Source organism: Eschrichtius robustus, chromosome 6 (assembly GCF_028021215.1).
Source record: "Eschrichtius robustus isolate mEscRob2 chromosome 6, mEscRob2.pri, whole genome shotgun sequence".
Classification (NCBI taxonomy): domain Eukaryota; kingdom Metazoa; phylum Chordata; class Mammalia; order Artiodactyla; family Eschrichtiidae; genus Eschrichtius; species Eschrichtius robustus.
This window is the reverse complement of record NC_090829.1, coordinates 66146093-66290271: the sequence shown is the minus strand read 5'-3', so window position 1 is coordinate 66290271 and position 144179 is coordinate 66146093. Positions and strand designations below refer to the sequence as shown.

The following is a 144179-nucleotide window of genomic DNA, read 5'->3' as shown; positions in this document are numbered from 1 at the left end:
GTAGGATAACAAATGGCACCAGGAATAATGGCACTTTTCACTGAGCACATACTATGTCCAAATGTTTATTTTATCTTACCCTTAGATGAACACTTGGAGGTAGGTATTGTTTATCTTTGCTTTACAGATGAGGAAACTGAGGGTCAGAGAAGTGAAATAACTTGCCTGGAACCATGGAACTAGTAAGGGGCTAACCCAGCCTTCAAACCATCATTCTCACTTTGAAGCCACAGTGTTACATGCGTGGTCATATTCAAATCTCTGTCAATAAGACCCCGATAAAAACTCTAGATCCCGGGGATTAAGGTAAGCTTCCTGGTTGGTGAACACATTGATGTTTCAGGAAGGTGATTGTCCCGATTCCTCTTATATATACTTTGTCTGTAATAACCCCACATTCCCACCAGTATATGAGACATGTTTATGTCCACTCTCAAATGCGGTGTGGGCAGATCAGACACTTATGGAGTGCCTGCTGAACGTGTAGGGATGTAGAAACTCCCATATCATTTGGATTTTCTGAAAGGGCCTATTTCTCCCTCCAGGTAAGGAGAGCTGGAGGTCTGTTTTCAATTCAGGGCAATATCTTTCATATAGCAACACAGAGCACACTAGTAGATTCCCTGAAGCCTTGGTGGATTAGCTGGAGAAGGCAGCCCCAGGTGGGTTGGCTGCAAGAGCCCTCTGACATTGTCACACTGGCTCAGGGGCTGCTCCTGCATTGTCTGCAATCAAACCCCACCTTGGCCTCATCTCCTGACCTCTGTCTCCGGGCCTTCTTAGAAAATCAACCTGGTCCCCTTCTCTCTGCTTAGGCCCTTGCTATACTCTTTCCATTTTCCTCTGTCCTGCCCTCTCCTGAAAGACAGGGATTTCATCTTTCATGCTCAGCCTTTTCCCAGGTGCTCTGCCCACTTGCTATGACCCATCGCACAGACAGGTGCCTATCACCCTGGCAGCCGTGGCGAAATGTGAAGAACCCCAGACTTGGAGTCAGAAGCTCTATTTGGGCCTTAGATCTACAGTGTGGCATTGGGTGAGCCACTTTGCTCATTTGAGCTCATTTGAGCTCAGAAATCAGAATATAATTCACCATATTCTCCAGATACAGTTCTTTGCCCACTTTCATGAACTTGCTCACATAACCTGAAGTGCGGTTGAGTGCACTCCTCCGTCCTGAATTGGTCATTAGCAACGTCTTTTATCCAGGACCCTGTTAGAGGAGGGAGTGCTTTTGCTCTTCCCGTAAACTCATTCAAGCTACATCAGGTCAGTACCTCCTCCTGCACTGATGGGGAGTGGGGGTAGTAGGAAGCATGCCCTCTCCAGCTACTACTCCTTCAAAGGCAGAAGAATTTACTAATTGTCCAGAGCCAGGACAGTCAGTAAGCCCAGTTTACTTGTGGCCTGGCTTACTGTACCTTATACAAGCATACAAGCAGCATGCTGTGCTATGTTCTCTCTTGCTTTTTTGCCTGAAACCCAGGTAAAGCCTGGCCCCAGGCCAGATTAGTCATCCTTTTGGCCTTTGACTTCCATTCATGACTGATTGAGTAAGCGCATCCAAGGTCCCTCTGGGGCCAATTGTCTTTCTTTCCCTTTGCATGGATATGCCTGAATGTATGAATCCCAAGACAGAGATTTGGTGCTTAGAAAGACAGTTAATAGGCTTAACTCATGTTTTCTAAACCAGCTTTTAACAGACAGCCCTTTATCAGGGATTATCAGACTGGGCCTCAGTGGCAAGGTGGCAGTTTTCTCTGCTGCTGCAGTTTACTGTGTATTCAGTAACACCCAAGAACTCTTTCCTAAAGCAAGAGTCAGGCATTCCCAGGTCTTGGGCCAAAATACCATTGTTATGCATCCATAGCTTCCTTCTTTACTTTTAACCATGCCTACATGCTCTCACCCACCAAGCACCCAAATCCCATTCCGACTACAGACACTAGAAATTGCTCCTTTTTTTTACCTCTTCCATCTCCACCTACCCAGCCAATGCTGGTACACAGCAGGTGTTCAGTGCTACTTGATGAGTTAAATAATGCCCAAACCCACTAACAACTTTGGCAAATACCACACACACACACACACACACACTCACACACACCATCAAAAGACAAAACAAAAAATTTGATGTTAAGGGAATTTGTTTTTCATGCTGTCATTTCCTAAATGGCTGATCTGGGATGATTAAAATCATGAGGAGTCCAAAAGTGGAAGAATTCGTCATGTTTGACGTTGGTACATTTTAACCAATTTAAAAAATTGCTTCCGCATCAGCAACATGGCCAATTTACATGTGCTTAGGTAATGAGGAAGAAAATATGCAGACACTGAATGTGAGAAGGAGAATAACCATGAGGGAGGGGAGGGGAGGAGCCATCCCAAAAGGAGGAGGAGAAAGAAACGAGAAAAAGAGAAAAGGAAAATAATTTAAGACATGAAAACAAGAGTGAGTAACAAAAGAGAAGACAACAGCATAGATAAACATCCTCCTTATTCAAATTTAGAATGTTAGAGCAGCGAGGGAATTTTAGAGTCCTGATGTGTGGGAGAAGAAACCAAAGCTGAAGGGCAAACAGATGACTCAAGGCCACTTCTGATGTCAGGGCTGGACCGCAGGTCTCCTGGTGAACAGTGTGCCACTCCTTCCCAGAAATCAGGCTGATTCCATGGCTAGGTCATAATTTTCTTTTCAGTGTGATCAATCCCCCATATATAATAGGCACATAATAATTGTTTGTGGAAGGGAGAATACAATGCAACATGCTGACAGAGCCTGAAACCATTTGTATTGATGTTGGGTTATTGGTTTTCATTTTTCACAGTGAAGAATTTTGAAGTGTGTATGATTTAATGCCCCTCCATTGAGCCTCCCTACAGTTTGCCTTACCAGGCACCCTCACCCTGATCCATATCACAGCCTTTCTACCTTCCCAAAGCGCTTATTTTTTTCTTCTTTTATATCTTGTGGTGGTCACTTTTTACCCTGTAGTACTTTCCCCCCTTTTTTGGTCTGTCTTGTCTTCCTTACTAGATTATAAGCACTTTGAGATCGGAGGTCTCATCTTGTCTGTGATATGGAGTCAATTGCATTGAATTAGGAGACTGGGTTGAGAGCCAGCTCTAACCCTGTTAAACCTGAGGGTCAGTCTCCTCGTCTGTAAAATGCTGATAAGTAGTTTCCAGACTCTCCACCTCAGAGGATGCCTATGAGACTCACTTGCACTGTTGTGAACTGTTACAAGAGTTCAGTTGGGCGTTATATAAATGGCAGGGGTGTGGCTGCTGTTGATGTCTGTCTCCCTCACAGCACGTGGCATCTAACCTTGTACAGGGTACCACCCTGCAGACACATGTCTGTTGAATGAACAACATAGCAATCACATTAACATTTTCTATTTTAAACTAGCCCTTTCTCCTTCCAAAATTAACAAAATCTTCAGTTTTCCAGATCTTTGGTGATGGAAAAACTTCATTTTACGTTTCTTTTTAAGTCTTCAAAACTTCTTATAAATATTTTTGAGTCCCTCAATTCTCTTCGCATAATTCTTGGACAAGAATCCTGGGTCAAGACTCTCCAGAGACCATGGGTCTATCTGCAAAGCTAAGACATATATATATATATACATCCAGGCATTTGACACTCAGCACCTAAAAAATGGAGGCTCACCAACCATAATTCTGTGACAGTAGCATCTTTATTCCTTCCATTTACAGATGAGAAAATTGAGGTGTAGAATTTAATTTACTCAGGGACGGCCAGAACCGCGGGGGTTTCTGGGAAGCACCTGAGGCAAATGCCGTCTGGCTGCTGGGCTCGGTCTGCATCCCGGAAGCCGAGCCCTCGGGGCTCTCTGGGGTCCGGTGGGCCTGCAACTGCTGTCCCCTGTGAGTCAACAATTCCGCAAACATTTGTTCCACCAGTGATTTCTCCCCAAACTGCCCAGCCCATGTAGCCACCCAAGTGGCTGGAAAGGGCTTTCTCAACCAGGGCTTTCTCTACCTGCCTGCCTGAACTTTCACTCGAACTGTGAAGAGAGAAGCAGAGCAAACAGATGGATGCCAGATCTGCCATTTGTCTGGATTCGTGTTCTGAAGCCCTTTAGATAAGACCTTCCTATCACCCGTCTCAGAAGCATAAAAGTGTGATGGGATTTTCAGTGGACCGACCAAAGAACCCAGAAGGGTAGAGGAAAAAGTCTTCTTCCCCTCCAATATGAAGAAATATCAGGGAAAGATCCCCATCTGCACCCCAAGGAGAGAGGCCTGAAACAAATCCTTCCCTCACAGCTTCAGAAGGAACCAACCCTCCCAGCACCTTGACCTTGAACTTCTAGCCCCCAGAACTATTTCTATTTACAATTCTTTCATATGAGAGTTCAGACAGTTCCACAACTTCCAAAATTTAAGTCCTCAGCTTGCCAACTACAGCTCTTGGGGCTTCTCGGCCTCCATAATCATATTATAGGAGGGACCTTCAAGATGGCAGAGGATTAAGACATGGAGATCACCTTCCTCCCCACAAATACATCAAAAATACATCTACATGTGGAACAACTCCTATAGAACACCTACTGAACGCTGGCAGAAGACCTCGGACTTCCCAAAAGGCAAGAAACTCCCCACGTACCTGGGTAGGGCAAAAGATAAAAGAAAAAAGAGACAAAAGAATAGGGATGGGACCTGCACCTCTGGGAGGGAGCTGTGAAGGAGGAAAAGTTTCCACACACTAGGAAGCCCCTTCACTGGTGGAGATGTTGTGTGGGCAGGGGGGAAGCTTCGGAGCCACGGAGGAGAGCACAGCAACGGGTACAGAGGGCAAAGTGGAGAGATTGCCATACAGAGGATTGCTGCCGACCAGCACTCACCAGCCTGAGAATCTTGTCTGCTCACCAACCAGGGTGGGTGGGGGTTGGGAGCTGAGGCTTAGGCTTCGGAGGTCGGATCCCAGGGAGAGGACTGGGGTTGGCGGCGTGAACACAGCCTGCAGGGGGCTAATGTGCCACAGCTAGCCGGGAGGGAGTCCGGGAAAAAGCCTGAAACTGCCTAAGAGGCAAGAGACCATTGTTTCAGGGTGTGCGAGGAGAGGGGATTCAGAGAACCACCTAAATGAGCTCTAGAGATGGATGCGAGCCACGGCTATCAGCGCGGACACCAGAGACGGGCATGAAACGCTAATGCTGCTACTGCAGCCACCAAGAAGACTGTGTGCAAGCACAGGTCACTATCCACACCTCCCCTCCCGGGAGCCTGTGCAGCCCGCCACTGCCAGGGTCCCATGATCCAGGGACAACTTCCCGAGGAGAATACATGGGGTACCTCAGGCTGTTGCAGACTCACACCGGCCTCTGCCACCAGAGGCTCACCCCACATTCCGTACCCCTCCCTCCCCCTGGCCTGAGTGAACCACAGCCCCCTAATCAGCCGATCCTTTAACCCCCTCCTGTCTGGGTGAAGAACAGATGCCCTCAGGTGACCTACATGCAGAGGCGGGTCCAAATCCACAGCTGAACCCCAGGAGCTGTGCGAACAAAGAAGAGAAAGGGAAATTTCTCCCAGAAGCCTCAGGAGCAGTGGATTAAATCTCCACAACCAACTTGATGTACCCTGCATCTGTGGAATACCTGAATAGACAATGAATCATCCCAAAATTGAGGCGGTGGACTTTGGGAGCAACTGTAGACTTGGGGTTGCTTTCTGCATCTAATTTGTTTCTGGTTTTATGTTTATTTTAGTTTAGTATTTAGAGCTTATTATCATTGGTAGATTTGTTTATTGATTTCATTGCTCTCTTCCTTTTTATATATATATATATATGTATTTTTTTTTCCTTTTTCTCTTTTTGTGATTGTATATGTGTATGCCTCTTTGTATGATTTTGTCTGTATAGCTTTGCTTTTGTCCTAGGGTTCTGTCTTTCTGTTTTTTTTTTTTTTTTGGTGTTGTTGTTTTGCATAGTTTTTTAAAATTTTATTTTATTTTATTTTATTTTGGCTGCACTGGGTCTTTGTTGCTGTGCATGGGCTTTCTCTAGTTGCAGTGAGCGGGGGCTACTCTTCATTGCCGTGTGCGGGCTTCTCACTGCAGTGGCTTCTCTTGTTGTGGAGCACGGGCTCTAGGCGCCTGGGCTTCAGTAGTTGTGGCACGTGGGCTCAGTAGTTGTGGCTCACGGGCTCTAGAGTGCAGGCTCAGTAGTTGTGGCACACAGGCTTAGTTGCTCCACGGCATGTGGGATCTTCCCGGACCAGGGCTCGAAGCCGTGTTCCCTGCATTGGCAGACGGATTCTTAACCACTGTGCCACCAGGGAAGCCCTTTTGTATAGTTTTTAATGCTTATTATCATTGGTGGATTTGTTTTTGGTTTGGTTGCTCTCTTCTTTCTTCCTTTTTTTATTACTTTTTTATTCTTAATATTTTTCTTTTTTACTTTTTATTTTAATAACTATATTTTATTCTATTTTCTTTTTTTCTTTCCTTTTTTTTCTCCCTTTTCTTCTGAGCTGAGTAGTGACAGGGTCTTGGTGCTCTGGCCGGGTGTCAGGCCTGAGGCTCTGAGGAGGGAGAGCAGAGTTCAGGACATTGGTGCACCAGAGACCGCCCAGCCCCACATAATATCAAATGGCAAAAGCTCTCCCAGAGATCTCCATCTCAACGCTGAGACCCAGCTCCACTCAACAACCAGCAAGCTATAGTGATGGACACCCTATGCCAAACAACTAGCAAGACAGGAACACAGCCCCACCCATTAGGAGAGAGGCTGCCTACAATCATAATAAGGCCACAGACACCCCAAAACACACCACCAGACGTGGGCCTGCCCACCAGAAAGACAAGATCCAGTCCCAAACACCAGAAAACATACACCAGTCCCCTCCACCAGGAAGCCTACACAAGCCACTGAACAAACCTTAGCCACTGGGGGCAGACACCAAAAACAACAGGAATTATGAACCTGCAGCCTGTGAAAAGGAGACCCCAAACACAGTAAGTTAAGCAAAATGAGAAGACAGAGAAATATGCTGCAGATGAAGGAGCAAGGTAAAAACACAACAGACCAAACCAATGAAGAGGAAATAGGCAGTCTACCTGAAAAAGAATTCAGAGTAATGATAGTAAAGATGATCCAAAATCTTGGAAATAGAATGGAGAAAATACAAGAAACGTTTAACAAGGATCTAGAAGAACTAAAGAGCAAACAAACAATGAGGAAGAACACAATAAATGAAATTTAAAATTCTCTAGAAGGAATCAATAGCAGAATAACTGAGGCAAAAGAACGGATAAGTGACCTGGAAGATGAAATAGTGGAAATAACTACCTCAGAGCAGAATAAAGAAAAAAGAATGAAAAGAATTGAGGACAATCTCAGAGACCTCGGGGACAACATTAAATGCACCGATATTTGAATTATAGTGGTCCCAGAAGAAGAAGAGAAAAAGAAAGGGACTGAGAAAATATTTGAAGAGATTATAGTTAAAAACTTCCCTAATATGGGAAAGGAAATAGTCAGTCAAGTCCAGGAAGCACAGAGAGTCCCATACAGGATAAATCCAAGGAGAAACATACCAAGACACATATTTGTCAAACTATCGAAAATTGAATACAAAGAAAGAATATTAAAAGCAGCAAGGGAAAAGCAACAAATAATATACAAGTGAATCCCCATAAGGTTAACAGCTGAGCTTTCAGCAGAAACTCTGCAAGCCAGAAGGGAGTGGCAGGACATATCTAAAGAGATGAAAGGGAAAAACCTACAACCAAGATTACTCTACCCAGCAAGGATCTCATTCAGATTTGATGGAGAAATTAAAACCTTTACAGACAGGCAAAAGCTAAGGGAATTCAGCACCACCAAACCAGCTTTACAACAAATGCTAAAGGAACTTCTCTAGGCAGGAAACACAAGGGAAGGAAAAGACCTACAATAACAAACCCAAAACAATTAAGAAAATGGTAATAGGAACATACATATTGATAACTACGTTAAATGTAAATGGATTAAATGCTCCAACCAAAAGACATAGACTGGCTGAATGGATACAAAAGCAAGACCTGAATATATGCTGTCTACAAGAGACCCACTAGACCTAGGGACACATACAGACTGAAAGTGAGAGGATGGAAAAGATACTCCATGCAAATGGAAATGAAAAGAAAACTGGAGTAGCAATTCTTATATCAGACAAAATAGACTTTAAAATAAAGACTATTACAAGAGACAAAGAAGGACACTATGTAATGATCAAGGGATCAATCCAAGAAGATATAACAATTATAAATATTTATGCACCCAGCGTAGGAGCACCGCAATACATAAGGCAAATGCTAACAGCCATAAAAGGGGAAATCGACAGTGACACAGTAATGGTAGAGGACTTTAACACCCCGCTTTCACCAATGGACAGATTGTCCAAAATGAAAATAAATAAGGAAACACAAGCTTTAAATGACACATTAAACAAGATGGACTTAATTGATTTTTAAAGGACATTCCATCCAAAAACAACAGAATACACTTTCTTCACAAGTGCTCATGGAACATTCTCCAGGATAGATCATATCTTGGGTCACAAATGAAGCCTTGGTAAATTAAAGAAAATTCAAATCGTACAAAGTATCTTTTCTGACCACAAGTCTATGAGACTAGATATCAATTACAGGAAAAAATCTGTAAAAAATGCAAGCACATGGTGGCTAAACAATACACTACTAAGTAACCAAGAGATCACTGAAGAAATCAAAGAGGAAATCAAAAAATATCTAGAAAAAAATGACAATGAAAACATGATGACCCAAAACCTATGGGATGCAGCAAAAGCAGTTCTACAGGGAAGTTTATAGCAATACAATCCTACCTCAAGAAAAAAGAGACATCTCAAATAAACAACCTAACCTTACACCTAAAACAATTAGAGAAAGGAGAACCAAAAAACCCCCACAAAATTAGCAGAAAGAAAGAAATCATAAAGATCAAATCAGAAATAAACGAAAAAGAAATGAAGGAAACAGTAGCAAAGATCAGTAAAACTAAAAGCTGGTTCTTTGAGAAGATAAACAAAATTGATAAACCATTGGCCAGACTCATCAAGAGAAAAAGGGAGAAGACTCAAATCAACAGATTTAGAAATGAAAAGGGAGAAGTAACAACTGACACTGCAGAAATACAAAGGGTCATGAGAGATTACTACAAACAACTATATGCCAATCAAATGGACACCCTGGAAGAAATGGACACATTCTTAGAAAAGTACAACCTTCCAATACTGAACTAGAAAGAAATAGAAAATATAAACAGAAAAATCACAGGCACTGAAATTGAAACTGTGATTTAAAATCTTCCAACAAACAAAAGCCCAGGACCACATGGCTTCACAGGTGAATTCTATCAAACATTTAGAGAAGAGCTAACACCTATCCTTATCAAACTATTCCAAAATATAGCAGAGGGAGGAATATTCCCAAACTCATTTTACAAGGCCACCATCACCCTGATACCAAAACCAGACAGAGATGTCACAATAAAAGAAAACTACAGGCCAACATCACTGATGAACATAGATGCAAAAATCCTCAACAAAATACTAGCAAACAGAATCCAACAGCACATTAAAAGGATCATACACCATGATCAAGTGGGGTTTATCCCAGCAATGCAAGGATTCTTCAATCTATGCAAAGCAATCAATGTGATACACTGTATTAACAAACTGAAGGATAAAAACCATATGCTAATCTCAATAGATGCAGAAAAAGCTTTTGAAAAAATTCAACACACATTTATGATAAAAACTCTCCAGAAAGTAGGCATAGAGGGAACTTACCTCAACATAATAGAGACCATAAATGACAAACCCACAGCCAACATTGTTCTCAATGGTGAAAAACTGAAATCATTTTCTCTTAAGATCAGGAACATGACAGGGTTGCCCACTCTCACCACTGTTATTCAACGTAGTTTTGGAAGTTTTTGCCACAGCAATCAGAGAGGAATAAAAGGAATCCAAATTGGAAAAGAAGAAGTAAAACTGTCACTGTGTGCAGATGACATGGTACTATCTATACATAGAGAATCTAAAGATGCTACCAGGAAACTACTAGAGCTAATCAATGAACTTGGTAAAGTAGCAGAATACAAAATTAATGCACAGAAATCTCTTGCATTCTTATACACTAATAATGAAAATTCTGAAAGAGAAATTAAGGAAACACTCCCATTTACCACTGCAAATTAAAGAATAAAATACCGAGGAATAAACCTACCCAAGGAGACAAAAGACCTGTATGCAGAAAACTATAAGACACTGAAGAAAGAAATTAAAGATGATACAAAGAGATGGAGAGATATACCATGTTCTTAGATTGAAAGAATCAACATTGTAAAAATGACTCTACTACCCAAAGCAATCTACAAATTCAATGCAATCCCTATCACACTACCAATGGCATTTTCCACAGAACTAGAACAAAACACTTCACAGTTTGTATGGAAACGCAAAAGACCCTGAATAGACAAAGCAATCTTGAGAAAGAAAAACAGAGCTGGAGGAATTAGGCTCCCTGACTTCAGACTATACTGCAAAGCTACAGTAATCAAGACAGTATGGAACTAGCACAAAAACAGAAATATAGATCAATGGGACAGGATAGAAAGCCCAGAGATAAACCCACACACATATGGTCACCTTATCTTTGATAAAGGAGGCAAGAATATACAACGGAGAAAAGACAGCCTCTTCAATAAGTGGTGCTGGGAAAACTGGACAGCTACATGGAAAAGAATGAAATTAGAACACTCCCTAACGCCATACACAAAAATAAAATGGATTAAAGCCTGAAATGTAAGGCCAGACACTATAAAACTTTCAGAGGGAAACATAGGAAGAACACTGTATGATATAAATCACAGCAAGATCCTTTTTGACCCACCTCCTAGAGAAGTGGAAATAAAAACAGAAATAAACAAATGGGGCCTAATGAAACTTAAAGTCTTTTGCACAGCAAAGGAAACCATAAACAAGACGAAAAGACAACCCTCAGAATAGTAGAAAATATTTGTAAATGAAGCAACTGACAAAGGATTAATCTCCAAATGATACAAGGAGGTCATGCAAGTCACTATCAGAAAAACAAACAACCCAATCCAAAAATGGGCAGAAGACCTAAATAGACATTTCTCCAAAGAAGATATACAGATTGCCAACAAACACATGAAAGGATGCTCAACATCACTAATCATTAGAGAAATGCAAATCAAAACTACAAATAGATATCACCTCACACCAGTCAGAATGACCATCATCAAAAAATCTACAAACAATAAATGTTGGAGAGGGTGTGGAGAAAAGGGAACCCTCTTGAACTGTTGGTGGGAATGTAAATTGATATAGCCACTATGGAGAACATTATGGAGGTTCCTTAAAAAACTAAAAATAGAACTACCATACGACCCAGCAATCCCACTACTGGGCATATACCCTGAGAAAACCATAATTTAAAAACAGTCATGTACCACAATGTTCATTGCAGCACTATTTACAATAGCCAGGACATGGAAGTAACCTAAGTGTCCATTGACAGATGAATGGATAAAGAAGACGTGGCACATACATACGATGGAAGATTACTCAGCCATAAAAAGAAACAAGTTCTTTGTAGTGAGGTGGATGGACCTAGAGTCTGTCATACAGAGTGAAGTAAGTCAGAAAGAGAAAAACAAATACCGTGTGCTAACACATATATATGGAATCTAAAAATAAATATTTTTGAAGAACCTAGGGGCAGGACAGGGATAAAGACTCAGATGTAGAGAATGGACTTGAGGACACAGGGAGGGGGAAGCGTAAGCTGGGACGAAGTGAGAGTGACATAGACATATATACACTACCAAATGTAAAATAGATAGCTAGTGGGAAGCAGCCTCATAGCACAGGGAGATCAGCTCGGTGCTTTGTGTCCACCTAGAGGGGTGGGATAGGGAGGGTGGGAGGGAGACACAAGAGGGAGGAGAAGTGGGGATATATGTATACATATAGCTGATTCAGTTTATTATATGGGAGAAACTAACACACCATTGTAAAGCAATTACACTCTAATAAAGATGTTTTTAAAAAAGTTATTATAAAAAAAAGAATTTAATTTACCCAACATGCTTTTTCTGTCCACGTGGCAATTTATAAAACACATAGAGTACAAACCCACTTTCTATCCCCACTACCCTTGACAGCTATGGTATATCCTCTAGAGTCATTGATTTGGCTTGTAAAAAAGGCTCAGAATCATGGAATCATGTCTTTTTTTCCCTGTCTCAAGACTGATTTTCAATCACAGGAGTTGTGGAATCTTGTCATTTGACATCTTCCCAGCCTGACTTGGTGGAAGTGACAACATCCTAATTACCAGCCTTTATGGAAAATCCAGTCAAGTTTTCCTGTAGAGACTTCTGAATTACTGCACTCTTAGCCAAAGAGGACTAGAAAAACTCTGCTTACCAGCTATATTCGTTTCCTGTTACTCCTGTAAAAAATTACCACACTTGGTGGCTTGAAAATAACACACATGTATCCTCTTAAATTTCTGGAGGTCATTGTCTAAAATCAAGGTGTTGGCAGGACCATGTTTTCTCGAGAGACTCTAGAGAACAATTCATTTTCTTGCCTTTTCTAGCTTGTAGTTCTGCATTTCTTGAATTCCTTGGTTCATGGCCCCTTCCTTTTTTTTTTCAAAGAACGTCAATCCAGCGTGTGCTTCCATTCTCACATTGACTTCTTTCCTCTGTAATCAAATCTCCCTCTGTCTCCCTCTTATAAGGACACTTGTAATTACATTTAGGGTCCAGTTGGATAATCCAGGATAATCTCCCAATCTCAAAATCCTTAACTTAAACCCATCTGCAAAGTCCTTCTTGCCATATAAGTTAACATTCACAAATTCCAGGGATTAGGACCTGAATATCTTTGGCAATCATTATTCAGCCTACAACACCAACCCAGGGAGATTATAAAGAGACTTGTCTCTGTTGGGATTCTGTGTTGAAAAAAAGCCTCCATATGTACATACTATGCAGTGATTTAGAGTAAAAGTATTTCACCTATGTGTTGTAGTAATCCCTAAGCCTCAGGATTTACATTAAAATGTTTCTGAAAGGAAACTCAACATGAAAAGATGTTCAACATCATTATTCATTAGGGCAATGCAAATCAAAACCGCAATGAGATCATCTCACCCCTGTCAGAATGGCTATTATCAAATGGGCGAGAAATAACAAGTGTTGGTGAGGATGTGGAGAAAATGGAACTCTTGTACACTGTTGGTGGGAACATGAATTGGTGCAACCACTATGGAAACCAGTATGGAGCTTCCTCAAAAAAATTAAAAATAGGACTACCATATGATCGGGACTTCCCTGGTGGTGCAGTGGTTAAGAATCCACCTGCGAATGCATGGGACATGGGTTCGAGCCCTGGTCCAGGAAGATCCCACATGCTGTGGAGCAACTAAGCCCATGAGCCACAACTACTGAGCCTGTGCTCTAGAGCCCACAAACCACAACTACTGAGCCTGAGCACCACAACTACTGAAGCCCGTGTGCCTAGAGCCCGTGCTCCACAGCAAGAGAAGCCACCACAATGAGAAGTCCACACACTGTAACGAAGAGTAGACCCCACTCACAACAACTGGGGAAAGCCTGCATGCAGCAATGAAGACCCAACACAGCCAAAAATAAAATAAATTTTTTAAAAAAGAAGCAAATGGTACTTCTAGAAATGGAAAAACCAAAATAATTGAAATTGAAAACTTGATGGACAGCTTAGACAGCAGATTAGACATTTGCAGACAGAACTAGTGCCTGGAAGACAGATTTCAGGACATTAACTAGAACGCAGACAGCTCTCTTTTAATAGGAGTTCATAGGGAAAGAAGGGAGAATGGGAGAGTCAATATTCAATGAGATGACTGAGAATTTTCCACAGTTGAAGAAGGAAATGAACCTTTGGATTGGAGATTTGTAATGCATCCAGAGCAGCAAAAAGAAAAAAATGAATCCACACTTAACATACTTTGAAGTAAAAATGCAGAATACCAAAACAAGGAGAAGATCTTTAAAGTTACTAAAGAGAAAAGAGAAATTATCCTTAGGACTAAATCAGATTAAAACAACTTGCTAGCAGCAAATCTAGAAACCTGAAGACAATGGAATATCATCTTCCACGTGTTAAAGTAGGGATATACAACAAACAATGATGAGAAAACATGTATAAGTAACGTGCCTAAATCGAAATAAGCACAAACTATCGAAAAAAATTAGTGACTGAAGATGTTTAAAGCAGGCAGAACAAAATTGTTGATAACCAATTACATGGGATTTAGGGTAAGGATTATTTGTGGTTCTGCTTAGAAGGAGGGCAGAAATTCTGATCAATGGAGATCATTTTGAATATCAAGTAGGCATATTAAAAATTTAAAGGTAACACCTAAAAGACAAGAGATAGAAGGTATGTTTCCAAACCAGTAGAGGGGAAAAATAAAATTCAATAGATCAAATAGACAATGAGTACTTCATATGTAATAAAAATATTAACAACAACATAGGAATAATACAAACCTCAAGATGGTAGTTATTTATGAGGATGGTCATTTGAGGATTTGGAATTGAGCTGGATTTTAATGTTATATTGATAGAAAGAAAGGAAAATAGAATAATATGGCCAAAGTTTAACATTTATACTAATTAGGTGGAAGTTTTATGGGAGTCTGATAATTTGATATATTATGTACTCTATTTTAAAACTGATACAACTAAAGGAAAAGAAGCAAATGGGAACAGTTTAGGAATTAGAAAGTCTGCATTCGGGTGCAGGCTCTGACTCTAACCTGCTATCTGAACTTGGACATCACTAACCTGCTTTGGGTCTCTTTGTCCTCTATTGAAGAATTAATATATCAGGGTAGATGATCTCTTAGTCACAACTTTACATTTCTATGACTCTCCAGTTACCTCTCCATTTTGATTTGATTTGATTTGCTCTCTGAGCCATAGAACTGAAAGGAAATGGGGATCATCTCATCTAAACCCCTATTTTACATCTGGGAAACTGAGGCCCAGAGAGGAGGCATGGCTTTCCCAGAGACATGGCAAACTAAGCCCCAATTCAGGCTGTTTCCATAAACTTTGAGGCTTTATCTGCCTCTCCACGGTGGTCTGAGGACAAAGGAGAGAATGTCCACAGTGGGGAAGTCACCAAAATAGATGAGAACAACCTATTAGCATTAAACATTGACTAAATGAGACCCAATATTACTCTTTATTAAGTCGAGCCAGGAAGTTGGATGCAGGGGGCATTTTATATGTCAGCACTGTAGCAATTATGAATGACTGAATAATAAGTAAACAAATACTAGGAAATCGGGCCTGCTTTAATGCTTCAAATTCACAGTAACACCTTGTTAACACAAACTTCAAGTGTAAACACTAATAACCACACTAATCACAAAGATGAAAACTCTAAATTAATTCAAATGATGCTCACTGCGTCCTCCCTGCCTGTTCCTTTCCTAACTGTTCAGATCTCCATGCAGTAATTAAATCCATCAAAATGTAAAACCAGCTTTTGTTCTCAAGGGGAAAAATGAAAAGGAAGTTGAATAACATCCTTGGTGATGAAACTTACTTCTCAGAACTTCCATTACATCCAAATTCTTGGCCCTTCTTTTCTGAAACAGCAGCTCTCCTGCACTGGGATCCAGCTGCCAGGCTGGGTCTACAGCATTTCTCGTGGAGAAAGAAGACATGACTTAAAGACGGGGATGAGCATAAGCCTTAGAGACGGGAGACTTATGCTGAGGTCACGGCTCTGCCTCCTATAGCTCGACGATCTTGGTTTTATAAAACATGTTTCTTCCTCTGGCCTTCATTTTGCTCATTTACAAAAAGGGAATGATATCTGCTCTCACAGGCTGATTGTTGGAATCAAATGAGATGAAAATGAAAGCAACATTAAAGAACTTTACAAAATGAGCTATTATTCTCCATGATGTTCAGAAACTCACAGGAGCTTCAATTTATTCTTTGAGGGAGGTGTGGGAACATAGTGTAGTGTGGGACAATAAGGTATGAATATGGTTTACACTAAGACCTATTAAAGGATACATTTTTTTTTTTTTTTTTCTCTCTTGAGAAAGGATACATTTTAAAAGAGGATATAATCGCGATTCTCATACACATATAAAATGAATACATGCCAAAGATTTTTTTAACTCATTAATTAATGAGGCAACCAGATGTTAGAGTCAATTCAAGAGCAAACTCAGTGTCACATATTTTTAGTCAAATATGGAATGCTGAAATGAATTTTGCACCCTTACAAAAGGGTCCAAAAGTGGTCACTGTCTAAAGGGTAATAATCAATTGCATTCCATTAGACACAATTTGCATTTCTCTGGACAGGAATTATTTGCATTACTATCAATTTTCTACAACTTAATTTCTGTCTGTCCTGAGTTGTATAATAGCCCAGTCAAAGACAAGGAGAGGCAGAGATAACCCAGGTGGAGGAGCTAATCAGGACAACCGCTAAAATATCAAGGTCTTTCACAATTTTTCCCGTATGGTCTCTGGATACAGAGTGAAGTAAGTCAGAAAGAGAAAAACAAATACTGTATGCTAACACATATATATATGGAATCTAAAAAAAAAAAATTGGTTCTGAAGAACCTAGGAGAAGGACAGGAATAAAGACGCAGATGTAGAGAATGGACTTGAGGACATGGGGAGGGGGAAGGGTAAGCTGGGATGAAGTGAGAGAGTGGCATTGGCATATATGCACTACCAAATGTAAAATAGATAGCTAGTGGGAAGCAACCACATAGCACAGGGAGATCAGCTCGGTGCTTTGTGACCACCTAGAGGGGTGGGATAGGGAGGGTGGGAGGGAGACGCAAGAGGGAGAGGATATGGGGATATATGTATACGTATAGCTGATTCACTTTGTTATACAGCAGAAACTAACACAACATTATAAAGCAATTATACTCCAATAAAGACGTAAAAAAAAAAAAAAAATCCCAAACCTACTCAAAGAGGCTGCTTGAATTTTAGTTTCATTACTTGCCAGTTAATACAAACTTTAAGTAAGAAGTGGGGAAACCTTGGGCTGGGCTCTGGGCTCAGCTGTCCTAGTTTCCCAACAACTTTATCATGTGGGATTACCTTGGCCAAGCCTCTTCTCCCATCCAGGTCTTAGTTTCCTTATCTGAAAAATGAGTGCTTTGGACTAACTGACTTGTCCTCTGTGAGAAACCAGTGAGAGTGTGGACTGAAAAATGCTTTATACAGTTGAGACTATTTTACCCCACTCCCTGCAAGAGGGTATATTACTATTATTCAACCACTCTGGAAAGAGAAAGAAACACCATGTGGCTCTCCAACTGCTTTACCTCCTAAAATACACTAGTTTAGAATGTCAGGCAAAATTGGAATTGTCAGAGAAAGATAATAGAGTATTTATACATGCTATCTGTGATGGTTAATTTTATGTCAATTTGGAAGGGTTTTTTTTTGATGAGATTAACATTTAATCAGCGAACTTTGAATAAGCAGAGTACCCTCCATAATGTGGGTGGGTCTCACCCAATCAGCTGAAGGCCTGAATAGAACAAAAAAACTAGTCTCCTGGAGCAAGAGGGAATTCTCTAGCAGACTGCCTTCAGACTTCATCTGCACCATCAGCCTGTCTGGGTCTCCAGGCTGCCAGCCTTTGGACTGGAATTGCACCATCAGGTCTCCTAGGTCTTAAACCTGTTAGTCCACACTATTTTTCAGACTCACCAGCCTTCATGATTGTGTGAGCCAATTCCTTATAATAAATCTGTTTTTCTATATATACATATCCTATTAGTTCTGTTTCTCTGGAGAACTCTAATATACTACATATTACCCAAATGGGAGTCTCCAGAGAAGTAGTAGTAGGTGGTTTCAGCTCCATTCATGGGCACTCCATGCAGCCTTAGGAAGGTACTTTCTAGTGAGAACCTGGGAACCCTGGTCTGTGGCCCCATGGAGGGACCATGGAGGGCACCTGGCATTACCCTTGAGGTGCCTCAGCTCTGGTCCAGAACCAGCACCCCCTCTCCAGGGCAGAAGTCATATCAACAGACATTCCTGGCTTTCCTGACAAGTGAGCTATGAGGAAATGTCAGGGAACTTGGGAACTGGAGGGCAAGGATAGAGGGAAGGTTTTGCCCAAGTCATAAATCTCCTGGGAGAAGAAATAGACTCCTGGGATGAGGTTTAGTACCTACCTTTATTGAGACTCAAAGACACAGTAGTACCACTGTACTATCACTTATGGAATCCAGCTGATATGCCAGGCACTCTAAGTGCACTTTGCATAAATTATCACGTGTGATCATATCAACTATGCTGGAAGTAGAGGTATCATCCCAAATCAGTATATGAGGACACTGAGCTCGGTGAGGGTAAGTAACTCACCCTAAGTCACTGGAAAAGATGAGATAGATCCCTAGGGAAAGAGTGTGTCTAAAACCAAGGGCCAATGAGGGAGAGACTAAGAACAGCCAGTGAGCACCCACCACAGGAGCTTGGGAGAAGGGGGAAGACAGCAGGAGATTAGGAAGGGGGGTGGGGCAGGCCCTGAGAATGGCTTGGATGGGGACCAGAATCTCCATCTGTGCCTCCCAAAGACTAGCTGCTGCTCATGTGTACATCTTGCTGGCAATCAGTGGTCACCAGCAACACATGACCTCTCCCTAATTAAACCAAATCAGAGTCAGCCAAGGAAGGAGTTACGGCTGGCAGGATGCAGCCCTTGTGGACCCACTTAGCTCCAGCACCACCCAAGAGCAGAGGCCATTTACCAGTTATTGATAACTTTCATTTGCTAACAATTACACCCCATTTCAGAGAGACTGGGGAGCCACTGATGCAAGGTCACATTTCCTCTTGCCCAGATTTCTGGAGGGAGCTCCTTGGAGACACTAAGTGAGGCATGTGATAGAGAATGGATAATGAGGCAAAAGAGTTTCCTCCATGTTGGCTGGCTTAAAGAGTGATGCAGGTCTATGTGTGGTCAGGAGAGTGGGCTGGAGACTACCAGCTCTGCCATCTCGAAGCTGTGATGTCTTGGACAAGTGGCTTCACGTTTCTGAGCTTCTGAAAATGGAGATGTTACAATAGGCTTATAACAAGAACCAGATGAATGTGCAAATGTGAAGGGGGTTTTATACTTTAAAGCAAGGGTCAGTAAACTTTCTCTATAAAGGGCCAGATAGTAAATAATTCAAACTTTATGGATCATACAGTGTCTGTTGCAGCTAATCAATTCTGCCATTGTAGTGTGCAGGCAATTGTAAACAATGCATAATAATGGGTGTGGTTGTGTCCTGATAAAACTTTATTTATGGATGCTGAAGTTTAAACTTCATATAATTTTCATATGTCATGAAATATTATTCATCTTCTGATTTTTTTCAACCATTTAAAATACAAAATCCATTCTTATCTCTAGGCCAGACAAAATGAGAAAGCAAACCAGATTTGGCCACTGGGCCACTTATTGTCAATCTTTGCCCTAAAGAGCTGTATAAATGTAGAAAAGAGTAGGGGAAAAGGTTTTGCAAAAAGGTAGAGATTGTATTTTTTCTATATTAAAGTGAGGCTTTTAAAAAGCAATTACTTACTAAGCTTTGTGGTGCTAAGACAAAGGGACGAGAAGTCTGGGCAAAGAGGCCAGTGTAGACTGGTGCAACCAGAGGAGGAATTCTGGAAGGTGGGGCATGTGGTTTGAGCTGGAAGAAGGGGTGGGATTTTAATAGGTGAGGCCAAGGAGTGGGTGTTTTTTTAAGGTATTTAAGGAGGGAAGGAAGAGTGAGGGCACAGAGGAGATAAAAGGACACCTAACGGTAGACAACCAGAGAGAGGGATGGGCAGGGCCAGGGCTCCAGCCTGAGGCTTCTGGCTCCCACACAAGTGCTCGTGCCACATTCTAGCTGCCTGGTAAATTGTATGGAAAATAGGAAAATCTAGAAGTGCCCTGCTCTAGGAGAACTTATCAGATTGGGAGACATTCTGGAGAAAGTTATTAAAAAATAAACTAACAGTTGATATGACAGAAACAATAATGAAATAATAGCAACCTTTAATTGAGCACCGACTCAATTGAGCATTACGTTCTCTGCAGACATTATCTAATTTGGGACTCATAACAACCCTTTGAAGAAGGTCTGGTTATCCCCATTATCCCCACTTTACAGACACTGAGAAAAGGTGAGAGAATGTCCCACTGGGCTCAGTGACCACACTTAACAACAATAAACACTTGCATATTGTTTTCCAAAGACTCTCAGTGGAGATTGAGAGACACATGGTGAGTAATAACCCAAGGGCTGTGGTCACCTGGCCTTGAAGATAGATAGATGGAAACGTGCATGGGGCAGCCCGAGTGTTTCAAGGGAGTAGCACAGAGGTGGTACATGTACATGACTCAATACCAGCCTGACTGTTTGGAGTGGCTGCAGACTTCTTACATCTATTAGCAAGCCTGGAGCAGTTCATAAGTATGTTTACAGATGCCTTGCTGGGGACGGCATGCTCTAGAAGGAGTCATTGTAGCAGCATTGTGGGGGTTAGGAATAATTAAATAACATTTTCAGCTCCCCCAAGAGCCATTAGACTAAAACAGAGAAGCAGGTGAGAAGAGGAAGTTGAGAGTTATTTGCGCTTTGTTAATGGGCCTTTAATCAACAGACCTCCACTCCGCCACCAGCAGCAGCCGGTCCCTGCAATCTGGGGAGACTGTATACTCACAAAGCTCCCATTCAAGTGCCATGGAGTCTGGCACAATGCAGCAATCAGACAAGCCCGAGCTTCTCCAAGGCGCTACACCTGCACCTGTTATCACAACGGGAACTTCTTTATCAGCCCTTAGAAACTTACAAAATGGAGGAGGTTGCCTATAATAAGTTCACTTCCAGCCTTTGAGTATAGAGATATATAAGCCAACATCAAGGGCTAATTGGCCTCTTTCTCTGGAAAACCATGAACCCCGGGTGGGTCAGGGCAGCCACAGGTCTACCATAGTAGTGTCAACATGACAGAGTCCTTTGGACTGTGAACCAACTCCAGCTGTGAGGGTGGGAGTTGGGTGGGATTGATGGCTATAGCTGGAACCAGGGGGATGGGAGCTGCATTAGCTTCCATCCCACCACTGTTGGAGAGAATGCATGAGCTGGCTTGTCAGGTGCGGAAGGAGGCTGAATGCTTTTTTGATTGCTATAATTGCGGCAAATTGGATGCTTGAGAGCGCCTCTTTAATGAGAAGAATCTCATGGATGAAACTTAGGGAAGAGGCCCCTCTTCAGATCCCTCTCCTTTGTCCCATGTGTATGAGATAATTCCCCAGCCATTATGGATTGTGAATGGGCTGCTAATTTTAGTTGTGCAAGCCAAATAAAGACTATGGTTGGTAGATCCGGAAGGTGATTCATCTGATACGAGGTTTGTATGGTGAAAGCTAAAGGTCTTGATAAGCACCCCTGATTATTTCAAACTTTTCAACCAAAGAGCTGGAGAATTTTTTAAGTGGTAGTCTCAGCACCGGAAACCAAACATGGCCTCGACTACCTTCTTTTCTGTTCAAGGTCCTTCTGTCTTGGCAGTCCTGGGTGCTTTGAGTATGGGTGTCCTCCTCTAGGTCTTCTTATTTGGGAAGAATCAGGAAGGCAACAGCAAAGCCAAAGTCAGTGAAAAAGCCAAAGTAAAATCCACAGAGACCTAACACAAAACCAAGTCCAACGGGCTTTAATACACTGGGGGAAAACAGACAAGAGTTAAAAAGATTTCAGAATCCAAGTGGGAATAGAAAGTTCAGGAAGTTCTGAGGAAAGTTGAGGGTAACTGGAAAGTCTTGATTCCTCTTATTGGCTTGCTAATTGCTTATGAGAGGTTCTTGGGCTTGTTGAGCTTAGAGTTACAGGGTCATAATAGCCAAGAGAAGATTGTACTATACTTGATTCCAAAGCTGGTTTTGCTACTTACCTGTTGTTTCCCTTGGGTAAGTCACTCTCTTGTTGGGCCTTAAGGTGACCAACTCATCCCAGTTTGCTGGAGACTTTCCAGTTTTAGCACTGCATCCTGGAAGCCCCTCAGTTCCAACAAACCATATGTCCTGCTTCACCAGGGCAGAGTATTGAGGGATAAGAGAGTGGAGAAGTAGGAGCTAGACTTTGAACTTTGGATATTAAGCAGAAATCTCTGATGTTATCTTGATATTCCATTTTTCATCAAGCTCCATCCCAAAACACTACCATTGTTTCTCTCTTGAAGCATGTGTCTCTTCAGGCTTCTATTGTCTTTACTGATACAGTTGTCTTCTCTGTGAGCGGTTTGAGGGTAAGGACTCCTCCCTGCCTAGGGACAGAGTACCAGGCACCTAGCAGGCCCTCAGTAAATATATTATTGAATTGGATCCATTACCCCCTTGAGCCTTCTGTCTATAGGTCCAAAGAACATTCAGATGGACACGCTCTTAAGATCTTTGCAGTAACCAGAAGGCTTGAAGGACAGAAGTAGAAAAGAATAGGCCCAGGCCCTTGTCAATCTTCTCCTACAGATTTGCTGTGTGACCTTAAGTTACTTTCCTTCTCTGTCTTCAGTTTTCTGATGAGTAGTAAGAGAAATTGATAATGTGATTTGTGTTGTATCAGTTTCTCTAAGTTGAAACTACAAATCATAGAATTCACATCTCTATATGGTTCCAAGTTAGGGCTAGAATTCCGAGTTACAGTTGGAATTCCCTTCTCTATATGATTCCAAGTTGGATTTGACCACAAGTTAGTGTTCCAAGTTAGGGTCATGTGAGTTTTGGAAGGGGGACATAAAGGAGAGCTTTTTTTTTTTTTTTCCACTCTGAAGGTCAATAAGGCAGGCACTGTTGGAACTCATGCACATTGTCACTGGTCTGCCTGCTTACTTGATTGGTATGGGATACAGTCAGGCCTTCATCCCCTCCAGCTTCTGCCAGATCCCTGCCTTCAGCTTCCCTGAGTCCTGGGCCAAACACAGGTGTTACTCTGTGATGCCAGGTGCCAGCTCATCTTGTAGGTCAACAGCATCATAGGGATTGAAGGAGATGAGAGACAGATGATGTTCCAGCTAATTCTTACAGGTTCTAGTCTGTTCTTGGTATCTCTACTTTATGTCTATCTTTCCTTCTACATTTCTAGCCCTGCTGACTTCAGACCTAGCGCCAAATGCAGAAACTACAGCTTTGAATAGCCAACATAATCAGCTCCCACAATTGCATGTGGCCTAATCTTCATAATATATTCCTCATTCTATACCACTTGAAGTGATTCTGTTTCTCTGAATTGTGAATGATACAAATAATATCTATTGAATGTTTACTACGTGCCAGGCACTTTCTCAATATTTTGCCTATGTTAATTTTTTAAACCTCCAGAATCTCTTGTGAGGTATGTAATTATCCCCATTTTATATTATCTCCATTTTATAGATGAGAAAATTGAAGATCAGAGAATTAAAGTAACTTGCTCCAAATCATACTGCGTGTAAAAGGCCAAGCCAGGAATTTAACCTGGCAGTTTGGCAGAGTCTGTGCTTTTATCTGTGACATGATGCTGTCTCATTTGTAGAGCAAGAGGTTGTTCTAGCTATCCTTGAAGCCTCTTACAGTTTTAACACCCCATGAAATAGTTTCTGTGTTCAGAATAGTGTATTTCAAAGTGTGGTCTAAGAACCATCTACATCAGAATCACCTGGGAAACTGGTTAAAACTCAGACCCCCTGATGTCCATAGGTTTGCAGAGTGCAATGGAGGTAGGGGCCCTGCTGTTTATAGTGTTTTCAGGTGATTTTGATGTACACTAAGCTTTGAGAACCAATCTCTACCCTAGAAGAGTAATAATAGTTGGAATAATGAATAAATACATGTGGCGTTTTGGTTTTTGGTTTTCTTTTGAGAAAGGAAAAGAGGAAATGAATGCATTCAGAGGTGGCTTCTCCTCCGAGCCTACATTTAAGTGGAGGTTTGTAATGTAGCCTCAGGTCTACAGTCGAGAAAACACATGTGACGGAGTTGGTATCAGAAAGCTCTGGAAGGATTTGCCTCTGCTCCTCCTGCAAGCACCCCTGGAAACAGCTTCCGCGAGGCCGCCCCATGACGGGGCCAGGAAGTGGTGAGAGCAGCAGCAGCCGCAAGGCCGCCCCGTCTGCATCCTGCTTTTCTGCTCAGCCCTGGGTCGTCCGCCCCAAGTTGTTAATGAGAAGTGTCTCCTCGCTTGCGAAGGCATTATCGTCATTTACGTTCTCTGGGGCAGTCAGCCACGCTGGCTGGAGGTGGGCAGAGTTTCACCAGGTGACTTTGGCTATTAAGGGCCTCTGGAGCCTGGGCTCCCCGAAGCAGAGCAGCGTAGCCTGCACAAATTGGAGTCAGAAGAAGGCCGGACGGTGGAAATCCTCTTCGTGGCTGCTTGCGGTCCTCCTTAGCAGGCATCCCAGCCAGATAACGAGGGCCTCCTCCACCCAGTGACGCTGGCCTTCGGGACACCAGCATTCCTGTGCAAAGGCAGGCACCAGGCCCCTCAGGCCTAAGCTGGCCCCTCAGGTGTGGAGGGTACTTAATAGTTGGCAAGGGGCTTTCTTCCTATGTGCCACCTCCTTTGAGCTTCCCACCAATCCTGGGATGAGTAATTTCAGGAACTTCAAACCTGACTGAGGACAACGTTAATAATAATTTCCTATGTTTTTTGCCAAACTTCTCTCACAAAATGTGAGGAGGGAAAAAAAAACCAGACTTTAAAAAAAAGTATTTTACTTTTCCTAGACGTGATGGTATGAGGCAAGCATTAGGTTCCAGTCAGGTGCCAGGTACTATGTTTGGCAAATTGCTTATGAGGTATCATTTCAATCTTACAGTGCCCTTCAAAAATATCATAGTTTTACAAATGGGGAAACTGAGGCTCAGAAAGTTTACATAGCAACATGTTAAATTATCTCACAAATAATATCACGAGATTTTGAGAAGGGACTGGTACAATTACATGATGAGGCTGGAGGCATAAACTGAAGAAATAAGCTGATGACTGCAAGTGCACCTTGTACTACCATCCTCCTGGTGGTGAACTTCTGAAGGTCATTTCTCCTTGTCTGAGTCAGTTACATCACCACGCCTAGCACAAAAAGATACCAGTCTCAACTCTGCTCAATATTATGTAACAACCTAAATGGGAAAAGAATTTCAAGAAGAATAGATACATGTATATGTATAACTGAATCACTTTGCTGTACACCTGAAACTAACAAACACAACATTGCTAATCAACTATACTCCAATATAAAATTAAAATTAAAAAAAAAAAAAGAAACCAGTCTCATGCTTGCTTGACTTTGCAATCAGGTTAAACCTAAAGGGTGACTTTTTGTTTGTTTGTTTGTTTTTTTGGTGAAAGAACTATCATGGTGCTTTGTATTCCTCAGTATTCCTGAGAGGACTTGGCCTATGGTTGCTCTATCCCACATTGTTTTTGCTCCAGAAGAAGGAAGAAAAATATCTCCCTACTTTCTTTTTTGATTCCTTTCAATACCAATCCCAGTAAAAAGTCTCAGGTTCAGATGCACATACCTATAAACATGAATTCTAGATTCTTATGTTTTAGTAGAAATTTGTCGAACTCCTACTAGGTGCAGAAATTGCCTCTAGGTTCAGGGAGATCACTATGTAGTCAAGTATCTTCATCCTTTGCTGGATGTCTTGAATTCTGTAATATCCCATCACCTTAAAACACTGAAATACTGGATAACAACATTAGGATGATTAGTTAAGAAAAGACACTGTAAATTATTTGAGGACAGGAATTATGTCTGTTTTGTTCACCCCTGGTTTTCAGAGCTTTAACCCACTCACCGCCTAGCACATGGGTGGGTTTTCTCTACATATTTGTTGAGTGAATAAACAAGTAACTGAGGAAAGGGATGAACGAATTTTTCAGATTTCCTGGACACCCTGCCCACCACTTGAGAGAACTAGTGAAATGTCTCCCACTCGGTCTCCCTCCCTCCTGGGTCTCTCTGAGCCATGCTGAGCCATGAGGCCAAGGTTAACGCTCCCTCATACCGCTTTTCTTCAAGTGACAATTCTGCTAAAAATATTCACTGGCTCCCTCTTGTTGGACTTAGGATGAAGGAAAGATTAAGAATTAAATGTCTGGGCTACAGGATCCAGCATCTTTGAATTCTGTTGCTAAACATTTCTAGGGACTCCCAAGGAAAGTATATGCTAGGCACCATGTGGAGAACTCATTTTTTCCCAGTTCTAGTGGCAAGTAAGCAGGTCAAAGGAGCTAGTCTCTTTTTATATTCTCAATCCCAAATCTAAATCTCCAGTTTACCATTGCAGTGGTGAGGAAAGGCCAGGCCAGAACTTGTCTAACATCAACAGGAAGAAAGAATTTTCCCTGAACAGACTTATCTACATCTCTGGAAACATGGCCCATCAGTGCTCTTGGCCTTGGCCAATCCATAGTAAAAAGCCTTCTTAATTTGTTATTCAAGCCTCTCCGTGGTCCAACTCCATCAAAAACTATAGTCAAACTAACACGGAATTCCAAACCAACCTCCACACACCCCCAAAATGAGTCCTCCCTCATCTGGCCGGAGTGGTCCTCTCAGTACTTGCTGAGCACCCAGCACATTCCTCTCTCCTTATCTTGGTTCTTAAGTCCCTCCCTGTCAGTGTCCCTTCCTGTGTCTCCTTTGCCACTGTTTTTCCAGGACCAGCTCAGTGCTCCCCTCCTCCTTGAATTGAGCCCTGGCTTCTCCTCCTCACATGCAGAAGGTGAGAACAAAGGAGGAAGCTCGTGTAATGTTTCTACCCCATATCCCCCAGTGCCCAGGACAGGCATGCACTGAGTCGAATGAGAAGAAGAACCTGGGTTCTATCCTTCTTAATTGTAAGAATTTGACACACTCACTGAACCTCCCCAAATTCCAATTTCCTCATCTAGAAAATGGGGATAATTTTTACTTTGCAGAGTTATATCAATTAAGCGATCCCTTTACTTCACCCAACAGGCATTTACCAAGGGTTTTCTAGGTGCCAGATGTGCAGTGACTGATATATAGTAAGTGATTAATAAATATTACTAAATATTATTAAACAGTTATTAAATGAATTTGTAGGACTTGTTTAGTTAGTGAAAAGAGTTATTAGATTAAATATAGGATCTTTTCCACAGTCTTCTTTCATTCCTGTCTTTTCTGAGTAGGTGCTGGACACAGAAGAAGAGAAATAGAAACAGAATTAGTGATTTAACACTTTATGTTCAGTATCTCATCCACTATCCATATCCTGTGTCTAACATTTTGGATTTCTGCTAAATGCATGACAAATATCTACAATAGAAACAATAGGTGTGAGTTTTTCTCATAAATATATTTTCTTATATTTTTTGAATCAATAAAGTGACGTTTGTCAGATAACAATTTATTAAGCCAGCCTCAGTATTTAGCTAAGAGAATAGACTTGTGAAGGACATGGTAATTATCTTGAAATACATGAAAACCTCTCATAAAAATGAATTGTCTGAAACCACTTCTGCCCTCTGGGCCGCATGCCAGGTGTTGCTGTATCTAAGCTGAACCCGGTCACCTTTTTTGAGTAAAGAGCTCTGAGATGTGAAGAAAAGGAGACAACAGTCATACACACAGCCGTGTGGCTGACAGGGTCTTGGTGCTCCAGTCTGGTGTCAGGCCTGAGCTTCTGAGGTGGGAGAGCCGAGTTCAGGACATTGGACCACCACAGACCTCCCAGCCCCACGTAATATCAATCGGCTAGAGCTCTCCCAGAGATCTCCGTCTCAACGCTAAGACCCAGCTCCACCCAGTGGCCAACAAGATCCAGTGCTGGACACCACATGCGAAACAACTAGCAAGACAGGAACACAACACCACCCATTAGCAGAGAGGCTGCCTAAAATCATTCTAAGTTCACAGGCACCCGAAAACACACCACCGGACACAGCCCTGCCACCAGAAAGACAAGATCCAGGCCCACCCACCAGAACACAGTCACCAGTCCCCTCCGCCAGGAAACCTACACAACCCACTGAACCAACCTCACCCACTGGGGGCAGACACCAAAAACAATGGGAACTATGAAACCACAGCCTGTGTAAAGGAGACCCCAAACACAGTAAGTTAAACAAAATGAAAAGACAGAGAAATATGCTGTAGATGAAGGAGTAAGGTAAAAATCTACCAGACCAAACAAATGAAAAGGAAATAGGCAGTCTACCTGAAAAAGAATTCAGAGTAATGATAGTAAAGATGATCCAAAATCTTGGAAATAGAATGGAGAAAATACAAGAAATGTTTAACAAGGATCTAGAAGAACTAAAGAGCAACAAACAATGAGGAAGAACACAATAAATGAAATTAAAAATTCTGTAGAAGGAATCAATAACAGAATAACTGAGGCAGAAGAACGGATAAGTGACCTGGAAGATGAAATAGTGGAAATAACTACCTCAGAGCAGAATAAAGAAAAAAGAATGAAAAGAATTGAGGACAGTCTCAGAGACCTCGGGGACAACATTAAATGCACCAACATTCGAATTATTTGGATTCCAGAGGAAGAAGAGAAAAAGGAAGGGACTGAGAAAATATTTGAAGAGATTATACTTGACAACTTCCTTAATATGGGAAAGGAAATAGTCAATCAAGTCTAGGAAGCACAGAGAGTCCCATACAGGGTAAATCCAAGGAGAAACACATACTAATCAAACTATCAAAAAATAAATACAAAGAAAAAATAGTAAAAGCAGCAAGAATAAAGAAACAAATAACATACAAGGGAATCCCCATAAGGTTAACAGCTGATCTTTCAGCAGAAACTCTGCAAGCCAGAAGGGAGTAGCAGGACATATTTAAAGTGATGAAAGGGAAAAACCTACAACCAAGATTACTCTACCCAGCAAGGATCTCATTCAGGTTCAACGGCGAAATTAAAACTTTACAGACAAGCAAGAGCTAAGAGAATTCAGCACCACCAAACCAGCTTTACAACAGATGCTACAGGAACTTCTCTAGGAGTGAAACACAAGGGAAGGAAAAGACCTAAAATAACAAACCCAAAACAATTAAGAAAATGGTAATAGAAACATACATATTGATAACTACCTTAAATGTAAGTGGATTAAATGCTCCAACCAAAAGACATAGACTGGCTGAATGGATACAGAAGCAAGACCCAAATATATGCTGTCTACAAGAGACCAACTTCAAACCTAGGGATGCATACAGACTGAAAGTGAGGGGATGGAAAAATATATTCCATGCAAATGGAAATGAAAAGAAAACTGGAGTAGCAATTCTTATATCAGACAAAATAGACTTTAAAATAAAGACTATTACAAGAGACAAAGAAGGACACTACCGAATGATCAAGGGATCAATCCAAGAAGAAGATATAACAATTGTAAATATTTATGCACCCAACATAGGAGCACCTCAATACATAAGGCAAATGCTAACAGCCATAAAAGGGGAAATCGACAGTAACACAATAATAGTAGGGGACTTTAACACCCCACTTTCACCAATGGACAGATCATCCAAAATGAAAATAAATAAGGAAACACAAGCTTTAAGTGATACATTAAACAAGATGGACTTAATTGATTTTTAAAGGACATTCCATCCAAAAACAACAGAATACACTTTCTTCTCAAGTGCTCATGGAACATTCTCCAGTATAGATCATATCTTGGGTCACAAATCAAGCCTTGGTAAATTTAAGAAAATTGAAATTGTATCAAGTATCTTTTCTGACCATAACGATATGACACTAGATATCAGTTACAGGAAAAATACTGTAAAAATACAAGCACATGGAGGCTAAACAACACTAAGTAACCAGGAGATCATTGAAGAAATCAATGAGGAAATCAAAAAATACCTAGAAACAAATGACAGTGAAAACCCAATGACCCAAAACTTATGGGATGCAGCAAAAGCAGTTCTAAGAGGGAAGTTTATAGCAATACAATCCTACCTCAAGAAACAAGAGACATCTCAAATAAACAACCTAACCTTACACCTAAAGCAATTAGAGAAAGAAGAAGAAGAACAACAACAACAAAAAAACCCCCCAAAGTTAGCAGAAGGAAAGAAATCATAAAGATCAGATCAGAAATAAAAGAAAAAGAAATGAAGGAAACAATAGCAAAGATTAATAAAACTAAAAACTGATTCATTGAGAAGATAAACAAAATTGATAAACCACTAGCCAGACTCATCAAGAAAAAAAGGAAGAAGAATCAAATCAATGGAATTAGAAATGAAAACGGAAAAGTAACAACTGACACTGCAGAAATAGAAAGGATCATGAGAGATTGCTACAAGCAACTATATGCCAATAAAATGGACAACCTGGAAGAAATGGACAAATTCTTAGAGAAGTACAACCTTCCAAGACTGAACCAGGAAGAAATAGAAAATATAAACAGACCAATCACAAGCACTGAAATTGAAACTGCGATTAAAAATCTTCCAACAAACAAAAGCCCAGGACTAGATGGCTTCACAGGTAAATGCTATCAAACATTTAGAGAAGAACTAACACCTATCCTTCTCAAACTCTTCCAAAATACAGCAGAGGGAGGAACACTCCCAAACTCATTCTACGAGACCACCATCACCCTGATACCAAAACCAGACAAAGATGTCACAAAGAAAGAAAACTACAGGCCAATATCACTGATGAACATAGATGCAAAAATCCTCAACAAAATACTAGCAAACAGAATCCAACAGCACATTAAAAGGATCATACACCATGATCAAGTGGGGTTGATCCCAAGACTGCAAGGACTCTTCAATATATGCAAATCAGTCAATGTGATACATCATATTAACAAATTGAAGGATAAACACCATATGATAATCTCAATAGATGCAGAAAAAGCTTTTGATAAAATTCTAGACCCATTTATGATAAAAACTCTCCAGAAAGTAGGCATAGAGAGAACCTACCTCAACATAATAAAGCCCATATATGACAAACACACAACCAACGTTGTTCCCAATGGTGAAAAACTGAAATCATTTTCTCTACGATCAGGAACAAGGCAAGGTTGCCCACTCTCACAACTATTATTCAACATAGTTTTGGAAGTTTTAGTCATGGAAATCAGAGAAGAAAAAGAAATAAAAGGAATCCAAATTGGAAAAGAAGAAGTAAAACTGTCACTGTGTGCAGATGACATGATACTATACATAGAGAATCCTAAAGAGGCTACCAGAAAACTACTAGCGCTCATCAATGAATTTAGTAAAGTAGCAGGATGCAAAATTAACGCACAGAAATCTCTTGCATTCCTATGCACTAATGATGAAAAATCTGTTAGAGAAATTAAGGAAACACTCCCATTTACCACTGCAACATAAAGAATAAAATACCTAGGAATAAACCTACCTAAGGAGACAAAAGACCTGTATGCAGAAAACTATAAGACACTGATGAAAGAAATTAAGGACGATACAAAGAGATGGAGAGATGTACCATGTTCTTGGATTGAAAGAATCAACATTGTGAAAATGACTATACTACCCAAAGCAATCTACAGATTCAATGCAATCCCTATCACACTACCAATGGCATTTTCCACAGAACTAGAACAAAACACTTCACAGTTTGTATGGAAACGCAAAAGACCCTGAATAGCCAAAGCAATCTTGAGAAAGAAAAACGGAGCTGGAGGAATTAGGCTGCCTGACTTCAGACTATACTACAAAGCTACAGTAATCAAGATAGTATGGTACTGGCACAAAAACAGAAATATAGATCAATGGAACAGGATAGAAAGCCCAGAGATAAACCCACACTCTCTTCACAAGTCACCTTACCTTTGATAAAGGAGGCAAGAATATACAATGGAGAAAAGACAGCCTCTTTAATAAGTGGTGCTGGGAAAACTGGACAGCTACATGTAAAAGAATGAAATTAGAACACTTTCTAACACCATACATAAAAAGAAACTCATAATGGATTAAAGACCTAAAAGTAAGGCCAGACACTATAAAACTCTCAGAGGAAATATAGGAAGAACACTCTTCGACATAAATCATAGCAAGATCCTTTTTGACCCACCTCCTAGAGAAATGGAAATAAAAACAAAAATAAACAAATGGGACCTAATGAAACTTAAAAGCTTTTGAACAGCAAAGGAAACCATAAACAAGACGAAAAGACAACCCTCAGAATGGGAGAAAATATTTGCAAATGAAGCAACTGACAAAGGATTAATGTCCAAAATATACAAGCAACTCATGCAGCTCAATATAAAAAAAACAAACAACCCAATCCAAAAGTGGGCAGAAGACCTAAATAGACATTTCTCCAGAGAAGATATACAGACTGCCAACAAACACATGAAAGGATGCTCAACATCACTAATCATTAGAGAAATGCAAATCAAAACTACAAACAGATATCACCTCACACCAGTCAGAATGGCCATTTTAAAAAATCTACAAGCAATAAATGCTGGAGAGGGTGTGGAGAAAAGGGAACCCTTTTGCACTGTTGGTGGGAATGTAAATTGATACAGCCACTGTGGAGAACAGTATGGAGGTTCCTTAAAAAACTAAAAATAGAACTACCGTACGACCTAGCAATCCCACTACTGGGTATATGCCCTGAGAAAACCATAACTTAAAAAGAAGCATGTGTCACAATGTTCATTGCAACACTATTTACAATAGCCAGGACATGGAAGCAACCTAAGTGTCCATTGACAGTGAATGGATAAAGAAGATGTGGCACATATGTACAGTGGAAGATTACTCAGCCATAAAAAGAAACGAGTTATTTGTAGTGAGGTGGATGGACCTAGAGTCTGTCATACAGCGTAAAGTAAGTCAGAAAGAGAAGAGCAAATACCGTATGCTAACACATATATATGGAATCTAAGAAAAAATTAAAAGGTTCTGATGAACCTAGGGGCAGGACAAGAATAAAGATGCAGACGTAGAGAATGGACTTGAGGACGTGGGGAGGGGGAAGGGTAATCTGTGACGAAGTGAGAGAGTAAAATTGACATATATACACTACCAAATGTAAAATAGATAGTGGGAAGCAGCCGCATAGCACAGGGAGATCAGCTGGGTGCTTTGTGACCACCTAGAGGGGTGGGATAGGGAGGGTGGGAGGGAGACGCAAGAGGGAGGGGATATGGGCATATATGTATACATATAGCTGATTCACTTTGTTATACAGCAGAAACTAACACAACATTGTAAAGCAATTATACTCCAATAAAGGTGTTAAAAAAATAATGAATTGTCTGTGTGTCCTCAGGAGAAAAGGAGGTGGATTTCTTCCAATATATAGTAAGAGGGGTCACACATCCCTTCAGAGGTGTGTTTGTGTGCATGTGTGGATGGAGGTAGGGACCACTGAATTTAGAGTCTGGGGCACAGCTATTATGATTCTGGCAGGGACCAAGACTGAGCAGGAGAGAAACAAAATACTTCTCATTTAGTAATGGAGGTTCCACTGACTCCATTTTTTTGTTGTTGTTTTGGTTTGGTTTTTGTTGTTGTTGGTTTACCAGTGGTAGATTATTTTTTCAGTATACTTAATGGTATTTTTTTTTAATTGAAGTATAGTTTATTTACAGTGTTTTGCTAGTTTCTGGTGTACAGCAAAGTGATTCAGTTTTATATACATATATATGTATATATATTCTTTTTCGTATTCTTTTACATTATGGTTTATCACAGAATATTGAATTAGTTTCCTGTGTTATAGAGAACTCCATTTTTAACTGAGAAAAGACCACTCTACTCAAACCATCCCCAGTCTCCCCACAAACACACTCATGTATGTGTGTGCACACGCACACACACACACACACACACACAACTGATGTTTGTTCTTGGGATCTGATCTTATTTCAATAGACCCCTGTCAACAGGAACTGCCAGCCCCAGCCTTCACAAGGGGAGGTAAAAAAGGAAACTCCAAAAGGCTACTCCACACTCAACTTCCCCAGGGAACCAGCATCCATCATGTGACTGCCTGTCTATGAAATTTGGCTGGTGACCAACTGTAGTGAGGGTTTGGGGTGCTAAGACCATACGATTAAAACTTAAGTCATTTTATATGAGGAAACGGCAAAGAATCTAGGGGGGGAAATCTCGTCCTTCAAAAAGAAGTAAGGTTTCCTAAAAGGAAGTGGAGTGAAGGTGGAAATTTTTGGATATCAACCTTGGAACCATGAGACACTTGATATGAGGGAAGAGGAAACTCTTGAACCTGAAATAAAGGATCCAGAATGAAAGTCTGTAAAGTGACCACAGAAGATCTCTTCACAAGTCTTTAAGATCCTTCATTTTTGAGATTTAAGGCAATATTCAAATTTGCTGCAATTATACTTTGTTCCTTTCTCTATACTAATTATCTTCCCAAATCATTGAAACCCTTTATAAAATAAATTTTTGTGTAACCATATACCCAGAGATACTGGTCTTGAGAAAATGAAGGAACAGAGTGTCAAGAGAGAAAGGGAAAGCCCTCGTGCTCCATCTCTCCTTTCTACCTTCTGTACATGTACCTTCTGTGTGTTCCAGCAGAAAGAGGGTTGGTAGACTGAAGAACATGCCACAGCTTATCGGGAGGCGGAGCCTGTTTGCCCATCCTGCATCTGGGCTGCCTTTGTGATTTGCTCTGACCAATAGAAATGTGGCAGAAATAATGTGCTATTTTCAAGATTAGGCCTTTCACCCCCTGGAAGACTGTCTGAGACCACCACTTGAGAACCCAGTTTATCCTAGTGAAGGAAGAGTGGCCATGTAGAGAACTGAGGAGTCCCAGGCCACTGACAGCACCAACGGTCAGACACAAGAGTAATGCCAACTTGCCCCTTCCAGCCCAGCCATGGGAGCCCAGGAGGTGCCAGCAGAGCATCTCCCCAGCCAACACTCAGAATCATAACAAATAATGATCCTATCTTGTTTTAAGCCACTAAGCTTTGGGGAGACGTATTAAGCGTCAGCCTGTTTACTGGAGCATGAACTCCAGATGACACCCAGGGGAACTGAAGGGCAACCATAGAGAAGCCAGAGCAGTAAGAGAGCTCCCCAGTGCAGGGAGCCCTCCAGAGAGGGCAGAGCCGTGAGCAAAGAGAAGGAGAAACCTCTGCTTTCCTGTACAGAGAATGCTGCTCTCTGAAAGGAGAAAGTGACTAGCAGATGCCTAATGTAGGGAGGAACTTTCTATCAGAACTCTCTAAGAAAGTAATGGACTGCTTTAAGAGGTGATGAGTTCTCCAACATCAGGAGTATTCAAGAATGGGCAAGAGATTGAAGGGCAGAATTCGAGGACTATGTAGTTTTCTCTCTGAGGTCACTTCCAACACCAGGCATCTTATTATGTTCTCTAAATCCTATTTGAGAAGACAGCAGTATATGCATAATTATGTCAATAAATCTCATTATCTTAAAAAGAGGCTCTGGTTTATCAAAAGCAGCAGTAAAGTGTATGTGAGCTAGGCAGTTCCTCTGTGTGCATAGTTTATCAACATGAATCTAGCCAGGCTGGTCAGAGCACACAGACACATATCCACAACAAGCACCAGAGGACTATGAGAATGGATTACTGGAAAAATATCTGGCTAAAAAATGAGGCTTCTGGGCAGAGATGACATCTTTTTAGAATCTCTTTTTGGGGCCAGACCCTGTTGTTACCATTAAGTGAATTTGCAACATGATCATAATAATGACAACAGCAATACTGATAACAGCAGTAAGCACCATTCCAGCTCCCCGTTGGTCTCACTGCCTGCAGCAGATCTGTTGCTGAGATGAACTGTCTCTCCCCTCCCTTCAGAAAGGATTCTTGAAATGCCAAGGGGTATGTTTGGCCACATAGCAAAGTGCTGCTTCCTTCCAGAAGCTGGTAGGCCCTCTTGAAATTTCCTTATAAGAAAGGCCACAGGCTTCATGTATGCTCATTACACTGACTTTCTCTGACATTCTAAGGGGAAATTAAACCTTGGGACATGCTTGTCAAAGGTTGTGCTGATTTTCTTTTTTAAAGAAATGCAGTGAAGCTCCCACGACTGAGTTTACTCCTTCTAAGTTTCCTGTCACCACCCTCATTGGAGTGAGGAGGGCTCTGAAGTAGAAAACACTTGCAAAAGATCAATTAGAGATTGAATCAGCAAATTCTTTAGGGTTTAGCTGCATATGTGAGAACCACATTCCAAGCAAATATAAAGGAACACAGCAAATATATTTCCAAGGGAAAACAATGGGTGGCTGATGAGAAGCATGCAGTGAGACCTCCTCAAAGGAATGAAACCTCAGGAGTACATAAATGTAGGGTCTTCTCTTGGGAGATAGAGCCTGTTCAACCAGAGGGCAGCTAGTTCTCTCCTCTTTCAATCCAAACTTCATCTAAGAGGAAATCTCTCAACCAGAATCATTGCGTCCTCATCTTGGAACTTACCTGAGAAAGGAGAGACACTATGGGAGCAACTGAAAGAGTCTTTGTCCTAGTCCTGCTGCCAGCTCACTGGGTGACCATCTACAAGCCACCTTCTCTCTCAGAATCTTGGATTATGTGTCTGTAAAGTGAAAAGTTTCCTTCCAGATTTATGAGTTGGTAAAATCTGTGCATCACACGCTCTCAACTTCATTCTGTCCTGAAAAGCATTCTAGGGGACACATACTGAGTGAATCCAATTTTGTGATTGGCGATGGGGCATTTAGAGGATGAGACCAGGCAAGGGAAGATGTTCCTTTCCCACAGAAAACATGTGAGGAGTTTAACTATGATCTGCTGTTACTAACTTTACTGTCACTCTTATAGGAACTTTTCTGTTTCATGCTGGAAGCTGGGACATGGAGGAACCAATGAGAGGATGGCCAAGCTTTAGTGTGGGAGGACGGTTGGGTTACAGTGGCCCCAGCTTGGTGTATGACATAGAATTTGGGGTATGTCAGAATCAGATGAACTACTCAAGGAGGCAGCTGAGCTATGATTAAGAAACCATGGTTTCACATTTGTGTTTCTTACCTGGGAAGGGCTAAAGGGATCATTCAGGCTCCTCAGAGTCCTGAGCTGTAACATACAATTGGGAAGGCAGGAAACTAGGAGTTGGAATTTGGCAAGGAATGGGGATTATTGTTGTGTCATGGCTGTTTTAATTAGAAGGCAAACCCAGAAAGTCAGCCCACAGGGAGAGGCATATCAGAGATCAACCCAAGTGAGGTATCAGTCAGTGTGATGGCAATGATGATAAAATGGGTACCTTGAAGACCAGGATTTAGTTCTAGCTCTGTCGGGCAAATTCACATCTCTGAGCCTACTTTCTACATCTGTAAAATTAGAAGAATAATCCTAATCCTGTTTGTCTCATGGGGTAATGTTGTAAAGCTTACACGAAAACATGAGTGGGAAAGTACTTTGTCAACTAAAAAATGTTATGAAATAATAGTTATAAGACATGACTGTTGTTCCAATTTTCTCTGGTTTGAATTATTTCTGATGAGAAACAAGTGGTAATTCTTATAGTTGTTCCTTTGTCTGTTGGTAATATGTTCCCCATCTCAACTCCATCCAGCTGCTTTTAAGATGTTTCTCTTTATCATTTATTTAACACATAATCAGTTTATAATGATTTGATTACAGTACACTCTGACTGTGGTGTGGGGTGTGTGTGTGTTTATCCTGCTTGAAGTACACTGAGCTTCTTATATCTGTGGGCTTATATTTTTCATGTCACTTAAATTTACAATAGATCCCTTGATATTGTATCACAAGACAATTGTCCCTGAGACTTTTCTTTCCCCCAGCATTTTATCTCTATGTGCTTCCATTTACATAATCTCTATCGTCTGTCTTCAAGTTTATTAGCGTTTTTTGTTTTTGTTTTTTTTTTGGCTGCATTACACAGCTTGTGGGATCTTAGTTTCCTGACCAGAGACAAAACCAACACCCTCAGCAGTGAAAGCACAGAGTCCTAACCACTGGACCGCCAGGGTATTCCCTATTAGCCTTTCTTATGCATTGCCTGATTGATGTTACTCTCATAATTTTTAAATTTCAAATCATGTAACTTTTAATTCTAGAACTTCCATTTTGTTCTAGAATTAAACTTATCTTAACCTTCTCTTTCTGAAGATTTCCTATTCTTCACTCATTATGTTAATATTTCCTTTAAATTCTTGAATATAATTATAATAGCTATTCTTCACTCATTATGTTACTATTTCCTTTAAATTCTTGAATATAATTATAATAGCTGTTTTAAAGTTGTTTGCAAATTTCATCATCTTTCCCATTTCTTGGTTGTATTCTATTTTTCTGATTTTTATTTTGATTATGCACCAGGTATTTATGCTCATTTATATACTTAGTAAATTATATTGTATGGTTGACATTATGTGTACTATATTTTTGAAGGATTTTATCTTTATTCATAACAGAGTTTAGTGCTTTGTTGCAGCAGGCATTTAATTTGCTCATGGACCAACATAGTCCTTGCCAGTTTTCTTTAGAGACTTTTAAATAGTTGGTCTAGAATGACTATTACCCTAGGGTTAGGCTAGTTCTATTCCTAACGTGTTGCCTTTATATGGGTTTTATTGAATTTCTGGGATTTTCAGCAAAGTCTCTACTGTGGCTAGTCAGAATGCAAACATCTTTCAGCCTTATGCAAAATCTAGTATTTGTTTAACTCACAGTTCCAAGTAGTTGGTTTCCTCTGATAGATATTTTCACTCTAGCTTCATGCAGTTTTTCTCTGCACATACACAGGTTAGTATTCAGCCAAAGACTCAAGGGGATCCTTAAGCACATTTTTAGAGCTCCTTCTGTACATAGCTTCCTTCCCCCTCTTACCCTGTCCCAGAAATTCTAGATGCTTCAGTAACCCCAAATTCTAATCTCTATCATTTTAGCTCTGCTAAGCAACTGTGCTCTGTTTTGCCTCCCCTTCTCTGTACTACGGTCTGGAAAGTGCCTTAAAACAGAAAGCCATTACAATATTGGGGATTATCTTGTTTGTTTCCTACCTCTCAGAGATCACAGTCCTGCACTGCCTTTGGTTCAACATCAGAAAACAGTTATTTTATATAATTAGTCTAGGTTTATACTAATTTACCAAAAGAGGGCTAATGTAGTATCTGTTCCACCATCAGGGCAGGAAGTTGAAGTTCCAACATACAGAATATGTGACTACTTGGTACAAAGTGCTGTGTTAGTCTTTGAGACTTCACAGATAAACAGCACACCCTAGGCCCCATTACCTTCTGGAAAAGATAGTCAGACAAATAAGTTCAATGACATCAGGGGAGTTTTAGTAGAGAAAAGTACTGAGTGTCATAATAATTCAGAGGAGGGGACATTTAACTGAAGAAATCAGGAAAGACTTCCTAGAGAAGATGGCGTTTAAGCAGGAAATTTCTATTTTGCTGGTTGGAGAGTAGAAAGACACATTAAGCAAATGAACAAAGAAAAAAAGTGTGTGTATAGTTAGGAATACTAGATGACTGTTGTATAAGTTGTATGGGTGCGAAAGAAAACTGTTACCATGTGAAACTAGAAAAATAAGGTCCAGCTCTGGAAAGTCCGTGAATGTTACGTTAAATAGATCAGCCTATCCTGTACAGGAACCCATAGCATCCTAATGATGAAAAGCAAGATCTTTGTGAGAACTTGTCTGTAATTTACTAAGTGAGATTTGGGGTAAGTTTATTATAAACTTCAGGGTTTTTTTCTTTTAATTAAAAAAATTGGATAATGTCAGAACTGCCTTATTATATCAATGATGGTTAATTTAGTTAATGTCTGTAAAGCACTCAGCTCAGTGTCTGGCATTTAAGTGTTCAGAATTGTAGCTGCTTATGTTATTGTTGTTATTTCTGTAGGCAAATCGAGCCAGAGTTAGTTTGTGAAGTGGGTTACTTTGTGAATAGGTATGTATTTTTATATTTAAAAAATGCTGTTGGCTGAATGAGGAATAAACTACACATAGGAGAATGATTAAATGAAGACCAGAATGAACAGAACATGGAGTGGGCTGGAAGGTATGCACAGTAGAGACCAAGGAGTTTCATCCTCCATGGATGGAAACATGGCGTAGTCAGGGTCTCAAGCTGTGGCCAACTGCTTTGACCCCATTAGAGTGTGTTTTACATGTATCTGTTCTGGAGCAGAGGTGCCCAATTATAGTAAGAAATCCCTAGACCCTGAGGCATCATTGCCAGGAGTGATAGGCTTATGCGTTCATTTAAAAGCATTACTGAAATTGTGAGCATTTTGCTCCTTGTGGAGGCTCATATTTTTCCAAATGGCTACAACAATATCCCTGATCCATACATTCTTCCTAGAATGCAGTGTTGACACCGTACCCATTAAGTTTGGGTGGGCTTGTTACTGGAGCAGAAATGAGCTATGTGACTTTTGAGCCAAGGTCCTAAAAGGCAATACAGGTGACACCTGGTCCTCTTGGGACACTTTCTTTTGTAATTCAATCACCATGCCATGAGAAAGCAAAGAGACCACAGGTAGAGGCCACGTATAGGTTTTGTGGATGACGGCCCCAGCTGAGGTCCTATAATCACTATCGACCTCTGGTCGTGTGAGTTCCTGTGGCCTCCAGTGGTTCTGACCCCCAGTCTGTAAGCTGCCTCAGCTCCCCGTGCGGAGCAGAGGTGAGCTGTCCCTTCCAATCCCTGCCCAAATGCCAATTTATGAGCCAAACAGACCAATGTTATTTTAAGCCACTAGATTTGAGGTGGTTTGTTAAGTAGCAATAGATAACTGGAACACTGTTGTATATTTTCTCCCTTTAACAGTTACTAGAAGTACAACTTCCAGCTTTTAAGGTTCTCAATTTTAAAAAATGTATTAAACAGGGTCCTCATATTCACAAAAAAGGTGAAGATACACTGAACTAGAAACTTTAACTGATAAAGAGAAAGTAGAGCAGAAGCCATTGTACCAATGATGTTGGTTGGTTTGTTCTAATAAGACTATTCTCTGCCTGTAAGAAACTGAAAAAAGTTTCCTGAAACCGGATTCTATCTCCCACAGCAATTATTTTGACAATATATTTTCCTTTTACCCATGATAACACATTTACTTTCTACTGAGGCATAATTTGTTTTTTAAAAACTAGAAAATTATACCTCTCTTGATGTCGACAAAACCAGGTAAACTTAAGTAACTGGGAAAACAGGCATCTTTTAAAATAATTCCTGCCAATTTGTCTTCTCTCCGCCTCCCCATACTTCTCCACACAGTTCCTTGCACACACTCTCAAATGTGGTCACAGCAGTTGTCAATAACAACCAAAGATTAAGCTCCACAAGGAGACAAACATTCAGAAAATTGGAGCCAGAAACACTTCTAGTGGTTGGTTCCATTCTCCCTGCAGTTGACTCATCTCAGAGAGAGCGCACAGCTCATGGTTTGAGATGACAGCAAATCTCCCAACAGCCTGGATAACCTTTGCTAAGGCCTTACAAATGGGAAAGGACCGTGCAAGTTATTGAGGAATCACAGATAGATACAATAAACACCTTTCCCGGGACACATTAATCCAATGAATAGGCTGATGGTGAGCAAAACATTTGAATCCAAGACCTGTGATCTGCCTGTTGCTCTGACAAAGGAGAGTGGAGGGGAAATATTCAACAATAGCCCAATCCATTTAGGGACTATCCCACCCCATTCTAACATACAGCATATATCCATCAAACTAGCCAGAAGTTTTTAAAAAAATTATTTCTATTCAAATACAAATACAGTTCCCAGTGGAACCCAGGATTTTTTTAATCCATTGGTTTTTTTGTTATATCAACTGAATTCTCATATTTGTACATCGCTTATGCATTTTGAATTCATATCTCAGAAATTTTAATGAGAGACCACTGCACAAAGACTTGGAGTGTTCCCCTAAAAGGGAGATAGGATGATTAATAGGTGTTTGTTGTTTGATCATTAAAACTAGTAAGTAATGATTTCCTTCTATGTTTTAAAACAACTGATAAGACCAGATGGCTTAAGACAACATGGCTTAAGGCTTAATCTTTTAGCGAGTCTAAAAATCCAATTAAATCTGAGAGATTCACCCCAGGAAAAGGCACAGGAGCACAGAGTGTACAATTTTTATTACAACTTCAGAGAGTACATGAACTTCAGGTTAAGAATCACTGCCTACTGATGATGTATTCTATATGAGCATGAGCTAACTGCTTTGGATTTGAAATCAATCACCATTTTTTTACACCTACTATGTGTCAGACACTTAGCCAGGCACTCCACGTCCACTTCAGCATCATCCTGGGAAGTAGATAGAGACTGCTGTGTATAACAGAGCAGGAATCTTCTTTCCTCTTTCACCTTTTCCCCATAACAACTATTAACATTCCAAAAATGGAATGTTCTTCCAATGAACACATTCTGAGAAATGTTAATGTAGTCAAAATCCTTTAATTTAAAGGTAAGGAAACTGAAGCAGAGAGAGAGAGTTAAAATGCCTGAAGTAAGATGGTGAGTTGGTACACGTTGGGCTTAGACCCAAGCCTGTCTCCTGGGTCTGTGCTCTTTGACTACATCCATCAACTACAAGAGGTCCCCAGTGCAACAGATAACAAGTTGTTTTGGTTTGGGTTTCCCAGAAGCTGACACTCAGACAAGAATATGATAGCAAAGTAGTTTGATGGGGAGGGAAAATAAACACCAGGAGAGGAAGAAGGAAATACGCCAAAAAAGGTAGTCAATATGGGGTGTGTTATCAAGTCAGTTACAACTGTGGGTGACTGGAGATTTATCCTATTGGGGAAACTCCGGGGGGTCAACATGGGACACACACCTTAGAGTTACTGCACAAAAGGGACTGGGTAGCTGGGTTATTTATACACCAACTGCAGCCAGTTATTGTTTGAGGGCTGTTTAGGGAATAGGGAGATGCATTCATTCTAGCCCTTCCAGCCTCCTTCATTGGGCAAAACAGGCTTCAGTGGCCAAAGAAGCCTCTTAATCAAAGAAATGCAAGTGCTGACAGTTGCAAGTCACTCAGCAGATACAGAAGATGAGGGACTATTTTCAGGCTACTGACAGTGTCTGCTACATGTGTGTATTAATGTTCATGGTCAGATCTGTGCGCTGGTACATGGCTTATTTGTTTGGGGGTTGGGAGTCTTGGCTCCTCATTTCAATATATTTAAGCTTCTTTTGGCGATATAGAACTGAATACCATTTTGAGACTCAGGGAAGTGATTCTGGAGACAGCAACCAAGATTATGCAAGGTTTGTGAAGCAGGCCAAGTTGGATGATGGCTCTGGGTTTATTTAGTCTATTTACCCTGCAGAAGAGAAAGTTGAAACAGAGCTTAATTTTAATCCACTGAATCAAATCATTTTCCAAATTCTGTTAGTTCTATATCCATAGTGACTTTCTTTTTCCCACAGGGCTTTGCCTAGGCTCTCAATATTTATCATCTAAACCAGTCATTTTCAACACTGTTAGATGTAATGCTTTCTTTCCTAAAAAATAAATAAAAATTAAAAATATTCATGATGACTGTTCAGTATATGGAAATTAAAATTATAGATAATATAATCTATCAAAATGTATCATTCCAGAAACAACAAAATAATACCCTGACTTTAATACATAGAGAAATAAAGGAAAGTAGCTTATAACAAAATAATAACATATTTCAGTAAACTAGTGTGTGTGATCAAGCAGTCAAATGCTTGCACCTCTTCATAATTTGAGCATCATAGTTATAAATGCAGACCAGTACAGGTGTGTTGTATTAGGACTCGAATATCATTAGTAGTGTGTATATTGGTAAAACAGTGTTAAATGCCAGGTCCGGACTCTTATAGAAAAGAATATTCAGTTTTTTATGTGGAATTCAGAACAATTTTTAGTTGTTTGGCCTAAACTGCCTAGATACCTATCATTCTTTTTTTTTTTTTTTTGAATGTAAAACATTTAATTTAAAAATGTTGACACTGCAATATATAAAATAGCTATTATAAATGCACATAGTGTATTCTATAGCTGCCAGGTTTACTTTTTTTTTTTTTTAATAAGGAAACTGTAAGTTACACTGTGGTTAAGACTTGTATCTTCACCCTTGAAAAAGCCCACATTCTATCACAGTGATGTATGGTCAGACTTAACAGCCCCAATTGTTAAACACTTGGATCAAGTCATAACCAGTTTTATTGCAAAAGGACCCTGTACACATTTATCAATTCTAGTACCTTAATAGCTACCCAACAAGTCATTAACATACAGAAACATGCATCATGAGGAGCAAGAAATATCACCCATCCCTTCTGCATATTAGCAACTTGTCACTCCTGAGCAACAGTGCTCACATCACTGAGGTCTGTGAACAGTCAGTCACTTTTCGCATTCATCCTGAGTGAAAGATGGAATGACTTAAGTACAAATGCAGCATATTACAAACAGTTTCTTAACAGAAGAAGCCACAAAGTAAACCAAAGTATTTTACAGAATTTACTACAAAACACCATAAAAACTGCCTTCACTTAAGCTCTCTCTCCCCGTATCCGGCGAGCCGACTGGATGTCTTTGGGCACGATGGTGACTCTCTTAGCGTGGATGGCACACAGATCAGTATCTTCAAATAAACCCACCAGGTACGTACGCTTCACTAGCCTCCTGAAGCGGCACTCTGGAACCTCAAGTCGGTTTTGAAATCCTGGGCTACCTCCCTCACCAACCTCTGGAAAGGCAGCTTCCGGATCAGAAGCTCGGTGGATTTCTGGTAACGACGTATTTCTCGAAGCGCAACGGGTCCCGGGCCTGTAGCGATGAGGTTTTCTCATCCCGCCGGTAGAGGGGGCGCTTCTCCTGGCCGCTTTAGCGGCCAGCTGTTTGCGGGGCGCTTTGCCACCCGTGGACTTAGGAGCAGTCTGCCTGGTTCGGGCCATTTTCTTTCCCCCAAAGCCGAAGTTTTACGCCGCTTCTCCGACAGCCGCGCCACTCCTGCTGCCCAATGAAGAACCGCAGTCGCCGAACTAATGGAAGAAGCTCCTCCGACTACCGGCCAAACCGCCCTGCGTTCGATGCCTATCATTCTTGACTCCCGTTCACTAAACACTAGTAGCAAATCATAAGATCCCACAAAACTTCAAAGCATGTCTCAGGAGCAGTATCACCCCCGTTGAGAACCACTGACTCATTCAAGAAAAGTCTCAAGTGTTCCCCCAACCTCTTAATCTTTATTCTCTCTCATCTGCCCTCCACAGAGCCACCGAGTCAACTTCCTAGAATGCAGGGCAGACCTTCCTCCCAAACCTTCCATGACCCTTCAGTCCAAATTTCTTTCTCCTGGTAGGAGACCTAGAGGGTAGCCTAGCTGGCGAAGGCTTCAGAGAGCTGGAGCCAGAGCCGTCACACATAGCCACACTCAATTCCAGGGGTATCTGCTCATGCAGAGAGAACACGTGACGTTTAAAACAAAGAAGTGTGCACAGCCCAGAGTCTGTATGTAAAACCTCTGTCTATAAAGCAGGGCCGACATTCCATTAGCTGTTCTGAGAAGCCCTCAATAAGCTCCGAGTTGCACAGAAATATGGGAAGGCTGTCAAGGCCTTATCCCATATCCATTCTCTCCTGGTGACCTAGGCACTGAAGCCAGTGCTGGCATCAGTGAGAGCTTGGAAGTTCCTTGTCTACATGTTTGTGGACATCGTGACCCTCTCTGTGGTCCCCGGGTCTGAGTTGTAGGGTATGCAATGGACCATGGGCTGTTTGTGGGCCTGGTGTGGACAGAAGTTGTGGCAGATGGATAGGATGACGTGAAGGATGGTAAATGAAAGTGTCAAACCACAAGGTTGACATATTCTGCTGGGAAGGGCCCTGAGCAACAGTCCTCCAGGTCCCTCAGGGATAGGTGGTGCCCAGAAGCCAAAGAGATTCCAGCACTGGAAATCACCTCCTGATTCTTGGCACCTGTAGGCACATGCCTTCTCTCAGCCTACCAAACTTGTTCATCCAAATGTCCCCATGGCTGAGGAGAATGAATATAGACACCCCACACAGGGCTGGGAATAAGTGTGGAGTTGAGGGCAGGAGTTGAAGGAGGCCTAGAAATTTAAAGTAACACGATGCAAACATAAGATTTCTTTGAAATTTCATGCTTTATATTTTAAAAATCTATTGCTTTTATATTCTGTAGTACACCATAGTGTTTGTTTTTTACACATATTTAGGTGTCTGTACATGTCTCTAGGTGTGTGTATGTATGTGTGTGTGGTATAAGTTTAGGCCTAGGAATGTCAGCTTGGATGTCAAGACACCTCTGTCCCTGGTTAGAGTGTTGAATGTGGGTCATGGCAGTCGATCACGGTGATGACACACCAAAGTGGCAGTCTGCAGCTATGGACTTCTTCAGCCAGTATATATTCCACTGAGCAGACTTTTTTACGAGCTACTCCCCCCTCTGGCTTCTAGATGAAGGCATCTGCCTGTGGCCCATTCAACTTCCAAGACTCCACTGAAACTGCATTCTCAAAGGTTACCATAAGCCCCATACCCCCAAATGTTAGTCTTCATTTTACTTAACCTAGCTGAATTTAACACTGCTAACCATTTCTCAGCTCCTTACCTTGGCTTGGGTGGATGACAAAATACCATCCTGTTTTTCCTCCTGCCTCTCTGGTTCTTACTTTTCACTTTCTTCTACTTGCCCATTCTCTTCTAGTTGACCTTTAAAAATAACATGCCTGAGGTAAAATTCTAGGCATCTCTTCTTTCCCCTCTATATTTTTTCCCTAATTGCATCCACATACCTGGATTTTATTAGCATCTATTCACTGATGACTACACTTTTCCCCTATATTTCTAGAAAGAACCCCTCGATTGATACAGTTTCTTGCTTCACATATTTGTTTTGATGATTCATAGGCAGTGGCTTGCTGGAGCTGGTTCCTTCTGGGTCACGGAAGATTGTTAAGTTTCCAAGATTTTTTAAGCTGGTTATTAAACAGTTGGTAGCTTGAAATCAGATGTGATGGAAGTATCTACACCATGAAGATCAGAAAATGCTACAAGTCAGGGCTCCGCATCTATTCCCTCTCCCTCTGAAAAATGGCTTATAGAACACCACTACCATAGGCACCTTTAACTCAACATTTCAGTACTGTTCTATTAACACTCCTTCCCTCAAACCTGGTTCTGTTCCAGCATTTCTTTCCACAATAGTGAGGGGAACCACCATCCATAAAGTTGCTCTGATTGAAACATGAGAGACAACCGTGATAACATTCTCCCTAATGTCTTCATCTCTACCTATTTCTCTGACTTATTTTTTTCAATTCAATTCTATTGAGATATAACTTTTGTGTGATAAAATGTAGCCATTTTAACCATATAGTTTGATGAGTTTTTGACAGGAGTATATACACTTGAAACTTTACCCCTATTAAGAAATAGACTATTTCCACCACCAAGTAAGTTCCTTCATCCACCTTCACAACTGGCCTCAGGTAACCGTTGACCTGCTTTTTACAATTATTGGTTAGTTTTACATATTCTAAATTTTTATAAAAATAGAATATATAAATATACTCTTTTGTGTCTGGCTCCTTTTACTCAGTATAATTTTTTTGGATTAATCCATGTTGTTGCATCTATCTGTAATTTATTCCTTTTTGTTTCTGAGTAATATTCCACCATGTGTGTGTAGCACAATTTGTTTATTCTCTTCTCTTGCTAATGTATATCTAGATTGTTACCAGTTTTTATTTGGTATAAATAAATATTCTTTAAAGATCTGTATACATTTTTATGGTACATGTTTAAGCATTTTTATGGGTACATGTTTTTTATTGCTCTTGGAACTGAAGATACCATAAGGCTCTGTTAAGCAGACAGGATCAGAACAATGCTGCTGGTGTTTTCTTTTAATGTCTTTGTTTGGTGGAAGAACAATGTATTATTGCCTTCCCTATTTTCTGAAATATATTGTATAGAACTGTTCTTTTTTCTTCCTTAGATGTTTGAAAGAATTCACCAGAGAAGTCACCTGGGTTGAGATTCTTCTTTGTGGAATATCGTTTATAAGAAATCCAATTGTTTTTAATAGATATGGGACTATTTAGAATTTCTATGTTCTCTTAAGTCATTTTTGGTCATTTGTTGTTGTTGTTTTTTTCCAAAGGGTTCTTCCATTTCATATCAGATGTTGAATTTATTGGCAGTAGGTTGTTCTTAATAGTCCTTATTATCCTTTTAGTGACTGTAGACTCTGTAATAATGTCCCTTGTTTCATTCTTGATGATAATTTGTGTCTTTTCCCTTGTTTCTTTGATGAGTTTAGATAGAAGTTATTAGTTTTATTGAAATGTTGGTCACAACAAGCTATTCAAGATGATAACACACCAAAGTGGCACCTCTGCAGTCAGTATATATTCCGTTGAACAGACCTCCTTTATAAGCTATTCCCACCTCTGGGCTTCTGTAGCCCATGGTATGACATTTAAAGAATCTTCTTTTGGTTTAATTTATTTTCTCCATTATTTGTACATTCTTTATTTGATTGATTTTTGCTTTTATTTCTATTTTTTCATTCTTTCACTTACTTTAGGTTTAATTGTCTCAACTTTTTGTAGCTTTTTAGTATGCAAGTTTAAATTATTGATTTGAATTTTTTCTAATATAATCATTTAAAGTTATACATCTTCCCTTAGGATTGCTTCAACTGCATCTCACAAGTTTTGATATGTTGTGTTTCTATTTTCATTCAGTTCATTAAATATTTTTAAATTTCCCTTGGGATTTCTTTTATTATCCAAGACTTACTTAAAACTAAGCTGTTTATTTTTCAGATCTCTTTCTATTTTTATTTCCAATTTAATTCTGTACAATTAGAGAACATACTCTTTCAATCTTTAAAAACTTACTGATTTTAACCAGTTGAAGGACTCACCTTGTTTGTTTTCCTACTCCCAGTGATTATGATCTTGTGATGTCTGCTGTTCAATGTCTGAAAGTGGGTTTTTTTCACATATTTTTCTTAGTTTTCTACGTGTTTACAGTGGTACTGCAAGTCCAGCATCTGTTACTTTATCATGACCTAAAGCCTCCCTGATTCACTGAATCAGGCTCATAATGATTAACTTCCCTTAGTGTTTTCTGTTGTCCTTCAGGTTTCAACATTTCCTCCTAGAAGTCTCCCCTTACTGCTCTCCTTCACTGAAAACTTGGTTAGAACACTCTTTTGTGCGTTTTTTTTTTTTCCCAGAGTGCACAACACTTAACTCCTTATGTGGTACATATCCCACTCTACTGTATTTGCCTGTTACTTTTTTACTTACTTCCCTTAAAGTACATATATTTTATATATTAGGTTGAACCATATGAAAGTTCTGCTATTTGACAATTTTTTGATCTACAAAACTAGCGGTTTCCCCTAGTTCAAAGTAATATGTATTTAAAATGTTATTTATACATCCATAGAGAGGTCGTGGGGATCCAAAATAGCTTTGGTCTCTTATGAAATGTCATTAATGGGAGAGTCCTCAGGTATAATAATCCTTTCCCAGAACTTTTGAAAGTGGCCCTACCACATTTTCTAAATTCTTATTATAAGGCTGCTGTGAGGATCAAATGAGATAATGTACATAGAATAATTAGAGAAGAGTCTGGTATGAGAGAAGTGCTCTATGAAGTTTGGTCATGTTGCTGTTTAGGTTGTCGTTGTGTCGGTTCAGCTTTATCTTTGCTAGACGCCAGGCAGTTCCCTCAGACCGTTGCTCACTCTGTAATGTCCCTGCCTTACAGCAGCCCTTTAAGACTCCTTCCCAGCCTTTCCTCCAGCTCCTGACTTTTAGTTAACCTCCAGGAAAGGCAGCCCCTCCCTTTGTGACAGTGATTATGCACCCTGAGCTTCAGGTTGATTGGGAAAATCCTTACGCTTGATCTCTTCCTCTCTCCCCAAAGTTTCTCAGGTTCCTAGAATCAGCTTTTTGACCTTGACCAGCTTCTCTCAGTCCTGAGGTGGAGAGAGGGGGCTCATCTCAGGCACATTCAGTGTCTCTTTTAGAGTTTTATCTTGTTTGTTTATTTATCTCTTCAGCAATGTTTGGCTTTCTGGGCCAGAGTATCTTGACTGCACTCTGGACTAGGGTGTCCTAGTAATAAGATGTTACCAATGTCAGGAACCACTATCCCAGGGACCTGGTGTTTCTATAACTTCCCCTGTCAGAAGCTCCCAGGAGACTGAAGGTAGAAGTGACATCACTCCTCTCCTTCAACCCTCAGTTTAACCAAAGCGAAGAAGGTCCTTGTCTAGAAGTCTTAAGATCTGGCTCTTGCCATCCACTTGCTGGGTGACTTGGCCAAGTCCTATTCCCCCTTTGGATCCCAATTCTCCAATCTGAACAAGGCCCTTTTAGTTCACAGGTTCTGTGACCTATTTGAGTTCTTTTGAAATGAATTTCAGGGATTTCTCTACAGAAGAAATTGGAGGAATCCTTTATTTCTGAACTACTTTTTTCTTGGACAGTACAAGTTGGTAGTTTATTAGCTGAAGTTTTTGCCGTTTATTAGCTGAAGTTTTGCTTAATTTATTCTCTAGGAAAGAGCCTTGTGCCCTTAGCATTAAGGAAGGAAATGCATCTCAGTACCAGAGGGACTCATCTTTGCATCCTCCCTCAAACGTCCAAGTGAACGTGTCAACTCCCACCGTGAAGGTATCATTTCTCAAATACTAATGCAGAGGATAGTGATTCTTGGCCACCTACCCACATCAGAATGTTGTCACTACGCATTACTTAAAAGGCACTCTAGCATAGCACTTCTCCTGGGATAACTAAAGTGGAAAATGGCAGTAATCACAGGTGCATGTACCTCTGTGGACTGCATTAGCCATGGTCCCTTGGAGGCAGTGGGGGCTGCTTAGCTGATAGAGAAATTGTAGGCGTGTGGGCTCAGGTTCTGTGAGGAGCAATTATAGCCCAGAATACAGAGCAATTGTGGGAGGAAGTTGACAGCTGTAATTGAAGAGCATTATGTGATGTCAGTGGAGTGAAAAGGAGAGAAAAAAGTGAAATCCACAACAGCAGGATAGCAATGAAAGCCTTGTGTTTGATCATTTTGGTGTCCTGTATCTCCGTCTAAAAAGAAGGATTCCACAGAAAGCAGATTAGGATTGAATCCTGATCTTGCCCTTTACTAATGGTACCATCTTGGGCAAATCGCCTACTCTCTTAGGCTTAGTTCCTTCCTCTGTGGAAACTAAGGTGGTAATGTTTTGCAAAATTGTTCCAAGGAGTAAATGAATTGCATAAGTAAAAGAAGGTGGAGATAACACTCCAAAACAGCAAAAATATTTTCTGAGTTCTTATTGTGTAACAGGCACTGTACTAGCCATAGAGGAGATAGAGATAGAAATGAGACAATTCCTGCTCTTCACGAGAATAGAGGCTACTAGATGAGACAGGCATATACACCGCTACTCGAGGTCAGAAGGCAAACCATTCATTTACCCTAAGAGAATCCAACTCATTTCAAAATATTTCTTTCAGGCAGTTTAAAGATCTGTCTGATCCCCTTTTATTATTGAAAAAGATCATTTCCATAATTAAGTAAAAGTGGATTTATGTGCATATTTCATTCTTATCAAAATTATCATAAGTGCATTGATTCTTTAATAACAACTATCATAACCACAAACCACTGTATTTGCAATGCCTTCCCAAATTCTAAGGATCTGGAAAAATCCCTTTTTAAAATTCAGTAATTTTAAAAACTTGAATTGTCAAGTAGAGCCAGTATTCTAAATTGTATCATACATAAGCACTAGTCATCTAAAATGAAGTTTGGCCCCAAGAAAATCTAAGACCTGATTTAAGCATCTAAGGAAGATGTCATTGGGGCCCTACCTGGCTGGGCCTGGTCCATTTACAGAACTTGAGACTTAGGACACAAGGTAAGCTCTTCCGAATAAGTGTGGCCCTTGAATTCACAGCCAGAGATAAATTCTTTCCAAGACCCTGATGCAGCCCATGCTGGTGTCAGCTCACTCTTTGACCTCCTGGTTCTCCCAAGAATTGTCATGAAGCTCAGCTTCTTCATGCCCTACTTTCCTCATCCTTACTTTTTCATTGTGCTGTTCTCTTCTGCCTTAAGTTGCACCCATTGCCACAGCCATTCCAAGCCAAACCCTACTAGTTTAGTAGGCTCATGTCTTTGTGAAAGTAGTGGAGTATGAGGCTAATATAGATATCAAAGTTTGCCCCAGATGTAAAGAAAAAAGATACTACCCATAGGGCCTCAGAAAAGGAGGCTGCTTGGAGGAGGTGGAATTTGAGCAGAGCTTTGAAGAAACATTTTGATTTCAGAAGATGTAAATGGCAAGGACTGGACAAGGTTCTCAAGTAATTTCCCTGGACCCACAGCTATAGGTGCAGTGAGGCCCTCTTCCTTAGTCCTTTCCAAATGGGAGAAGTTCTACTCCTGTTTTACTCTCCAAGGAATTCTATGCTTTCCACCACCTAGGGAAAGGGCTTTGGCTCTTTCTTTGCTTTTAGAGGAAAGCAGAATGCAGAATAGGTATCCACCATTGGGATGAGGGGGACCAGTGTCTGACTTACTGTTTCAAAGCCCATATCTTTCCCTACTCACTCCAAATCGTTTCAGTGTCTAAAATCGTTTCAGTGTCTCTCTAGAGAGAGATTTCTTTGCATTTAAAAGCCTTACTGGGGCTTCCCTGGTGGCGCAGTGGTTAAGAATCCACCTGCCAATGCAGGAGACACGGGTTCGAGCCCTGCTCCGGGAAGATCCCACATGCCGCGGGGCAACTAAGCCCTTGCACCACAACTACTGAGCATGCGCTCTAGACCCCGTGAGCCACAACTACTGAAGCCCGTGGGCTTAGAGCCCGGGCTCCACAACAAGAGAAACCACCGCAATGAGAAGCCCGCGCACCTCAATGAACACCCAACGCAGCCAAAAAATTAAAAAAAAAAAAAAAAAGAAAGAAAGAAAAAGCCTTTCTGTATTCTATAGAACACACTGATGTTCAAAAATATTTAGGGAATAAATGTTAATACATGGCTGAATACCTTATAGAAGAGTGTACCTTAAACCTTGACAGGTACTACTTCATTGATGTTAATTTCACAAATAACTGAAAATAAGGTCATGTGGAAATTTAAAAAACTAAGGGTAATACATTATTCCGAGTAGGTTACAGTTTCAAAAAAACTTCCACATCCCTTATTTTATTTGATTGACATGACAACCCTGTATATATTAGCTTTTGCTACCTAAGAAACCACCCAGAATCTTAGTGGCTTAAAGACACAATCACTTATTTTCACAGAGCAGGGCTCAGTTGGGTGGCTCTGCTCATCTAAGCTGAGCTTGCTCATTGGTCTAGGGGTTGACTGCGGGTCAGGGGATGTAGAATGACTCAGCTGGGACAAGTAGGCTCTGCTCCACCTTGTGGGACCCGTGAGCTAGCTTGGGCATGATCTGCTCATTGTGATGGTAGAAGCTCATGAAAGCAAGTAGAAACACACAAGGCCTCTTGAGAGCTAAGCTCAGAACTGTCATACTGTCACTTTTTTTTTCATTTTTTTGACCAAAGTAAGTTATATGGCTGAACTCAGAGTCATGGGATGGGGAAATATCCTCTTCCCCTTTTGAGAGAAAAACTACAAATCACATGGCAAAGAAAAAGATAGTACAATCTTTTCCAAACCCTACAAAATAAAAGGGCAAGAATTACTATCCTTATGCTCATTCTGTGTGCAGAGAACATGTCTCAGAAGTGAAGTGATTTTTCCATGGGGTAGAACTAGGTCTTTTGACACCAAATGCTTTTCACTTCTACTGTACTACAGACATAGTTGCCTAGAGTTAGATGGAGGGGACTCTAGAAGACTGGCCCATGAAAGACTGAATATGCAAATGGTCAGTGGGCTGACCACATATAAAAATAGAACTCTGACCCACAACCTTGTCAACAACCAGCCTGAGAAGCCAAACCACACCGTCTGCAGCAATTGGACGCAAAGCCATCAGGACCTGGTCAATAACTGCCAGTTTCCCTAATTTTCCCCCATTGTCATTTTGGGTCCTATGAGTCTTAAGCAATCAAACACTGACTGAATGCCACCATTAATGCAATACAAAAGTGGAACCAGTCCATATGGATTGGCTCATCAACTGGTGAATGTATTTTTAAAAATGTGATATATCATACAATGGCATACTCTGTGGCAATTGAAAGTAACAAACTACTGATACATGCTAAGTAAAAGAAGCCAGACACAGCACGCCACATATCACATGCTTCCATTTATATGACATTCTTAGAAAAGGCAAACTTGTAGAGACAGAAGCAGATCAGTGGTTGCTGGGGGCTAGCTGTTGGAATAGGGACTGACCGCAATCTGGCATGAGAGACCTTTTTAGGAAGTGTTCATTTGGAACATTTAGAACATTTGGAAATGTTCTAAAATGGGTTGTGGTGATGGTTGCACAACTGTGTAAATTTACTAGAAATCACTTAACTGTGCACTTATAATGGGTGAATTTTATGGTATGTGTTTTATACCTCAATAAAACTGTTTAAAAAGAAAGCATAATGCCTTGGAAGAGAATAAAAACATATCATGGATGAAAAAGAAATGTTGTCAGGCGAATTGCCAGGGAACAAATGTTTGGCACAGCATTAGTTGCTCTGCTTTGTGGAAGCTGGGTACTAAAAAATTCCCTCTTGAATATAACTCCACTAGGGCTGGGAGTATGACTTTCTCAGGAGCCTCCTGCTTGACCCATCGTCTCTTAGCTTTGGCAGCTTTCCGCACACAGAATGTCAACACTAGTAGGCATGTCAGGTGCCTGGCCTTTGGAGTCCGCTAGACTCAGGTTTGAACTCTGGCTCTGCCATTTATCAGCGGTGTAACATGGGTATGTAATTTGGCTTCTTCAAACTTTGGTTCTCTACACATAGATTGGGACTAATAATTCTCATCTCACTGGGCAGTGATGAGGAGTGTATGCGACTATTCCAATTATCTATTGCTGCATAACAAACTACCCCAAACTTGATGGATAAAAACAACCATTTTATTACATCTGATTCTGTGGGTCAGAAATTCTGGAAGGGCTTGATTGGGTGGTCTGTGTCTTAATCTACATGGTATCAGCAGAGCAACTGGGGCTGGAGGATCTACTGCCAAGATGGCTCTTTCACTCACATGTCTGATACCTCCATGATCCTTGTTTTCTCTCTCCACATGGTATGTCATCTGTGAGGGCCTCTCTGTGAGATTTGAGCTTCTCACAACATAGCGGTCTCAGGTAGCTGCACTTCTTACATGGTGGCTGGCTTCCATAGGCAGGAAGCAGAAGCTGCCAGGCAACTTGGGGCCCTACCTGCAATGGCACAGCATCAATTCCACTCTATGTTATTGGTCAAAGCAGCCACTTGGCCCACCCACCCAGATACAAGTAGACCCCACCCCTTGGTGGAGGTGGGATAAGAAGATCACATTTTTTACCAGAGCATGTGGGTTGGGCAATACCCATATATTTGTGGGCATATTTGGAAAATACAGTGTACCACAGAGCCAATGACTACATAGTGCAGAAGTCGGCAAACTTTTACTCTAAGGGCCAGATAGTAATTATTTTAGACTTTACAAGCCATGTGGTGTCTGTCTTGATTACTCAACCCTGCTGTGCAACCATGCTACACAAAGGTAATCATAGACAGCACCTAAATGAATAGTTGTAGCTGTTTTCCAATAAAACTTTATTTATAAACCAGAGGGCAGGCCAGAATGGTCCATGGGCCATCATTTGTGACCTCTGATGTAATGCATGATATGCAGTAAATGCTCAGTTATAGTAGAGCCTATTATTGTCATTGTTATTAAGAGGCTTTGGAAATCACCCAGTTCACTCCTCACCTCTCCTACTGATAAATATAGCCTGACTTAGCCAACATTCTCAGTTTGGTGCCGCCAGCCACCTAGATGATCCCTCTTTTCACTTTACTCTATAACTTGCACCTACACTTCAGTAAGTACCATCCTTCAGCCTCTCCCTATCTCACTGCTAGAGGACCACAGGTTTGGTAGGGAGGGCCTGAAGCCCATAAAATATGGTCAGGCCCTCTTTAAGAAAAAGGATACAGGGGCTTCCCTGGTGGCGCAGTGGTTGAGAATCTGCCTGCCAATGCAGGGGACACGGGTTCGAGCCCTGGTCTGGGAAGATCCCACATGCCGCGGAGCAACTGGGCCCGTGAGCCACAACTACTGAGCCTGAGCGTCTGGAGCCTCTGCTCCGCAACAAGAGAGGCCACGATAGTGAGAGGCCCGCGCACCGCGATGAAGAGTGGCCCCCACTCGCCGCAACTGGAGAAAGCCCTCACACAGAAACGAAGACCCAACACAGCCAAAAATAAACATAATAAATAAATAATAAATAAAAAATTAAAAGAAAAAGAAAAAGGATACAAAATTAGGAGCAAAAGTGAATATTTATTTGGAATGAAAAAAGAAATCGCAACAAATAACAGATTGTAAAATGCTGACAGATAACACAAAATCCAGAAAAACGACATAGTCTCATGTCTCTATAATACTTTTCCCTAAAACTTTTTTTTTTTTTTGGCTGAGTGGGGTCTTCGTTACTATGCGTGGTCTTTCTCTAGTTGCTGCAAGTGGGGATACACTTCGTTGTGGTGGCAGGCTTCTCGTTGTGGTTGCGGTGGCTTCTCTTGTTGCGGAGCATGGGTTCTAGGTGCACGGGCTTCAGTAGTTGTGGCTCTTGGGCTCTAGAGCGCAGGCTCAGTAGTTGTGGCACACGGGCTTAGTTGCCCTGCCGCATGTGGGATCTTCCCGGACCAGGGCTTGAAGCCATGTCCCCCACATTGGCAGGTGGATTCTTAACCACTGTGCCACGAAAGAAGTCCCTCTCTTCTTCTTAATGAATTACTTCCTTTGGTAATTTTTGTTTTTGTTACAATTTTCCTCTCAATATCAGAAAATTTCTGTCAATTTCCTTGCTTGTCTTTTTTTTTTTTTTTGAATTTCCTTGCTTGTCTTGATCACTGTTATTCTGTATTCCCTTAATTTTTTAAAAGTCCTTGAATTTTTATTATGAAAACTTTCAAACAATCAAAAAAAGTTGAAAAGATGTTGCAATAAATATCCACCAGTTTTTATCTGAATTTTCCTTCAATTCTTCAATAAATAATTTTCAAAGGAAAATAAAGTACCCTTCATGTATGTCCAAATCAGTAGTCAGTAAATTCTCACTTGATTTACTGAAATGTTCCAATATGTTTTTCAAATTGCAATTAATATGGTGTATTTAAATGTGTATTTAAACTCTACATAAAATTGTGCATTTTATCCATGTTCAAGATGTGAAATACATCAGTGTGGTCCATTCAGTCCAGGCTAAATGTATCTCCAATTCAACTTCCTCATAGCTGGACCTCCAAAAAGCCTACAGCCTATCTGATGCCATCTGACACTAGTAAATTTGAGATGAACACAGATTTAGAGTGGAAAAAGATTGTGATCTTAACTCAATGTAATTAAAATACCTTAGTTTGGAAAATTAACAAGAACAAATGAATACATTGCTAACTTCTATCCCCATGCCCAGTTTTGTTTTTTGTTTTTTTTTCTTTTTTAAGAGAGAGCAGGAAAGACAAACAATGTAATACAGCAAAAATTGTGGGCTGGGGACCAGCAGTCTCTTCTACTAACTGGACTATGAGACTCTGTACATCTCTTCTCTCTGAGCCTGGCTCTGTCTCCAACTCAGTAAGAATTTACCTTAGCCCAGTTATGAGTGTAAAAGTATAAGGACTGAAGAGGAATACAAATACCCAGGCCAAAATTATGAGAAATAATGTTGATTGAAGTGGTTCCCTTGGGTTTTCATTCTTTGGGATTGTTTTTCTCCAAACTTCATCTTTCTTCATAGCAAAAGACCAGAAGATCTTTACGAAGTCTCCATTTTCTGTATCATAAATATACTCAAAACATACCCTTTAGCTAGAAATATACTATCCCAGAAGTGGAAAAAAAAAAAAAAAAAAAGAAAAAAAATTCACATAATTTCCTACACAATGTCTCCAGAGAATCTTTTGCAGAAAGACAATTGATTTCCACCAACACACTCATTAATTTTTATGACACCCTCCCTAAGTTTTGCAAACAAATGAAGTTATTAATATTTGAAGACAGTAGGCAGTATTTTCTGGGCCATTTCATTAAAAAGCCTCCACTATCAACCAAAGACAAGGAAGGGGGGTCTAGACCCAAAATCTAGCATTAGAGCTAGGCTGATAAAAAGCCAGGGCTCTGCCACTCTGAAGGGTAATTGGGGTTTGGAAACATTGGAGGGATCAAACTGGTTTTCAAAATTCATGTTTCTCAATCCCATGTGAACAGAAAGGAATACACACAGGAGTAGGCAAAGGAGATGGAATTCCAGGCCTGAATCTGAAGTATGACCTGGGTGGGGTGAAATTGGTTTCTACATTTCTAAAATAGAAACAACAATCTCTCCTTCCAGAAAATAATTGTAAGAAAGACCAAGCTATAAAAAAAAAATTTAAACTATAGAGCTGTATCAAAATATGAGTAGTTATTGCTTTTAAAATGGCCATTTCTTTAGACACCTTTTTTAGTTACTATCAAATTGCCCAGCTTTTTAGTGAAAAGGAAACCTAAGTAATAAACAAGCAGTTGTCTTTAAGGAAATGATGGGCCGAGTTGCTTAGCTTTCCCCATACACTCAATGGTGATTGTTTAAAGATCACTTTAATAGTAGAACCTTAGGCGGATTCCTTCTACCTTCTGCCTCAGTTTCCCCTGCTGAAAAAGGAAAATGTGCCTCTGTGAACTTTAAGCTTCATTTCAGCTCAGGTATTCCACAATTCCAAGTTAAACAAGGTAAAAGTGATTCCTTCACCTCTCTCACCATTTCTGGGAACTTCTCTGAGAGCCAGGGCTATGGTCTTCCTCAGCACAGCCTGAGAATGGAAGAGGGGGTCCCCCTCTGAACTCAGCTGTGGGGCAGCCCTGTATGACCAAGCACCCAGGGAGGGATAACACTCAGGAGCCATGCTGACAAAGGATTTCATTATGAACACTGAGATGCCCTCACTAATAAACTTCAGCACACTGTTCTGCAAACACATTCACTTTCTTGTGATTTCTGGGAATAACTCTGGGCTCAGCTCTGTGGGAGAAGAAACAAAGAAGCATACTAGTTCATTTGGCCTTAAGGGACAAGACTCTCACCCAGGATACTTAGAGGTTCTGCATGACAGACATTCTGTAGAGAAGAGAGATCCCAAGGAAGTCTCAGCTGGGGGCAGTAAACAAGGCCCAGTGCAAATGGAAAGACTCCCCATGGGAGGTAAGCTTTGAGCTAGGGCTTGAAGGATGGGTGGTATTTGGACTCAGACAAGAAAGAGAATTCCAGGAGTCACAATAAGGCAATAATCAACAGATCCGTTGTCCAGCACACAACCCCAGAAACAATGCCCCAGATTCTCAGGAATCTCTTTAAGTTTTGCCTCAGACTCTTGATTCCCAGCATCCTCCTTTGTGCTGGTATCTTTGTTCCTCTCCCATTGCTTCATAGCATATTCTGCTACCTTACCCAGCTCTTTCAGATAACGTTTCCATTGGATTGTCTGCCTAACTCATGATTCAGTCTTCATCCCTGGATTTTGTGTGGCTTAAACAAATGGGACATTTATTGGCTCCTATAAGAAAGTCCAGCAGGGCTTCCCTGGTGGCGCAGTGGTTAGGAATCCACCTGCCAATGCAGGGGACACGGGTTCGTGCCACGGTCCGGGGAGATCCCACAAGCCGCGGAGCGGCTAGGCCCGTGCGCCACAACTACTGAGCCTGCGCGTCTGGAGCCTGTGCTCCGCAACGGGAGAGGCCGCGACAGTGAGAGGCCCGCGCACCGCGATGAAGAGTGGCCCCCGCTTGCCACAACTGGAGAAAGCCCTCTCACAGAAACGAAGACCCAACAGAGCCAAAAATAAAAATTAATTAATTAATTAATTAAAAAATAAAAATAAAAAAAAAGAAAGTCCAGCAGTAAGGCAAACCTTAGAGTGCATATAAACCTGTGGCCCTGGCTCTCCCTTCCTCTGAGTTTTCATCCTCAACCTACTAGTGAGGCAGCTGTGGACATTCCAGACTTCAAACATGGGCATGGTTTGTCCAGAGAATATACTAGGGTCTCTTTTTGGAAATTTTATTTAAAAAGTGAGGAAGGATTTCCCAGAAGCCCTCTGCAAACTTCTCCTTGCATCTTATTGACCAACTTTGTGTCGACGTTCTTTTATGAATCAATCACTGTCCGGGGTATGTGATTTCCCTTGGATAAATCAGGCCTTGGGGTTGGGGGTGAAGCAAGTGAGCTTTGCAAGAGAAAGGTAAATACCTGAAAAAACGTGATGCTCTTTAAGATAGAAAGGAGCTCCGAAGACCTGTACAAAATCAAAGACTTTTAAAGACAGAAGGGAGCAGGACATGGAAGTTAAACTAGCAAAGAACGAATTGGCTGTGGCGAGGTCACCTTCCTTTAGGAGCCAGCAGGGGTCTATCAGGCAGATTTCTTCACTGGTATTGACCAGGTGATTCCAGATTGACTAGTTTAAGATTCCATTCCTGGGAAAAGCTGAAACTGTAATTAAGTTAGGTATTAGGTCTTGGTTTATTGATCTGGGGCCTAGCACAAGTGACTCTATTCTGGGCTTGTGGTCCTTTTTTTTTTTTTTTTTTTTAACATTAACCATAAGAAATTCATTCTTAAAAATTTTTTTCTTTTCATCTAGAGGATAACAAGAATACAAAAGCAAGCCTCAAAATCAGGGCCTGGGGGTAGATGATTCATCCCCATCATGTTATCTTTTGAGTGGTTAATAACTACCCCTTTGCTACCTCCGTTCCTTATCTACCTGAATTCCATTTCAGACAAAGTAATTTTGAAAAAGGCAATCTTAAAGAGACTCTGGCAAGTCTGATGAACTCTGGTAATGAAATTATTCCAATCTCTGCCACGCACAAAGATCTGGCAGGAACAAAAGGATGGATGTTTGTGTAGATGACTTGTCATTGTTGGTGAGCAGCTCAGTGTTACTTGTCTCAGGCTCCCAAATCTTTTGGCAAATAGTAACTCACTTATCCTCAGAGCCCTCCCAAAAAGAAGGACATTAGCATTCACTCTAATGAAGAGCCAAGAAATCAGAGTTATCCTAAAGCCAAAAAATCAGTGCCACCTTTGCAAATCCACCTGAGGCTTCCTAGGTTCTATATGCAAGTTCTCAGTCCTATCTTGGGAAAAAAACTATTACAGAATCCTTGAATTTAAGAAGTGAAAGGACTTTAATGGATACCTATGCCAAGTGAGCACATTCAGTCTTAAATCCCTTTAGGTAACATCTCCACCAAGATGTCACTGAGCCTCACTGGAACACATCTAATGAAGTTTCCAATAGAGAATATGCAGAAAAGGATCCTAGAGACAGTCAAGTATAAGGACTGAGTGTGTGTGTGGGTGGGGGAGGGTGATTAAGGATTCCTGTAAGACACTGGAGGGAAAGAGAGTATTGAGATTATACCTTGTGTTTGGGAAATATGGGGACAAGGAACTAGTCTGGGCATCCTCACAGGTCAGTGTTTCATACGCAACACCTTAAGTGAGTGGATGGGCGGGACAGACCAGAGTAGGGAATATACTACTTCTTCCACTCACAATTTCGCTCTTGTACATCTGGGTCTTTCTGGATTGTGTGGCAAGGACAACAACATTGGGTTGAGTATAAAGAGACTTCAAATGTCATCCTACATCTGCTAGCAAACACCAGTGTTATTTTGGACAGGTTTTTAAAAATTATCTGAAACTTGGAAATAGGCAAAAGAAACCATTGGGTGTTCTTTCCATGCAGACTTTCAATTTACTGGATGACTTTACTTTACTATAAGGCAAAGGTTCATTAGAAAAATTTTGTTCAGTGGAGGTGCAAATAATTTCTTCCCAGTGGAACAGATAGCCTGAAAGTTTACAGTTTATGATCCGGTTAAACATAAGCCAGTTTTTGGATAGCTTGTAACTCAGCAAGCAATTAAATTGCTTATACATACCTAGCTTCTCAAATGTTCTCTGGGCCGATTTTAAATCTTACTGCTTTCCTCATTAATTAATGAGCTCAGTAAAATCTTTGAAACCTGTTCATTTAATGTCTATATGAGAGACATGATTTTACCTTTTTGAAAATTATACTCTAACAGGCAATCTTATGCCTCTAAAGATTTGGTTTTCTTCTCTGTTAAAAAGTACATTAGGACTAGAGGGTTTCTAAGAGCCCACTCTAAGGTATCTGAGCCACTAAGCCATCTGGGACCCTCTTTCCCAGCTTCCCAGGGTCTCTGGAGAAAGAACCACACTAACTCTCTAGAGCTGAGAATCAGTGCCTGCCAGCACTGCTCCCAGACATCCAGCCCCCAGAGAGGTGGTCAGATCACACCAGAATGCTGCTTGCCTGCAGCAATTCTAAGATTATTTGGAAGTTTCCAGGAGCCAGACTGTGTTGTTTCACCCAATTTACTCCGTTCCCCTGTCTTTGTCTCCTCCAACCATTCCCTACTTCCCACTATAAACCTCAGAAATTCCTAGTTCCACACTGCAGGCTTTTAGTTTAATCCCAAGGGTAAGGCTTCACCCCTGAGTGTTCATCTCTTTGACATCCCTAAGTGGAAATTGATGACATTTGACCTCTGCTGAGGGACCAGGGGTCAAACAGCTACTCCCTTCCCTCCCACTGCTGCAAAGAGGTGGGTCAGAATTCCTCTCTAAACCTGCTTCTGGCTCTGACATCTGATGAATCTGTCCTTCCAAACCTCCAGAGTCTTCCCTCCCTGTGACTTCTTGGCCTGAGGATGTTCAGACATAATGCACAAGCTGAAAGTGCCTTGAATTAACCAGGGGTGAAGATGTAAAGGATAGATGGTAGTACAGAACAAGAAAAGCAGGTCAAGAAAGGTCAGTGGATGCATTTAGCCTTCCTTGAAATCCGTAGCTTTTGGCCCTGGACTCTCATTAATGAAAAACTTTTCCATTTTAGGGGATGACTGATTTTGTTAACAGGAGTTTTTTGCTGAGTCCTCTCAGGTCAGATCTCTGTTCGGCTGAGAATTATCTCTGTGCTTACAGTGTTCATAAAATAAATATATATATTTTTTGTTTCTGATCCCAGTTTGGCTGCCTGGACTGACTGATAATACTTCCACATGGCTTGGTTAGATGCTGCTGAATTTCTCTCCATTTCTTTCTTCCCTCCAGTAAAATCCCAATCCATTATTTCATAATTCAAGTTAATTACCAAGCATTGAGGTAGAGTAATGCTTCCTGGGCTGTATAGGAGTGGAAAGATTTCCCCTTCTTTCCTTCTAGGTTCTTTGGCTGGTCTAATAATTAAATTGATATAAGACAGATTAACAGGAGCATGTCAAATAAAAGTATAACATGTATACCTTCATGTATACGTGGGAGAGACCTAGGGAAACTGAGTAACTCGCCAAGATGGTCAGAATCATCATGTTAAATATTATCTTCAGCTAAAGACAAAAGAAGGTGTTGAGGGTGAGGAGTCAGTTATGGAAGGTGACCAGGAAAACACAGTAAACAAGAGTAAGGTTGTTATACAGATTTAAGTCCTTACCTTCTCCATTGCAAAGAGTTTCTAGAGATTTAGAATCATCCTTCTCTTCTTGATACAGAGAGGGAGACACTCTCACACATGGAGATTTCCCTTATAAATATAAATGTCTCTTACAAAAGGGTAACGTCTACTCAGTTCTCAGAGCTTCTCCTCTGTCTGCTGTTTCTTTTTTTTTTTTTTTATGGCTGTGTTGGGTCTTCGTTTCTGTGCGAGGGCTTTCTCTAGTTGCGGCGAGCGGGGGCCACTCTTCATCGCGGTGCGCGGGCCTCTCACTGTCGTGGCCTCTCTTGTTGTGGAGCACAGGCTCCAGATGCGCAGGCTCAGTAGTTGTGGCTCACGGGCCCAGTTGCTCCGCGGCATGTGGGATCTTCCCAGACCAGGGCTCGAACCCGTGTCCCCTGCATTGGCAGGCAGATTCTCAACCACTGCGCCACCAGGGAAGCCCTGTCTGCTGTTTCTTAAAAATAGCCAGCTTAAAATAATCTTTATGCTGAAGAGGCATGTTTTAGGATAACAAGTTCTGCTCCTCTTCAGTCCTGCCTTTGAAACCTCAAACAAGATGTTTCACAACCCAGAAGCTAAGTTGATAGATTGCTTCATATCTCATTAAACCAATCTCCATCTTGAGAATAGGTCAGTTCAGTTAAATGGTCGTGTCTCATTTCAGGAGGTTGTCTTGTATTTGAGCTCCCCAAATTAGGCCTATATTGTGTGAGAAATCAGGTATTTAATAAGGCATTTCTATGGAAACAAAAGAAAAACAAAGGTTAATGATTGCAGCAGACTGAAAACCCAGTCTGAGTTCTGAGGGCAGTCAGTCAAGAAGATTTCTAGAGAATACTCTAGATGTTGGGGTCAAAGCGTCTTCTGTAGTTTGAATGTCTCTAATGATGTCATCATGTGTTCAGGTAAACTTTCTGAGTGGTGCACACAGCAGCAGACACAAAGATGGCCTACACATAAGCTGTTGTGGTGATTTCTCTGAAGTTTGTATCAAGTTCACATTCAGTTTGCAGGGTTTCAGGGAATAGTGCAGCTTTTGTTCTTAGTGATTCCAAGTCAAAAGGGTAAGAGAAAATTGGAAACATTAGTTTGGGGTGTTATAGCCAGATATTGGAGGAAACTAGAAGAATTCAGGATTCAGTCCAGTTTACAAGTAAATAACAAAACCTCAAAGACAATTAACAGCACTAGAATCTAATATCCACAAAGGTGTGTTACTGAAACATACTTTATCTCTCTAAAATGACCCTCATTTCTATAAAAGAGAGCCAAATTAAGTCTAATTTTTTTGCAAAATACATCTAGTTCCAAAAAATTGACCTGATTATTTACATAGGTGCAGCAAGAATAGTGATTGATCATAGAGGCTCTTTTAAATCTGTTTGCTGGAACTTTTCTTAAGAAATAACAGTTTGAGCTTTTGAAAGCCTCTTAAGGCCAGGAAGCCAAGCCAAGGACTTACCATCAGAAATTTCCTGCAATACATATAGATTTGGGTGAGTTCCTCTCTTCTCAAGGTCCCCAAGGTATCTTGAGGCTCTTGTACCTACCAGGAAGTGACCTTCCTTAGTCACCTGATTAGGTTGCTGGGAACCTTGTAAGCAAGGGCAGGCCAGTATTTCCAAGGGGTTATATTGGCTTCACAAAGTCAACCTTAGTTCCTTTAAGTTTTCTGGTTACATCTGAGTCTATGCACATTCTCAAACCTAACATCCTAGTCAAAGCCTTGATAATATAACCAGTGTTTCCAACTGTGTCCTGTTATAAGAACAGATTCTTATTGAACTTATGCAAATAAATATATTACCATGAAAATAAGAATACTCATTGAGAGTTTATGAATTATAGAGGGATCAAGAAGGGAGAAAAAGATAAATAAGTCATCTTTGTTGATAGCTTAAAAGAGGGAGGGTTTCCCTCAAATCTGGAAAAACTAAAACATTTTTAAAAATCAGCAATGTTTCAAATAAAAATCATAAAATTATAATCATCCTCATCAGTTCATTCAGTCCCATGTTATTCTTGTTCTGCTTGAATCCAGTTTTTCCATGAGTTCTGGAAATTCCTACCCAGTTCAGCTTTATGATCTTACAGTTATCAGAAACCTGTATTCTAGAGTACTTGTCTGAGCCCTCTCCATGAATCTCTCTGAAAATGAAACATATTTGCAAAAGCATAAAAGTAAGAGAGTAACTCTCTGTAAATGACAAAGACTTTAAAATGGCCATGGTTAAAGATCTCATGAGAGTTCATTATAATGCAGTTGACAAGGAAATTTGCTTATTTCTGTAACACACAACACTTCAAGATAATAATTAGAATTAAAAGTGTAACATACCAGGACATATCAGATTTTATACAATTTCTAGAACACATATAAATAACATGTAGCCACACAAATATAATCTAAGAAGGTTTAGCATCATTTATTTGGCAATGCTTCTTACATAATCCAACATAAAAAACAAGCCTAATTAGTTCATCATCTCTCCTCTATAAAGAGAGAGAACAAATATTATATGATAGCACTTATATGTGGAATCTAAAAAATTAATACGAACGAATCTGTATACAAAACAGAAACAGAGTACCAGAGATAGAAAACAAACTTCCGGTTACCAAAGGGGAGAGGGGGTGATGGAGGGATAAATTAGGTATTTGGGATTAGCAGATACAAACTATTATATATAAAATAGATGAACAACAAGGTCCTACTGTATAGCACAGGGAACTATATTCAACATTCTGTAGTAAACCATAATGGAAAAAAAATATGAAAAAGAATATATATATATAATTAAATCACTCTTCTGTTCACCAGAAACTAACATAACATTGTAAAACAATTATACTTCAATTTTTTTTTTAAAAAAGGTGAGACAACAAATCTTTTGAGATGTTCCAGGGGCCCTCTGGGAAATCCCTAAATTAGTTTGATGTCAAAAAGACTTTATTTAGAATTTAATTTTGGGAAGTTTGTGAAAAATATCAAAAGGTTTAGATACTTGACTAAATAGGATCCCAGATTATTAATAAACAGTACTTAATTATCTATGTGACAAAGTGACAATAAAGTGTTTCAAAGGCAAATATAGAATGTTACATAGTTGTTAACAAAACTTCACTCTTTTAATATTGAGAAGATTCAGTTTTCTTAAGTTATCAAAGACCTGATTAAGATGGCATGAAGCACAGGAAATTATTTTGATAAAACACAGAACTTCTGTTTTTTAGGAAGGTTATTTAATAGGTAAAGAAAAACCTTTCATAGTCTCTTATTAGGAGCAGACCAACAGTTCAGTAAAACTTTGTCTTTTCAGTACATGAAAAAAAAATCAAGTTTTAGTTTTATATAAGTACACTATTAATATTAAGTCTTATTTAAAAAAACACTTTTAATAACAATTCAATTTTAGCCGGCTTGATTAGACAAGTTAAAATTTTCCATGCTCATGCTTAATCTCCCTCTCTCTCTATAGTTACAGATATAGATATGTCCATAATTTGTCCTCTATTTTTCTGTTTTCCTCTTTTCAATTCTGAAATAATCAGTATTACTTTAGGACAAATTTACTTTCTTTTCCATTAACAAAAATGCATCTCCATATCTCATACCTTTTCTTAGCCAAAAACACGTCTTACTTTCCTTGCATACAGAATTGTTCCCCTTATTATTTCTAGTAGTTTACATATACAGTTGATCCTTGAGCAACATGGGTTTGAACAGCATAGGTCCACTTATACACAGATTTTTTTTCAATAAATATGTACTACAGTACTATATGATCTGAGTTGGTCATTCCATTGGAGGAACACCCTTCCCCCATTTCAGTATATGTATTTTTTTCTCTCTCTTGAGCTGATCAGTTTTCCCAACAAGAAACTGTCCATTCTTTGTGTATTTGAGGGGAGGGTTAGTAGGATATAATGCTGGCTCCTAGATTTGGTAATGGGCTAAGGGAGTGCCTCTAGTCAGTATGTAGACTTTCACTATCTTTCTGATTGCTGGTTGGTACCCCCTCCCTTAACTGTGCCCAAGTTCCTAAGCCCAGAGTCCCTCTGGGTCAATGTCTTCAGAGAATAAACCTCCATTCCTCACTCTGGAATGAGTTAAGAGTGGGTACAAGGCTGCATCGGAGTGGGGAAAAGGAACTTTTTCTAAAGGCTTTCAACCAATCCTCCCACTTCAGGCTTCCTAACACCCACATTCAGAGCTACTTGTTGCCTACAGTTTTTGAACTTTTCTGAAATTGTGCCACATCAATTGCCTTGCACCTTGGTTTTCCTTTGCCTAACTTGTATTCCAGATCTCTCTACTAAGTCAGTAACCCATCACTAATCCATCCATTTTGTAGCTTCCACTCATGCTCTTTGCCTTGTGAATTGATGCCTTTTTTTCCCCCTTTTACTGTCACGCAGTGGGATTTCAAGAGCGATCAGAAGGAAATGCATGTGTTCAATCCTCTATGCTTAATTAGAAGTCATTAACCTATTTTACAGATGGAGAAACTGAGGTTCAGGGAGGGATAATGACCTGCACCAGCCGTATCTCATAACCAAGCCAGAAATAAAGTCTCTAGTCCTCATGTGTATGTTCTTTATGAAAGAAACAAAAAGGTATGAAAACAGGAGGAATGCAGACATTTAGTAAATTGGTTTGGGGATGGGGGCATATATAAATGGAGAGTGCTGATGGGAGTGGCCTGAGAGGAAATGAAAAGAGATGGCCAGAAAACAAGGAAGTGTTTTCATCCTTGGGTTTTCTGCCATCTTGCATTTCATTGTCTTCAAATTCCTTCAAGATATTTATTGTCTACAAGAACCCCTCTCTGTGTTTACCACTCTCCTATTTCAAGCCAGAATCCTAACTGGTTCTATCCTATACTCCATTCTTTTCCAGAAAGATATAATATTTTTAAACTGTTATTCTACTCAAATTGCCCATATTCTCAAATGCTTGCAATGACTCCCCACTGCCTATGAGGGAAAATCCAAATCCCCTCATTATTTCAATAATCCAAGTCCCTGAACTGGTTGGGGAGAGGGTTTGATAGGAAAACCTAGTGGCAAGAGATGAGAGCAACTTGACAAAAGAAGGGACAATAAGCATTGGTGAAAAGGAGGAGAAGTTAAAAATGACTCTAAGGTGATAAGCTTGAGTGACTAGGGCAAATTTGAACAAGAAAGTCAGAGATGCTGATGAGCTTGATTTTGAATGTGGGAAGATAGAGATGGCAGTACGAGAACCATGTAGAAATGCCTAGCAGACAGATGGAAATAGAGAGTGAAAGATGTAGCTATGCATCACAAGATCTCAGGATTGGCACGTTCTTACATGATTCCCAATTCAATGCTAGAAGGAGTGAAAGAATATGATAGCTCCAAGGGTCACCAAACTACTTAAGCCCACCCAAATACCTCCATTCTAAACAGATTCCCTTTGATTTGATGACGCTTTAGAAAATCTCTCTAGGATGGGGATATTTGGGTGGGTTTATGTAGGAGAGAAAAAAGAACAAGAGGGGATGTGTATGTCAATATTTCTAATCTATACTCTTTGTTGTTGTTGTTGTTAAAGCTAAAGCATACCCAAAGCATAACTGCCTGATCCCTGCAGTGATACTGATAACTGTATTAATTTCCTGTTGCTGCTGTAACAAATTACCATGAATTTAGTGCCTTAAAACAACACAAATTTACCATCTCATGGTTTTGGAGGTTAGAAGTCTAATATCAGCCTCACTTGGCTAAAGTCATGTGTCAGCAGAGCTGGTTCCTTCTGGAGGCTCTAGGGGAGAATATATTTCTTTGCCTTTATGAGCTTCTAAAGGCTGCTTGCATTCCTTGGCTTGTGACCCCTTCCTCCACCTTCAGAGCACATCACTTCATCCTCTGGTTCTATAGTTAACTTTCCTGTTTCTGACGTTGACCCTCTTGCCTACCTCCTATAAAGACCCATGTGATTACATTTGGCCCATCTGGGTAACACAGGATAATCTCCTCATCTCAAGATCCTTAAATTAGTCGCATCTGAAGAGTCCCTTTAGCCACGTAAAGTAACATATTAGGACATGGGCATTTTGGGGGAACCATTATCCAGCCTACTACAATAACTTTCTGATGAAACTCAGGTCCCTCAGTTCTTGTCAAGATATGGTCTATATATATTGATATCAATGAATGAGTGAATGCATGAGTAAAAATCTTTTAATGATTTAACAAATATTCATTATTGGGTCCATTATCTGCTAGGTCATGTTTTAAACTATCTGCAAAGGAGGTCCAGGAACCAGTTCTTTTTTTTTTTTTTTTTTTTAAACATCTTTATTGAAGTATAATTGCTTTACAATGGTGTGTTAGTTTCTGCTTTATAACAAAGTGAATCAGTTATACATATACATATGTTCCCATATCTCTTCCCTCTTGCATCTCCCTCCCTCCCACCCTCCCTATCCCACCCCTCTAGGTGGTCACAAAGCACCGAGCTTATTCTATAAACTTGACCCTGCATTGGTCCCAAAGCAAATTCTGTCATATTAAAATGGCAGCCAGTTCATTGATTACCATGGAATTAAGACAAGAGAAGACAAGTCTTTTTTCATCGTTCTACTTATAGGTATTTAGATACAAAAAAGGTAAACAGAGCAACAACACAGACATAGCCCCACCTGAACAGCTGCTCCTGGTTAAGGGAATTATTTGGTTGCATTGAGGGAGATAATCTGAAAAAGCTGTCTGGAGCAGACCCTCTAGGTGAGCACCTCTCCTGCCTGACCCAGGCAGCTTGACTTTCACTGAAGGTCCTACATGTAGCCATGGGGCCTATTCCCCGTGTGGGCTGTGAGTTTGACCCCAGTGGTGAGGGGTCTGCCCTCCTTGTAGCCTGACTGTCTGACCCTGATGTGGACCTTGGGATTGTTCCCCGTGTGGGCTGTGAGTTTGACCCCAGTGGTGAGGGGTCTGCCCTCCCTGTAGCCTGACTGTCTGACCCTGATGTGGACCTTGGGATTGTTCCCCGTGTGGGCTGTGAGTTTGACCCCAGTGGTGAGGGGTCTGCCCTCCCTGTAGCCTGACTGTCTGACCCTGATGTGGACCTTGGGATTGTTCCCCGTGTGGGCTGTGAGTTTGACCCCAGTGGTGAGGGGTCTGCCCTCCCTGTAGCCTGACTGTCTGACCCTGATGTGGACCTTGGGATTGTTCCCCGTGTGGGCTGTGAGTTTGACCCCAGTGGTGAGGGGTCTGCCCTCCCTGTAGCCTGACTGTCTGACCCTGATGTGGACCTTGGGATTGTTCCCCGTGTGGGCTGTGAGTTTGACCCCAGTGGTGAGGGGTCTGCCCTCCCTGTAGCCTGACTGTCTGACCCTGATGTGGACCTTGGGATTGTCCCCCGTGGGGGCTGTGAGTTTGACCCCAGTGGTGAGGGGTCTGCCCTCCCTGTAGCCTGACTGTCTGACCCTGATGTGGACCTTGGGATTGTTCCCCGTGTGGGCTGTGAGTTTGACCCCAGTGGTGAGGGGTCTGCCCTCCCTGTAGCCTGACTGTCTGACCCTGATGTGGACCTTGGGATTGTCCCCCGTGTGGGCTGTGAGTTTGACCCCAGTGGTGAGGGGTCTGCCCTCCCTGTAGCCTGACTGTCTGACCCTGATGTGGACCTTGGGATTGTCCCCCGTGTGGGCTGTGAGTTTGACCCCAGTGGTGAGGGGTCTGCCCTCCCTGTAGCCTGACTGTCTGACCCTGATGTGGACCTTGGGATTGTCCCCCGTGTGGGCTGTGAGTTTGACCCCAGTGGTGAGGGGTCTGCCCTCCCTGTAGCCTGACTGTCTGACCCTGATGTGGACCTTGGGATTGTTCCCCGTGTGGGCTGTGAGTTTGACCCCAGTGGTGAGGGGTCTGCCCTCCCTGTAGCCTGACTGTCTGACCCTGATGTGGACCTTGGGATTGTTCCCCGTGTGGGCTGTGAGTTTGACCCCAGTGGTGAGGGGTCTGCCCTCCCTGTAGCCTGACTGTCTGACCCTGATGTGGACCTTGGGATTGTCCCCCGTGTGGGCTGTGAGTTTGACCCCAGTGGTGAGGGGTCTGCCCTCCCTGTAGCCTGACTGTCTGATCCTGATGTGGACCTTGGGATTGTCCCCCGTGTGGGCTGTGAGTTTGACCCCAGTGGTGAGGGGTCTGCCCTCCCTGTAGCCTGACTGTCTGACCCTGATGTGGACCTTGGGATTGTCCCCCGTGTGGGCTGTGGGTCTGTCACCTTTGTGGCCTGACGACCTGCCCCTTGGGTGGCTTGTGCGTCCTGTGTCAACTGCTGGCCTGACATCTTTATAGCCTGAGAATATGTCAGCCGGGGGTTCTGTGGTCCTGTCCGCAGTGTGGATTGTGAATGTGCCAACCCTTTAGGCAGTGGACCTATTGCTTGTCTGGGCTGTGGGTCTGTCCACCCTGGGGGAAGTGATCCTGCTACTCGGATGGGCTGTAGGCCTGTTCCCTGTGCAGCCTGCCGGTCTGTCCCTGGTGTGAGCAGTCGGCCCGTCTCCTGTTTGAGCTGAGGGCCTGCCCCAGGCACTTGGATCCCAGCAGTGGCATGGCTGGGCCCTGGGCCTTTATGGGCGCAGGAATACCCACTTCCCTGAGCCTCCTTTGCCTCAGCTGACTGGTTCCTAGCTCGATTTTGGCCATACACGTCACCAAGGTGAGGAGAGGAGCTGCCAGTCTTCGTGTAGGAGAGAGAGGATTTGGCTGGCTCTGCCGTGCAGTTAGGTAAGTTCTGTACACAGAAGCCCAGGGCACATGCCTCACAATTGACCACATCATGGTGCCCATTCAAAGGCACCTCCTGGATCACTGGCATCTCCAAAACCTTCCTGATGCCATTTCTGTAGAATCTCTCCAGAATACGCTGCACCAGGTTGTTCAGAATCCTCATGGTGCTATCCAGGGAGAACTCAGGCTTCTCAAATTGAGACTGGGAACACTTCCGGCACCTCTGACCAAAGAGCCGCACAAGCACCTTTCCCTGGGACTTCTGGTGCTCCAGGTACATGTGACATAGGATCTGCACTTGGGCGGAAGCCCAGCTTCGATGGCATGAGGAACACGAGAACCTACAGACAGAAGAGCATCGTGCCCTCAGATGATTGTTGACCGAGGCCAGGGAAATGGGCCTGGCCTCGGTCTCTAAGAACCCTTTCAACTTGAAAAAGTGTATGTGATATTGACAATTTAACAAGAATGAGAGGGACTGCATTTCTAATAAAGCTTTCTCCTGTGGCCCATTGAACTCCCACCTATATGTGGTACCAAGTCTGCCTCTTTGCCAGTAAAACATCTCTGGATGTCTCAGAGGGAAAAAACATTTCTGCCATTTGCCAGTGAAATTTGGTCTTCACAAGGTCATAGAAAACTCTTATAAAGTACCTATTTTGAGGCAATGTTTTACAATGTTATCCCATTTTATCTTTAAAGCACCCTTCTGAGGTAGGCATTATTGAGCCCAATATGCAGATAAGGAAACTGAATCATAAAACAGTACACAACTTGCTTAAGGACACACAAAGTTAAGTGGTAGAGCCATGTTTCCAATCCCAGCATTATCTACCTACTATACCACATCGCCTCTATTGAGCAATGTGGTTAGTTCTGTACCTGACTTACTGGAACCATAATACTTGGGTTGGAGACTCAAGTCCATAGTTTACAACAGGGGGACTTTGGAAAAATCACTACTCTGAGCCTCAATTTTTACATCCATAAAATATTCAAGGGAAAAATATTCAAGGGTTATATTGTCAACATTAAGTGAGATAATATATGTGAAAGCATTTTGTAAACTACAAAGTGCTGTTCAAAAGCTGGTTGATATTTTTCTAAAACTATGCTGATCCGTTGCTTTTCCCAACTCAGAATGACTATCAGGTCAATTCATCTGAACAAGAGAAGCACCTGTCCATTTGCGGCAGTGCCAAACTGATAAAAGACATCATGAGTCCCTCAAAGAGCTCTGGCTGGTGCAAAGAGAGACTCTTACATAGTTCACCAGGTTCCAAGCAGAACAGAATGACTGCTACGTGGGCTCTGGCCAATGGCTTGAAAACTGTGTTCTGTAGAGCCCCGGGAGGCTTCATGTAAACAATGGGTTCTGCAGCTAAAAATAATTATATATAAATATATATGTTCTGTAGTATGTAATACATGAACATATGTTCTTTATAAATGTATTACAAACATATATATATATATATATATATATAGAGAGAGAGAGAGAGAGAGAGAGAGAGAACCATTCACTGTCTTATGGGAATGGAGAAGAAAGAACACTTACTCTCCCTAGGAAGACCAGGGTACTTGAGTTAGTCCTTGAGGGACAGGTAGGGAGGGAGGAAGGAAAGGGCCTGCTGAACAGGAAGAACATAATAGACAAGGGTATAGAAGTCTGAAAATTTATGGCATGTCTAGTAACCCATAAAGAATGGAACAGAGGACACCTGAGGCAGGATAGGGGCAGGCAGGGAAGCAGGATAACAGGTGAGATGGAAAGTGAAGCGAAGGTCCCTGCATGCCATATAAAAAGAGAAGACTTGATTGTCCAAGTCTTGTCCAAGTCAGCATTTCTCACCCTTCTGCATGGGCAAGGAAGCTGGTTCCTGCAACTTTGAGGCTCATTGGAAGTTGAGGGAGACAGACAATAAGGGAGGGGCAGTATTTAGGGACTCCAAGAACTAGGTTTTAATTTCTTGCAGCACCAATCCCTCCTATTATCTTCAGGCCTTCAGTAAAGTAATGTTCAAAGCCATTGCTTGGCCTTAATCAATTCTTGGGGCTATAAAGGAAGGCCCCAGTCCTAGGCTGGTACTGACCAGGACTAGGCTCGTAGGGCTGCTGCAGCCTGGGGAAGCCAGACAGGACTGATGGGGGAGAGCAGGTCTCTATATAGAAGCAGTCTGGAATAAATTGTGGTGAGAGAATAGGAGGGCAGATTTATGGTATTCCCTGGGGATTTCCAGAAATACTTAGGGAGGAAGGCTAGTAAAAGAAAAAATTTCCTACCGTTAAGCAAAATAGAGGCTTAGAGCCTTATCATTTCCATCTTAAAGAACACTGTGATTACAAAAGCATGAAGAGCCTGGTGACACATATTCTTTTAACAATCTCTCAAAAGAATTATCAATGCTTAGCTGAACCTCTTGGCTCAGAAAGGCCCATGGCTGGACAGACTCTCACATACCTGCCAAATGCTCTCTGCTTGTATTGCTTCCACCCTGGGGCCACACAGTCTGGCTGAAGGTTCCCATCCATCTTCAGGGTCCATCTTGCCTCGGGTTTCTCCTGCGAGATCAGTTCTTGAAATATCTGCTCCCATGTCCCAACATCCAAAACCATTCTCTTGCTCTGAGGCCTGGAGTCCATGTTGACAATAACTTTCAGTTTCCAGCAAGAAGAAAAAACAGTTTCGGTTTCTCCATCTGGAGACACGTCACCTGCTCTTTTGACTTTTGTTTCAGACTGTTTGAGTACACAGAGCAAGTTTTTGTTCCGACGACAGGGGGCAGCAGGGATTTGCTAGTTTGTGAACAGGTCTTGCTAAGGGATGTCTGAGTACAAAACTCTGGTCTGGATTCTGGAGGCACCTATAAGTTAGTTTTTATTTTATTTTTCTCTTATTTTTACACTAGGCAAAGCACTGTGCTCGGCATTGGGACAAGTAACATCGACTAAGAAGAAGTTCCTATGCCCATAGGTGCTCACGCCCTTGTGCAGACACTGGGTAGGGGGGGTCGGTGCAGGGGAGCACGTGTCCAAGGCTCCTTTCGTGCACCTGCCGAGACCTCACCACAGTCCCTTAGGGGGGATTATTCCTGGTATTTTTCAGGTGAGTGGCACAGAGAGCGGGGGTACCTTGTTCAAAGCCACCTGGCTGGTAAGCAGCATAAGTGAGACTTGAACCCCGTCCTGTGAGACTCTAAACCTGCGATGTCTCCAGCCACCTCCCTCCCTGGGGAGAGCTCAGAGGGAGCTCAGAATGGTGTTTCGTGTTCCAGGTTGGCACTCTGGAGCCAGTGGAAAGAACCATCGTGAAACCCTGACCTAGTGATTTGGTCTAGTGAGATACCCTGGGTCGTGAGGCAGGACTCTAGGCCAAATGAAAGGATTACTTAACTCTGCCTTTCGCTGTGTTAAATTATCATGTAACGCAGTATACGAGCAGGTGTGGGAGCCATCTTTGGATGTCAGGATAGAGTTCCCATTCCTGGGGTGAGGGATTGGAACTAGATGACCTATAAAGTCACTTCTAACTCAGAAGAGTCTGAGATTCTAGAAAGTAAGCTCTGTCCCTCTGGAGTTGAAATTCAAATGGGGGAGGTAAGGCAAGAAGGATGCTTATGTCCTTGGAAGCCCCTACAGTTATTGTATCTGAGACAGGATAAGCCTAAGTCTTCTCGTGCTTTCTGGATTTTAACGTGTTCTATTTGGAAGGCAGTAACCCTCTCCCCTGTCCCACCCTCCCAGGATATTCTGTTCTGTACAAACTCTCTCTGCTTTTATAACTTTACACATTGAGGGTGCTTATGTCTGCAGAGACAATATAGGAAACTCTTGTCTGCACAGATAGTTGGAGGAACTTGGAATTAAACCCATGGAATATTAGAACTGGAAATCCCTTAGGAATCGACTTGTCCTCTTTTCTCTCTGATTATTATACATAAGAAAATAGAGACAAAGAGGAAAGAAGTCTCCTGCCCAAGGTCACACAGAAAATTATTGCCAATAGAGGCCCAGAACCCAGACATCCCATGTCCTAGCTCTGAGCTCTGCTCACCTGCTCCAACCATGACTAGGCTCCTTCCCCACCCTTCCTCTCCTACTTTCTGCTGGGTTTAAGAACCCAAGCCCACTCTTTTTGTCCTGTGTCTTCAGAGTGTCCCTGTCTCCTCACTCCTCAAATGGTCTTTTTTCCCAAAATGTAGCCTTGACTGATCCATTGCACTCCCTGCCATTTCCCTCTGCCTCTGCTTCATGTGCTTCCTTTGACACACACAACTGCTCCAGGCCAGCCTGGTCCAATGGACAGGGACATGGGGAGACCAGGGGTATGTATTGAGATTTGAAGGCTGGAGGAAGCCCACTACCTTCCTCACCACCATGATGAAAAAAAGAAGAAAGAGAAAGAAATTACAGCCCTTTAAAAACCCCATGGATCCACTGTAAGCCACTTGTTTCCTCGTACCAAGGCATCGTGACTTTAGGATAATCAAATCATGGAACTTGTAGTTGGAAGAAGCCTCATATATCATCTTGTGATCTCCCCCTCCCATGTCATTGATAGCCAAGGTGTCAAAATGACATACCCAAGTCACACAGGGTGATGGTGGTGACCTCTAGGCTTTCATCAACAGTTGGTGCCTTATAATAGATTGGCTGAAGATTTCCTGAGAGACAGTCAGAAAAGAGGAAGGATCCTCAAAGGGCACAAAGCACAGGTCAGTTCTGAAAAAGAAAAATTTAGATTCTCAGCAGTTTTGAGCTGGAATGAATCTACAGGGTCATCTAATCCTTGGGTGGCACATGATGTCACTCCCCTATTCTTTTTCAAGGCAGACATTGCTAATCAATGATTGCACTCTTCTCTCTGGGTCTGGGCATAACTTCAAAATCTCTTTCATCAGTGATCTAGGCAGCCACTGCCAACTGATTGATAGATGACAATTTTTTTGCCATTCATTCAATAGTCCAGCTCCCTCATTTTACAAGTTGCAGAAACCAAAGCCAAGATATATTTAATTTAACTAGGACTAAAGTACAGTTTTTGTAATCTTAGGCATGTACCCATTTTCAGAATATCACATGACCTATTACAAATAGGTCTAGCACAAAGTTTAACACAAAGAGATATGTTCTTCTTGGGGACATTTTCGGCAGAGGAAGAAAGGAGGTTAGACATTATTGATAGGGATTGAGGGGGTGGGACTGAAAAAGGAGATGGAGACCCTATCTATGGAAGTAATCCATTTGATACTTTATTTCCATAATTACTCTAGCTTGCGAGTGGATGGGATGGAGGGATTGGCTTGGTTAAAGGAGAGAAACAAGAAATAAGGAATGTAGTCCTTAACGTGGTAATAATTTTACATTTTAAACATCTCTTTTCTGGAGAAAACTCTTAATTCAGAAAGATATATGCACCCCAATGTTCATAGTAGTACTTTTTACAATAGCCAAGACATGTGAGCAACCTAAATATCCACTGACAGATGAATGGATAAAGAAGATGTGGTACATATATACACTGGAATATTAGCCATAAAAAAGAATGCAATAATGCCACTTGTAGCAACATCGATGGACCTAGAGATTATGATATTAAGTTAAGTAAGACAGAGAGAGAAAGACAAATATCATATATCATTTATATGTGGAATCTAAAAAAAAACAAAATACAAATGAACTTATTTACAAACCAGAAGTAGACTCACAAATAGAAACAAATTTATGGTTACCAAAGGGAAAAGGGAGGGAAGGGATAAATTAGGAGTTTGAGATTAACATATACACATTACTATATATAAAACAGATAGACAACAAAAGACCTATTGTGTAGCACAGGGAACTATATTCATTATTTTGTAATAACTTAAAAAAATATCTCTTTGATTAGTTAGCACAAATACTATAGGTATATGGAACATAGATACAAAAAAAATTTAAGGTGATTGATCTGGGGAACAATGAGGCTGGGTGATCCCTAACTTAAATCCATTTCTCCTGCCTCAATGCTTCAGAGTAGGGAGAAGTGAATTCTGGACTAGGAGTTCCTGCTGTGTTGGTGATGCCAGACAAATATCTTCATCTCTTGGACCCTGACATGACTTGTCCAGTAAGTTGCAGGGCCAGGACTCAAATTTCTCTGATGCCACACTAAGTCCCATGAAAGAATGGGCATGTCTAAAGAAAGAATGAGTTGCTAATGGTTGAAGAACAGGCAGAAGGCGTGGGGAGCTATTTGGGGGAGTCTAAGTAGGGTCTTCATGCTGCTCCTCTAAGGGTTGTGCTCTCTGAGCTGGGGCCCCTGGGCACATCCTAGGAAGACCTGCCATTCCAGTTAGGATGACTTCTCAGCAAAAGGTCAGCCTGGAGGGGAAGGGAGGCGTTGAACTCACATCGCCTGGAATGTCATGGAAGGGGCTGTTTCTACTCTCATCATTGCCCCTTCGCTGCATGTATGGATAGTCACAACAGGGAACCAGCAGACACAAGAGAAAGCAGAATTAGACCGTTGCCTTGAAAAGATCAAATAACACATATATCGAATACCTATAAGCTGCTGGTCCTTATCCTCAGGCAGGGAACAGCCCAGCAGGAAAGACAGGTATGTATATAAAAGAGCATCTAGCTTTACTTTGCCCTGTCTCACTTTTCTCAGCTTATCCTTTTAGTTAAGAGCGTAGAACTAGAGCCAGCCTGCCTGGGTTGAGTGCTAGTTCCACCATGTATACCTTGGTGGCCTAGGCAAGTCCCTTTAACTTCTCTGTGCCTCAGTTTCTCCATCAAAAGAAGTAGGGATAATAACACTACCTACCTTATAGGGCTGTTGTGAGGCTTGAATGAGTATAAAAATAGTTATTGTCATTTAGTAAGCAAATAGAAGTGTTTGCTAGTTTTCTATTGTTGCTATGTTGCGTGTTTCTTTGTAAGTTACCATAAAGTCTTTCACCTCTCTATCATCTATCATCTATCTATCTATCTATCTATCTATCTATCTATCTATCTATCTACCTATCTATCTATCTATCTATCTATCTGTCATCTACCTATCTGTAGTAGTACAGGGTGAAAAAAACTGCAAATAATTGTGTATATAAGGCCTCCAAGAGCACAGCAGTCACTTAGGAATCCAGTCTGAGCAGAGATATGTATTCCTATCACACCTTGTTATCTATCCCCAGCCCCACTCTGTTCCGTGCACCTCCCTGGGCGGGGCCAGTGCTCCCCCAGGACTCATGTCCAGGCCCTGTCTGGATAGTCAACTCCCCTGTAAAAGTGAAATTAGAGTTGTGAAAGGGGCAGGAAGCCCAGAGCCTGCTGCCGCTCGGGCCCAGGGCTAGGCCTCCTGAGAACACCATTCCAGACAGCAAAGATCACGCTCAAAGGACAATAAAGTAAACCTTTTAGAAAGAACCAGAAGTAATGTGTAAAATCAAAAGAACTGAAACAAAAGCTCACAAATTTTCAAAGAGGCAGTTTGTTTCAGTTTCTGTGAAAACCTGTTTGGTGTCAGGCCTTGCACAGTCCATCTGGGAAACTGGGGTTTGCCTTGATAGACAACCATTTGGATATTTTAGGGTAGAAAGACCTTCTGTGAACTTGAAGAAAGCTGACCCCAGAGAGGAGAGTGGCCAACCCCAGGCTGCTCAGCCTACAAATAGAGCCCCAGACTCCCATTCTTGACATCCACCTTCCCTTTTTCAGCACAGGTGGTTTTAAAACCAGAGTCAGAAATATTTGGGCTCTGTTCCAAAGCTGTGGTGAAGATGTGATAAAGCAGGGTCTTTAGGGCCCCCTCCCCTGCCACTGCAGGCCAGGCCAGGAAACCAGCAGGTGGAAGCTATACACACTCATTGGCTTTTCTCTTCTGACTCACTTTACCTCATTCCTCCCTCCTGCCCCCAGGGATCACCCCTCACATTAACTACCTGCACTAAGTTCTTGTCTTGGGCTGTGCTTCTAGAAGAACCCCAATCAAGACAAAGAGCAACTTAATTTTCCTTCACTTCCTGCCCACGTGTAAAAAAGGCATTTTCCAGTCTGACATGGAAGGAGCGTAGAAGTCATCACTTCCATCCCTACAACAAGAAAAAAGCTGAACAAACTGAAAGTCAACAACCCTTCTTAGATTCATGAGAGAATTTGGGGTCACAGGGCAAACCACTGCCCTGAAAACTGGAGGGACAGATGGGTGGATACAGAGGATCACAGCTTACCACAGTCAAATGCTCAGAAGCAGAAGCCCCCGCGAGAACCAGTACCAGAAAGAACAGTTTACACTGTCAATGGCCAATTGCTGGAAGCTCAGTGGACAAGCTTGAGAATTTAAAAATCCAGGAGACCCAGTCTTAGGGGGGTTTCCCACCTTTTTGTGAGTTTTACCTCCAGGAGAAACTCGCTACGAAGATGGAGAAAAATCTTCCTGTGCTTCTGACAGGGGAAGGAGGAAAAAAACATTGTTTAAAACACCCAGAACTCTCTGTTCTTAAAGTCTGCCTTTAAGGAAAACTGTTTCACTAGAGCATAACACAGCTGGGTTTTACAGAAGCCTAACTGACCTGGGGGAAAGGAAATACCCAAATGCCAGCCCCTTTTATCCTTCACTGTGAGGGATGGGAATGACTTCACTCCTTTTCTGCTCGATAATGAGTACAAAGCCCACCAAACTTGCAGTGACAAGAATGCAGAGCCTGGCATACACTTAAGGGGGCAGGGCTACCCCTGTGCTGCTTTCTGGGAGAGGTGCCAGGTCCCACACAGGTCAAACTAATTCTCAACTCACCTCATAATATTTGGGGGAGGAATAAAGAATTTAGCTATCAAGATTTCAAAATATACAACTAGAATCATTAAACTACCAAGACTTGGAAGAGATTTTAAAGGCCCTCTAAGTCCTATTCTTTACTTGCTTGCTTTGTAATGGTTACCGTTTGACCTATGAGTAAAAATTCAGATACTATTTCTAGACTGACTCAGGGAGAAATGCATTGGACTTAAAATTAGAAGACAAGGTTATATGTTCCAACTCCAACACTTACTGAGCTACTTAAGATCTTTGAACCTTAATGTCTTCATCTACCAAATGGAAATAATAATACCCATACCATTAGATTTAATGGTATATGTACTAATATGATATAGATATGAACCATAACTACAAAATATCAGTATTATTTAAAAAAAAAAAAGAATATGTAGGGGCTTGAAATAGTAGCTCTTGGATGGAAAAGAATATTTGAACCAGATATTTAAAGGGTAAAAAAGAGATAAGGACCCTTATATGTAAAGGAGAGAGATATGTAAGACCAAGAACCTAGAAAGTGTTTGTGTCTGTATGTTATGGAGAAGAGAAGTGGAAGATAAAATGAATAACTAAATTTTAGAGCACTTTATCTCTTAGATATGTTTATCACCATATCTTTGTTGTTCCTACAATAGCCCAATGGCTTATGACCCTTAATAAGGAATGTTTCAAAACAGATGCATATAATGGAGCTTTGGAAAATACAGAAGTCCATGCCTACCTTTGGAAATTCTGATTCTACATGTCTGGGGGTAGAGAGGCATGTATTTTTAGAAAACTCCAAGAATGATGCCAAAATACACTCCTGCATAAAAATCACTATAAATTAAAAATCTGAGGCTCAGGAAGCTTGAGCAAATTCTAAGATCTAACATATGAGTGGCAGAGATAGGAGATGAATCCCGCTGCTTTAAATCCCACTTGTGTGCTTTTTTCCACCATGCAGATCTGGAAGGCAAGGTCAGCCTTCATTAGTCTAGTCATTATGGCTGAGTTGACCTGGCACCAGAAAGCAGCTTGCTCTCTGATGGAAGGAGGCCACGAGATGGCCACAGTCCTAATGTACGAATTGAATTAACAGCAGCACACATTGAAATCCAGGGAGGGGAGCTATGAGAAGTGAAGGCAGATCATCCAGGGCCAAGGCGACGTGAAGCTGGGAGATGCTGCACAGCCTGCTGATGGTCACACCAATAAGCCAGACTTGGCTTTTCACCTCTGCAGCTTCAGTCTGGCCATGAACGTGCAGCTTGGGCCTCGGTGAGAGCCCTGTGGCCCCTCCTGATGTCAGTGAGAACTTCCGACCCGTGCAAAGAGCAACCAGGGCCCCAGGCCAGTAGCAGGAAACAAGCAGGCTCAAAGCCACAGACTCACCCAGGGGTGGTTTGGTGAGTGCATTAAAGGTCATTGATCTTGACCTCAAAGTAGGTGTTTTGCAAAAATTCAGAATTACCCCCCTAAAGGATAGTTCATGAGATTTATGCTGGAGTTGTTTTACAGTCTGACCTAGAGTCTTCCATTGAAGTTATTGACTTCTCCCGAGTTCATTCTGACAGGCCATTGTGATAGCCTGTTTTGTGTATCTCTCCGTGGGGCATTCTTCATTCTCAGCCACAGACTGAAGATTAGGTTTTTCATTGTTGTTGGGGAAAAAGAGGTCAATGCTATCTCTCTCCCTGCCAACTCTTCAGAGGTATTTTTTTTCCATTTCGTTTTTAAAAATCCAGGTACATTATAACCCTGATTCAACGAGGAGGAGCCTGTCTGGCCCTGTGATCACCTTTAATTACTGGGAATCAGTTGAACGTGTCAGGTCTGCAGAGAGAGATCAGTAAGGGCTACTGCTTCAGACCAAAACCTACTGCGCACATGACCTGCTCAGAAGATGGAAAGGCTGGGAGATTATAGGTGATGAATGCTGCTTGAGGCATCAGCACTATTGTGCTCTTTTCTCTCCCTGTTCTTCCCTTACAATCCCGTGATTTATAATGCTCTGTCATGTCCAATTTTGGTAGCGGCCTGATGGTTGTCATAAGGCTGTAAACACGCTGAGGTTTTACTTTCTTGTGTGTTTTCTCCCACTTTGTATTTGTTATAATCCATGTCACCCAATAATGGATTAATTTTTTTGATCCATTTTTCTGTTCTTGTTAAGCTCCTGAGGTTTGGGAAATGAATATTCAGAGTGTCAATATGTGGAACTGAGCTGAAAAATTATTCTGCCATAGATATTTAGGGAGAAGAAAATGAGATACTGTTCCAGGGAATTTAATAAGCATAAAAAGGATCAGATTAAGGGCGAGAGGCTCTGGATTTGAATCCAGGCTGTGCCACAAGCTGATTGCCATGATCTGGACACGTTGCTTCAACTCCCTGCCTCAGCTTCCCCTTCTGCATAATAAAGCATTGGACTAGATGATCTCCAAGTTCAGTTGCAATTCTGGCATTCTGTGGATGGATCAGGACTCTGGATCTACATTAGGGGGTGTGAAAGAGTCCTCCTGTGTCCCATGTTAGTACTGTTGACAGCGTCAGGTTGTCCCAATGTCCCAAGTGTGCAATAGAGTAGTGAACTTGAGTGCCATCCTCCAGAAGGTTGTATCTCCTGGTAGGCTTTTCCCTCAGAGAAAACTGGGGAGTATGTAAGCTAAGGAGGAGATCTGGAATGTACCTGCTGGAAGAGGAGAAAGCCAGTATGTATGTACAAGTCAGTGTCTGAGAAGAGGGAAGAAATGGTGAAGTAAATGGGACTACTTACCTTGAGGAAGGGAAGATGCACTAGACAGGTGGCTACCTGGAATGACCAAAGATTTTTCATGTGCAAGAGGAAGCAACCTTCAAGTCATTGAGCACATCATGGTCTGTATTCATTTGTAGCCTTCTGAAATGTTTCCATTCTTCTCTGCATGATTTCCTTAAGTGTAAGTGCTAGAGAGATTTGAAGTGTAACAAGTACTATTGAGTCTAGATTTAAGGATAAAATCCAATTGAGAACCAAAAACAAAACAAGACATTACTTAGAATCTGCACATACCCCAAGAGGCATGATATACTTTTATTCTGCCAAGACAAGTCAGCTTCAATGAAGAAATTCCATCTTAAATCCCTGACCCCATTCATTTTCAATGACCTTCACGTCCATTTATTTGTCACCCGATCCCATGGCCATGTACTTGACCTTGTCATATTCCAGATTATCCATCTGCTTCCTTCTCTTCGACTCTACTGTAGCTATTTCAAACTGTGTCCACTCTCCACAAAATTATAACCCTGCCATTTCACTGGCTTACCCTCAGGAGATGGCCTTACCTCATCCACGGGGAAATTTGAAAACTTCAGATGAAAATATCCTCAATTTTCTGCCACCAAAATTATAAACTCTCTTTTATCTGCATCCATCCTTTTGTCCTTCTCTAGTGCTTTGATAGCAGAGACGTCCTTCAACCAAAGTTAAGCAATGACTTCAGTCCTTCCCCCAAACCGTGACACTTTAATTTCTCTATTCTATACCTCTAATCTTTTTGTCTGCCAACCCCTTCCACTCAGCATTTAAAGTGATGAAGTCTTTTTTCTCAAAAAGCCCCCAATCTGATCCCCACATTCCCTTGCAGCTACCACTGATCTCTCTCCCCCTGTCATGGCCGAGTCACTTACACTTACTGCACCGACTTCCTTACCTCCTACTTACTCTCCAACCCACTACATCTGACTTCTATCCCCGACACACCACTGAAACTGATCTCACCATGGTCTCCCTCAAACTCCTGTTGCGAAATCCATTGGGTAATTCTCAGTCTTCATATTATTTGATCTCTGTGCAGAATTTTATACTCTTGGCCTCTTTGAAACAATCTTCCTTTGACTTCTATGTTACCACACAGTCCTGTTTTGTGTTGTTTTGTTTTTCTCCTCAACTTTCTGTCTACTCTCTTAGTCTCCTTTGCAAATTCCTTTTTCTATGCCTGTTAGTATCCCTCAGAGTTCTTCCTTCTCATCTCAAGCCTCACTCTCCTTAGATTATCCCAGGGATTCCCATGTACAATTGCCTTATATACCCTGATATCCATCTACAGTTCCAGTCTCTCCCAAGTTGCATAACTTTATCTTCAATTATCCCCTGAACATCTCCACTTTGATTTCCACAGGACATTCCATGCATCTAGAATATAATCTCTTATTTTATCTCACAAACCAACTCCCTTACCTTTGTTTCCTACTTCAGTCAATGGCATTACCACCATCCAGCTTCTAGCACAAGCTGGAAGTCTAGACGCCAACCTGCCCCTCTTTCTCCATCTTTTTCTGAACCCTGAATCAAACAAATCATCACATTCTGCCAATTGTTCCTCCTAAGTTAATATCTTTCAAATCCCTTCATTTCTTCTCCTGCCATCCTAGTTGGGTCATCGTTATCTCTATCCCCCTGCCTCTTCAATCCTTTTTCTAGGCTGCACCGAAAGTGATCTATCTAAAATTCAGATCTCACCATGCCAATCCCCCATCATGGTTCCTTACTACTCTTAAGAGGAAGGCCAGACTCCTTGACTTGACCCCATAACCCTTCATGACCTGAACTCTGCTTGCCTCTTTAGGCCAGAATTTCTCAATGTCAGCACTACTGACATTTTGGGTTAAATAATTCTTTGTTGTAGGAGGCTTTCCTGTGCATTCTAGGATATTTAGCAGCATCCCTGGCTTCTACCCCCTAGATACCAGTCATACCACCTCCCCAGTTGTGATAACCAGAATGTCTCCAGACATTGCCAAATGTACCCTAGAGGGCAAAATCAACCCTGGTGGAGAACCACTGCTTGAGACTAATCTGTCACTACACCCTACACCCTATATGTTTGAACTTCTAGCCATAGTAGCTTTTCCTTATTCCTCTACTGAACAATTTTTAATTTATTTTATATTTGTGACAGTTTTTTAAACATGTAATTCACATAGCATACAATTTATCCAAAGTATACCAGTTCAGAGGTTTTTAGTATATTCACAGAGCTGTAAAACCCTCATCACAAGCAATTTTAGAACATTTTCATCACCCAAAAAGAAGCCTCATACCCATAGACAGTTACTCCCCATTTTCCTTCAACCCCCTGAGCCCTAGGCAGTCACTAGTCTATTTTATGTCTCTATTCAGTTGCTTTTCCTGGACATTTCATATAAATGGAGTCATGCAATTTTATGGTATTTTATGACTTAGCATAATGTTTTCAAGGTCCATCCATGTTGTAGCATGTATCAGTACTTCATTCCCTTTTTTTGTTGAATAGTTTTCTATAGGATGATACTTTTGAGGTTTGTTTTGTTCATATTTTATGGATACTCTGCATTTTTTTTCTCTTTCATTCAGACACTGTCCTTCCTTACCTACATTGTATGATTCTGTCCTTGCACACTTCAACTCCTTCTTTCTAGAAACAGAGTCATGTTATGGAGTGGCTTCAACAGGCCACTCTGGAAGCCATCTTGCTCGGATTTTACATTAATAATTGGGTTTCTTCTCAGTGAAGACTCTGTATCCACTTTCTCTATCTCTGTTTTCTCTATGCCCCCTTTTCTTGCCTCTCTCCTCACCCTTACAACTGGACTTGGTAAGGTCAGAATTTTGAGATCATTACCATGGTGCCTTGTGAATAGTTTTATCAAAACACTACATTATTTACTGTCTATCCTCTCACTAGTCTCACTAATTTAAATCTTTTGAAGGCAAAGACATTGTCTTATTACTAATACTTGCAGCACCTGGTGTGTTTTCTGGCACATGTTAAGCATTTTAATTTAAGCATTTAAATCTTTTGCGGAATCAGTGCAAGAAACGAGGAATCATTGCTTTGATAACTTGCCTGGCATTATGGTTTCCCTGGATCTGGACCTGGCTTTGTCCTGGTCAGGCTTCCCAGAGATGGAGTCTTGCCTCTGTATGGGGTCTGGAAGCGTTGACAAGGACCTGCTGTCAGTCTCTCTGACAACCTGCCCAGGAGGCTGACTGCTGCTCTGCCCCTGCCTTCACCTTCAACATATACAACCATCTCTCCTGGATTCCTCATTGACCTTCTTCACATTTACTTGCTGCCATAGCTGTCAACTCCCACTCTCACTGTTCTCTTGTGATCTCACACTTTAGCCTCTCTTGAATGGACCAGGGGTTCAGTCCAGGGGGACTGAGTGGACACTCTTGTTCAGGCAGCTGGACCCACTATTGTGGAGGTTAGAGAAAAAGCATGGCTCTCTTGAACAAAGACACCAAAAAGTAACTTCTTTCTTACTCATTGTTGACTGAAGCAGTGTGGAAAGATGTGTTTTATGGTTTATGTTAGATTTATTTTGTTTCTTATGTAACAAACGTAGCACTGTTCTTAGTGCTTTACAAGTATTAATTTGTTCAGTCTTCATAATGTTATGAGGTCACTCCCATTCTTATCTGTTTCTCAGATGGAAACTTAAATGTTCACTATCACACAGCTGCTAAGTGGCAGAGCCAGGAATCAAACCCAGGTGCTCTACCTCTAGAATTGCTCTGCTGCCTCTCTCACTTCGGGGCCTTTCTACATACTAACCCTCTAACGAGAAGGCTCCTTCATCTCCTCTTCACCTGGCCAACTCCTACCCATCACTTAAGTTTTAGCTCAGTTGACTTTTTTCTCTGATAAGTAAGCTTTGACTGCTTCTTCAAGCCTGGATTGGCACCCACCCTGTGTGGTCTCATAGCAGCTGGTATTTTTCCTTTTATTTCACAAATCTATTGACTTTGCTATCGTCTCTTTTATGACTTAAGCTCTTTGAGAACAGGAGCATTTTCTAGCTGGTATACCATTGTATCCCCACATTTAGGAATGAAATGCCTGGCAAGTAGTAGGTGCTCAAAAGTATTTCTTATATATATAAATGAATCCAAATGTCCAAAATATAGTATTATTTTATGAGATTCTGCTAGTCCAGTCTCCTTTCTCCCCTCTGATGGATTTCGGATTGACAGAGTATCAAAGTGAAATAAAACCAAAATAACAGCTAAGGGGCTTTCCCAAAGTCTCACTCTCAAAATTGGATTTTAATAAACTGAGTAATTAATATAATAGATTTACATAGCCAAATAAACCTATCCCTGCATTGTTTAGACCAATTCTGGAACTTGTCTCCAACTCTGAGAACATGCTAAAAGGAACCCTAAAAATCTGAATATATGATGGGTGACTCCTCACCACCCGTTTCACCCTTTCCCCTGGGTAGCAGCCGTGTGGTGGGGTAGGGAAGAGTGAATTGGCCATCCCAGCCATGGGGGCAGGAGTGCCAAGATTGGTCTAAGCTAATTAGTGAAATTGCATTCCCCTTCAGAAGTCACATGAAGTCCAGGTGCCCTCTTCTGAGCTAGTCAGCTTCGTCACCTGCTGTACCATGTGGTCTGGAACTGCTGCAGCTACCTTGTCTCCTTAAGGAAGTTCAGCCTAGGAGTGGAGCTGACGCTTCAGAGGCAGAGAAGGGAGATTGTGGTCCTTGACAACATCGCTGGGCTGTGGCAAAAAACCCCAAAAGCCAAAAAACCCTTGTGGAGTTCACCTTATCTCAGTTAACTGAGCACATCTTTCTCCTTTATTGCCTGGAACTATTTGAATTAGGTTTCCTGGTCCTTTTAACATAAAGGTATACTGGTAACTGGTGCCTGTCCAAGGACCTATGAGCCGGGTACCATGGGACCCTGAAGGTGGGCAAATGAGGCTACTTCTAACTCCCAGATCACGCAGAATACAAGAAAGGAAAGGAGCCCTGCAAAGAATGCCAAGATCCCAACCATCACTGCCCCTGGGCTTCTGCCTCCTCTTCCCAGGCTTCAGGAATGCAGAACCAGGAAGGAAAAGTACTGCAAATCTAACCTTTCCTGGTCTCTCCTTGTCTAGACCTAAATGTCTAAAAGGTCAGCATATCATTGTTCACAGATTCAGGCTCAACATCTGATATTGAGAAAGCATGGACTTCTGGAATCAGAGCATCATCTTTCTATTAAATAAAATTGCTAGGGAAAGAAAGAGAGGACACTGTATTCAATGTATATTCTGAGAATATTTAACTAAATAGATATTTCTTCTAACAACATCATGCAGTTTTATAAAGGAAGGCCTGTCTTCCCTATGTTGGCCTCACAAAGAACAACACCAACAAAATACAAACAGCAGGGATACCAAGGAAAACCAAAGCAGGAGAAAGTTTCAAAAATGTCTCCACAAATCCAAGGAAAGGGAGAAGGTGAACAATTGAAGATGAAGACATAGGGAAAAACTTTAGAAGATGCCATTTAGTTATTAAATAAAACCTGGAGGAGAAAAGTGCAAATTGAGTAGAAACAATAAAAGGAAAAGAAGAAGAAACCTTTCTTGAGTCAAAGAAAGACAATGTTTCAGTTTGAAAGGATTTCATAAAGAACAATCAAATTGATTGTGTCCTGCAGAATTCTTAATTGAGTGAGAGGAAATGGCTTACCTACAAAGAAACAAAAATTAGGTTGGCTTCAGATAATTCCTCATTAATATTAAATGCCAAAAGGAAAAGAAGCAACATTTGCAGAGTTTAAAGGGAAAATATTCAAGACTGAGAAATCTTGCAAGTTATTTTCACTTGCAAGGGCAGGAAAAGATATTCTTAACAAGTAAGAATCCAGATAATATATACATTGCCTCTTTCCAGAAATCTTATTAAAATTGTGCCCTGAAAGATAAATAAAATAGAAATCCTAGGATGAGAATATCTTTAAATCTTCAATATTTGATGTAAATTTTGCTGTTAGCATGTGACAGATACTTTTTACCATATTTAAGATGGTTCATATTCTTACTATTTTGTATAGAGTTTTAATCACTAATATGTAACTTCTGTAAGGCAGGGAGTTGTGCCCATTTTGCTCACTCCTATGTCCAATGACTAGAAGAATGTTTAGTTCATAGTTGGTGTTCAGGAAATACTTGTTGGAGGAATGAATCAATTACCCAGAAATAGATGCTGAATCAAGTCCAGTGCCTTTCCTCCATATGTTTTTTTTAAAATAATTAATGTTATGATTTGCATTCATGGACTTCCTAATACTGAACCATCCTTGCACTCCTGGAATAAACTCTTCTTATTGACAATATACTATTCCTTGAATATATAGCTGCATTTGATTTGCTAAGATTTTATAAGTAATCTTAAATTAGATGTTGTTTTATATTTTTTGTCTGTTGTGTGTGTGTGTGTGTGTGTGTGTGTGTCTTTTTTTTTCCTTTTCCTTTTCTTTCTTCTTTTTTGGCTTATCCTGAATCCATTCTCCCATTCTCCCTTCTGTTAGAAAGAGGTTCAGTTTTCCTTTGGAGAATTACTGCCTTCTCACTCCTAGCCCAAGAGGATCAGGTCAAGCTAACTCTATCCCTGCTCTAGGAGTAGACACATAATCCACTCTTGTCAAGCTGGAGTACCAATCTCCTGGCCACAATGAACAGTTCAGTGATGGGCACTGGAGCCAAGCCAGACCAATGAGACTCCTTATCAGGAGTTGTGCTGGAATTGTGAGGAGAGAGGTTCTCTTATTCTGCTGCAGTTCCAAGCTGATAGAATGTTAGCTTGTGCAACTGGTAAGCACCTTGCCACAGCCAGGTGGAAGTGTGATTGGGAATGAAACCAGCACAAAGGGAAGCTTTACGCACTTGTTCTAGTGTGCCAAAAAGACACACTCCCATATTTTTTGGTAACATGGACATGAACATAAGCTCCCCTTTTCCCTTAAGTCAGTTGATACAATGTAACATTCATAAACTAGAATTGTCTGTATTTTAATTTTTTGTGCTCTCTTTAGCAAGTGTTGGTGTCAGGTCTTTGTTGGTCTCATAAAAAGATTTGAGAAATTTTTCATTTCATTTACACTCTAAATATGTTGGAAAGCTAATTGCTCACATCTCCTTCTATTCATATTCAGAATGCATTGAAAAATAGACACTGGACCTAGGAGGGAATGAAAACACAGTATACCCTTTATTACTGGCAAAGCTGGACTGAAGAACATAGGAAGCTCTGCAGCTCTAATGGTGAACTGAACTTCCCAGTCACTGAAAAGTACTGGAGAGCACAGGCCTCTTCTCCCGATACCCCTGTGCCCACATAGGCAAGGTGGGAGAGCCAGAGAGCCCTGTTGCAAGTCAATTTTGATTATTTCAACTTTCCTAAAGAATTATATGTTTCACTTAGCTTCTTAATGTAGTTATACCTTTCTCATTCCTAATGTTTTATATTTTTATTTTCTCCCTTTATTCAAAGCCCAAATTCCTAGGGACTTGCTTATTTTATCTTCTTGAAGAATCACTTCCTTTTTTCATTAATTCTGTTTTATTAATTCTGTTTTATTTTTAGCATTCTAGGTTATTTCTGCTTTTATTAATTATAATATATAATTTTATATATTTGGCTTATTTTATTAATTTTTCTATTGTCTTGAGTTGAACGCTTGGTTGTTATCTTTCGCCTTTTTTGATTAATAGTAAAAGAATTTAAATCTATAATAGTTCTTGTTAGCACCAACCCATAGTTTTGCTATGCACTGTTCTTATTTTTGTTGATATTTAGATGATCTCAGAGTATGATTTTGACTTAATTTACAATTTCTTTAAAGAAATTGTGGATTTTATTTGTTTAGGTTTTTTTTGTTTTGATCTACCATTCGTGTGGCTCTAGTTTGATTGTGTGATAGTCCCAAAATGTGGTAAGATTTTTACATTTTGAAAAGTATTATTCAGGATTTTCTTTATGACTAAACACATCACAATTTTCTTCTACTTCTATGGGCATGTGAGAATATATATTCTCTATAAAGTATCAAGTACTAGATTATCTAGTAAGTTTATCCTACTAATTATATGCTTAAACTCATTTTTATCCTTTTTATATTTTTTTGTCTATTTGGTCAATCAAATTCTGAGACAACAATGTTAAAAAAAAACTCTTCAATTCTGTTTTTATCAAATTTTGTTTTTGTCTCTAAGAGTTGTGTTTTGTATATCTTGCAAAGTACTGTTTAGTGTAGAGTACATGAAAGTTTATGACAAATATATAATCTTGGTGGGGTTTTATTTTTTTTGTTTTTTGGCCACACCGCGCAGCTTGCAGGATCTTAGTTCCCCAACCAGGGATTGAACTCGAGCCACAGCAGTGAAAGCACCAGGTCCTCACCACTGGACTGCCAGGGAGTTCTAGTCTTGGTGTTTTTAATCAAATGGGAAATATTCTCTTTTTCCATTTTTACTCTTGGACTCAAATTTTACTTCATCTGATATTAACATTGCCACTCTTAGGTGTTTCTTTTTTTTTTGTATTTTAAGGATATACATTAAATTTTTACTATGAAATATACAGAAAAAGATGCATAGAACACAAATGTATGGCTTAAAGAATTGCTCATCTAAACGCTACCCAGTTCAAGTAACTGAATGTAGATCATTGACAGAACTCTAAAAGCCAACAGTTATTCTCAACCTTCCCCTTGAATGTTACCATTATCCTGATTTGTGTAGGAATTTCCTCCTTTCTCTTCATATTTTAACCACCAAGGTGTATATTCAGTACTTTAACATTTAGATTTGCCTGTTTCTGAAATGTACATAAATAAAATTATTCTATATAAATCTTTCATGTCTTACTTCCTTTGCTCAGTATTACATTTTAAAGATTTATTCATCTTGTTATGTGTAGCTATAGCTTTTGGTTGTTGGTGGCGATGCTGTATAATATCCCATCGTATAAATACACAACAATTTATTTTTCTCTTCCACCATTGTCTGACATTTGGGTTATTTCCAGCTTGGGCTATTTTATAATGCTGCTATGAACATTCTTGAACAAGTTTCTTGTGCACACATTTCCATTGGCTATGTAACAATAAGTAGAATTGTTGGAGCATGGTGAGTATCTTTAAATTTAGTAGAGATTGCCTAACTCATATAAAGGGATTGTGCCTATTTATAACTCCCACACGTATGAGTTCCTATTGCTTTACATTCTCCCTGATATTAGATATGGTTAGTCTTTTCAATTATAATCATTCTGGTGAATGTGTAGTGATATCTTCCAGTGATTTTAATTTTGTATCTCTGGGATTACTATTGAAAGTGGGTGCTTTTTCATATATTAATTTCCTACAATTTTTTGCCTTTTGTGAAATGCCTGTTCCAGACTCTTGCTAACTCTTGGATTGTCTGCCATTTTCTTATTGATTTGTTTCTTAATTATATTTTTGGGTATGAACTCCTGGAAAAAATATTCTCCCAATCTATGGCTTGTATTTTCACTCTCTCAGTGGTGTCTTTTGATGAACGTAATTTCTTCATTCTAATATACTCAAATTTTTCATTCTTTTATTATATGATCGTTGCTTTCATGTCCATTTTATTTATTTATTTATTTATTTATTTATTTATTTATTTATTTTTGGCCGTGCCGCGCAACTTGCGAGATCTTAGTTCCCCAACCAGGGATTGAACCTGTGCCCCATGCCGTGGAGGCGTGGAGTCCTAACGTCTGGACTGCCAGGGAATTCCCCTTTCATGCCCTCTATAAGAAAAATTTACTTTCCCTGAAGTATAAAGAAATTTGCCTATTTTATCTTGTAAAATATTTTTTGTTTGTCTTTTGCATTTAGATCTCAAATCCCCTTGGAATTAATTTTTGCATATGTTGTAAGGTAGGGGTCAAGCTAGCACCATTTACTGAAAAAACTGTCTTTCTCTACTGCTCTGCATTGTCACCTATATCACATATCAGACATCCATATATATTGGAGTCTGCCTCTATGCTCTCTATTCTAGTCCCTTGGTTTATATTCCTGTGCTAAGGTTACACTGTTTTAATAACTGTAACCTCATAATAAGGCTTCATATTTTTACAGCATGTCTTCCTACCTTGGTTTCTTTTTCAAAAGTATCTTGGCTATGCTTGACTCTTCATATTTCATATACATTTTATAATCAGCTTATCAAGATAAGCTTTAAGATTATCATAATCATAAACATGATCATAATACTTTAAGATTTTGATTGGGATTGTATTGCATATTTAGATCAATTTGGAAGAAAGGTCATATTTACAATAGGTCTTCAGTCCATGAGTATACTGTATCTCTCCGTTTAGTTTGGTCTTCCTTAACGTCTCAACAATTTTATGCTTACCTGCAGAGAGGTTTCGAACATCTTTTATTAGATTTTATCCTAGATATTTCATATTGTTATGACCTTATAAACGACATACTTTTAGAATTTTATGTTTTAACTGCTTGCTGCAGGTATGTATGAATACATCTGATTTTTGTACATTGTATATGCTTATAGTCCCTCAAGAAGAGACTCTTAGAATGCTTTCCCTCACTCTATCCTCTTTCTGCCTGTTAAGATGATTGGAAGTTTTACTCTGAGTTGTTAAAACATTTATTTCAGTATTCTATTCTAAGAAACCTGATTTATACTTAAAAATGAGATTTATTGAATTCATTGAAAATCAGTATTTTTCTTACATATTTTATCTTCCCCAATCTGATATTTTTTTTCTAATTACATTTTAATGAAGAAGACATATTTCTTCAAGTCCTTTGTAAGAAGTCCATGGCTGCATGCTTTTTGAGTCCTTGCAGTTCTTGGTTGGAAAACCAGAGAATCACAGTCCTATCCCAGTGATATTATTTAAATATTTCTCAACGTCATCTAGCTTCCAGTGTTGTGATAAGAACTCTAGTGTCAAAATAGTTATCGTGCCCTTGTAAGTAAGCTGTTCTCTCTTTCTAAAAGCTTGTAGTATATGCTTTCTATTCCTGGAAATTAACATTTTCCCAAGAAAATGTTTGTTTATATTATTTTTATTAATCTTGTATATAACTCTGTGACTTTTAATCCAAAAATGGTCTTCTTTTAGCTCCAGAAAATTTTTTTATTTTTATTTTTTAGTATTGTTTCCCCATTTTTTCCTTTGTCTCTTCCCGAGCTGCTTGTCTTTTTCAGTTATGTATCCTGAGTCTCTCCTCCATTTCTCTCTTATTTTTACTAATAATTTTCATTCATTTGTCCTTTTTGCTCTATATTCTGGAGTATATTTTTAGGTCTATTTTTGAGATCAATAATTCAGTTTTCTGTCCCTCCATATATTTTCACTCCTTCTAGATTGTTTTAATTTCAGAAATTGTTTTTTAAATTATTTTTCCTAATTTTGAGAGTTTTCTTATTATCAGCTTTCTCTTTGGTAATATCTTTTTTTTTTTTTTTTTTTTGCAGGTTCTTGTCAGTCATCAATTTTATACACATCAGTGTATACATGTCAATCCCAATCACCCAATTCAGCACACCACCATCCCCACCCCACCGCAGTTTTCCCCCCTTGGTGTCCATACGTTTGTTCTCTACATCTGTGTCTCAACTTCTGCACTGCAAACCGGTTCATCTGTACCATTTTTCTAGGTTCCACATACATGTGTTTATATACGATATTTGTTTTTCTCTTTCTGGCTTACTTCACTCTGTATGACAGTCTCTAGATCCATCCACGTCTCAACAAATGACTCAGTTTCGTTCCTTTTTATGGCTGAGTAATATTCCATTGTACATATGTACCACAACTTCTTTATCCATTCGTCTGTCGATGGGCATTTAGGTTGCTTCCATGACCTGGCTATTGTAAATAGTGCTGCAATGAACATTGGGGTGCATGTGTCTTTTTGAATTATGGTTTTTCTCTGGGTATATGCCCAGTAGTGGCATTGCTGGATCATATGGTAATTCTATTTTTAGTTTTTTAAGGAACCTCCATATTGTTCTCCATAGTGGCTGTATCAATTTACATTCCCACCAACAGTGCAAGAGGGTTCCCTTTTCTCCACACCCTTTCCAGCATTTGTTGTTTGTAGATTTTCTGATGATGACCTTTCTAACTGGTGTGAGGTGATACGTCATTGTAGTTTTGATTTGCGTTTCTCTAATAATTAGTGATGTTGAGCATCTTTTCATGTGCTTCTTGGCCATCTGTATGTCTTCTTTGGAGAGATGTCTATTTAGTTCTTCTGCCCATTTTTGGATTGGCTTGTTTGTTTCTTTAATATTGAGCTGAATGAGCTGTTTATATATTTTGGAGATTAATCCTTTGTCCATTGATTCATTTGCAAATATTTTCTCCCATTCTGAGGGTTGTCTTTTCGTCTTGTTTATCGTTTCCTTTGCTGTGCAAAAGCTTTGAAGTTTCATTAGGTCCCATTTGTTTATTTTTGTTTTTATTTCCATTACTCTAGGAGGTGGGTCAAAAAAGATCTTGCTGTGATTTATGTCAAAGAATGTTCTTCCTATGTTTTCCTCTAAGAGTTTTATAGTGTCCGGTCTTACATTTAGGTCTTGAATCCATTTTGAGTTTATTTTTGTGTATGGTGTTAGGGAGTATTCTAATTTCATTCTTTTCCATGTAGCTGTCCAGTTTTCCCAGCACCACTTATTGAAGAGACTGTCTTTTCTCCATTGTATATCTTTGCCTCCTTTGTCATAGATTAGTTGACCATAGGTGTGTGGGTTTATCTCTAGGCTTTCTATCTTGTTCCATTGACCTATGTTTCTGTTTTTGTGCCAGTACCATATTGTCTTGATTACTGTAGCTTTGTAGGATAGTCTGAAGTCAGGGAGTCTGATTCCTCCAGCTCCGTTTTTTTCCCTCAAGACTGCTTTGGCTATTCGGGGTCTTTTGTGTCTCCATACAAATTTTAAGATGATTTGTTCTAGTTCCGTAAAAAATGCCATTGGTAATTTGATAGGGATTGCATTGAATCTGTAGATTGCTTTGGGTAGTATAGTCATTTTCACAATATTGATTCTTCCAATCCAAGAACATGGTATATCTCTTCATCTGTTGGTATCATCTTTAATTTCTTTCATCAGTGTCTTATAGTTTTCTGCATACAGGTCTTTTGTCTCCCTAGGTAGGTTTATTCCTAGGTATTTTATTCTTTTTGTTGCAGTGGTAAATGGGAGTGTTTCCATAATTTCTCTTTCAGATTTTTCATCATTAGTGTATAGGAATGCAAGAGATTTCTGTGTATTAATTTTGTATCCTGCAACTTTGCCAAATTCATTGATTAGCTCTAGTAGTTTTCTGGTGGCATTTTTAGGATTCTCTATGTATAGTATCATGTCATCTGAAAACAGTGACAGTTTTACTTCTTCTTTTCCAATTTGTATTCCGTTTATTTCTTTTTCTTCTCTGATTGCCATGGCTAGGACTTCCAAAACTATGTTGAATAATAGTGGTGAGAGTGGACATCCTTGTCTCGTTCCTGATCTTAGAGGAAATGCTTTCAGTTTTTCACCATTGAGAATGATGTCTGCTGTGGGTTTGTGGTATATGGCCTTTATTATGTTGAGGTAGGTTCCCTCTATGCCCACTTTCTGGAGAGTTTTTATCATAAATGGGTGTTGAATTTTGTCAAAAGCTTTTTCTGCATCTATTGAGATGATCGTATGGTTTTTATTCTTCAATTTGTTAATATGGTGTATCACATTGATTGATTTGCATATATTGAAGAATCCTTGCATCCCTGAGATAAATCCCACTTGATCGTGGTGTATGATTCTTTTAATGTGTTGTTAGATTCTGTTTGCTAGTATTTTGTTGAGGATTTTTGCATCTATATTCATCAGTGATATTGGTCTGTAATTTTCTTTTTTTGTAGTATCTTTGTCTGGTTTTGGTATCAGGGTGATGGTGGCCTCATAGAATGAGTTTGGGAGTGTTCCTTCCTCTGCAATTTTTTGGAAGAGTTTGAGAAGGATGGGTGTTAGCTCTTCTCTAAATGTTTAATAGAATTCACCTGTGAACCCATCTGGTCCTGGACTTCTGTTTGTTGGAAGATTTTTAATCACAGTTTCAATTTCATTACTTGTGATTGGTCTGTTCATATTTTCTGTTTCTTCCTGGTTCAGTCTTGGAAGGTTATACCTTTCTAAGAATTTGTCCATTTCTTCCAGGTTGTCCATTTTATTGGCATAGAGTTGCTTGTAGTAGTCTCTTAGGATGCTTTGTATTTCTGCAGTGTCTGTTGTAACTTCTCCTTTTTCATTTCTAATTTTATTGATTTGAGTCCTCTCCCTCTTTTTCTTGATGAGTCTGGCTAATGACTTATCAATTTTGTTTATCTTCTCAAAGAACCAGCTTTTAGTTTTATTGATCTTTGCTATTGTTTTCTTTGTTTCTATTTCATTTATTTCCACTCTGATCTTTATGATTTCTTTCCTTCTGCTAACTTTGGGTTATGTTTGTTCTTCTTTCTCTAGTTCGTTTAGGTGTAAGGTTAGATTGTTTACTAGAGATTTTTCTTATTTCTTTAGGTAGGCTTGTATAGCTATAAACTTCTCTCTTAGAACTGCTTTTGCTGCATCCCATAGGTTTTGGATCGTCGTGTTTTCATTGTCATTTGTCTCTAGGTATTTTTGGATTTCCTCTTTGATTTCTTCTCTGATCTTTTGGTTATTTAGTAACGTATTGTTTAGCCTCCATGTGTTTGTGCTTTTTACGTTTTTTTCCCTGTAATTCATTTCTGATCTCATAGCGTTGTTGTCAGAAAAGATGCTTGATATGATTTCAATTTTCTTAAATTTACTGAGGCTTGATTTGTGACCCAAGATGTGATCTATCCTGGAGAATGTTCCGTGCGCACTTGAGAAGAAAGTGTAATCTGCTGTTTTTGGATGGATTGTCCTATAAATATCAATTAAGTCTATCTGGTCTATCGTGTCATTTAAAGCTTCTGTTTCCTTATTTATTTTCATTTTGGATGATCTGTCCATTGGTGTAAGTGAGGTGTTGAAGTCCCCCACTATTATTGTGTTACTCTCGATTTCCTCTTTTATAGCTGTTAGCAGTTGCCTTATGTATTGAGGTGCTCCTATGTTGGGTGCATATATATTTATAATTGTTATATCTTCTTCTTGGATTGATCCCTTGATCATTATGTAGTGTCCTTCCTTGTGTCTTGTAACGTTCTTTATTTTAAAGTCTATTTTATCTGATATGAGTATTGCTACTCCAGCTTTCTTTTGATTTCCATTTGCATGGAATATCTTTTTCCATCCCCTCACTTTCAGTCTGTATATGTCCCTAGGTCTGAAGTGGATCTCTTGTAGACAGCACATATATGGGTCTTGTTTTTGTATCCATTCAGCAAGCCTGTGTCTTTTGGTTGGAGCATTTAATCCATTCACGTTTAAGGTAATTATCGATATGTATGTTCCTATGACCATTTTCTTAATTGTTTTGGGTTTGTTTTTGTAGGTCCTTTTCTTCTCTTGTGTTTCCCACTTAGAGAAGTTCCTTTAGCATTTGTTGTAGAGCTGGTTTGGTGGTGCTGAATTCTCTTAGCTTTTGCTTGTCTGTAAAGCTTTAGATTTCTCCATCAAATCTAAATGAGATCTTTGCCGGGTAGAGTAATCTTGGTTGTAGGTTCTTCCCTTTCATCACTTTAGGTATATCATGCCACTCCCTTCTGGCTTGTAGAGTTTCTGCTGAGAAATCAGCTGTTAACCTTATGGGAGTTCCCTTGTATGTTTTTTGTCGTTTTTCCCTTGCTGCTTTCAATAATTTTTCTTTGTCTTTAATTTTTGCTATTTTGATTAATATGTGTCTCAGCGTGTTTCTCCTTGGGTTTATCCTGTATGGGACTCTCTGCGCTTCCTGGACTTGGGTGGCTCTTTCCTTTCCCATGTTAGGGAAGTTTTCGACTATAATCTCTTCAAATATGTTCTCTGGTCCTTTCTCTCTCTCTCTCTCCTCCTTCTGGGATCCCTATAATGCGAATGTTATTGCGTTTAATGTTGTCCCAGAGGTCTCTTAGGCTGTCTTCATTTCTTTTCATTCTTTTTTCTTTAGTCTGTTCCGCAGCAGTGAATTCCACCATTCTGTCTTCCAGGTTACTTATCCGTTCTTCTGCCTCAGTTATTCTGCTCTTGATTCCTTCTAGTGTAGTTTTCATTTCAGTTATTGTATTGTTCATCTCTGTTTGTTTGTTCTTTAATTCTTCTAGGACTTTGTTAAACTTTTCTTGCATCTTCTCGATCTTTGCCTCCATTTTTATTCCGAGGTCCTGGATCATTTTCACTATCATTATTCTGAATTCTTTTTCTGGAAGGTTGCCTATCTCCACTTCATTTAGTTGTTTTTCTGGGGTTTTATCTTGTTCCTTCATCTGGTATATAGCCCTCTACCTTTTCATCTTGTCTATCTTTCTGTAACTGTGGTTTTTGTTCCACAGGCTGCAGGATTGTAGTTTTTCTTGCTTCTTGCTTCTGCTGTCTGCCCTCTGATGGTTGAGGCTATCTAAGAGGCTTGATGGGAGGCTCTGGTTGGTAATATCTTTTTTTAAAAATTTTATTTATTTATTTATTTATTTATGTATTTATTTATTTATTTATTTATGGCTGTGTTGGGTCTTCATTTCTGTGCGAGGGCTCTCTCCAGCTGTGGCAAGCGGGGGCCACTCTTCATCGCGGTGCGTGGTCCTCTCTTGTTGCGGAGCACAGGCTCCAGACGCGCAGGCTCAGCATTTGTGGCTCACGGGCCCAGCCGCTCCGCGGCATGTGGGATCCTCCCAGACCAGGGCCCGAACCCGTGTCCCCTGCATTGGCAGGCAGATTCTCAACCACTGCGCCACCAGGGAAGCCCAGTAATATCTTTTTGAATCTCATTGAAAATTTGTATCAGAGAATTCTCTTTCTTGCTCTCTTGCCTCTATTCTATTTAAACAGCCTCCACTTTATTTTAATTTCTCAATGTTATAGCTCTCCTTTTAGGCTTTTCATTCTTTCAAATTTCCAGTCTTTCTTTCTCTTCTTCCTCCCCTTCTTCTTCTTCTTATCGTTCTTTCTCCTTCTTCCTCCTCTTCCTCCTCTTTTTCTTCTTCTTAGCCTTCTCCTTCCCATCCTCCTCCTCCTCTTCTCCTTCTCCTTCTTCTTCTGTATGTGTGTATTTTTATTTCTTATGAAGACAGGCCTAGATGTACCAGCACCATCAGCCAGTACAGTGTAGATTCGTTCAACACTACTGAGGTCAGGCTGTTGGTGACTTGAAGGTGTTGGACCCTTTCCAGGTAGATGAACAGCAAAGGGTAGACAGGCTAGGACTCCTGAATTTAGGAAAAGGAAAGGCCACTGGGTCCATGAAGTTGTCCAGGTTCATGAGAAGAAAAAGGGGGCACTGAAAAAGATCGATGCCCCTCAGCAGGACTGGCCCACTTAGTAGGACAGCTGGTGCCAGGATGGTCAGCTCCTCCTGGCACTGTCAACAGCACACTAACTGGAAGGCTGGCTTTTCCTGGGCTTTACCCCTTGCCCTCTGAGATGCAAGCCATTACCCACTGCAAGCAAATCCCAGGTGGTTGCCTGAATCATCTCCATGGAAACTGATACCGTACTCAGGCCAGTGGGACCTCTTCCAGGCTTCCTTGCTTCCCTGAACTTTGGTCATAGGGGTTAAGCCATCTCAAAAGAGTACTGAGCTGGGAGTGAATTCAAAACATGCAGTTAGAGTATTTCATTTTCCCTCTACATCTGCAGAAAATATACTTCATTATTTTAAAATTGAAGGTAAAAATAACTTTTATTTGTTAAAAAGGGAACTCATGGCATAGTGGAATCACCTCATGTGTGGACTCCAATACCCTGTACAAGATCCATGGCTTAGAGCCATCCAGCCCTAGGTTCCTCCTCAGTGAAGTAGGAGTGATGGAACCAATGGGTCCAGGCCTCTTCCAAACAACCTTGTGAAAATCAAACATTATGAATGTGAAGATACTTTCTTGGAAGTAAATCACCATGAAAATGCAAGCTCATGTTACATCAATAAGAATTCAAGTTATAATAAAAAAGAAATGGGCTATCTCATGTAGCAGTAAAACTCCCTATCACTGGAAGCGTGCATGAGAAAGTTGCTCAGAGCTTAGAGACATTTGGAGAGATGGATGCATCAGACATTAGAATCGTTAATCTCTGAGACCCTTTTCAATTTTCTAAAAGTCTATGATTCATCCAGCACTTGGAAGTATCATAGGCCTGGGAACTGAAATTTCTCTGAAGTTAAACTCAACTCCATAAATGTGAAATCAAGTAGGACCAAATATATATTCCAAATTGGGGTAAAGTATGGCCTCAATATGTGGCTAATGCACACAGACTTCTCTCTCACTAATAACAGAAAAAAATTACAGTGGGAATTCTTTAGTAAAATGACTAGCTGCAGTCCATTGTCATCATCCTGGCAGGCTGAGGGAGAGATGGATCCCAGGCTTAATTAGCAAAACTTGACAAATTCTCTCTCGGGCCCTAGGCTCCAAGCCCACCTGCTCCTGCTGCCTCGTAGGCATAGAATTCCAATCTCCAGTCTGTGCCTAGATGTGGTAGGAATGGATGAGTTCATAGGGTGCAAGTTATCAAGAAAAACCATCCACTCATACTCAAATGAAACCTGAGTGAGAATCACATCTCTGTCAGTTATCATATCCAGTATATTCTGAAAACTAATGAGCCTGTTAAACTTCTACTGGAAACTGACAGTAGAGTCCCATCCTCATGAAACCAAGTATCACAGTGCAAAATGAAAGGGAAAATGAAATCTGGCTGTTGAGATTTTTCTTGATTTACTTGATTCATTAATTCAACCAACACTTACCAAGAATCCTTTATGTGCTAAGGTACTTTGCTCAGCATCATGAAGGGGATCCAGAAAAGAACTGGTGACACGTTCTGTCCCCAAGATATTTATAGTAATAGGTACCAACAAACTATGACAAAGTAGGAAATTACCGTGAGAAGTAGAGAGAGATGAAGGTGTGAGTGGGACATGGGAAGGTTATTTCTTACCAAGGGGTTCAGGGAACTCTTCCTGGCCAATCAGTATTTGAGCTCAATCCTGAGGAATGGGAAGAATACAGATGTGCCAGGATGAAGGTGAGCCAAGACCCAGAGGCAGGTAAATGTGAGGGATGTTCATGGACAAGGAGATAATAATGGCACTTATCAAGTGCTTACTGTATGCCAGGTGCTATGCAAACTCTTTGAAGCTAATTATTTCATTAGACTGAGAAAACTGAGGCATAGAGAGGTTGAATAGCTTCTTTGAAGTCACACAGCTTAGAAGTGTTGGAATTGATACAACGTCTGGTGGTGGTTACAGGAGGGTATGTAAAAGCCACTGATGATAAATCAAGAGGATATTGGATGCCAAACTTAGGAGACCAGTGTGTCCAGCTCTTGATATATTCTTCCCAGATATTGTTATTGAAAAGATTCAACACATTTGTTACTAACTAAATTTTCCACTCATCATAATGGTTTGGGAAATCTTGAAACCCTAGATTTCTTTGACAGAGTGAAAATGGTCAACTGTTATTACCTGCTTCACCACAAGGTTCTTAGCTCTGAATTCAGCAGAACTCTGAGATGATCTAAGGAAAGGCTTACTGTAAGTTGGAACCACTTGACTCTGGCAGAGGAGGAGTAAGGAGCTTTGGTGAGAGTCTCTTCATGAGATAGGCAACTGAGTGGTATAGAATGGAGTCCCCCCACTCAGTTCAGACTGAATAAGAAAATCCTACTATGTGGAGAATAGATAGACTAGACTAGAACAATAGTCCACAAACCTGGGGTCAACAAACCAAATTCAGCTTGCCACCTGTTTTTGTAAATGATGTCTTATTGAGACAAAGCTGCTCATTCATTCATGTATTGCTACTTTCATGCAATAATGGCAGTGCCGAATAGCTGCTACAGAGACTGTGTGGTGTGTGGACACTAAAATATTTGGCCCTTTACAGGAAAAGTTTGCCAACCTCTAGAACAGAAAAATCAGAATCCTAGCACATTCATGTTGGAAGGAAGAATGGAGGTCATTTAATCCATACTCTTCTCCCCTCCCCACTCCCCAGCCCCTGCAGCACACTCCACACACACAGATAGAGGCTGAGCCCCACAGAGAGGAAGAGATTTACCTAAAATCACCGAACTGGAAGGGACCATGATTGGGTCACTAACCATTAGACTCGTGTTTCTTCTACCACACCAGTTCTGAAAGACTAAAGTAACTTCTAAACAATTAATAACTAGGTACCCAGCACCATGCTCTCTCAGGGTTCTAAGATGAGAATAGTAGAAGATCTGGGGTCTCCCCATCCTGTGGTCCACACCAGACATGGTGATAGACCTTGCACAGTGGAGTTGTACCTTAATACCCTCTAAAGTCGGCATATGAGGGAAAAATCAAACACTACCTAAATTCCCTTTAAACTCCCACTGGAAGACCTCACAACAGAAACAGACTTCATGTCTCTCATAGGGTTCAACACCACCAGTCGGTCCTTTGAGGCTGGAACTGATTTCTGCTTTTTGGTGATGCCTCAGCTGCAGTAGCTGGCTTGTGTTCAGCAGCCCTATATTCCAGATGCCTCCCAACTCTGAGCGGCACACAGAGAATGAGACACAGTGAGGACACGGTGGCAGGTGCTCACCTCCCATCGCACCTCCGCTTGGCCTGGGGCCTCTGCTTATTGAGTGGAAGACCAGGAGTCACCCCCATGTTATTCAAATTATGTTCCTGCTCTTCTTCCTCCTCTAGCTTTTATAGATGAATGAGTGTAAGATGTGCCTCCACCAGATATCTGAAACATTAGATGCAGTGTGTGGTAACATTCTCTGTGTCTCGTAGAGATTTCCATGTCAGGGGCGTGTGTGGAGTGTGTGTGTATGTGCGTGGACGGGATTCAGACACAAATGTGCAGAGAGGTGAGAGATTTTCCCAGACAGGAAAGTCTCTGTGGAAGCAGCAAAATTTGATGTGGCTTTTGTATCAGAGATTTACAGAATCTTGGAATTAGAATGTTATTTGTGGGCCAAAGACTCCCAGACCATGCCCAGTGCAGGAATTGCACCTGTGGCATCTTGACAGACAGCCTCTGCCCGAATCCTCCAGGTGATACACTCACTATTTCCTGGGGGAGCCCACTTTGTGCTCAAATAATTTCAGTGGTTATGACACCGCAGAACGCATTTTGGGACTCAGTAGAGCATAGGTCTGTCTCGGTGCAGAAAGAAAGGAGCGAGAGGCAGAGTGACAGGTAAGGAAAGAATTTATTAGTATAGGACGCTTGTGAGAAATACAAGCGGTAGGCAAGGGAGTGTCACCCCGAGAGCTTAGTGGGCTACAGTTTTTTGTTTTTGTTTTTTTCTGTCTATACATATTATACTGTATTTAGATGACACCACAAGGAAGCTAATAACAACCTGTTTCTTTCCAGAAAAGCTAACTGGACTAAATAAGCCAACAGAATCTATCATCACTGACTAAGTTCATTCTGATGGGAGTCACAAGGCATCCTGAGCTGTAGGCCCTACTTTTCAGGGTCTTCCTCATTAGCTACACAATCAGAGTAGTGGGAAATCTGGGCATGATCATCTTGATCCAAGTGGATTCCCACCTACACACACCTATGTAGTTTTTTATCAAACACCTGGCTTTCATTGATCTTGGTAATTCTACTGTCATTTGTCCTGAGATACTGGTAAATTTTGTTCTGGATCAAAATACCATTTCCTTTCATGCATGTGCCACACAGTTGGCTTTCTTCCTTATGTTCATTATCTTGTCAGCCATGGCCTATGACTGCTATTTGGCCATCTGTAACCCTCTGCTCTACAATGTTCTCATGTCCCAGAGACTTTGTCATGTGCTGGTAGGCATTCCATACCTCTACAGTACCTTTCAAGCACTGATGTTCACTATCAAGATTTTTACATTGACTTTTTGCGGCTCTAATGTCATCAGTCATTTCTACTGTGATGATGTTCCCCTGTTACTTATGCTGTGCTCAAATGCACAAGAAATAGAATTGTTGGTCATACTATACAGTTTTATAATCAAAGGAAAAGTGAGGAGGGGGAAAAGACCACCTTCCTCAGTTTTGAATTTTTATTTATTTTTTTATTTATTTATGGCTGTGTTGGGTCTTCGTTTCTGTGCGAGGGCTTTCTCTAGTTGCGGCAAGCGGGGGCCACTCTTCATTGCGGTGCGCGGGCCTCTCATTATCGCGGCCTCTCTTGTTGAACCTTCCTCATTTTTGAACAGACTTCAAACTTCCATCATCAGCTCCTTCTCCACTTTGGGCGGGGGGAGTTTTCTTGTTCCTACTTGGTCATACTGGGACTGTCATGGCCCTGTGGAAATGGGCCAAAAGGTGGTAACATACTAAAATATGGTAAATCAGCTCAGGTTTCAGTATAATGTCACCTTTTCCCTATATTTTTGTTTTTAGTACGTGCAGAGAAGCATGTCCTAGGAATCAATAACTTACTGAACTCACTGGGCAGGATTTGGACCTCATTCCACCATTGTTTTATTGTTTGGGGGCATGTCTCATGCTTCTGTTGCATGGTTTTCTTGCTATGAAAGCGTACTTTCTTGAGTGATGATTAACTTACAGGGGTCTCCCATACTTTTTTTCTCTATTTACAATCCCCTAGTGAGATTAACTATTTAATCACCTACTTTGTCCCTTTACTCTGTCCCTATCAGTTAAATATCTATTCTGAGTATTAAAATGAACTTAATAGTTTCTAGTCCCATCTTCCAAAGTCACAGAGAATGAGTCCCTTCTCACTTTCCTAATGATGGTTCTTAGGGTGCTTGCCCAAGTCAGTCAGATCCCTTTCCTGCCCTGTCTTCTGTCCTCCTGCTCATGGAGCAACATGGATGGATGGAGTGCGTGTGTGTGTGCATGTGTGTGTGCACGCACACACACATGTACATACGTATTGGGACGTGTAAGGGAGGGAGGAGGGGAGAAAATTACAGCAGTTCTGAATTTAAAACCATGTAAAAACCATGTGAAAGTGAGAGTAGAAAATTAGGCAGACCACACTGCCCAGGACATTATGTGCCAAACTAAAAAGTCTGGGCTTTTAGGTAGGAGAGTCATACAGCCTGATTGGCAATTTAGGAAGATTATTCTTCCTATATTGCAGAGGAGACATTTGCAGGACCAGGACAGGAAGGCCCATTAAGAAAATACTGTAGGAGTCCAAATGAAGGATGATGAGGTCTGATCAAATCAGAGCCACAAGGATGGAAAAGCAAAGACACGTTCAAGAAATGTTCAGGAGAGAACTTGATGGCTGTAGACTTTGAGGTGGGAGGGAGCAGGGATGATGCCAAGGGGTGGTGGGACAGGCAGCAGATGGAGCCTCTCCAGAATCCTGCCACTACCAGAAATGTTCATTCCAGGGCCTCAGAACCCTCCCGAAGGAGTCTTTGCAGAGAGAGAAATGATACATTAACTGCAGGAGTTGGCAAGGAGTGAGGAATAGGAAACACTAATTACAGGCCAAGATCATTAACCAGCAGGTCTGGGATCAGCTGCATGTAACCTCAACTCATCTGCTCCTGCAAATGGCCAAGGGAGGATGCGAGGGGAAGAGTGTGGGCAGGACATTTTGCAAATGCTAAGGTAGCAGCTGAGCGCAGACCTTGGTGACATGAGTTTGATATGCTTGGCACTTCGGCTCTGGTTTCTGGAGCCCCTTGGGGTGCCAAATGCACTGTAGCCAGCTGGCCAGTTGTCCAAATGTCGCTTATGCCTCTAGGCCTCTAATTACCAGGCTCCCCTTTAGCCTTATACCTACACTCCATTAGGGGCTTGCTGGCCACATGCACAGGAAACAGATTAGAGGCCATTAGACCATCCAGGTTGAAAAAGGTCAGGTCTTGCCTCCTGGGAGAAAAGCCTAAACTCCAGCTTTGTCATGTGGTGTTTGAAGCCAGAGAAAGATCTCAGGACTAGGAAAGAGTCCCAGCCCAGCTATATGGCCTTGAGCAAGCAAATTGTTTCACTTTGCACAGTCTTGATTTGCTTATGGGGCATAAATAAGCAATGTTCCCTAACTGAGAACATCAGATGATATCAGAGGCAGGGGCGTATGCATCTCAAGGGCTGTTGCTACTGCTGCTGATGTTAACTGCTAACCTGAATGTATAGGTGGCGGACTGGGAGTGAAGAAACCAAGGTTTTAGTCCTATTTCTGCTGGTGTGCTATAGGACCTTGGGCAAGTCACTTCTTCTCTCTAGGCCTCAGGTTCTTCATCTGAAAACTGAAGGGATTGGTCTAGCTCAGTGATTTTTAACCAGAAATATACACTAGAATTGCCTGTGGAGCTTCTTAAAAATGCAGGTACCCACATCCCACCCTGTTATGTTGAAGCAGGTTCTCAGCGGATATTAGATGTTCACTGAGAACCACTGGAATGGATGGTCAGGTGTCACCTGCCTCCCACCTCTGCCTACCTGCTCCCCCCACACCTGGAATGACTTGATCCTCGCCCTTGGGATAAGCCTCCCCACAGCCTCCAGCACTGATCCTGTCCTCAAGCTCTGGATCTCGGCATCAAGCCCCCGGTGCTGAACTGTCTCTGACCTCCTGATTTAGTCTCACCCCTGAGCCTGAGCCAGCTGTCGAGATGTGGTCTCACCTTGTTCCCTGAGGGAGCTGCACTGCTGGGCTTGTCCAGCACTGATTGGCAGAACATTGTTTTGCTTTTCTCAGCATCTGGGGTCCCATCCCCCAACTCCAGACTAATGGGAAGAGACCTGCTATTGGCTGAAAGATTGCCTTGCTCTGGACCACCTGCTAGGAGCATCAAAATATCCCCTGCTGTTGGACCCCTCCTGTGGTCATGCCACACCAGTCTCTATCTGCCTCACAGAGAACCCCACTCCCATCCAAGATTCGTGCTGGACCCTGTGATGTGGCTTCCTTCCCAGGACTGCATGTGGCCTGTTGCCTGACCAGGCAGGTGGCATTTTCTGCCTTTAGTGTGCCTTAGGCCTATGGCTTCATTCCTTTCCTATTTCAACCTGATTTCTGCTCTGTCCAGCTGCAGCCATGGTCATTTTAATGAGCTCTGTCCCACCATGTGATTTCAGTGATTTCTGATATCTCTCCCAGCTGAAAAGTCAGAACGAGGGAGGTTGCTTTGGACCTGGTCTCTCTGGGACCGGGTTTCTCATCTGTAAAACAGGAGTGCCAACATCTGCCTTGTAGAAGCACTATCTCTCACTCGAATGCTGCTCGCCATCTATGAACTGAACTAAGTCCTACTCATCCTCAGGCCTCAGACCTTAGACGTTGCTTCATAAAGCAGGTCTCTCTTACCAACACTGCCCCACCACTGTTATGTGCTCTGATGCAACCTGTACTTTTCCTTTCAACTCCTTAAACTCATGTAATTGTTAATTACACACTTTAAAGTCTTTCTCCCCTACTAGGTCATAAGGTCTGTGAGGGCAGAAACTGCCTTACTCACCAACATTAAACCCCCCATGCCTGGCACATAGAAGACAGGGGACGTGTCTCATGACTGACAGATGAGACATTGGATGTGCCTTGTCACAGAGCAGGTGCTCAGTGAACATTATCCCTCCTCCCTGCTCCTAGAGAATACCACTGAGCCAATCCCAGGATGTGAGCACCCACCCAGCACAGGGGAGCACCAGGGCATGGCTGAGCTGGTTCTTGAGGTCCGTGCCGGCCTTCCTTCTGGGCCCCGTGCAATCTGCCACCCTGGCAGGAGCCACAAACACCTAGAAGTCTGGTGACTTCCCAACATCAAAAGAATCCCACCTGAGGATCTTTTAAAAAATACCTGTACCTACACCCAACCCATAGATATTTTGTTTTAATTCATCTGGAATGCAGCCTGGGCTTTGGTATTGTTCAATAATCCCCCAGGTTTTCCCTGTATGCAGCCATGGATGAGAACAATTGGTTGGGTTCCATCATCATTTTCCAGATACGAAGGTGAAGCACAGGAGGGCAAGGAATCGGCCCAAGAACACACAGTAGCTATGGAATAGCTGGATGGAGCTAGAACTTAGAAGACCTAACTTTCCACCACGGCTCCTCCCACTGCACCAAGTAACAAACTGAAAAAAAAAAAAAAATTCCCTTTATCAATTGCAGAGGCAGATTTCCTGGCATCAAACAAGGCTGCGGGCAGAGAGCTTGTTTTTTTCTACCCTGGAAAATCTGTTATTAAAAGCTTGTTTATGCAAGAAGGGTATAATTAAAAGTGAATGAGTGTAATTCCTTTATCGCAATGAATATTAATTAAAGGTAAACACAGCATCAATATTCATTTAGAGGAAGACAGAGGCTGAAAAGAAGACTGCTTGTACTAGGGTTGTCCGTCACATCAGAAAGTAACAGATGACAGGACTCCAATAGCAGAATGTTGCTCTATTTTTCTCACATCCTCTCAGATTTAGAAGTTAGCCAAAATACAAATCTTTTGTCAGGTTGGGCTCCATGACCAGGCACAACTGCATGGGCACAGCCCTGTCTTGTTCAGGACACAGCTCTCAGAAAGTTGTTTTTTTTTTTTTATACATCTTTAGTGGAGTATAATTGCTTTACAATGTTGTGTTAGTTTCTGCTGTATAACAAAGTGAATCAGCTATATGTATACATATATCCCCATATCTCCTCCCTCTTGAGCCTCCCTCCCACCCTCCCTATCCCACCCTTCTAGGTGGTCACAGAGCCCTGAGCTGATCTCCCTGTGCTATGCGGCTGCTTCCCACTAGCTATCTATTTTACATTTGGTAGCGTATATATGTCCATGCCACTTTCTCACTTCATCCCAGATTACCCTTCCTCCTCCCTGTGTCCTCAAGTCTATTCTCTACATCTGAGTCTTTGTTCCTATCCTGCCCCTAGGTTCATCAGAACCATTTTTTTTTAGATTCCATATATACGTGTTAGCGCAAGGCATTTGTTTTTCTCTTTCTTTTTTTTTTTTAACATCTTTATTGGAGCATAATTGCTTTACAGTGGTGTGTTAGTTCCTGCTTTATAACAAAGTGAATCAGTTATACATATACATATGTTCCCATATCTCTTCCCTCTTGCATCTCCTTCCCTCCCTGTTTTTCTCTTTCTTGACTTACTTCACTCTGTATGACAGACTCTAGGTCCATCCACCTCACTACAAAGAACTCGTTTCTTTTTATGACTGAGTAATCTTCCATTGTATATATGTGCCACATCTTCTTTATCCATTCATCTGTCAATGGACACTTAGGTTGCTTCCATGTCCTGGCTATTGTAAATAGTGCTGCAGTGAACATTGTGGTACATGACTCTTTTCGAATTATGGTTTTCTCAGGGTATATGCCCAGTAGTGGGATTGCTGGGTCATATGATAGCTCTATTTTTAGTTTTTTAAGAACCTCCATACTGTTCTCCATAGTGGCTGTATCAATTTACATTCCCACCAACAGTTCAAGAGGGTTCCCTTTTCTCCAGACCCTCTCCAGCATTTATTGTTTGTAGATTTTTTGATGATGGCCATTCTGACTGGTGTGAGGTGATACCTTATTGTGGTTTTGATTTGCATTTCTCTAATGATTAGTGATGTTGAGCATTCTTTCATGTGTTTGTTGGCAATCTGTATATCTTCTTTGGAGAAATGTCTATTTAGGTCTTCTGCCCATTTTTGGATTGGGTTGTTTGTTTTTAAGCTGTAAAGACTCTTTGTTATGTGGGGTCAGCATACTGGAGGGGCAACTGGCCTCTTCGGCCCTCTTGGAAAGAGAAGAGCTAAACAGACTGATAACCAGCTGTGTTGTTCTGGCCCCTGAGCACTGGGACAGTGGCAAAAGTACATCATTTCCCAAGGAAGAATTCCCAAAGCCATGGCAGGTCCCCAGATCTTACAAATCAGACTCAGTGAGGGGTTGGGGAGGGCAGGACTTTTGAACATACAGATTGCCAGGTCTCACCCTGGTCCTACTAAATCAAAATCATTTTGGACTGAAGCTTAGGAATAAGCATTTTAACAAATTTTCATGTTAATTCTGATTTCTAGAATTTCTAGCCAAGCTGAAGAGCTTTTTTTTTTTTTTGGCCAGGTCAGTTAGGGTCTTAAATCATTTCATTTATTTATTCATTCATTCATCTGATAAATATTTATTAATCATAAGGCACTGTGCTAGCCATGGGTGAAGACAGAGACCAGTACTCTTTTCTAGTTCCTTCTGGTCTATCAAGAAAAACTACACATTAGAATTGTAATTATAATACACAGTGATGACTGCTGTCACAGAGGGAGGAATACAATAGCATAGGAGCACAGAGGCAGGTGAACTCAGCTCTGAATGGGGAGTCCAGGAACACTTCACAGAGAGCATTAATGGAGCACTCATGTGAGTAGCATGTTCTCACAGCAGGGATGGTGTGGAGCCTTGGTGAGACTGCTGGAGAATGGACTTAACTGGAAGGCAGAGAAGGTGATGTTCCGTGAGGTTGATGAGTACTAGGTTGTGAAGAGTGTGAATGCCACGCAAAGGCATTTGGATTTCGTCATGTCAAAGGGGGAAAGAGATTCAGGAGACTGCCCTACACATTAGTGGGTTATGGTGAGAATTCATTGAGGCACTGCAGGCTTAAATGCCTCTTCATTGCATCAGACTTAGGCTCAAACAAGCATTTGGAGGATTTTAAAAAGAAATGCCAAATAGGAGGTTGACATCTACTTAGGAGCCAAGATAGTGTTTACCAGGAGTTGAGAGAAGGAAGCCATGTCTTCCTAGAGAAACCGGGTGTGTCCTGAATAGGCAGGGAGGAGAGAGAAGGTATTTCAGGCTGGGAAAGGCTTGGCACTGGGTCCAGCAGCACTTCTCAGCAAGGGCACTAACCATTATCATAGACTGAGAAGGTCTTGATAGGTTTTTTTACCTGTAGCTGTGGGCAAGCTTCTAATGAGAAGGGGTCATGTTTGGCCACAACAGTGCAAATGGAGCAACAGTGTGGGGCCAGCTCTGAGGACCAGATGGGGGTGAGCCCTATATTCATACTGGTCCCATGTGGTACATTTTAAAAGGGAGGAAACACATTCTCTTCTTTCTGAGACTGGTCTTATAGAATCAGAGTTCCTCAGCTCTGGGGGGCCCATAGAGCTCCTGCATACCAACTCTTATAGCTCAGAAAATGTCTGAGGGTGCAAGGACCCACCCAGAGTCATTCTGCCATCTAATCCCACCTGAAGTGTGACCTTTTCCCTAACAGTACCCTCCTCTATTCCCTGGTTAGCACACTCAGCAGCACATTGGAATAACCTGGAAAGTTTAAAAAATATTTATGCCTGGGTCCCACCCCCCAGCGATACTGACTTAATTAATGTGGATTGGGGCCTGGGTGTTGAGAGTTATCAACACTACCCAGGTAATTCTAATGTGCAGCAAAGCGTGAGACTCACAGCTCCATTTGTACCTTTAAACAGTCAACCAGTAAGTATTAGAAGGAAATGAGTGATTCAGTAATTGAGGTGTTAGCTAAGAATGCTATTCTCATTTTGATGAAGGATTCTTATTTTTCTTTCATACATATCTTGCTGATTTTCCTTTCAAACTCTGAAAGCAATCCACTTATTGCTGCAGTCCAAACAACACAATAAATATATTTTTCTATGATCTAAAACTAAACCATGCCTATATTTTCCCCAATTTATAATGATAAAAATGGTAACCTCCTCTTCGCCACATCATACATAGGAATCATTTTGCATTTGGGATCTAGCATAATATTGATTTATTTTTTATAGTCAACAATTATTAAGATTTAATTAAAAATTGTCTCTCTGCAATAATTTTCTCTTGTATTCATTTTTCATTTTGCTGGACTATAGCTTTCAGAAATTCTTACAATACGAGTTGTTGTACAGACTTTGTATTCTAAAATTCTTTTATTTTGACCTTACATTTTAATGATTATTTGGGTTGTTAAAGAATTCGAGGCTCAAAATTATTTCCTCTCCTAATATTGAAGATATTATTCCATTATCTCTTGTAGCCATTATTGGTCATCAGAAACTGGTTGTTTATCTGATTCTTCCTTCTTTGTAGGTAATTTTTTCTGAAGCTTTTAGATTGTTTTTCTGTTTGTTGTCCAAAATTTCACTAGGATGTGTCTAAGGTTGAATTTTTGTTTTGTTTCATTTACTCAGAAGCAAGGTGTCCTTTTTTGAATCTAAAAACATCTTTCTCCAGGACTGGGGTATTTTTTTCTACTATATTTTTGATTTTCTCTCTTTTGTTTTGTCTGTTCTCTCCATCTTCAACCCGTATTCAATAAATAGATATTGGACGTTTGACTCTGTCTTCCACATGTCTTAACTTTCTCTGCATGTTTTGTCTCTTGGTCCTTCTGTTCTAAAAACTGGTGGAATTGCTCAGCTCCAGCTTACAGCACACTCATTTTCTCTTCAACTGTGTCCAATGTGCTCTGCACTCATTGATTTACTTTTTCTTTCCAACAAGCATATTTTATCATTTCTGAAATCTCTAATTGGTACTTTTTCGTAACATTTGTTCTTGTTTCATAAATGTAAATATTAACTACATTTTCCCCCATTTTTATCTATTCCACTTTCTCTTTCCTAGGGAGCTAATTTTTCTGTTTGTTGAGTTTTATTCCCTTCTTATACAATGTTTGTTATCCTTAAATCTTTAGCAATTCTTAGTAACGTGCTCAACTTTTATTAGAGATTGCCTTTAATGCCACCTGAGGATGCATTTTCTTTACCAAAATCTGACTCTAGCCCTGTGGTGGAGGGGTGGGATGTGCTGTAGGCAATGAGTTGTGCCTGTGGTCAGACCTCTGGATGTGGGAGCACCCATTTGCTCCTGGTTGTCACAGGTACTGCCCTTCTTTGCAGCCCCAGCGCTCAGAGGCTCCATCCTGATCTAAGGGTACTCATCCATGCAGCTTGCTGTTGGCTCACTGAAGGGAGGAAGTGGGGATGGTTAGCACTAGCAGTGGGTCTTGAGACCGTCGGGACCTGGGGAAGTATACGGCTGATGCTCACATAAAGAGGAAGTGTGTCTGTCTTTGAATTTTATTAGAACTGGGCTCAGAGACAGATGAGGAATATATAGACCCAGCCAGAACTTAACTCCAAGTCAAAAGGACCCGAAACACTTCACTGTATTTCTTCTCCTTATTCTAGGAATATATCTATATCTATATATAGATATCTATCTAGAGATATATAGATAGATATATATAGATATCTATCTGAATATCTATATAAGGTATATGCTATGTCTACAGATATATAGATAGCTAGACATATATACTAAATATTTCTACGTATATATTTAAATATGTACATAAAGTGTTTTACATAAGACTTGGCACTCAATAAATGAGAGCTACTATAAAGAAGCATCATCAACATAATGTATTACTGCCACCAAAAGTCAATACTATCTGCTTATTTTCTCTATCTCTACTCTTCCTTTAAAATCCGATTTTGAGTTGGAATTGGTCTCAGAAGCCATTTACTTCAATCTCTTCATTTTTAAAGATTAATAAATACATTAACATTTTAAGGTTAATTAAAACATTCTCATTGTAGAAAATATAGAAAATACAGAAAAAGTAAAATAATTTAAAGAAAAAACTTTTATCCATAAGCCCATCCCAGTTAGCACTATCAGCTCCATAATTTATGGACTGTGGCCCACGGAGGAGAAATGGTCAGCCAACAATCTGACCTGTCAACAGGTCATTGGCCGCATGTCCTCCATACCATCCTCTGTCCTTCTCCCTGAGACAGGAAGACTGTGCTTTGTTCTATTGGTTAGAGGAACACACAACTGACTACAAGCCTGGGTAGAGTTACTGTCCCACACAAGAACCCTCAGTTCTGCCTGCCCATGCCCTCTTTCCTGCCCATAATCACGTTGGTCACAGCAATGTCTTCCTCTTGAATTCCATGACCTCGAGGAGCTGAAGAAATCATTCGGCTCTTTGCTTGTCTTAAACTATTAGTGTGGCATATGTTTTGTTAGTACAGGTGTAGAGGTCATGCTAAGACCAGTCTGGGGGAGAGGAATGGAGAGAGCTGTGGGACTGTGCGGTTTTTCCCCTGCACCGCCTGGGAAACTCCTCTAAGAAGCTCCAATGTCACCTCCAACTTGAAGTCCTCCTTCCTCTGCCCAGGCAATTGGTCAGTCTCAGCTCTGTGCTCCTTAGCCGTTAGTTCATTTCTCCCTACAGCATTTATAGGGTATGTGTCTATAGGTCTGTATCACCTGATGGATTATGAATTTCCTAAAGACAAGGATCCAACACCTAGCACAATTCCAGGCTCATAGCAAGGGCTTCATAAAAGTCTGATGAATGAATGATTGAATGTTTGAGTGAATAAACTTCACTGAGGAGCTTTAGCAAATATTCCAGAAGCATTTTGAAATATTTGAAGAATATTTTGTTGAAATACAAAGAATGTCCCAAGAACAAGTAAGACAGCTTCACCTACCATATTTAACTTGATATTACCAATAGTGTACCATAACTAAACCATTTAACTAGCCATCTTTCTATTAACATAGGCGTTTATTCCCTGACTTACCACCGAGTCAAGGGTGGAAAATGTGAGTGGCATGTACTCTAACACCATAATTATTGCGTGAATTTGTTCTACAGAATCCTAGAAGAGTACTAATCTATGTTCCTGAACTTCTCCAGTGTCAGGGATACACCTGCCCTCCAATTCACCCTATTTCAAAATCAGAAAAATCATCGTTTTTAAAGAAAGTATCCTAGGAGATAGAAAGAGATTTGAATTTTAAATTAAAGGTTTAGATTTGAGGCCCAGGTCTACCAGTAACTGGCTGTTGTGTTCATCTCTTTACTATTCGAAGCCTCATTTCCTTATCTTGAAAATAATAATAACTGCCAGAGCAGGGAAGCGGTGAACACAAAGTGTGAAATGAATACAAAAGTATTTTGTGAACAATGAAACAGTGTACATGTTTAAGGGTGGAAAGGAAGGGAGGATGAGAGGTTAGTAGAGACACGGATATCTGTCTTAAATGAAAGAGAATATCTGTCAGAACAAAAGAGAAAAGATTCTTCTCCAAAGAGGAGGAAATCGCTGGAATCATGGAATGCTGTGTCACAGGGGATGGGAATGCCTTGTTTACAGTCACATGGGGTCAGTGGAGAGAACAGTTTCATAACTACTGATGCCCCATCCTTCCTGCCTCCTTGCTTCCACCTTTCTGGGCTTGTCTCGAAGAACACAGGCTCTGAGATGCACTGCCTAGATTTGGGTTCTGACTCTGCCACTGAATGAACCCCCAAAAGTACTTCACTTCTCTATCGGTCACTTTCTTCATCTGTGAAATCAGAGTGATCATAATATCTCCACATAGGATCCTCCCTTCCCTGTTACCCAATTTTATTTCCACAGTCTATCATTACAACTTCCTTGTATTTACTCTCAACTCCCTTGCTGCTCCTTCTCCTCTGTGTGCTGTACTCACTTTGCAAGATCACACCCTAGTGGATCGTAACTCTCCCCACACTCTCTGCCTGCCCTTCTGCAGCTGAGTGGAGCGTGAGAAAAATTCAGGACCACACTGACTGACCTGCCTTAGGTGCAGGACCAAGGACCACAGGTGTGCCCTTAAGACTACCCAGCTGCTGTATTGTATCCCCTTAGACCACCCGCTCTCCCACCCTGCTAGAAACAACTTCACCACATCCTCCTCCTCAGTCTGCCTTTGCCCACACTCTCAGCTAATGGCCTTGCTTTTTACATCACTGAGAAAATAGAAGCAATCAGAAGAGTATTTGCATGGACTCCCACAAATCTATCTGTAAGTCTGCCAGCATTTTCAGTGTTCTACCTTCCATTCTGTTACTAAAGATAAATTGTCCACCTCTTATCGAAAGCTATTATGGTTGAACTGTGCCTTCCAAAACTGTGTATTGAAATCTTAACCCTCAGCACCTCAGTGAGCTTATTTAGAAATAGGGTCATTGCAGATGTAATTAGTTAAGATGAGGTCATACTGGAGTAGGGTGAGCCTCTAATTCAATATCACTGGTGTCCTGATGTGAAGGGGAAATTTGTTCACAGACACACACAGGAAGAATGCCAAGTGAAAAGGAAGGTAAGACCAGGGTGATGTGCCTACAAGCCAGGAAATGACAGATTTCCAGCAAACCACCAGAAGCTAGGGGAGAGGTTGCAAACAGATCCTCCTTCATAGACCTCAGAAGGAACCAACCCTGCTGACACCTTAACCTTGGGTTTCTAGCCTCCAGGACTGTGAGAAAATTAATTTCCACTGTTGAAGGCACTCAGCTTGTGGTACTTTGTTCTGGCAGCTCTAGAAAACTACAACAAAAGCCAACCCTTCAGTCACCTAAAGTGACTAGATTCTACCCCGTTTAGAGTACCCTGAGACATTGGTCCAAAAGCACTTTTCTCCTATAGCGTTAGTTTTTTCCTCTCTACTGTATCATTCTCATCGGCTCCACACAGGCTGTTATTTGTCTGATCTCAAAAAAAAAAAAAAAATTGTTTTTAACTTCCCTTGACCGTGCTTTCCCTGCCTTCTACCACTTCTTTTCTCTGCAACACTTTGCAGCAAAACTTCTTATGTTGATATACTCATTGTCTCCGATTCCTCTCTTATCTTTTCTTAAACACACTCAAACTAGGCTCTCATGCCCCTTACTCCGTATAAAGCATTCTTGTCAAAGTCACCAACGGCTTGCACATTGCTACGCCCACTGACCAACTCAGTCCTGCTACTACCTGAGCCACCAGTGACATTGGACACAGCAGATCATTGCTGCCCCCTGAAGGCACTTCTTCCCTTGGCTTCTGGGACTACACACTCTTGCCTTTGTCCTCGCTTTCTGACTGTTCCTGTTCATTCTCCCTGGGTGGTTCCTCATCTTCTCCCAGACTCAGGGCCCTGTCCTTGGTCCTCCTCTCTATCTACCTACAACATACAGCCCCTCAGTGAGCTCATCCAAGCTCAAGGTTTAATTACCATCTATGTACGAAAGACTTTTAAATGTATACTTCCAGATGAGCCACTCCCCTGAACTCCAGGCTCACGTAGCCAACTGCCCACTCCAATAGATATACCACAAATGTAACATGTCCCAGACTGAACTCCCAATCTTCCTCCGAAAGCCTGTTCACCTGCATTCTTCTCCATCTCGGCTGAGGGTAACTCCATTCTTCCAGGTGCTCAGACCAAAACCTGGTATTCATTTTTTGTTTTTTGCTTTTTAAAATTTTTATTGGAGTATAATTGCTTTACAGTGTTGTGTTGGTTTCTACTGTACAGCAAAGTGAATCAGCTATACGTATACATATATCCCCTCTTTTTTGGAGTTCCTTCCCATTTAGGTCACCAGAGCATTTGTATTCGTTTTTAACTCCTTACTTTCTCTCCCACCACAGATCCAAGAAGTCCTACTGACTCCACATTTAAAACATATCTGGAATCTAAACCTTTCTCATCCTCTCTGCTAAGCTATCATCATCCTTCACCAAGATTATTGCAACCGCCACCTAACTGGTCTCCCTACTTCTTCCCTTGCATCCTACACTCTATTCTCAACACAGCAGTCAGGTCCTGTAAAACGTAGCTCACCTTAAGTCAAGTCCTCCCATGGCTTACCACTTGATAAGAGAGAAAGCTGGGCCCTTCCAGTGGCCTCCTGGTCCCTTCATGGCCTCTGACCTCATCGCCCTCCCTCTGCTCCAGCCACAACAGTCCTTGCCGGTCCCAGAGTATCCAGGTTGTTCTCACTGCAGGGTCTTTGCACTGGAACACTGGTCCCCCAGGTGACCACATGGATAACTTCATTACCATCTCTATCTCCTCTCAAATGTCACTTCCTCAGTGAGACCTACCTGGACCAACTATAAAATTGTGATTCCTGCTCTCAGATGTTCCCTTTCCCTTCCCCTGCCCCATCACTTCCTAGTATACAATATAATTTACTTATTCATTATGGTCCTATATTTTCTGTCTCCCTGTACCAGAATGCAAGCTCTGGAAGGTAGGGGTTTATTTTTCTGTTTTGTTTATTTATAGATTTATTAAGTGCCCAATAAATATTTGTTGAATGAGTGAATAAATGAAAGGATGAATATAAAGTGTCTAGAATAGTGTCTGGTGCAAAATATGTGCTTAAGAATTATTAGCCATCATCAATATTACCTTGCATTATTGAATGGGAAATCAGATTTTGCAGCAGGAAGATCTAGGAACTTGGCTGGCAGAGTGCCCCTTAAAGGAAAGACACTGGGTGAGGGGGGAAAACTTGCCAGTTAATGAAGCTTATCCAAGGCTCATTTATTTCCAGTTGACTTTGCATGGACTCTTTTGGTTTTCCTCTGACTGCTCTCTTGTGCCAAACTTGGGTGAATCCCTTGGATCTCCCCTGGCAGGGCTCTGCTAGAATCACTGCTCTGTGCTTCTCAGGAGAACCTCAGGCCCAGTTTAGCCAGCGGGAAACAAAAATTAATAACCTCAGAGAAATCTCAGCCTATCTCTGCTGCTACCTCATTTCCAGGATTTTTCAGTCTTTAAGAGGCTATAGGAGAATTAGGTCCAAACCCAACAGCTGGTAGTAGTTAATACTACTGAACAAAGGACACATAGATTCTGCCCAGCCTGTCAGACATTCCCATGGTCAGGAGAGAACACAAATGGTTTATAATTTTTTTTCGATGGAAGAGTTTGCCAGGGAACTGATTGAATGTGACTTAGGTTTTATAGGACCACTCTGGCTGTAATTTTTTTGAATAGAGTGTAGGGGGGAAGTAGGGAGAGCAAGTAGGAGGCTATTGCACTAATCCTCCTGAGAGCTCAGATCACAGTAGAGAAGTAAGGAATGGTTGGATTCTGGATATGTTTTGAAAGTAGAGTCCATAGGATTTCCTGACTGGTTGGATCTATGGTATGAGAGAAAGAGAGGGGTCACAAAGACGGCATGGTTTTGGGGCTTAGCCCCTGGAGAGATGGGAGCTGTCATAGCACGTCATGTGACCCACAGGACACTCTTGGTATTGAGAAGATGTATATGGCTGGGGGGCGGGCAGAGAAAGGGTTGCATTAAATTGTTTTATACACAAACATTGCAAATATGTCTTCTTTAAAGCAGACAGACAAATGTTCTTCAATTTTTCCTAGAAAGAAGAGAGATTTTGTCCTCAGTATTCCTAATAATTAATTCCTCCTTTCCCTACTCTTTTTTTTTTTTTAAACTCTGTCCGGGAAAATTCATTTTCTGAATAATTTGCACAGAATAGAATAGCTCAAGTCTAACATATTGTTTAATAAAAATGCAACTTTAACAATGTCCACACACTCACACCCCTTCCTGAGTGAACTCAGACCCTCAACATGCAGGTCTTGTCTGAAAGCATCAGTGATGATTTAAAACCCACCCAGTGAGACCGGTGGGTATTCAAATGACTGAGAGGGCTACTGGGGAGAGAGAGGGGCTATACTCTACATTTCTCAGCATTTGGGGTGAGGATGAGCCCCATTTTCTCGTCCAGAGTCCCCTGGGCTGTCGGACTTCTGCCACTACACAGTGTCAGCCTGTCCACTGACAGCATCTCGCCCAGACGGAACCTAACCCGGAGGAAAGGGCCTTGTTGGAGACGAAAGGGGAAAAGAGTGGAAATGAGGATCAAGGGTCTCCCAGCTCCCCATTACTAATATTAAACTATTTTGTGTATGTAACATATGACGTGGAAATTTGGGATCACATGGAACAGTAAGATCAAACGGAAACTTTCAACTGGTTGTCTTAGGAATCAGTTTGCCTGGGAGGCCCAGGGCACTGTGGGGAAGAACACATACAGACGAGGGACATGAGACTCGGGGGTGTCCTTGGGTGCTGCCCTGGCCAGCAGCGTCCCACCTACATTCTCCACAAGATGGCGCTTGTCTGCCCAAAGCTCAGTGGAGGACTTTGGATTTTGTTTGAATAATGGAGGCTGCAGTCCCATCCACTTATCTTCCAGGAGAAAGACTACGAAGAAGGAATGCGGATGGGCAGGGCCAGCCTGGTTGCAATTTCCCACCGAGCAGGACTGAGGTCCGTCAACTCTGCTTGAAGGTAACTTCCTCATATTTGTGACGTTTGGAACCCTGAGTCTGTGTCTCCTGCCACAATAAGCCGCAAAACCATTCAAACAAAAACAGAAGGAAGACTGTATGTCAGCAGAGCACTTTGTAGTTAACACAAGGTGTTCAGATATGTTTTATGATTTGATTTTCAAACTAGCCTGCACTGGGAATCCACATCTGTCTCATTCATTGTATCCACAGTGTTTGGAGCAGGGAGTGGCACATAGGCTCTAATGCATATTTGTCAAATAAATGAACCCTGTGAGGCCAGAAAAGGAATCATTATCTGCATTATATATCTGAGGCCCAGAGACTCACGGTTAATAAATGGCAGAGCCAGGACCAGACGGAGACTCCCACCCCAAGGTCATTGCTAGTTATTCTGTCCTCTGATGCTTCTAGGTCACTAGCCTCAGGAAACAAAGAACCCCAAAGCCGTGAGTGTGTGGAGCCGCTGTACAGTGCACAGAAAAGCAGGCAGCGGGGGTTTTCTAGCAAAGAGAAAGATATTCAAAGAAAACTCAGGACCAAGGTGTGGACACATAGCTGGCAAAAAGCTCCATGTCCTCCCTATGCAGCCAAGGTGTGTTCCAGCAGGCAGGCACTGGCTGGAAACGCGCAGCTCTTCAGCGCCCCTTGGAGCAGAGCTTGAGAATGCAGCCTTTTGCACGGCTGAAGTGCTCACAGGAAACCCAGATCTAAAAGCATTATGGTTATATCTAACTGATCCTTCATGGTCCGCTATTTAGTTATTAGCCATGGTAAGACTCAGGATTCATCACTCCTGCTACTTCTTCTCTGGGGGAAATAACCAAGAGTTTAGTCTTACCACAGATTAGAAAGCTAATGTGCATAGCTGGCCACTGAGAGTGAATACACGACATTAGGTTCTTAAGGCTGAGAAGAACTCTGAGTGGTCCATAGTCTGGGTCCCTAGAAACAAGGTCTGAGAAACTGCTGGAATAACATGTATATTACGTGTGTTCTGGAGGACAGGGTCTATGGCTTCCATCAGATCCTCACAAGGGTCTCTGCTCCAAATCCAGCCACTGAGGATCAGAAGTTACCTCCTTAGCCCCCCAGCTGCCCAGCTTTGCTCAAAGCCCCAGGGGTAGGGCATAGATACCTTGCAAGGCAGCCTATCCATTTCCTGTGATCAATACCTACCCCCACAGAGAGTGAGGGGTGGGCAGGTTGTCCCACTAGGACCTGAATAAAACACCTCCCTCCATGTGTCCAGCACACGGGATCAGAACCAGAGCTGCAGCATAGCAATGCTGGGACGGCCTCGGAAGTATATCAGTAGGCATCACGGGGGCTGCTTTTCAAATATGCATATTTAAAGACAACCAATGACTAGTTCCCCCAAAGTGAAGGAGAATTCTTTTTAATAAGAATTGCTGCTCATATGTCTCAGAAGAGCCTCTTATCTAGAAGCCAGGTCTGGAGCTGGTGGCGTCCATCGGCCCCAATTCTGATGGACCACCCCCAAGGTGAGGTATCAGTGATGGAGGTAAAGCCCCAAGTTTGTGCAAAAATAGATCCTCTCCTGCCATCTGGTGTCTAACACTATTAATGCACCTTTCACAACATGCATTTGTATCAAGTTCCCATCTCTGATCTTTTCAAGGGTTTCAGAACGGAACTTAGTTTAAACTCCACCCTTTACTTACGTGAAGTCTGGGCTCAGGAATTGTATAAGCATGTGTCACACAGCTTATCAGTGGCAGAGCCCAGATTGAGGCTTAAGCCTTTTCGCTGTCCTTCAGGAGCTCTTTCCCATCCTGCGCAATGTTCCGTGTTTAACCTTCCCTGTCACTTTGCCCTTTTCCTAGGACAGGAACTTTCCATCTGGAACCAAGGTCCGGGCTGACTGTTCTCCTCCACGCTCCCACAGCTCCCCACACTTCCCTCTGTAACAGCATTCTGCACCCAGATGATCCCCACCAACTTTTCTGTGTCCTTCACTCAACAAGAGGCCCTTGAGAGCAGAGACAGTTCACATCCCGAACACAGGGCCCAGCCTGGAGCCTAGCGCAGGTGAACTGATGAGAGAAGTCGCCCCTCACCCAGGTAAGCAGCACCCTTGCTGTACCTGTCATCACGACCATTGTCTTCCTGTTCTGTGCTACGGAACCCCATGCTCCTGGGGTCCTGAAGAGAAAGGACATGGGTCCCCTCATGCAGAGCTCTGGTGGGTAGGAGGCCCATCCAGGACAATACTGAGTGAGGAATCTTACAGATGGGTGCCCTAAGGGCAAAAAGAGAACATGGTGAGGCTGTCAAGCTCAGGGCAGTTTTGGAGAATAATGTTCAAGGCAGTTTCTGAGACCTGAAGGTGAATTCAGGAGAACCTTGGTGGAGAGCACTTGGGCAGCAGGAACGGCCAGGCCCAGAGGTGCGAGCAGGCAGGTGTGTTAAGGGTATACCTGGAGTGCAGAGAAATTTGAGAGTTGTGGGGAGAAAAAGCCTAACCCAAGAGCTTCACAAGGGCCAAGTGACAAAGGTCTTTAATGCCAGGATCTGGGAGCTTAGCCTCAGTTTCCAGGGACGAGATGCCTGGGTAAAAGATTTTAAGGAGTAGAACAATGAGATGGGGTCTGGGCAGCAGTGGGATGGATGAATCAGGAAACATTAGGTTAAAGAGTGTGGCCCAGGGGAAGTCTGTAGAGCTGCTGTTCTCACACTTCAGTGTGCTTTAGAATTTCTAGGAGAGACAGCTTGAATGCAGATCCCTAGGTGCCCTCCAGAGATTCTGATTCAGTAGATCTGGGCTAGGGCCCTGGAATTTGCACTTTCAGCAAGAAGCAAACTCTTTGGGTGCTTCTGATACAGATGGCTTAAGGGCACACTTGAGAAACCACTGGAGGAGAATGAGAGGAGGAGAGAGCAGAGGTCGGAGGTCAACATGTAGGGGATGGGAAGTGAAGGAGATGAGATGCTTCCCAGTGGTCCTTGAGGGAAAACAGTTGGGGGACGGGAAAGGGAAGGGAGAAGCAGCGCCTGAAAAACCAAAGGAAGATTGCTTTCAGAAGGAGAGACCAGTTCCCCAAAACAAACTCAATGAGACAGTTAAATTAGGTATGAACAGAAAACAGGGTTGGTCAGATTTGGGCAACTACACGATCCTTAACGACTCTATCCAGCAGTGGTTTATGGAACAATGTGGGGAAAAAGCCCGACAACAGAGGGTAGGGATTCCCTGCAGAAGAGAAACACTGACACTCAGGAGATTTTCCTCCCTCCCTCCAGAAGCTTGACAAGGAAAGAAAATGAGAAAGGGGATGGAGAGTGGATGAGAAGCGACTGATCGTGCAGAAGTGTTTTGGTTTCAAATGGGAAAGACCGGGATACCTTTCAATGCCCTGGAGGAGGAGTGGGCTGACATCACGGCAGAGGGTTCCAGAGAGAGGAGTGGTTGGAGAAGGGGGCTCCCAGAGAGCAAGCAGCAGGTGAGGAGACGTCCTGAGCCCCCAGAGGCAGGAAGAGAGGCCCTTCTTTCCTCAGGCAGGTGACGAGAGGAAGGGGAAAAGCGTGAGTGAAAATATGTTTGCAGGTTGATTAAGGGACAAAGGAAAACAAATCCCATAAATATGTAAACTCACCTTGTCAAAATCTGAGTTGATATATAAATCTGGGAGAAATAGTGAGTTTATTAAGTAACTGGATTAAGAGTCCAAAAGATGTTAAGAGTCTCGAGTGAAGAGCTTGAAACTAACTTCAACTGTGCAAATGTAAATTCTGCAGTTGGTTTAAAAATTAGCTTCCAAAAATACAAGAGGGCAACATGACCTAACAGCAGCCAACAATTTCAAAAAATTAAAATTGATGATATTCTCCATTTAACTAAGAAGGATTATGAGGCTTTTAAAAGCTAAGAGTTTGAAGTTATCACTGTGGGATCCCAGGGGTTTGCAGAGTTCTAGCCTACCAACTCTTACTCCACCCCTTTCTAAAGGTATGAAGACAAGGAAGAGTGGGTGGTATGATTGTTGAGACAACTTAATCTATACTCTGCTTTATATATTTTTTGAAGTCATTCATTTGCAAACCTTGATATTTTAACTATAATTGGAAACCAATCTTCATATTCTATCTCAAATCTGATTACACTGATTTCACCAAGTGAAACTCAAACCTCCCTTACCACCTGGGAGATCTTTGCAAGACTAAAGAATCCTAAAACTTCACCCCCTCGGAGGTCTTGGGGGTGAGGTGGGAAGCTGTCCATGAATCATCCTCATGAGCAGTTAGGTTTGGAAATCTTTGGATGTGTCTGATTCCCATCCTAAACTATTAAGGAGAGACAGAACGTTTTTCCTTGTGCTTCACGATCATTCAGAACTATCAGATTATGCCTTTGGTGAATATGACAAACTACATGCTTGAAAGTATGGCTAATTATGGTCTACTAATGGCATTTGTTGGTGTTGCATAATGTTGGAAGACTTGCTTAGATTTATAAACTCCTTTTCTTAAAAAAGTTTAGTTTTCAGTGTAAATCTAATCACTATATATCTATTCTTTCTAATCTTTTCAAATGACTAGTAATTATGAGTAGTATATCTATGTGCAATGATGCTGTGCATGTTATGAAGAGAGACAAATAAGACAGTAAGAGGTGGTTTGGAACTAACTCATCACACCCAAAGAACACATCACAAATGAACAAATCACGTACCATCTTTATCCTTCAGGTTTAATTTTATTAGTTGTCATGTCTCTTTGAGTTATAATTTACATATTATAAAGTTCACCCATTGTAAGTGTACAATCTGATGATTTTTAGTTAATTTATAGGGCTGTGTAACCATCACCACAGTTTCAGAACACTGCTGTCACTCCACAAAGTTCCCCCATGCCTGTTAGCAGCCCTACAGCCCAAATAAACCTCCGAGCTGCTTTCTGTCTCTAATGTTTTGCCTTTTCTAGAAATTTCATGTAAATGGAAACACAAAGTATTTAGTCTTTCACATTTGTCTTCTTTCATTTAACATAATGTTCATGAGGATCGTCCTTGTGGTTAACAAGTACACATAGTTCGCTCCTTTTAGCTCTTACATTTCAATCTAAGATCCATTTTTAATTCATTTTTGTGTATCACGTGAAGTAAGGGTGTAAGTGTATACATGTATGTATGTATGTCTGGATGGATGGATGGATGGATGGATGGATGGATGGATGGATGGATGGATGGATTTTTGCATGTGGATATCCAGTTGTGCCACCACCACGTAAAAAGGCTATCTTTCCTCACTGAATTGCCTTGGCACCTTGGTTGGAAATCACTTGACCATAAATGCGTAGGTTTATTTCTGGACTCTTTTCTGCTGTTCCATTAATCTACATGTCTATCCTTGTAGGAAGGGTAAGCATTGATTTGTGAAAACTTTGTTTCAGTTTTATATATTTATGTATATACATACATACATATATATATATATATACACACACACACACACACACACTAGATTACTGTGTAAAATGTATTTGTTACTAAGGATTGTGGTAAAGATATTTTCTTGAAAAATATTTATCTAGGCATTGCCAGATAATATTCACAATAAGATATAAAAAAGGGGTCCTAGAATAGTCTATCGGGATGCATAAGGATGGTGGAGCATGAGTGCAGCCTCACACTTCCCAGAAGGGGAAACTGAGGCCCAGGGGCGGTGGGAAGGAAGTAATTTACCCAAAGTTCCACCAGAATGCGACCCAGGTGCCCTTCCTGGAAGCCCCCATCTTCCCAATGCACCAGCTGTTCCTCCCTGTTCTTTGGCAACTGCTTAAGCCATTTCCACCCCGCCCTCCACCGAAGTCGTGCTGGCAGCAGCTGGCAGAGCCCTCGTGGGCACGCAGCTTGGCAGGAGTCTCCCTCTTTGCTCAGCCTCCCCTATGAGACTCACTGAAAACAGTCTCCCCAGACACTGCGCTGCCGGCAGGGCTGCCCCAGATGACTGTTCCCTGTGCTCCTGCCCCTCCCTTTCCAGGGACAGTGGGATTGGCTTTTCTTCAGGCACTCTTCTCAGAATGGAAAAAAGAAAGCCGGGCCGTCGATGTCAAATGGCTCTTATGCAACGGCGGCATCTTGATGAGAATTGTGTAAATAACCCCAGAACAACATATGGATTGTATTTCCCTCGATTTACCCGGGAATGTAATAAGTCATGGCCATGGAGTAAGGCTGCTACCCGGCCCTGGCACTCGGAACACTGGAAAGAGTAGTCTCCCCACCCCAGGGACCTCTTAGCCGGGAACTCTCCTATCCACCTCAAGTTGCAAGGGCACCTGCCCTCAGCAAGGCACAGGCTGTGCTGAGTCACGCTGACAGCATCCCAGGCAGACCCTGATGCCCTCCTTCAGAGGAAGATTGTGTTTCCAACCACACAGACTGGGCAGAAGATCTGCTCATTAGCTCATTCATTCCTCCATCCATTCAGCTAGTATTTATTGAGCACTGTTGTGGGGGGTGGGCGGGGGGAGTAGGAATATCACAGCGAACAAGACATCACAGCCCTGCTGTCACGTCCAGTGAAAGGACTTTCTAGCACTCCAAGTTATCAAAGCTTTTGAATAGGGGCGAGTTCCCAGCAGAGGTTGATAGAGACTCAAGCATCAAATGAAGATTTGGGTGGCTGATTTCCAAGATTCCTCCCAAGCGCAAGGTTTCACGAGGTTTTAAGTTCTTGGAACACTGCCACTGCTCCCCTGCTGCCCGCGCAGGTATCTTTGGACGGCACCTGCGGAAGCTTAGACCCGGAGGTTTTTGTTGGAAGGCCTGGGTGGTTGCTGGAGAAGAAACAGTGGGTCCAGGAAAAGCAGATGCCCATCTTTCCTGCTGAGAAAACCCTTTCCATTCTTATTTTTATATCCTGTCTTCTCTGTCTCTTCAGAAGAGATCTGAGAACTTTCTCCTGAGTGAGGAGGATGAATCTGAAGAGTAAAACAAAAACACACAAGCCTAAAAGTTCTGGACAAAATGTTTCCATTGGGGGAAACTCCATAAAGGATGCATAGGATGCTCTGCATTATTTCCTATAACTGAATGTAAATCTACAATTACTTCAAAGTAAAAAGTGTAATTAACTCCCCCAAAACTTTTTGATTACTATACTACGCATATGTAAGATGTTACCTTTAGGGGAAAAACAGTGAGGGATGTAAGGATATCTGTACTTTTTTCCAACTTTTCTGTAAATCTGAAATTAATTCAAAATAAAAAGTTTGAAAACAAGTTTTAAAATGCAAGAAAATGCTTTTGATTTTCTTGCATTTTAAAGGGTTGGGGACAGAGCACGGGGTTAGGAATTAGTAGACACTGACTTTCTGTGTGACCCTGGGCAAGTCCTTTCTCCTCTCTGGCCCTCAGTTTCCCCATCTGTACAGTGCAGGTGTTCCACAAGACGGTAATGTCCTATCCTATCTATGGTCGTACATTTATGGTCCTGAATTGGTATCACTCTCACCCTATTCTCTTTACCCTTTCCCAGCCCAACCTCTCAGAGTCTCCATCCGTAATGCAGGGATAAATAACATTTACTTTTTAAAAAAATTTTAAATTAAAAGTGAAAGGAAACAGTGGATGCCAGGTACCTGCTTAATAGTAAGTACTCAGTAAATGTGGGATTCCTACCCCTTGCCCCTTCCTTTCCCACAGAACAGAGCTCAGTCTCTGAGCTCCTCCCCCTTCCCCCATCCACCTCCACAAACCCCTCCCTCTCTATCTCCCACTCCCCACCCCATCTGCATTCCACTCTCCAGCCATCTCCCTGTACCCACCCCCATCCTCCTCCCCACTCCTTCCTTCTCCCCCTCCTCCTCCCCGTCCTCATCCTCCTCCCCCTCCCCACCATCTGTGCCTGGAACTAGCACATAGCCTTTAACCACACCCTGGGGGGCTCTCACTGTGCTTGTCAAGAAGCAGAGCTGAATACTCAGGTCCTCAGCTTCCTTTTGCGTTGTTTCCCTAGAACAGTGTTTTTCACACTTTGGGTGCATCAGAATTACCTGGGAAGCTTCTTAAAACACAGATTGCTGGGACCTGCCCCTGGAGTTCCCGTTCAGTAGGCCTGGTGCCAGACTTCAGAGAATGTGGGTCTCCAGCAAGTTATCAGGTGATACTGCTGCTAGCAGGGGTTCCCTGCAAACCCAGAGGAGAGCTAGAGGCCCCATGTTCCAGAGGAAAGGCAGACTTGCCAGGGAGCTTGGCCCTAGGGGCTGAAGCCAAGGAGGAGAAGGAGATGCAGGCCTGACAGATGGGACAGGGTCTGATAGGAGATCAGGGCAGGGACCGCCCCCCCAGGAGAGGGGTTTCTCCAGCTTTTCCTCTTTTTTCTCCCTTCCCACCTGAAACGAAGCACTGCCCCCACTCCCTCACTCCCACCCCTGGGAAGTCTCCAGAGCCAGGTGAGGACGGGCCCAAGCTAAAGTGCTGACTGCCAGGGCAAAGGGAGGGAAAGGGAGCAGTGCGGGAACATCTCCAAAGCCCAGGACTCACAAGCTGGGAGGGGAGTGGAATGGAGTCCATTTCAGACAGGTTTGTTGGGGACGTGTTCCTGGTGGTTGGGGAACTGCGTAAGCAGAAGCTTGCCTGTGGCTGTATTTGTCAAGACGCCTGTGTGCTCTAGTGGAAAGTGAGGTGGGAGATGAAGAAGGAGAAGAATAGCCAACTTTTATTAAGTATTTAAGTAAGTGCCGGAGCCTGAGTAAGCACATTTTAGTCTCCACGAAGTAGGTATTATCCCCGTTCTCACATAGTAACTGTTCCTCAGTTATGCAGGTACCCACCCCAGCTGACGCCTGTCATGTCACAGTCAAACTGTGCTCTCTGCACTGTCATGACCTCTTCAGCTCTGCACCCCCTACAAGCGGTGAGACTTTGACCAAATCAATTTTTCTGAGCCCCAGTGTCTCTGCCAGTAAAAAAAAAAAAAAAAAAAAAAGTCAATATTGAGTGCTCCCAAAAGAATTTTGAGGCACAGATAAAACATCGAGGTGAAATGATGGGGTGAAATGCAGGTAGCTGTGCTGTGTGTATCTCAACCCCCCACCTAAAGGTTAATAGCAATGACCCTGGCCTCTGACCTTCACAGGATAGCCACTTAGAGGTCTTACATTTGGTTCTGGGCACCACTGGGTTAACATTTCATCCTGTTTAAATAAACTATTACTCACCAGTGTAACTAATGTTTTATTATTACTAATTCCAAAACCATTACACTGTGGAGCCAGAGTTTAAAAGGAATTTAATTGAAGACCAAAACATGCCCAGTAGCATTGCCTATTTTATAAATAATTTCTGTTCCAAATTCTAACTTGGTGCAGCCTTTTTGGTATATTTCATTTTTCAGTGTGTGATATAAAATGTTTTCATTGTATCCCTGTGCAGAATCCTGAAACATTCATAAAAATAAGAACAAAAATAATAATCCTTCTCATTTTTATAGCACCAAATGGTAGGCTGAATGACCACTCATGTCCTCTTGTTACAGTTGAGGAAACGGGCCCAGGCAAGTAACATACGACGCTCAAGTTCTTAATGCTAAATCCATCCATCCAGGTAGCATGGGTGCAGACCCAGTGCTCTTTGTTTTGTCCATGCTACTTCCACAGAACATTTGAGAAAAGAACATGCCACCTTACCCAGCACTATCAATGCAGCTCTCTTTTCATATGAGTGTGTATAGCCATCCACTGGGAAATGCTCCCTTAGAACCAACACCCATCCCAACCCCCAGCTGCTAATTTTATAGAGCCATTTCTCAGGCTCTGGGAATGAGTTTGGGTGGCCTTGACCAACCAGCTGTGTTGTGGAGCTTTGTTGATTGTATTCTCTATAAGCATGTCTCTGAGGAGTTGTATGGTTTCACAGGGCTCCAGGAGTTTCCTGTTAAGACCATTGTCCCAGAAAGAGTCTGGAATGACTTTCAAGTGACTTAATTTTTTTTTCTCAGAAATATAAGTATGAGGCATTTCCTGGAGTGTGTACTTATATGTCCTCTATTTTCTTGATAGACAGCAGAATGTTGTGGTTAACATTAGAGACTCTAGAGAAATGTGAATGTCACTTGGTCACTTGTTTAGGTGTATGACATTGGAAAACTTAAATGTTTCTGATCCTCAGTCTCCAAGTCTGTATAATGCAAATAATAATAATGCTTAACTCAGAAAGTTGCTGGCATAAACTAAGTGCTTGATATATGTGAACTGTCATCTTAATTATGCCTTTCTTCACACTCAAAATAATATAGACCCTTCTGCTTCCATGAGACTATCTTTTTAAAACAAAGGCAAGGTGAAGACTTTTCCAGATATGTAGTTTTAAAGAATTCATCACCAGCAGACCCACACTAAAAGAAATAGTAAAGGAACTCCTTCAGGCAGAAGGAAAATAATGCCAAATGGAAATATGAATCTACACAAAGAAATGAGAGCACCAGAAATGGCAACTACCTGGGTAAATACAGAAGATTTTTAAAATTATTTAAATCTATTTTAAAGATAATTATCTGTTTAAATAAAATAATACCAATGTACCAAGGGGCTCAAGACACATGTATAAGGAAAATTAATGACAGCAATCATATAGTGACATGAAGGGGAAAGTGGAAGTACATTATTTAAGGTTCTTATAATACACATTAAGTTGTGTAATGTCATTCGAAAGTAGACTGTAATAAGTTAAAATCCCAAGCAACAGTAAAATAACAAAACAAAGAATTATAGCTAATAAGCCAACAAAGTAGATAAAATGAAATAAAAACAAATGTACTAATTCTAGTCTAAATCTGAAAGGGAAAAAAAAAACAAAGAAATCAAAGAAGAGATGGGACAAATAGGATACAAAGAGCTGTATGATAAACTCAAACTCAACCAAATAATAATCACATTAAATGTAAATGGTCTAAATTGGACAAAATTGAAAGCCAGAGGTTTTCAGATTAAATAAAGAAGCAAGACCCAACTATACGCTTTGTACAATAAATGCATTTTAAATATAAAGATAGAAATAGATTAAAAGTAAAAAGATAGGAAAATATATACCATGCTAACACTAATTAAAGGAAAGTTGGAGTGGCTATATTAATGTCAGACAAGTAGATTTCAGAACAAAGAATATTACCAGGGATAAAGAAGATCATAATGGTAAACAAAAGAATTAATTCACAAAGAGGATATAACAATCTTAAGTTTACACATCTAATTACAGAACTCCAAAATATATGAAACAAAACCTGACAGAACTGCAATGAGAAGTAGAAAAATTGACACTATAGTTAGAGATTTTAACATTCCTCCCTAAATAGTTGATAGAACAGGCAGAAAGAAAATCAGTAACTATACTGACCACTTAAATAACATGATCAGCCAACCTGTCATTTAAAGACAACTCCATCCAACCACAGCAGAATATACATGCCTTTCAAGTGCATGTGAAATATTTACCAAGATAGATCATATTTCAGGGCTAAAACCAATCTCAGTAAATTTAAAATGATTCAAGTCATACAAAGTAGGTTCTCGGACCAAAATAGAATTAAATTTGAAATCAATAACAGAATAATTTCTGGAAAATTACCAAATATTTGGAAACCAAATAGCACATTTTTAAATAACCAGAAGTCAAAAAATAAAAAGAAAATGTTAAATGAGTAAAAACAAAAACACAGCATATAGATATGTGTGGGATGCTGCTGAAGCAGAACTTATGGGGAAATTTATAGCACTAAAGATCAAACCAAAATTAAACTCAAAGTAAACAGAAGAAAGAAAATACTAAAGATTTGGGAATAAATCCACAAAATACCCAACACAGATATGTTGGGAAAAAAATCAATGAAATCAAGAGCAGCCTCTCTGAGGAGGTAATAAAGTTGACAAACTTCTATATAAACTGGTCAGCACAAAAAGAGAGAAGATACAAATATCAAATTCAGGAATAAAAGAAGTGACATTACTAAAGATTTTACAAATATTAAAAGTACAATAAAGGAATACTACGATGAACAATGTTATACCATAAATTTGACAACATAGATAAAATGGACAAATTCCTTGAAAAACACAAAAGTTTACTCAAGATGAAACAGATAACTTGTATAGCCTTTTATCTATTAAAGAAATTGAACTTGTAGTTAAAAATATTCCCACAGAGGAGAGGGAGGGGGGAAACTCAGGCCTACATAACTTCACTGTATTAAGAAACACTTAAGAAAGAAATAATACCAATTCTACACAAACTCTTCTAGAAAATTGAAGAGAAGGGAATACTTCTCAGCTCATTCTATGAGGCCAGTGTTTTCCTGATACCAAAATCAGATTAAAATGTTATAAGAAAACTTCATACCAGTGTCCCTCAAAACCATATATAAAAAAATTATTAACAAAATTTTATCAGATTAAGTTCAACAATGTACAAAAAAGATAATATATCATGACCAAGTGGAGTTAATGCAAGATTAACTTTCTGGAAAAGTCAAGAAAATAAACCAATGTAATTTACCATATTTTTAATATGGTAAATTTTTAACATTGACATTTTAAATATTAACAAATTAAAAATGAAAAATCATATGATCATGTCAATAAAGGCAGAAAAGGGAATTCCCTGGATGTCCAGTGGTTAGGACTCCATGCTTCCATTTCCCGGGACTGGGGCTCTATCCCTGGTCAGCAACTAAGATCCCACAAGCCACGCAGCGTGGCCAAAAAAATTAATAAATAAAGGCAGAAAAAACAATTGATAAAATCCAACAGCTATTCCTGGTACAAATTCTCAGCAAACTAGGAATAGACTGGAACTTCCTCAGTCTGATAAAGAACAACTACAAAAAACCTACAGTTAACAACTAAATGCTGAAAGACTGAATGCTTTCTCCATAAGATCAAGAATAAAACATTTATGTTCACACTCTCCACTTCTATACCATATTGTACTTTTGGTTCTAGTCAGTGCAACAAAATAAGGAAAAGAAAAGAAAGGAAGAAGTAAAACTATCTTTATTCTTTTGATGATATGATCATATATGAAAAAAATCTGATGAGATCTTAAAAAAAGCTATTAGAACTAAAATATGAATTCAGCAAGGTTGCAGGAGACAAAACCAATTTACAAAATCAATTGTATTTCTATATATTAGTACTAAGCAATCAGAAATCATAATAAAAATGTCAGATACAATGAAATCAAAATTTATGAACGACTTAGAGATAAATATGACAATAGGTAGACAAGAACTATTTGCTGAAAACAACAAATCATTATTGAGAGAAATTTTTAAAGACTTATATAAATGAAGAGATATACTGTGTTCATTTAATGTGAACACTCAATATTCTTAAGATGTCAATTCTCCTCCAAACTGGTGTATAGATTCAACATAATCCCAATCAGAATCATAACAGGCTTTCTGGTAGAAATTGACAAACTCTTACTAAAACAACTTTGAAAAAGAACAATGTTGGAGAGCTAACACTACATATTTCAAAATTTTTCTAAAGCTACTGTAATTAAGACAATGCAGTATTGGCATAAAGATCGACAAATAGATGAATGGAACAGATTGAGAAACCAGATATAAATCCACACTTATAAGGACAACTGAGAAAGATGTAAAGGCAAATCAGTGGAGAAAGGATCATCCTTTTAACAAGTGATGCTGGAACAATTGGATATCTATATGTAAAAAAATGAACCTCAATTCGTATCTTGTGCCATATGTGAAAATCAGCTCCATATAGATCATAGACCTAAATGTAAATCATAGGATCATAGACCTAATGTAAATCTAAATCTAAAAATTCTAGAAGAAAATACAGGAAAAAGTATTGTGACCTTGGTGTTATGGACTGAACGTTTGTATCCCCCAAAATTCATATGTTGAAGCCCTATCCCCCAATGTGATAGTATTTGGAGGTGGAGCCTTTGGGCGGTAATTAAGCTTAGACGAGATCATGAGGGTGGGAGCAATGATTAGATTAGTGTCTTTATAAGAAGAGACACCCTCTCTTTCTCCCATGTAAGGACAAAACATGAAGGCAGTCTGCAAACCAGGAAAAGGGCTCTCACCAGAAACCATATCTGCTGGCTCCTTGCTCTTGGACTTCCCAGCCTGCAAAACTGTGAAAAATAAATGTCTGTTGTTTAAACCCCCCAGTATATGGTATTTTATTATGGTGGACACTTGGGTTAAGAAAAGATTTCTTTGATACAATACCAAAAGCATGATATATAGAAGAGAACATTGATAAACTGTACTTCATCAAAATTAAAAAATTTCTTCTGCAAAAAAACATTAAGATAATGAAAAGACAAGCCATGGACTAGGGGAAAATATTTGCAAATCATGCATCTGATAATGGACTTGTATATATAATGGGCTCATATATAGATAACTCAATAATTAGAAAAAATTATTTCCCATTAATGGCTTCCCATTAAGCCATCCTGTGGTATAAAAATTGTAGGGAGTGGGAGACTTTTTAAATGTTTTATTATGGAAATTTTCGAACATACACAAAATTAAAGAGAATTGCATAAAGAACAGAAATAGAGACTTTTAAGGTAAGATCCTGCCTCTACTCTTGCCTCCCTCTTGACCCCGCTAATTCTCAGTTTCCTTATCTCTAAAGTGGGGCTAACAATACCTCACTTGTGAAGATTGACTGAGATCATGCATGTAATGTCTGGCACATAGCTAGGGCTCAGCAAATGGTCAGTATTGTTACTCATTAGGCATAATCCCTCCATCACTGATTCTCACTTCACTTTTTGCCATTACTGTAGCTCTTGTTCTTCCTTCAACCTATTGAAATCCTACTCATCTTTTTAGTCCCATCCTGAAGGCCACTTTCTACGTAATACGTTTCATGATCCTCCTACCCTTACTGTCTAATTATATTAATAATAATTACTATCAGTTGAGTCTCCACAAAGGGCCAGGAGCTTTGCAGGTGATTTATAACATTACCAAGGATTAACTACCAGTCCTATAAATACCCAGATACATGTATATTTTATACTTTACTCCAGAGAATATCAACTTTCATTAGATTCTCAAAGGTATTACTCATTCAAAAGACTTTAAGAACAACTGTGTCCTTGAAACAATATGTAAAAAAAAGTGCTATTATTTCTCCCATCTTATGGGGAAAACAAAACAAAATAACTCAGGCCCCAAGAGTTGCCATAGCTTACCCAAATACCCTCACTGTCCTGATGAGTATAAGCGTTGAGTATTGTGATCTCCTGCTCAACTATCAGGGTCTGCTGGCATGTCTCCAGAAGAGTCACCCTTATTCACAGTCAGATATGGGTAAGGACAGATGGTCCATAGAGCTCTGTTCCCCTTCCCTCTTCAGCCCCTTCATCGGGGGGCTGAAAATATTTTGAGGCCCACCTTTTAAAACAATTGTCCCAAAGATAGCCAGCTTTCCTGACATGCTTTTTGTGAAGTATTTCGGGTTTTAAAATCCTGCTTTTAGAAAGCAACTGTGTTTCTCTTTAGTCAAAGGTGGCAGTCTTCAGAGTGGGATATACAAGATAATCTACTAGGATGTAGGAAGGAAATAATGAGGAAAAAAATTTTTGGACATTTCTCCAGCTGTTCTTCTATCTTCTTTTTTAGCAGCTTTATTAAGATATAATTCACACACCATTAGCTCACCCATTTAGAGTACATGATTCAATCGTTTTAATTATATTCACCCCCAACCCTGGAAGACCACTACTCTACTTTCTGTCTCTATAGATTTGCCTATTCTAGGCATCTCATATACATGGACTCATACAATATGTGGTCTTTTGCATCTGGCTTCTTTCACTCAGCATAATGTTTTCAAGGTCCATCCATGTAACTGTACTCCATTCATTTTATTACCTAATAATATTCCATTGTATGGATGTACCATATTTTGTCTATCCATTCACCAGTTCATGGACATTAGGGTTGTTTCCACTTGTATACTATTGTGAATAATGCTGCTATGAACAGTTGCATACAAGTTTCTTGGTGGACATATATTTTCATTTCTCTTGGATATTACTGTGTTCTTTGATCAATATAAATGTTATGTGTTAAATTTTGAGAAAAGAAAACAATAGAAAAGTAAACACGATTCTTTAGGGGAATTAAATTTTTATTTCTTCTTTGGCTTTCCATGTTATCCCTCTCACTCTCTCGCATTTTATTGACCTTTTATTTAGCTCTTTACATGTCTTCCTGACCGCTGCTTACTCCTGTCAGGGATGCTGTGAGGAGAAATGAAACATTTATTATTGAGTAACATCAAAGTGCTAAGCACTTCACGTTTAACTTCATAAAAACCTATGTAAGGTTGGTGCTGTTAAACCCATTTAAGGATAAGGAAACTAAGGCTCTGAGATTATAACTTGTTCAAAATCACCTAGTGATTAAGAGGCAGATGTGAGATGAGCCCACTTCTATTTGATTCCAAAGCCCATGCTCTTTCCATAGATCGTCTACCAGATGAATATTTATTGAGGTTTAGAGGACAGATCTTGCTTCTCACTGAAGACACCAGAATGGATGTATGGAGTGAGAAAAATAAGAAGTGAGGGATTATGCCAAGATTTTGATGAGAATACGTGAATGGGGTATGTGGGAGGTGGAAGGGATGGTAGAGGAATATAGAAGTAGAACCTAGTTTGTGGAAGGAAGGTGTTGGTGAGTGTTCAGTTAGGGACATATGGAATTTGAGGGCATCATTCATTCAGGTGATACTTAATTTGAGTGGTTTGTCTGTGCCTGACATAGTTCAGGATGCTGGAGATACATTGAAAAAAGGCCTAGCCATGGTTCCTGCCCTAATGGAGATTGTGGGCTTAGTAGGGCAGACAGACAAAAACAATTATAACTAAGTGTAATGGGTGTCATGATAGAAGTGAGGAGAAGGATTTAATCCAGGCGCCTGGAGAAAGTGATTCTATGAGGCTCCGGGGTTAGTAGAAAGAAGTTTAAAATGGCTATAGCTTGGATAAACAATAAGGTCCTACTGTATAGCACAGGGAACTATATTCAATATCCTGTGATAAACCATAATGGAAAAGAATATGAAAAAGAATGTGTGTGTATGTGTGTGTGTGTATGTATGTATATATATATATATATATATATATGTGTGTGTGTATATATATATATATATATATATATATATATATAACTGAATCACTTTGCCGTACAGTAGAAATTAACACAACATTGTGAATCAACTATACTTCAATAAAACAAATTTTAAAAATAATAATAAAATAAAATAAAAAGCAATTGTGGTTCAGGTTTGTTGTCTTGTGACAACTGAACATTTAAATTAGCACTGTGGTTTGGCCAGAGAGAATGTTGATGGCCCCAAGGCCCATATGCTTCAAATGCCCCTGGCCTTCAGCCAAGCTGTGCTCTGTACTGGGTCTGGCTGGGAGGTCTTTTCAGCTTTTTTCCAAACTTCTTTAGTTCCATTAAATTTTTCTGAGCCTGGGAGTGGCCTGAGAATCAGGCGGCCTGGGTTCATTAGGTATTGTAGTTCCTGGTTATCCTCCAGTCTCTTGCCAACTCGTCTCCAGCTCCCATACTGCTTTCAAATATGAATTTGTTTAAAAACGCTATCTGATCATGTCATTCTCTGTTTAAAAATCTTTTCTGTCTCCCTGTGGCCTAAAAATTCAGCACTCCTCAACCCTTTCAAGACTCTGGGTGGGATCTGGTCTGGGAGTTGTTGCAAAAATTTGAATTTTTCAAGCTCCCCTGTGACTCTGTCATCCATCCAGAGTTGAGAATCCCTGGCCTGCCTAGTAGATTTTCCACATGTAGTCCGGCACACAAGGCTCCTTACACCCTGACCCCTGCTCACCTTCCACCTCTCTTCCCCATCTCAGTAAATGGCACCAACACCGTCTTGAGTCAGAATTCTGGGAGTTTTCTTTGCTGTCTTTCTCTCCCTCAATTCCTCACTCTCAATTTATGGCCAGGTTCAGGCTTTTCTTCTTACAAAATATATTTTTTCTTTATCCTCTTGGCTCCATGTTCGCTTGCTACCACTCTGATCCATCCAAGCATTCTCCCTCCTAATCTGGGCTTTATTCATAAAATAAATAAATAAAAAAATAAAAATTGTATTTTAGTGCTTCATTGCTATAAAAGGATTCTTTATTATGTATTCATTATTATCTTAGTTTTTAATTCTGATTTTAAAAGAATTAAAATTAAAACAGTTTCATGGGCCCCGGGCTGTGTGCCCACTGTGCCTAATGGTCCTAACTACTGCAACAGCCTCCAAACTGGTCTCCCTGCCTCCTATCCTCCAAATCCATTTTCCTCACAATACCCAGAGTCCTCTTTTTTTTTTTTTTTTTATTTCTCTCCCTGGTCTTCTTTTTATTTATTTATTTATTTATTTTGTGTGTGTGTTAGTTTCTGCTTTATAACAAAGTGAATCAGTTATACATATACATATATCCCCATATCTCTTCCCTCTTGCATCTCCCTCCCTCCCACCCTCCCTATCCCACCCCTCTAGGTGATCACAAAGCACCGAGCTGATCTCCCTGTGCTATGCGGTTGCTTCCCACTAGCTATCGGTTTTACATTTGGTAGTGTATATATGTCCATGCCACTCTCTCACTTCGTCCCAGCTTACCCTTCCCCCTCCCTGTGTCCTCAAGTCTATTCTCTAGTAGGTCTGCATCTTTATTTCTGTCCTGCCCCTATGTTCTTCATGACCTTTTTTTTTTTAGATTCCATATATATGTGTTAGCACATGGTATTTGTTTTCCTCTTTCTGACTTACTTCACTCTGTATGACAGACTCTAGGTCCATCCACCTCACTACAAATAACTCAATTTCATTTCTTTTTATGGCTGAGTAATATTCCATTGTATATATGTGCCACATCTTCTTTATCCAGTCATCTGTCGATGGACACTTAGGTTGCTTCCATGTCCTGGCTATTGTAAATAGAGCTGCAATGAATATTTTGGTACATGATTCTTTTTGAATTATGGTTTTCTCAGGGTATATGCCCAGTAGTGGGATTGCTGGGTCATATGGTAGTTCCATTTTTAGTTTTTTAAGGAACCTCCATACTGTTCTCCATAGTGGCTGTATCAATTTACATTCCCACCAACAGTGCAAGAGGGTTCCCTTTTCTCCACACCCTCTCCAGCATTTATTGTTTGTAGATTGTTTGATGATGGCCATTCTGACAGGGGTGAGATGATATCTCATTGTAGTTTTGATTTGCATTTCCCAGAGTCCTCTTTTATCCTTAAAATCCCCTACCTAAACAGCTCTGACCAGACACTAAAGGTTTTGCTTATTACAAATATGAATAAAGCCTCTCACCACATCCTCCATACAAGTAACTAGTTGTGTTTGGTATATTTCCTTCCATGCTTTTTTCAGTGATATATGGAAAATACATGCAAAATATCTATGATATGTGCAAAATATGTATTACTGGTTGAGCCTAGTGCTTTTTCATTAAATAAATGGTATCCTAATGCACGTATCATTCTTCAGCCTGCCCTTTTCACTTAATAGTAAACCTTGGAGATAAATCCAGGTTCATGCATAAAGATCTTTCTCATCCCTTCTAACTGGTGCTCTATGTTTCATAGAATGACCATATTATATTTAGCCATTACTTTACTGATGCCCATTTTTCACCTTGACAACTTATGCTACAATAAACATGTTTGCAAATGAATGTTTCCCTAGGAAGATATCTTGAGGTAAGATTGTTGGTTTGTAAGATATGCAAATTTTTATTTTATTAATACCCCCAGATTGTACTTCAAGTAGCCAGGCCACTTTATATTCCCACATGCATGGTACAAGTGTGGTTATTTCTCCACAATTTCACCAACACTAACCAGCTCCAACATCATCTAGTAACTCTTTCTGAAAGGGCCTGCGAATGGTAGGCTTTTTAGAGTCTGAAAATGTCTTTATTTCAGCTTCATTTACATAATCCTTCAGCTAGTATAGAATGATAGGTTTAAAAGTATTTTCTTTTTGTACATGTGGGTATTCTCTATTTCCCTTTTGTTTCCAGGTGGCTGGTGAGAATGTCTGAATGATAATCTAATTTCATTCTTTCTCTTTGGTAATTTTTAAGATTTTAATTTTATCCTTAGTACACTGAAATTTTGCTGCAAGAAATCTAGGTCTAATTTTATGTAAGTATCTCACTTGGGCCTTGGTAGATCTTTTCAGTCTGAGAATTCTTGTCTTTTCTCAATTCTTAGAAAACTGAGGCCAATATTTCTTCAAAGATTACTTCCCATTCCCCCTCTTTATTCCATTTTTAATGAAAATTCTATTAGACATATGTAGGACCTTCTGAATCCATACCCCCTTTATTTTTTTCATACTTCTGATCTCTTTATCTGGGGGAATTCCTCAGCTTGATTTTCCAAATCATTAATTAATTCTTCATTTGTGACCATTCAGCTGTTTATACTTACAATTGCATTTTATTTTTAATTTCAATAAATATATTTAATAAATTATATTTAATAAATGTAAAATTGTTATTTTAATTTCATTAATTATCCAATTGCTTCTTTTTGCATTTCAACCTGTTCTTATTTCAAATCTTTCTCCTCTTCTTGTATCATAGATGATATCCCCTCCTTTAGCTTTATGGAAACAGCTTATTTTAAAATCCTGTTCTTATGGTTCTATTAACTCTATTTCCTTCCATGAAATCCTTTTCTTATTGAGTTTATTATCCCTTTTCCATATGCAGGCTTTGAAAAATATTTGTTGATTCTTGTTTGGCAATTTTTCTGTGGTGGTGATTCTCACTCCTTCCCCAGTGACTTCACAGACAGCCCTGTCAGCCCCCAGCTTTCCAGCGGGACTGTGAAGACTTCCCACATGGTCAGGATGGGTTCCCACTGTGGGAAACTCACTGCCATAGCTTCTCATCTACCGCCCTCCTTTTGCAGACTTTCCCACTTCCTCATCCACAGGAAATACCTTTTCTTGATTCTGAGTGCAGCTGTTCATTTATTAATCTCATTTCTATATCTTTATTATTTCTATGAACTGGTTTATAAAAATGGGGAATTTCCACACGTGTGGAAGTCCAGGTAGCGTAGTCCATCACTGTGAAATCACCAGCTGTTCACTAGCGAACTTGTACTCATCCTATTCAGCTTAGATACCACTTCACCATGACTTTGCTAACCACTCTGTGTAAATTAAGCCCTTCTATTAGCCTCTCTCATAGAACTCTGCTCTCTTTCTACATGGCATTCATCACAATTTATAATTATAGACTTAGTTGTGTGTTTACCTGTCTTGATGCCTTTTTAAAAATTTATTTAGACATCTATGTATTCAATAAACATTTATTGAGCCAAAGGTACAAAGGATATTGTTCAGGCCCTCAAATTATTCTGATGAAAGGATGACACAAGTAGACAAAAATTTGCTCTATAATTTGACACATGCAATTTAAAGTATAATTTAAAGTTTAAGTGTAAGGAACAAAGGTAGTGTTTACTTCCATGTTGAGTGATTGGGGAAGATTTTCCAGAGAAGCTGATGTTTAAGCAAGATTTCATATGATAGATAAGAGGAAATTCTACAGACAAATGAGGAAGAAAATAGCATTAAAGACCAAGAGAACCAAGTATATCAATACATACAGACATGAGAGAGCATGATAAAATCTGGAATATGCAACTAGTTTGGTACCAGTTCTAGACATAAAAGTCTGTATGTGTAAGTGTGCTGGTTGTAGGAGA

At 40.9% G+C, this 144179-nt stretch overlaps 1 protein-coding gene and 2 pseudogenes across 2 annotated transcripts; 1 reads left to right on the top strand and 2 right to left on the bottom strand.

The window, feature by feature from the left end:
• Positions 1-44551: 44551 nt before the first annotated feature.
• On the bottom strand, positions 44552-45132 carry LOC137765671 (histone H3.3A-like; annotated as a pseudogene).
• Positions 45133-70332: 25200 nt separating this feature from the next.
• On the bottom strand, positions 70333-84172 carry RTP4 (receptor transporter protein 4). Of its 2 annotated transcripts, none has more exons than XM_068546427.1 (4): positions 84139-84172; positions 77164-77302; positions 75042-75234; positions 70333-72921 (listed from the first exon to the last, which is right to left on the bottom strand). In XM_068546427.1, exons 3-4 carry the CDS (start codon positions 75221-75223, stop codon positions 70434-70436), a joined length of 2670 nt encoding a protein of 889 aa, XP_068402528.1. In that variant the 5' UTR covers positions 75224-75234; positions 77164-77302; positions 84139-84172; the 3' UTR covers positions 70333-70433. The 2 variants fall into 2 exon arrangements, with proteins under 2 accessions (XP_068402528.1, XP_068402529.1); XM_068546428.1 differs by lacking the exon at positions 84139-84172 and adding an exon at positions 82102-82153.
• A 21255-nt stretch (positions 84173-105427) lies between these two features.
• On the top strand, positions 105428-118037 carry LOC137765892 (olfactory receptor 8K5-like; annotated as a pseudogene).
• The last annotated feature ends 26142 nt before the right edge of the window (positions 118038-144179 follow it).

What these genes read in the sequence shown, in the direction of transcription:
- RTP4 (XM_068546427.1), bottom strand. Translation starts at nt 75,223, where the DNA reads ATGGACTCCAGGCCTCAGAGCAAGAGAATGGTTTTGGATGTTGGGACA. An exon ending in AAGCAGAGAGCATTTGGCAG is followed by an intron (nt 72,922 to 75,041) that starts GTATGTGAGAGT and finishes TTCTGTCTGTAG; the next exon opens with GTTCTCGTGTTCCTCATGCC.